At 38.8% G+C, this 144,179-nt stretch overlaps 5 protein-coding genes across 5 annotated transcripts in view; 4 read left to right on the top strand and 1 right to left on the bottom strand.

Moving 5' to 3' along the window:
• Nucleotides 1–3,733, top strand: part of LOC148849254 (inositol-tetrakisphosphate 1-kinase 4-like) — a 13,870-nt gene extending 10,137 nt beyond the window's left edge. The window contains exons 7-10 of the mRNA XM_088952542.1: nucleotides 1–112; nucleotides 1,805–1,860; nucleotides 1,954–2,038; nucleotides 3,342–3,733. The exon at nucleotides 1–112 is cut by the window's left edge and continues 65 nt beyond it. Coding sequence (XP_088808668.1) covers nucleotides 1–112; nucleotides 1,805–1,860; nucleotides 1,954–2,038; nucleotides 3,342–3,475 — 387 coding nt within the window. The 3' untranslated portion in view covers nucleotides 3,476–3,733. The remainder of the gene's footprint in view (nucleotides 113–1,804; nucleotides 1,861–1,953; nucleotides 2,039–3,341) is intronic.
• A 2,910-nt stretch (nucleotides 3,734–6,643) lies between these two features.
• LOC148849253 (uncharacterized) lies at nucleotides 6,644–9,919 on the bottom strand. The gene is made up of 3 exons (XM_088948222.1): nucleotides 9,385–9,919; nucleotides 7,092–9,289; nucleotides 6,644–6,987 (listed from the first exon to the last, which is right to left on the bottom strand). The coding sequence occupies exons 1-3, from the start codon at nucleotides 9,569–9,571 to the stop codon at nucleotides 6,913–6,915; spliced, it is 2,460 nt and encodes an 819-aa protein (XP_088804348.1). The 5' UTR covers nucleotides 9,572–9,919; the 3' UTR covers nucleotides 6,644–6,912.
• A 19,183-nt stretch (nucleotides 9,920–29,102) lies between these two features.
• LOC148849252 (uncharacterized) lies at nucleotides 29,103–30,641 on the top strand. The gene has a single exon (XM_088948912.1). It carries the CDS (start codon nucleotides 29,388–29,390, stop codon nucleotides 30,324–30,326), a length of 939 nt encoding a protein of 312 aa, XP_088805038.1. The 5' UTR covers nucleotides 29,103–29,387; the 3' UTR covers nucleotides 30,327–30,641.
• A 39,990-nt stretch (nucleotides 30,642–70,631) lies between these two features.
• Nucleotides 70,632–99,713, top strand: LOC148849251 (tRNA synthetase class II (D, K and N) family protein). Its single transcript, XM_088951084.1, has 15 exons — nucleotides 70,632–71,161; nucleotides 71,315–71,458; nucleotides 72,479–72,588; nucleotides 74,728–74,839; nucleotides 75,007–75,078; nucleotides 86,001–86,092; nucleotides 86,392–86,512; nucleotides 86,637–86,759; nucleotides 90,593–90,788; nucleotides 90,865–91,052; nucleotides 91,151–91,222; nucleotides 91,850–91,948; nucleotides 92,078–92,158; nucleotides 98,510–98,567; nucleotides 99,273–99,713. The coding sequence occupies exons 1-15, from the start codon at nucleotides 70,808–70,810 to the stop codon at nucleotides 99,434–99,436; spliced, it is 1,986 nt and encodes a 661-aa protein (XP_088807210.1). The 5' UTR covers nucleotides 70,632–70,807; the 3' UTR covers nucleotides 99,437–99,713.
• Nucleotides 99,714–129,092: 29,379 nt separating this feature from the next.
• LOC148849250 (small ribosomal subunit protein uS17) lies at nucleotides 129,093–133,281 on the top strand. Its single transcript, XM_088951140.1, has 6 exons — nucleotides 129,093–129,606; nucleotides 129,757–129,797; nucleotides 129,911–130,011; nucleotides 132,582–132,726; nucleotides 132,830–132,919; nucleotides 133,017–133,281. The coding sequence occupies exons 1-6, from the start codon at nucleotides 129,595–129,597 to the stop codon at nucleotides 133,108–133,110; spliced, it is 483 nt and encodes a 160-aa protein (XP_088807266.1). The 5' UTR covers nucleotides 129,093–129,594; the 3' UTR covers nucleotides 133,111–133,281.
• Nucleotides 133,282–144,179: the final 10,898 nt, after the last annotated feature.

The raw sequence follows: 144,179 nt of genomic DNA, 5'->3' as shown, positions 1-144,179 counted from the left end.
CCTGATGTCAATAAATGTGAACTTCTGCATAATGCTGGCGTGTTCCAATTCCCAAGGGTTTCTTGTGCTGCAGCTTCTGCAGACAATGCCAATCTCGACCCAGATGTTGCTGGTGAGATTATTTATTCCTTTTGATCTATTCATGTGTTACTGTTTGCTTGATGGTGTTGTGTTTCTATTTTCTGGTTGTTGGATGGTGTTGCGTTTCTGTTTTCTGGATAGCATTGTGCCTAGGGTGTATTTGATTAGGTTCAGGATTTTTAGGTCAGGCTCCTAGAATTGTTGTTTGAAGCAGTGTTTTCAACCTGCTGTTGACCCAGCTGGTTGAACCGTCCGAACCGTCACCTGGCCTTGATTCCAGGTCCAGTTCTGTTGAAATCCACCATTCTGTCAAAAACGTTGACTTGATCAAAAACTGTCTGACCCGGGTGGTTCAACTGTTGACCCATTTGACCCAGTCACTGGATCGTGGGTGCACACTCAATGTATGTGCAGACTTTCAGGGGCCATAACTTTGCACTCTGATGTCCAATTGAGGTGATCTTTATTTTTTATTTTGGGTAACTTCTTGCAGTGTTTTAAAAGCACAAGGTGCAAAAAGAAAAGTGCAAGGGGCAATTTGTGCCCAAGGTGCAAGGTGAGATGTGCACCTTCTAGAATCAAGGTGCAAAAATGCAAAAAATGGATAAATTTTTCAAAAAATCAAAAAATGCCAAAAAATTCAAAAAAAATGCAAAAAAATTGAAAAATACTAATCTTAATATAAATAAAAATATGAACTTTAATTTCAAAATAAATATTTTAAAAACCTATTATCTAAAATTAAAATACATAAACATAACATGTAAAACGTATTCAAATGAAAATTTAAAAATAAAATCAAACATATAAAACATTTTCAGGCATGTAAAACCCATAATTTCTTTTTTTTTTCTCATCAATTGCATTACTTAAAATAGCTATGTAAAACATCTTGCATTAATGCATTTTTTTATTCTACGAGCCTTCTTTGTACCAAGCCCCTTTAGGCAAGCCCAAACAAATCCATGTTAGGGCTTGGGACACATACCTCAAAATGTGCCTTTCCTAAGTGAGGCATGCCTTTTAAATCACTGACATTTTGAGATCTATGCCTCCCAAGCCCCGCTATTTTTCACAAAAAAAAACTTTTTTGGCCTCAAAATGCAAATTTTAATATTTTTTATAAATAAAAAAATTAAAAACTGAATTAAAAAACATAAATTAAATATAAAATAATATATATTATATGTAAAACATAATTTTACACTGTTTATTAATAAAATATAGTGCTGATGTGGAATGGTCTGACCCTTTCGACCTGGATGGTCAAAAGCAGATCAGCCTCTGGGTCAGTTTTTAAAACATCGGTTTGAAGCTCATGATGCTAGGGCTTTGATTCACAACTACAGTGGAATGGGAAAGCAGGATTTGTATTAATTGTGTGGTGACCCAAATCATTGGAATAAGGCTCTTGATGAGTTAGGATTGTGTTTGATCAGACAGAATAATAGAATATTTCCAAGTTTCTACTTTTTAAGTTGGGGTTGTAATATTGGGTCCTGTTTGGCGACTTTCCAGCTTCTTTATGATACATCATTTATTCAGGATTGCTTCAGATAAGGGTCAATTAAACCCTTGAGACTTTTAACCGAATCAAACATCAATATGAAATTGGCTTGAGATGACAAAAGCTGCTTCTGAACAAACCTTTAATATTCAAGAAGTATTCTTGACATTTCATCTACCTACCATGGAAAAGTTGTTAACTCTATTCTTCTAACAGAACTTCCACCACAACCTTTACTTGAGAGGCTAGCAAGGGAGCTCCGTCACCGCCTGGTAGCTTCTATTATTCTCTTTTTATTAGCTTCACAGTACTCTTCTTGTTCTGGCTTACATTATGTTCATGCCTGGATTTGGTTTAATGTGTAGGGCCTCCATTTATTCAACATAGATATAATCCGGGAGCATGGTACTAGAGACTCCTTTTATGTCATTGATATCAACTATTTCCCTGGTACGTGGAAGTTGCAAAACCTTTCTTGTCTACTATCAATATATTGTTGGAGACATAGAATTGGTGCTTGTGTTTTTTTTTTTTTTTGTGTTTTAATTTTTATATGAAAATAAACCTCCTTTGGAGAAATGCTAAAAAACAGTTTATCTAGGGCCTGTTTGGTGTGTCTTTTTGGGAAGATCTTCTGGTATCTCTGACATGCAAAATACGCATTAAACTTTTGCATGAAGATATGAGCAGCCTGAAGCACGTTTGGCAGACGCATGTCTTTCCGTGCGGCTTTTTGTGTCTTCCTATGCGAGAATAAAACTCGAAAGATGCAGCCCAAAATGGGCTTCTCACGTCTTTTTGGCGCTCCGTCTTTTGGCAGCTAGGTCTTCCGCGAGCCAAACAGGAATAGACCGAAAATTGGTCTTCCCGGCTTGTAAACAGCCGAAAGACCACTCAGAAAGACACGCCAAACGGGCCCCTAGTTGTCAAGAATATTTGCTTGCCTTTCATAACTTTCAGCATACCCTTTATTGTTATGTGACCCTTAGCATGTTGAGCATGCACATTTTGTATAAATGAACCTTCCTGGGGTTCCTTGCTGCCTGGGTTTTTATTTTCTGATCTTAGATATAGGATTTGTACTTGCTCTTTCATAACTTTCAGCATACCCTTTATTGTTATGTGACCCTTAGCATGTTGAGCATGCACATTTTGTATAAATGAACCTTCCTGGGGTGCCTTGCTGCCTGGGTTTTTATTTTCTGATCTTAGATATAGGATTTGTACTTGCTCTTTCTCTCTTTCATCCTCCCATACAGCACATTGTTTCCTTGATTACCAATAAAAGAAAATGAAAAAGGAGTTTCAGATCACGTGAAAGTGTCTCATCTTTCTTTCCTGTTAACAATGCATGGTCTGTGGAAACAGTTGCTGGTGTCAACCTTTGAGTTTGATGAAGCTACTGGCATAACGCCATAACATGAGAAGCTTTTCCTTGTTTTTCCCAAAAATAACATGTCTGGAGATATTTCTAATCTGTAACAGCTGTTTTTGAAGATGTTACAGATCAGAAATAGCTCCAGACATGGAGAACATCTCTCACTAGTAAAGACCAATCAATGATATAATACACAACCCATTATTAATCTTTGGTAAGCCGTAATTTTTAACAAATAGTTAGGAATGGTACCCATTATATCAGTTTCATATACGTGAAATTTTCCAGATATTTGTCTTTTTGTGCATTATTTAATTCTGTCATGGTTTGAAAGTGAGTTTTGAAGCTTACACTGGTATTCCGAAACCATCTCAGGGTATGGAAAAATGCCAGAATACGAGCACATATTTACGGATTTCCTCCTGAGCTTGTGCAGGGCAAGTACTAAAAGTAGAAGCTTACTGCCAGTAAATGTTGAGGGGTCCTTAACAGAACAATGGCGTAGTTAATCGTGGTCAGAATTTAGATGTAAATTACACGAGGAAGGTTTCACATATCTGTGAATTAGTTGTACAGCATTTTGTATGATATGCGGTTGCAGCAGCTAGATGTTGACACAGAAGAGGCAGTGTAAAAAAAAAAAAAAAAACTCTTCGCATATTAACTTGAAATTATCATCCGGACTGTGATGGCATGCCCTCACTTGAAATTATCTATCATGTACACAGCCTTGTTGCGATTTAACATGGAATCTTCTCTTTGATCCATATCGGCATCATGGAAAACGGTTAGGTTTCTTTTCGAAAAGATAGGTCCTAAGACTCGGCTTGGAAGGAGTATAAATACAGATGTATAGTACAAATACATACATAATAATACAAAGTTTAAGGTTTTGCATTCTACATATTTGTATTTATACTCCTTCCAAATTGAGCCTAAGGACGGGCAGAAAGGATATTAACACAATATATGGAATTCCTCAATCTGCAGATTCTGCACTTCGGATCATTGGTTTATGTATCAGGGAAGGTAGCACGTGGTAAAAGAATTCTCATTTTATGCTATCTGCAATCCCATGTTAAATCCTTTCAATCTAGATGGTATTGTCTTTAACCCAAAGAATGTATGGATGCACCATAGAGGATAAGAGGGTATGCTATATGTAGATGTGTGATTTGGTACAGAGATTATTTTAGTTGTCCATCGGGGGCAAGAGAGGCAAAGAGTGTTGAAAATAATGAACTTATGTAAAATGTAAGACGGTATTTATATGACAAAAAGAACAAGGGATAAATAGGCTGCTTAGTAGCCCCCTTATAAATCACATTTTGCCCATGGATTTGGCATCAATCCATGGTCAGGATTCATCCTACTTGTATGGTGGAGTTAAGATATCTGGGGATGGACTAAACAGTAAAAACCCCAAATAACAATACTGGTGTAATTTCTGTTGGAAAATTGGTTCAGTTTGGTTGCAATGCAAATAAATTTGCACTGATGCAAAACTATGATAGTTCAAATGATTTGAATGTAAATTCAGACCTATTTTTGTTTCCAATTTCAACTTATTTTGTGTGATTGCAGTACAAATGAAGTAAATTAAGACATGAAGCAGAGTATAGTAAATCTCAAAATAAAATTAAACGATAATTTGCATTTTTTTTCTTTTGCACTCCCATACTTTTGTACTAGTGTAAATAAAATTGCACTGCAACCTAAAGGATTCTTTCCGAACATATTCCTCGCCTTGAAATCTTGCACATAGAGCATGGAAAGGCAGGGATTCACAATTATGAATTCCCTTTCCACCCATAGAGGAAGGAACGAAAGATAATTAAGGGTCCCTTTGGTTCGTGGACATGACCAGAATTGGAAATGAATTTACCTTACTATTTGGTTCATTGGGAGTTGAAATGGGAATCAATTAAAAAAATTCAATTTTTATATTAGTTTATTTATTATTTTATTATTATTTTATTAATATTTTATGAATATTTCTCGCAGCCAAGGACGAAGAAAGCAAAATGTTTGTAACGCTCTTCCCACCATGTTCAAGAGAGAAAAAAGGAAGAGCTATCGAACATAAATAAAAAAGTGTTTCTATTCCAGTCTCTCTCTCATGCATGAAGTGATGTTAATGAATAAGGTCGCTGTAGTGGGAGAACTTGAGGGCAGACGGAAGACGGGAGATGTTCCCGTGACAAGCACGGGAGATGTGTTGAGGGGGGATGGCCTGTGGGACGCGCTCTGTGGGGAGCCTATCTGAATTTAATGTTCGATTTTTGGAAGGAGTACAAATAAAATAAAATTATGTAGAGAGCAAAACTTTGTATTTTGTATGCATTTGTACTGTATATATTTGTATTTATATTCCTTCCAAACTGAGCCTAAGAGTATATGGGAGATGGGATGAGCTTCCCCACAGTCAGCCTATCCCTCTCTCTGTGAATTGTGAACATCTCCCACGACAAGTATGACAATTCACGAGAGTTGCACTACAATCTACAAGTCATTAAAATCAGACTTGATCCTCAAAGGATTCTGTCCTCACAATCCGTTCCAGCTGTGCATTGGGAATATATGGCTATGGAAAGTTACAGTGTGAGGACTGCTCTGTGAGGACCAAATCTGATCTCAGATCTCCCATCGAATTCAGATTTGGTTCTCACAAAATTCTCCTCACAGCCTTTTCCAGCCATGTATTGGGAATATCATTCCAGTGCACAATTGCAAGGAACTGTGAGGATGGTCTCGTGAATCCCAAACCTACCACTACCACCACCCCAAAACCAAAACCTTTCTCTCCCAAAATACGTGGTAGGGGTGTCAATTGGACAAATCCAGTTCACTGTGAGTCCATCATAAATGGACCAGGTCCAATCCAATCCAATGAATGCTCCAGACCAATTTGGACCAGTCCAATTCAATGTCTGGACCGTCCAATCTGTTCAAATTCATTTTGATTTAGATTGGTTTCAACTCAAACCCGGTCCATTGACACATATATTCTTATCTTATATATCAATGGACCAGATATTGGCTTAATCCAACCCAATCCATATAAATTTATACCAGGTCCAATCCAACCTAATAAATATTTTGGACTATCCATCCAATCCGTCCAAATTTCTTTTGGACTGAACAGGGTCCAATCCAAAGCGGGTCCATTGACACCCTTATAATGCGGAGACCAACATAATTAAGTCATATCCCAAATGTGTTGAACTTCTATTCTTATTGAAAGATCATCCAAATGTGTTGAACTAGAGATCTCATGATGTTACCAAGTCCGGATCTGCTCCTCACAGAACACTCCTCACAGCGTGCTCCAATTATACACATCAGGAACATCTCCTGTACTTACATTATTATTCATAAAAGATGTTCCCAATACCCGGTGGGATGTGACTGTAAGGTCTGTGTGAGGAGCAGATCACAATTCCCTGTTACATCATGATCGTAGGATATTCATGACTGGAAATCGGATTTGATGCTCACCACACCATTCGCACAATCCCTTGCAGCTTTTGCATTAGTAATATTCTTAATGCACGGCTGTGAGAACGTCCCCTTCCAGACAAACATTGTTTGGTGTTTGAGCATTATTTCTTTTGCCTCTACTAATTTTCCTTAGATACTACTAATAACATAGTCTCACTATAAAGATAGTGAAGAAATAGCCGAAATAATTAGAAGTCATTTCATTTAAGGATTCAAATTACAATCAATCGGTTGTTAAGACATAGAGTCATACATCATAAAAGATGTGTTCAACCTACAACCAATTGAAGAAACCAAACCACCCCACGACAACACGTTGTGGTGTTTAGTAAGCATCCACGTTCCAAACATATCTTGGCACGAGGAGAGACAGGCAGAAGAAAGAGCAATGAAACGAATCAAATAAGAACGTTAAAAAAAAATCCTGCTTCCCTAATTCTGCTTTTCATGGAGAAGTGATCTGCTTCCTAATTCTGCTTGAACGCCTCACCGGAGTCACTATTTCTTCATCTCCATGACCCTTCACACATAGACATCTCTCAAGTAAGTAAAACAATGGAAGTTTAAAAAGAAAATTCATCAGTGCCCCAAATAATAGATGGAAGAGCAGCAACACACACTTACATGTTTGTTGGTGATTTTCTCATACGTTGTGAAGCTTCCATAAGAAAGGGATCCGGCAGAGTAATCCGATGAAGACGCCAAAGATTCTCTGTTGGGGTTCCTCCTTAGTCTTCTTTCTTGGCTTTGGGCTTCATTAGCTTTCTCCAACTGCTTCCTGCTGCTGCTGCTGCATGATGAACTCTTTTGAAAACTGCTACTCATCTCTGATGGGCCAGACTCCCCAACCATCTCAACTTCTGTTGGCCGATTCCGAGAATATGATCTCCCATGGTGAGGATGGTCGCTACTAGCTGATACTGAGCTGGAGATGAACTTCTTCATCGGCAACTGTTTAGCTGGAACAACCTCTGGGGTGGATGCCTTTCTTCGATTGAGGAAGAGAAAAGTTGTAGCTGCAGCCAGAGTGAGAACAACTGAAGAGATTCCCAATACATTTCCTACTGGGAACTTGTATTCAGATCGAGGAAATGTAGAATCTCCTGTTTCCAAGCCCATAGAGCTTTCATCCAGTTCCAAACTGTTGATCATGGGTTCGATGTTGGTGGGGAGGATATCAATGTTGTTCTGGCTCTGGAATTCCTCCTGTTTAGGAGTTTCAGGTTTAAACTCTGGAGCTTGTGGAAGCACAGACGAGTTTTCCTCAATCCCCATGTTAACTTCTACATCGTTTTGGCATTCCATTTCCCCTTTCTCTGTATTTTCTGGTGTATCTTCTGGAGCATGCGGTATCAGTTGAGATTGTTCTTCGGATACTACCTGACCGTCTTCTGCAATATTTTCCTCTGTTTCAAATTCCACACGACTTTGTTCCTCCTCGACTTCTCCCTCCATTACAGACTCTGCCCCAGTATGATCTTGCTGTTTGTCTACTCCCTTGTAACTAAATTCTGCCTCTTGGTACCCATCAATAAAGAGTTCCTCGTCTGAAGATGTTAAGTTAATGAAATGGATTGAGCCTATTTCTTCCTCTATTGGAATGGAAATCAGATTGGACAAATAAGATATGGATCTTACTGACCAGAGCCTGAAATCATGAGTCATCTCAACAAACTTTGCTCTTGCAAATTCAGATACCGTAACCGGGACATCAAGCTTAGAGAAGGTTTGGCCTTTAAAGATTGAAGGAGAAAGGACGGGAGAATCAGTAACAGAGAAGGTCAAACAAGCAATTACAAGAACCAAAAGAAGAGGAGCAGCTTTGGATCTCGCTGAGGAACGATTCTTAGATATTTTGTTAGTTGTGATGGTCTTTTCATTGTGGGTGCTCTCGGTTTCAGGTTCACAAGACTGGAATTCATTCTCTTCTTCGGGTACCATCTGTGAAGAAGAATCATCAGATTCCTTTTGCGATTCTATGGATTGGGATTCTTCAGCATTTTCAGTATCTGAGCAGCTTTCAGAGGTGAACTCGTCTTCGAGTCGCTTACCTTCACTCTGTTCCATCTCTCTTTCTTTTTTCAGGTAAACCTCAATCCGAGGATTAGGTCTATAATGAAGAAATTGAGGTCTTGGGGAAAGATAGTTGGTTTTGGGATCGTAAGGAGGAAGAGACGGATCAACATCAAGAGGAGCTAAATCAGGGGAGGACAAACAAGGCTTTGCAGCAAATTTCTGGGTTTCCAAGGGTTCCTGGAAATCGAGAAGGTCATTTGGTTCTACACCGATCTCTTCCCCTGCCGCAAAGTCTAGAGACCTAATTGTTGAGGTAGGAGGTGGATTTCCTGGAATCGATGAACTATTGGCTGTTGGTTTAGCAGTGCTTTTGAGAGGTTCAGAAACCAAAGGAGTTAGGATGAGGTTGCAATCAGAATCTGCAATGACTGGTTCACATAACTTCTCTGATTTGCTTTTGCTTTCTAAACGTACCTGAGAATGAAAAATTGCTTCCGACTTCGTACCAGTCTCTTCCGTAGATTCCGATAGATCCATGCAAGTAAGAGGGGATTTTCCATCAGAGAACAAGGTGGAAGTTCTAACAGCTTCGTTTCTCTCAGTCAACACTTTCTTTCTCGGCGATGGGTTCACCTTAAAAGATGCAGAAATGGTCGGAGCCATGAAATTCTTTGATCCCTTTGAAACCGATGGCGACCTTGCCTTCACCAGCTTAAAGTTATGATCTTCTTCATTCTCTTTTTGCTCGTAGGAAACTCGGGGAGACGTTAGTCCTTCCCTGCAACCCGAATTCCTTCTCGTGAAATCTGAGTTACATTTATCAAAGATGAATTAGTAAAAAATATCAATATCCATGATTCAAGACAAGATTATGATCCTGGGTGGGGGGCTGCGGAGAAACCTGTAGCTGCAGGGCTGTTAGCCGGAGTGGCCGGATTGAAGCTTCTCTGATGAGGAACGATTGAGGGTCTTGCGAAAGAATTTCCACCGAAACTCCTCCTGACTCCACAACTGCTTTCCTGGGTCCTTGAGTTAGTATTAGTTCTATTTGAAATGGGAGAAGGAGACCTGTTTGAAAATATCACCATGGTTTCACGACCTGTAACGCTGGAGATGGAAAGAGAGAGAAAGATGGCGGAGTCGAAGTGAGAGAAAGTAAGGGAGAAATAATGCTGGCGTTAAACTACGAAGATGGAAAAGAAAGATTTCTGCGGCGGAAGAAGTAAAGAAGGATTGAGGATATCTCGGGATGACGATGTAAAAACGGGGATGGAGAACGGCTAGTTTTTTCAAATAATATGACCGTTAGTTGGCCGACATTTAAAAATTTTAACGGATTGTTTTGACCGTTAGAACTTGGAAGTTACCCCTTTTTTTCTCAACGAAAGAGATGAGCATGGCTGGTCATTGGTAGTAGTAGTAAACAACCTTCATACGACTCCAGTGTTGTTCTTGTTCTCTATATTGATATGGTGGGTGGGTCCCATATATCATATGACCGTTTAAGTTGACCTGCGATGGGAGCATAGAAAAAGAAAATGACAACGAGACGTTGCATTGCAATATCGGAGTTGCTGCTCTGTGGTACCAAAATCCTAGCGCTTGTCAGCCAGTGGAGCATAAAGCATTTAAACTATATGTTTTTAAGGTTTTGTTTCTTGTAATCTTTCTTGGCACTTAGCTTTCTATCTTTTATCTGTTATAGTGATTTGTGGGGAATGCTCCTCATAAACAAATATTTTTAGTTTTACACGTGGGAAGTCTAACTGACTTGGATTCAGTATCTTTCTGACGAATAGTATTAGATGTCTAACGGCAAACTGATGAAAATAAGAAAGGAATAGAGCACACAAAAGTAGGGCTGCAAGTAGGGCCAGGTTGAGGCCTAACCCTAAATTTTAAACCCCCAACCCTAATCCTAATCCAATCCAACTCATGGGTTGGGCTCGGGTTCAACCCAAACTTCTTTCCATCCCTTAAAATTTCATACAACTTCTTAAAATCAGATTTTAACTCAACTTACATTATATATATTAACCTTATATTTTATTAGTATTTGTTTGTTAATGTTTTTATTGGTTCTTTAAGTACAAAATCCAACAAAAAAAAAGTATTTGAAATGACTATTTTTTATTATGACTTATAACTTATAATAGATCTTTTATGGGCAATAAGCTATGGGTGGCAAACAACAAAGAGGAGATAAAAAATAAAATATTCAAAAAACATAAAATATGTTATTAAGGTTTTAGTATGTGGTGGGGGCTATACAACTATCATGCATCTAAATAAATCAATTTATGATATATCATATATAAATAACATATATTTATACATGATATGTACCATAAAGTAGGGTTCAGGTTGGGTCGGGTTGCCCGAGGGGTTAATCCTAACCCAACCCGAAGTAAAGTCAGCTTCATTAATTTCAACCCTAACCCTAACCTGAGCATCAACCCGACCTAACCCAACCCAACTCGACCCAAGTTGCAGCCTTAGCACAAAGACTGAAAGCAAGTTATAGGTGAAATGGATGAGATCGGCTTCAGTCAGTGCAAGACCGGTTCAAACACCTTCAAATAACCCATACATCCTTGCATTGAGAACATCTCCATACTTCTGTACTTTATTTCATGGGGAGATATTCTCAATGCAAGGCTATAAAGGTTGTTTGAATGGGCCTTGCACTGATTGAATCCGATTTCAAAATAGACCCCATGTCAAAGGGAAATCAAAATCAATTTTGATGCCTCTAGAAAAGTTGGGGTGTGGATGTATTGCAAGAATTTTGAAAGAGAAAGGATCAAATGGGTGGCAAGTCCAATAGGTAAAAAACTCGATATTAATATTAGTAGCGGTAATGAATAATGAGAGCCTGATTAGAAGCTAGATCTAGGTGCTTCAAACATCATAGTTGAATGAGACTCCAAGATAAAGATAGAGATATATGCTGAATGAAACCTGTAAGGATGTATGGAAATGCCAAATCATTAAGGGCGATTGCATGAAGATCAAGGAAGAAATGAGTGCTACAATCATATATCAAAACACTCACTAGAAAGGTAATCAAGCGGCAGGATACCAAGGCGAAATCAATTCTATCAATGTTTTCGAACCGTCATTGACCCAGATGATTGGATCATTCATATTGGAAACCATTCAGGCGATTGGTTCCATTTTATCCTAAACCCAGTCTTTGGTCAAAATTGTTGAATTAGTCAACAAACCATTGACCTGGATGGTTTGACCGTTGAACTGTTCGACTCGGAGAGCAGTTTGCAATTTATTAAGTTAGAGCAAGAATGAAAAGAAAAGAAGATCTCTTAGATTTGAGATATACTGGGGAGAGAGAGAGAGAGAGATCAATTGAGGGATGTGTGAGACAGTGAGAGAGATCTGAGAGAGTAGGGAGAGTAGGATAGAGTCTTTATATCATATCTAAGAGAGAGAGAGATTTGAGACTGAGAGAAATCTCAGATCTACTTTCATTGTCGTCGCCGTCACTATTGCCGCTGTAAGTCATCGTTGTTGTCGTCGTTGCAGCCTGCAAGTGACCTTCTCTTCCTTCTTCTTCTTTTTCTTGTTCTTCTTCTTCTTCTTCTTCTTCTTCTTCTTCTTTTTCTTCTTCTCTCTCTCTCTCTCTCTCTCTCTCTCTCTCTCTTTTCTCTCTCTTCTAAACTCTCTCAGCCATCAACACCTTCTCACATCTCTCTCATTTTCATATAGTCAAACCTTTTTTTCTCTTGTATTTATATGCATCTTACCCAAATATTCCAATCTAATGGGTAAGATGACATATCACCAATTACAATATTTAAACCGTTTGACCCAAACGGTTGAACCACTGACTAGAAATTGGTGGCCAAAACGGTTCCGTTTCTAGGTCAGTTTTTAAAACTTGAATTCTATCACCATTCGATTGAAGGTGTTGGACTACATCACACTCACAGATTCTATAGGAGTGCCTTTTTTGCATTCCCTTTAATTTTCTAATGTATAGCCCAGATTTCCTACTTTCTTTTCCTACCCACTCTCTACCCGTCGTGAATTGCAGCCACACATCCCTCAATTCATAATAGAGATGTGTGGCTCCAATTCACAGCAGGTAGATAGTGGGTAGAAGAAGTGAGTAGGAAATCCCGAGTGCTGTAGGGCATGAAAAAAAGGGAAAAAATCTGTACTAAATTTTTGGTGTTTTTTGGATAGGATGGGAGAGTACAACTAATGGAGAAAGCTGATTTCCATATAGACACATTAAAAGCTAATATTTTTATTAATTTCACTAATAATTAACAATTATATAGGAATGGAAATGGGGCGGGGCACCCCCTCCCTATCCACACCCTATAGTAAAGAAACTCTATCGCACCATGTCTTAAGTGTTAGGCAGGTTCAAGGCCAAGGCACCCACTCCCTGTAAGGGATGGGGAATCCTTGAATTCTCCCAGCCTCTTCCCGGTGTTGGGCAAGGCACCCACTCCACATAAAGGATGGGGAATCCTCGAATTTTCCCCGCCCTATCCCCACTATTTGGCCGGTTCAAGGCAAGACACCCACTCCCCATCAGGGATGGGGAATCCTTGAATTTTCCCTGCCTCGTCCCCGATGTCAGGTGGGTTCAGGGCAAGGCACCCAATCCCCATCAGGGATAGGGAATCCTCGAATTTTCCCCACCCCATCCCTGGTGTCGGGTGAGTTCAAGTTAAGGCACCCACTCCCCTTCAGAGATAGGAATCCTCGAATTTTTCCCACCTTGTCCCAGGTGTTGGGCATGTTCAGGGCAAGGCACCCACTCCCTATTAAGGACGGGGAATACTCGAATTTTTCTTGCCCTGAGGCAACCACCTAAAAATAATCTAATTTGTGGTTATTTTACAAATGGGATTATTAGAATTTGGGGGTATTTTAGGATTGGATTATGACAATTTGGAGTATTTTGTAAATGGAATTATGTTATCCAAGGATTATAAGAATTTGAGAACTTAGAGATCTTTTAAAAATTGATACTAAATCTAGGGAAATCTTACTAATTTACCATCGGGTTCAGGGAATTATATGCAAACTCTATCCCCACTCCTAGGGGTGATCATGTGCTAGGTCGTGCCTAATTTTGGGCCAACGTCACTCATATATAAAACACTATATATCTATAATATTTTATATTAAATGGCATAACATGCATATAAACTTATTTTATACATTATATAATATAAAATATTACATATAATATAAACTATACATGTCATGTCATAATATTTATATATAAAATATGTAATATAATGTAAAATAACATGTATACATATGTAAACATTATACACAAAATGTGTAAGTTTAAATATATGTGGGCCAGGCCGGACTTGAAGTATTTAACCCAAGCCTGGCCCAAAAATTTGCGGGCCTGATGTGGGCCCAGGCTCGGGTCGGGCATGAACACAAAACCAAGGGCCAAGCCAAGAATATCTAAATTGGGCTTATGCGGGCCCAGCCGGGCTGAAATGATCACCCCTACCCACCCCCATCCCACAATTGGGGCAAACAAATTTTTCCCGTCCTTGCCCCATCCCCGTTTAAGATCAGGGAAAACTTACCCCGCTTAGGGTAGAGCGGGGCAGAGCCCCAATTTTGTAGTAAAAATTGTTATCCCTACTATTATAATTAATAAAAATATAAAGCTAACAGACTAATGACTAAGATACTTAATCACTTAATAACTGGGTAGAGATTAATATATTATACACTAAATTAATATAGAAATTTAATTAACCAGGTCTAATCACTTTTCTAGTGGGACCCCATGCGATGCAGGGACTTTGTTAATCAAAATTGAATCATAATCAGTTCAAATCAATTCAAAACCTATGAAAAGATTTGGAAATTATAATTACTACAAAATCATTGCTAAATATGGAAACTTTTGGTATATTTGATTATTTACTAATACTTACTTACTTATAATTGTAGATAGTTCCAGGTAAATTTTGGCAATTCATGGTTAATTATGGTGAAGTCTGGTTAATTTTGGTATTTTTAATTTCTAGTAGCTTTTGATAATTTACAATTAACTTCTGGTAATTAAAGATAATTTCTAGTAATTTTTTATAATTTTTTAATTTTTTGATATCTTATGGTAATTTACATAGAATTTCTATTAGTGACAACTAGTTTCTACTAATTTCTAATACAATTTGGTCAATTCTTGTAATTTTTAGTAATTTTTGTTTATTACAACTAAGTTCTACTAATTTTATCTAAGTTTTGGAAATGTCTAGTAAATTTTGATAATTTTAGTAAACTCTAATAAATTTAGGGAATTACTGATAATTTGTGATAATAATTTACACATAAATAATTAAAGGAAAATAACATTTAAATTATTAATAGTTTCTAGTCATCAACAATAATCTATTATTATATATTAAAACAAAATTGGCCATGTTAAATCAGTGTTTTCAACTTGTCGTTGACCCAACCAGTTGAACCACTCGAGCCGTCACCAATCAAGATTCTAGGTCTGATTTTAGTAAAACTAGGTGGATGGTTAAAAACCACTGACTTGGTCAAAAACCATCTGACATGGTCAATGGTTGAACCATTGCCCGTTTAACCTAGTGACTAGGTCACTGGTTGCACACTAACTGTTTATACAAACTTTGAGAGACCATAACTTTGCACTCTGATGTTCGATTAAGGTGGTTTTTTTTTTTTATTTTGGGTAACTTTTCGAGATCTATGCGTCAAGTTCCTTGCTTCTCTATTTTTTCCATAAAAAAACTATTTTTTTGGCTTCAAATTATAATTTCTAATATTTTTTTACAAATAAAAAATTTAAAAGAAAATTAAAAACATAAATTGAATATATTACATGTAGAACATAATTATGCATTATTTATTGATGAAATACATGTTTATACACACACACACACACATATATATTAATATACTACTTATAAAAGTGTGAATGAGGAGGTATTGGCTTCTGTAATTTTTCTTTACTGAAATACCCCTCCTCTTGAATTTAGTTCATCTCCATTGATAGGACAAAAGATGTAATTAAAAGAATACCACTAAATATATTCAATTACCTCTCATGAAGTCTCACATTTAAGTTATTAGATAAATCACATTCACTCTCATTGAGTCCTACATTTATACTTTTTTATCATCATTAAATTCAACTAATAAATCAATACACAATAATTATTAATAGAATGAAATTTTATATTTTTAAAATAAACATAGAAATGAAATCATATTTTTCATCTAGGTGGTGGGCAAGTACTTCAACCATTTAGATCAAACGGACAATTGCATGATGTCATAAATAAATAATACAAATTTAGAAATATAAAAAATACTTTTGTTTATTATCATTAAATTCCACTAATAAATCCATACACAATAATTATTAATAAAATAAAATTTTAGATTTTTAAAATAAACCTAGAAATGAAATCATACTTTTCATCTAAGTCGTGTGTAAGTACTTCAACCATTTGGGTCAAATGGATAATTTCATGATGCCATAAATAAATAATACAAATTTATAAATATAAAAAAATATAGAAAAAATGAAATTTTGAAAAAACAAAATTGGACACATTTTTATTATTATATATTTGTCATATTAAAAAATAATTATGATAGAATAGGCATAATTTTATTAATGATGGACATCAAATGTACAACTTAAAATCGATGGGAAATTAAACCATCTTCTTATCTAGGGGGTGGGTTAATGGTTCAACCTTACAGGTCAAATAGGTTAATTCATTATGTATAATTAAAAATAATTTTTTTAAAATAGAATAGTACTAAAAATATGAAACAATTTTGGGCACATCTATAATATTATATACTAATAATATAAACAAAAATAAGTATGATAAATAATAGTTATTTTATCAATGATATAAATGAAATGAAATTTTTAAAACCAGTTTGAAAATGAAACCATTTCCTTGACTAGATGGTAGGTAGGTCAATGATTTAACATTCCAAGTCAAATGGATCAATCTATGATGTCATAACTAAGTAACGAATATTAAATACACACACACACACACACACACACACACACACACACACACACACACATATATATATATATATAAACTCAAAGAAAAATATAAGCTTTGTATAAAGCATTTTGATACAATTCTATTGTTATATATTAACCATATTAAATAAATATAAATCTGAAAATAAGAATTGCTATTATCGATGATGAAAATGGAATACATGATTTTCCATCCAAGTGGTGGGTTAGTGGTTAAATTATCCATGTGAAATGGATGTTATTATTAAATAATAAAATAATTAAAATTCTAGAAAATCTAGAAATTTGTCGATAATTTTGGGTACATTCTATAATATTATATATTCATCATATAAAAGGTGTGATTAATGAGAATTATTTTCATTAATGATAGAAATGGGATAAAAATTAGGATAAAAAATAAAGAGCATTAATGTCTAACACATGACCTGACTAACTATGTCAAATGGTTCAATAGTTTAATTAGCTAGGTCATCATAGGCAAGTGGTTTGGTAGGGATGCAAATAGATCATATCAGATTTGCATTAGGGTATATTCAAATTTGATCTAATCCAAAGATTCGATCGGATCTCATAAATATTGGTTCAAATCCGAATCTGATCAAGATGTCAGGTATTCGAATTTGATAGGGTCCAATTTAATTTTTTTAAAAAAGTAATAAATTATTAAAAGAAAAAGAAAAATATAACAGTTCAAATAAAAAACACAAAATATAAGTATTTTTTTCAACTATTTCCATCGTATAAAAGTTTACAAAAAGGCAATGTAAATAATATATTTATAAATAAATAATAAATATCATATATATTATATATAAATAATATATATACTATATATATAAATAATTGATTTGACCATAATATTAAAAACTAATATTCAAACAATATATTGGAATTGCATTTCCTCTTGGTAAAAAAGTAATTTTTATTATCTCATAAATTAAATAATAAAAATAAAAATATATAATTTTTTATAAATTTTATAGAAAAATTTAAACATGCATTAATATTATATATTCTTCATATTAAACAAAAATATGTTTGAAAAATAAGAAATATTGTTAGTAAATAGAAATGGATAAAATATAAAGAAAAAATTAATTAATGTCTTAATCATAGTCTATTTTCCTAATTAAATAGGTTTATGGTTCAACCAGTAAGATCATATGGTTGCTGACTAGCTATTATCATTATCATCATTTGATATTGCCACGTGCAACGCGCATACACTTTTACTGGTATATATATACATGTACACATGCTCACTCCCTTTTATTAGGAAACTCACTTTCCCATCCACTAATTTAGGAAATTTCACCAATAATTGATGTTTATTTTATTGTTACTTATTTAATTATGAGAAATAATTAAATAAATTCTACTAAACACAATAATTATTGATATTGAAGAATATTTTGAATAACTAAATGATAATTTTCTTTTAAAACTCAATTAATTTGTGAATTCTTTAATTTATTGAAATTAAATTTATTTTCAGATTAACTAATTAATGGGAGTTATTGTTGAATAATTTAATATTAATTAATAATTTTTAATAATTACTGATAAATGAAAATGATTACAATAATTTGTATTATTTTCATTTTTCAATAAATACTTAGTATTAATAATTGAACAATATTTTTGAATAATTACATGAGAAAGAAATTAGTTAATTATTGCAATTATTCAGAATTGTCATAATATAAGTAATTTTGTGAAAACATGTTAATTATAGTTAATAATATAATTACTATTAATTTTAATATAATTATAGTTTAAATACAATAAGTGTTATATTTTAATATAATTATGGTTTAAATATATCTACTATTAATTTAAATATAATTTATTTTAAATTTTAAGTATAAATTATTAGTCATTCAAAATAACAGTTACTTTGTCATTTTATAGTTTGTTTTTAAATTGCAATTCATTGATAATTAAACCTTATAGTTGAAGCATTACTGTTAATTATTGTTTAAAATGAAATTAATGTTAATTTAAATATTATTATAGTTTAAGTAGAATTTATTTTAAATAATATAGTTTTCAATAGGAAAATATAATTTATTCAGAATAATAATTATTTTTGCTATTTTATAATTATTTTTTAAATTATAATCCATTGATAATTAAAACCTTATAGTTGGATTGTTGATAACATTTGAATTTAAAATATAATTGAAGATAATTAACATTTATTATAGGCCCCGTTTGTTTACCGCTAAGTTGAGGTGGGAAAGTTGGTCAACTTCCCCATTGACCAACTTTCGCATGTTCTTTTGCGAAAACGTGTGGGGCCCATGGAAAATAAGGTTTCCCTCGGGTAAATTTAAAGGCCACTTACCTGGGAAAAACTTACCCACCTCAGAGGTGGTTAAGTTTACTTTCTCATCGTGGGGTGTTTTAGTCAGTTGAAAAATACCCCTGTGTTGTCAGCAAACTTAGGGCATTTGCATTGCTAGCAATCTATAGTTTCATTCATTTGCTTGCAAAGGTTGGCATCCCCTCCACCTCCAGGCCTCCACTCTCTCTTTGTTTCAGTAAAGACGCAAGGCGAAGAAAGGAATTGGAAAGAAAAAAAAAAAAAAGTGATCTGCCAAAAATTTGCTTTAATTGCTGGAATTTTCAAGCTCGATCAAGTAGCTTTTGGTAAGTTGCAAATCTCATAGCTTTTGTAAGAGCTACTAGATTGTTCTTGTATTTGATGTTTAATTTATCGGGTTTCCATCCGATTAATGGCTGAATGTTGTTTTTTATTAAACTTTGTTAGATCAGTTAGGTTTTCGAGTTGTTTGGTTTGGCTTGGGAGTTTATGTGGATTTTAAGGAGCTGGCTTCTCCATAATGGTTTCTTTTCTTTCATTTTTTCGTATATGTATTGTGTTAACTCAGTTTCAGGTATTAAGAAAACCTCCAAAAAGGGTAATGTTGGCAATAGTGATTGGTTTATGATTGATTGGGTTCCTTTTGACAATAGTGCAACATATTGGCCTCTTACCCAAGAAAGTTGGTGAGACAAAAGAACATGGGTAAGTTGGAGTGCAAAATTTACATGAATAAGTTTCAACTAAAAGAATATGGGTAAATAAACTTTCTTGGGTAAATTTTACCTAGGAAACACTTACCTGGGTAAGTGAATTTACTTAGGTAAGTGTGATAGCGCTAAACAAACGAGGCTATAATTTAAAACAATTTTGCAACATATTGGCCTCTTACCCAAGAAAGTTGGTGAGACAAAATAACATGGGTAAGTTGGAGTGTAAAATTTACATAAATAAGTTTCAACTAAAAGAATATTGATAAATAAACTTTCTTGGGTAAATTTTACCTAGGAAACACTTACCTGGGTAAGTGAATTTACTTAGGTAAGTGTGGTAGCGCTAAACGAACGAGGCTATAATTTAAAACAATTTAAATATAGTTTAACAGATGTGGTCAATTGGGAGAGGGAAAACGTGAATGAAGTGGCAAGCTGATGGCATTTTGAGGAAAGAGAGTGAATGAATGAGAAGCTAGGATTAGGATAACGTCCTTGTTTAGTGGGAGAGATAGAGATGCCTATAATCAAGGAGATAAATCTGCATTAAAAGAGGAAATTGGTATCCCATGAGTCTTTATTGGATGAGAGAAATAAGGAATGGTTTTGGGAGTGATAATTTTTGGGCAAAAAAAGGGGAGATAGCCATGCTAGGTGGTAACTCCATGGGCTTCAAGGCTTCTAGAGGGAATCTTGCACTCCCTCTAGAATTGCTTGGTAGTGGGGCAAAGAGAAGCCATATGAGGTGTCAAGCTCAACTTTAGTATATACTAGCGGGGACCTGTGCAATGCACGGGTTTTAGTATATAATTGTTTTATATTTTAACTTTTTAATAACCAATCTGGTTGAACTCAACCCAAGTTGGTTTATTTTCTAGTATTTTCAATCGGCTTTGGTTTTGTAATTTTCCAACTCGACCAAGTTAGGTTAGTTTCGAATTGACCATTTGTAAATTGACCAAAACTGAACCAACCCAACCATAGATATATATTAATATTTTATATTTTAAATATAATTTTTAATACAAGTAAGTGGGAAAATTCTCATATTTCTTACTCTAAAATATTTTATATGATAAATTTATTTTTTAATTTATTTTAATAATACCATTGTAATTTATTAAATTTAAATTTAATTTCTAAGTTTAAATCTTTTTGAACAAACAAACCAAACCGAAATTAGACCCAAACTGATACAACTCGAGTTGATGGGTTTTCACTAATGGTCAATCGATTTCGGGTGACAAACTCCCAACCTAAACAGGTCGATTTGGTTGGCAAAGCAGCCTACAACCGAATTGAACCAATCCTTGAAGACTCCTAATTCCAACTAAATGAATAGTCTAATCTCTAATAAAGAACAATAGTTTAATCTCCAATAATTATTAAAAATTTATAGCAAAAATACACAATTATTGAAAATAAATTTAGGATGAAAATACAATAGATATCTAATAAAAATATAGTAATTACAAAATGCAATAAATACTGAAAATATATTAAATTAATCATTAATTAATGTAATCTCAAATAATAGTTTAATCTCAAATAAATATCAATCAATAAATTACAAAAAAATACATAATTACTAAAAGTAAATTTATAACCAAAATACAATAAATTAAATTTCAAAAGTTAAATAATAGTTGTTTAATCTCTAATAATTATTGACAATTTACTGTTAAATAACAAAGCAAAAATAGATTTATAAATAATTATTGAAAACATATTTATCAAAAATACAATAAATAATTACCGAAAATAAATAAATATAATTTTAGTATATATATAAATATATAATGAGTATACGCTATTATTTTAAAATTATTACTAATATATTATTACATAATTTGTCATTAATTTTGTAAAATATTAAATTATTAATAATATGAATATTATGAAATCTATTATAATTATTTTTCTACTTTTAAGAATTTTTTTAACTTTATTATGTAATTTTGTTATTTTAACTATTTAAAATTCAGTTATGTTAAATGTTCTGTTATTTAAATATTTAAATAATATGTAAATATTTAAAATGATTCATTATTTGAATTTTATTTATTTTAATGTTTTTATGTAGTATTAAATATTTTGTTACATAATTATTTATCTATTTTTAGTGTTTCGTTATTTAAGATATTTAGTTATTGAAATATTTAAATAATATTTTGTTTTTTAATATTTAATTTTTGCTATTTGAATAATATTAAATTGAATAATTCGTAAAATTATAATTCATATTGTTACTACATAATTTCATGATAAATTTTGTCAAAATAAAGAATTATTAATAATATGGATATTGTTAAATGTATTATAATTAATTTTTGTGTTTTGAATAAATATTTTAAAGTTAGTATATAATTTCATTATAATATTTAAATAATTCTGAATTTTTTTAATTGGCAATTTCTTTATATAGGAATTAGACATAGTTTAGGAGGGAATCTCTATACTAAATTAGAGATAATTTTAGAGATAAATAGGAATTAGAGATAATTTAGGAGATAAATAGGAATTGAGACAATTTAGGAGAAAGTGGGGGAAGGTGGTGCCACTGCTAAACATTAGAAAAGCAAATCTCTCTTTCTTTATGGTTGTTAGAAATAGTTAAGCCTATGCTATTTCCTTATTAATTTAATGACGGATAATTATGTGAAATAAAAAAAATAAAAGATTTAAAAAAACAAAAAATTAGAAAGAGGGGTTTGGAGCAAGGAGAGGCATGGTGGTGTGGACTGTCTTGATATATATATATATATATATATATATATATATATATATATATATATATATATATATATATATATATATATATATATATATATTTTTTTTTTTTTTTCTTTTTTTTTTTTTGAGGGTTACTAGTGGCAAAAATCTTCTGGCTTCAGGTATTTGTTTTTGATGTCTTGGACCCATATGTTGTTTGGCTGGCTTCAGGTATTCGAAAATAAATTTATTTCTCCAAGTATATTTATTTCCCCTTGTTTCCAAATCCATCAAATTACAGTCTTCAATTACATTTACTTTCCCTTGTTTCCAAACCCATCAAATTACAGTCCTCATCAATTACATTCATTTCCCCTTGTTTCCAAACCCATCAAATTGCTGTCCTCAATTACATTATTGAAGCCTCTCAACTGGCTAGGAGTTACCATTCTTCCCCCAACTTTATCATCACTGGGAGATCGGGTGGCATTAAAATCTTGAATAACCATCCAAGGGAGGGAATTCGAATAGGCTATTCTCCTCAAACATTGCCAAATTGGTCCTTGTTCGCCCCTACTTAGGGAGCAAGATAAAGGTACAGCTCCAGTTTGGATTAGGTTCATGACCTGATCTGTAATTAAGTAGTACATAAGTCTTTCATCTGAAGTTATAAGTTTTTAGTCGATTGTATTTTGGTCGAAATTATTATCGCCATTGATTTGAAATTTGAATTTCTAAAATTAAACACATAATTCCAGTGTTTTTGAGGAAAACATACAACACCTATAATTCCAGTGTTTTTGAGGAAAACATACAACACCTTATGTTTATAAATACAAATATGTAGAATGCAAAACCTTATATTTTGTATTATTTCATATACATTTGTACTATATATAATCAAGGGAATTGGGCGGTTTGGGTTGAATTTCAACCCAACCTATTTAACTCTCCAACCCGTTAATGACCCAGTTATATAAAATTAAATGGGTTGGGTTCAACCCAAACCTGCTTTAGTCCAATTCAACCCGCCCAAATCCATTAATCTTATATTTATGTATTTAAAACAAAAAACTAACTCTTTGTTAATAAATAAGTTAATCATAGCTTAGTGGTAATTGTAATTACTATTTATACAAGTGGTGAAGGTTCAAATCACATTACATCCATGTTATTTTTATACAAGCATCAAAGCCAATTAATTATATTCGGGTTTCGGATTTGACAAACCACATAGGTTCAAACCGGTCAGACCAACTTGAACTATCTAATTAGATTGTCTTCGAGGTAATCACATCAAGTTCAAGAGTGGTTGAACCGTTTAGATCTGAGTCAGTCCGGTCGGACAAAATCTGATCGGGCCAGTTCATCCAGATGGTGGATTGCCTTGGGTCGGCTCATATCAGGTTTGTGCACGAGTTTGGGGCCGAAGCGGGTCAAAACAAGTAAATCGGTCCGGGCCGGATTCGGATAAGGTTGTATAGATATGAATCAAATTGGACGGTCCAAACCAGGCAAAGCAAGCGGGGCTGTTTAGGGTTCGGACCCCACCCAGTCCGACCCGTTTCGGATTTAGGTCGAGCCGAACTGTGTGAATAGCGGTTGGACCGGACGACCCAAACCGGGCAAAGCAAGAGGTGTCGAGCCATCCCATTCAATGTCTATTTGAATTCGGGTCGACCCGGATCGGTATATGTTGGGTCGGGTCATACCACATTGAACTGGTCCGGACTTGGGTCAAATTGATTTGGATTTATGTTGGGTGAAGTGTATTGATTCAAGACAAAGCTAAATTTAGTCAATAATTAATAGAAAATTAATACATTAATTATAAATTATTTAATTCAAATGAAAAAAAAAAAACTAAGGAATTAATACTAATGTTTGTAATGATTAACCTAATGGTTATCCACAACCCAACCCAACCCAACCCATTTAAATGGACGGGTTAGGTGATGGGTTGATCACACAACCCGCCAACACCATTTAAGCGTGTCATAATTTCTTCCCACAAACAAGAATGGCTGAACACAATGACTGTTTAACGGGCTGTAAAACTAATGATAAGGTTGGGGCCATGAATTTATTATTGACATAGAACCTTATGATTGGTTCCACGGCCAACTGCAGCTAATCCGAATTGATTCCCACATGGGCTATTTGAAGAATTAAACTACATTTAGCTTGTGCTTGGTTTCAGGCCTTAGAAATTTTACACATTCTTGACAGTCCAATCCAAGTTGCACCCCTACTTCCACCCCTACCCCAACCACCCCCACCTCTATTCTTAGAGGTGTGGGAATCAAGGCATTAGATAGATATTTTATCAAAATACCTTTATTAATAAAACATTAATGATTAGTTTTACTTGCAAATGTGCATTTTGAAATTGATAAATTATGCACGTTTTTATTGTAAACATTATATTAATTAAATACAATCTTATCATCTCAATTTTTTTTTTCACTTTAGGCCATGTTTGATTTGAAGGAAAAGGTAGAGAAAGACAGGAAAACCAATACAAGGTTTGTATAGATTTTTTAACTTTCCTTATATTTTCCTTCAAACGAAACACAACCTTAGGCTATGTTTTGTTTAAAGGAAAAAGTAGGGAAATGAAAGTGATGAGGGGTGATTTTGCCCGACCTAGTAGATGGAGGACACATGGATGTGACCTGCCAGGTAGATTATGACCCATCATGTATTGCCATCTCAGCGCCACTTGCCACCTCGGGTGTCTCGAGCACCTCAGCAATGACCGAGGTCCAAGTAGCTTGAGATTGCCTAACTTACTGAGGTGACATGTATCAAACTTCTAGAAGCTTGCCAGTTGTCTCCGAGCTCTTCAGGATCATGCCACATGCCCGAAGGACTAATCCTCATCCCTCTCGGATCAGACAGACATGATCGGCCTTATCGGTTAACACGTTATCCACTTCCTGGGTGGAACAGACTCCTAATGGCTCAGGCTGAGGATCTCAGAGGTGATTTGTGGGACCCAAGTATGCGCGATTTGTGCTTACTAGCTCTCCTGCATTCAAGTATTACCTCACTTACAAACTAGCCACTGACTTAAGCATCGGAGTGACCATGTCGGATTAACCACCCGAGTTCTCTATGCTTTCTCTTCTTGCATATCAACTCGCCAGCCAAGCAACTGACGCTCGAGATACCATCCAGCTAGGAGTTCCAAATCGTGCACCATCAATTAGCAATGCTTGTGGGAATGACAAGAAAGTCGAATTCTCTACCTTAATCACACCTTTCAGCATCCCATCAATGGCATCAACTAAAAATACCAGAAAGAACGTCGAAATGACCATCACTAGGGGACAGGAACAGACCTCCACCCATCCAGAGTTCCCCATAGTCAGTATCGATCAGTTCAAACATAAGGCAAATACATAAAATATAGGGTGTGTCAAGTGTCAACGCAAGCATATAGAAACTAAGACCCCTTATTGAAGTTATTCCTATGTTCCTTCGAATGAATTGATTTCTAATATGATATTTTCTAGTTTTCTATTTACATCTCAGCATACGTATTTTGGTCATACTCATTTTCTAGGCATGCTATTTCTTGATTGCCTAATACTCTATTCTATATAGCATAACTGGCCTTACAACCGTTTTATAAAAATTTCCTTTTAAAATACATTCTATTATTGAGGTATTGGGTACATTATAATTATTAAAATATTCGGAGAAGTACGAACAGGCCTATTGCAGAATTCTGATTTCCACTGCAGATCTACAATATTTCAAATGGTCAATTACCCCCACCCTATGCACCAATGTCACCCGTGAATTGGCATCAATTCCGAGCTGGCACCTACCCCAACTGTACTTTGTGCCTATGAATTCTGACCCTGGGCTGAACCGTCATTCTCCCTAAAATATTTTGAGTATTGGAATTATGGTAAATATAGTATGGCATTTATATTTCTGAGATAAAATATATTTTTAAAAGGTTTCAAATGAGATATGAACACTTATCACTAAAACTGATGACGATGCATGCCTTTTTACAAAAAAAAAAAAAAGGAAAAATTACGAAAACCTCTTTTGGGATTTTTGACAATATTATAAATCCCCTTTGTGTTTTAACCCTAATAAAAGCCTTCCTTAAAATACTGAGTTTATTATAAGTATTAAAATATTTTGACTATTGAAATTATGGTAAAGATAGTAGGGCATTTATAATTCTTAAAGCATGTTTGGGAGTGCTTAAAAATAAGTGCTAATTCAAAATAAGTGTTTATTTGGGCCATTAAGCACTTATCAGTATTTGAGAAATAAGCATAAAATAAGTGCTTATTTAAAAAATAAGGGCTTATTTTTTAAGCCCAAATTCCAGCTTTTTTTAAGTGATTATTGTATAATCACATGAATTTTTTCTTTCAAAACTATCCATAGTTGAATTTTTAAATACCACTTATAAAATTATCCCTAGTTGAACTTTATAAAAGTACTTTTTTGAAATCATTTTTGCGAAAGCACTTTTATAAAAGTAATTTTATGAAAGCACTTTTATAAAAATAATTTTATGAAATCACTTTTAAGAAAGTAATTTTATGAAAGCATTTTTATAAAAACACTTTTATGAAAGCACTTTTTTGAAAGTACTTTTATGAAAGAATTTTTATGAAAGCACTTTATAAATAAGGGTACTTCTTAAAAGTACTTTTACAATTTGAAAGCACTTTATGAAAGCACTTTATAAATAAGGGTACTTCTTAAAAGTACTTTTACAAAAGTGCTTTTATAAAAGTATTTTTATAAAAGTACTTTCATAAAGTGCTTTCAAAGGGTATATTTTAAAATTTTGAAAGAAAATGAAGGACAAAGTAGTCACAAATGCTTATTTAAGTGTTTATTAGAGAAAAAGACTACCAAACACTCAATATAAAACAAGTGCTTATTAAAACAAAAAACACTTGAAAAAAAGTTGGGTGCCAGATGCAAATAAGTGCTTATTCGAATAAGCACTAATTTTTAACTTAAGCACTCCCAAACATGGCCTAAGGTAAAATAATTTTTAAAAAGTTTCAAATGTGATATGAACACTTATCACTAAAACTGATGAAGATGCATTGTTTAAAAAAAAACAAAAAATTACGAAAACCTCTTTTGGGATGTTTGACAATATTATAAACCTCCCTTTTGTTTTCTTTCTAAACGGAAAGCGTTAGATGTAATGCATTAAATTTTTTAAAATATCAAATTTATCATTGACCAACTTCATTCACATGCATATTTACTAAAATACTTTTAAAAGAATAACTTTACTTTTCTCTATGTTACCTGGCTTTTTTTTTTTTTTTTATAATTTCTATTGAAGGGCTACACAATGGGGGTAGCCCATCCTCAAACCCAGATACAGGCAAGATTTAATCCCAAGAGACCTTACCAACCAGCTGATTGGCACCTTATAGCTTTTTTTTTTTTTTTTTTTTTTTTTTTTACTTTACTCCATCTAAGGAGAATGTCTTTTGAAAGCTGTTAGATAAAGCAGTGAAGGGTAAAGATGAAGTTTTAAATTGTGTATCATAATGCTTTTAAGGGTAATAAGATGATTTTGGTCTATATGACTAAAAAGCCAATAGATGGAGGTCTTTGCACCCTTTTTCTCAAAGTTACAAGGGAGGTTTTTGTTAGAATCAAAATACATAGTAGGTTTTTAGGATTGTGAGAAAACACAAGAGAGGTTCTTATAATTTTCAAAAAAAAAGTGATGAAACAACTTAATATCCGATTATTTATTATTTATTTTTGCTTCATGGGCTACATGCCTACATCCCTTCAGTAGTTTAGCCCCCAACCCCGGAGGCAGCAAGATTTGATCCTAGGTCACTGCCACGAGTCAGAGATCTGATCCTATCAACTTTTTTTTTTTTTATTTTGGGACTTTTCCAGATTATAATATCTAGGGTAAAATATAAAAAACTCCCCTAAGGTTTCTAATAGTCATAAAAACTTCTGATGAAGTTTTATTTTAACAAAAACCTCTCCTGTAGTTTTGTAGTTACATTCCTTCCATCATTCTCTCAACTAAAAAACGTTGACAAAAATGGTGTAGTTACATCCCTTCCATCAAAACGTTGACTTAATAAATTATTTTCTTTTTGAAAATACCCATTTTAGCTTTATGTCTATTAATTCCCATGAAGATTTACTAAAATACTCTCAAAAAAAACTTTTGATTTTTAACTAAAAAATTCCTTATGCCAAATAAAAAGTGAAGTAATTTTATTTTGTAAATTTATTATGATTGAGTGAAGTCTAAAAGGGAAAATCTAACTTTTAAAAGATTTCCTAGTAAATAGTAAGGACAATTTTATAACTTCAAAGTCTCTGAGGACAACAATACTTTTTTTTCTTGATAATGAACTAAAACAATGATGAAAGGGGGGCAATTGTAGTATTTTTCAAAACTATATAGGAGAGGTTTTTGTTAATATAACCTTAGGGGGGGTTTTATATCTTACCCTAATATTTATCTATCAAAAACAAGATTATAATATTTGACCCAACCCCATGTGGACATAAAAGTAATTTTCCTTTTTTTAATTTTTTGAGGCCGGATCTGCTAACATGATCTGTGTCCGCACATCGCAAACATGATCAATCCCAGTCCAACGGTGCGATATGTGGATACAGATTATGTTGTACTATGCTGAAACACAGAAGCAGTTTTTTGTTGTAAGCAAATCCCGCTACTTTTCGAAAACGAATCCTTTTCAAGTGCCAACGCAATCATGGAGACAGGAAGACTCGTATTTTTTTATTATACGTGTCGTTATCTCGGAAGTCGGAATTAGTATAAGCATTCAATAGTTAAAACTCGGTCAAAAAACTCGATTAAACTCAGAGTCTAAATTTGCCATGAACCTGGGCTGTAAATTATACGACGCGGAATTGAAATGGTGAAGTCCAACTAAACGAAACGAAACGATTTCATCGGAGACGGGACTCCTTTCCTTCAAGCTTCAACCGCACCGAGCGCGCATGGGTCTTTCTTCAAGCTTTTATACTTTTAATTCATTCTCGTGATCACGCCGTAGTATATATTAATTAGCTCAGATTCTTCTCCGATGGCATCGACAACGTTAACTCCCGTCAATCCAAAACCGAGACGAGTTTGTTTCTCCTTCTCTGCTTACGCCAAGAACGTAATCGATCATCTAAAAGCATGCAGGATTCCTGTAAGCGATGGCCTCACGGACGAAGAATTCTCCTCTGTCGAGGCGTCCTTCGGCTTCACCTTCCCTCCCGATCTCCGTTCCATTATTCGTGAAGGACTACCGGTAGGTCCCGGGTTCCCCAATTGGCGATCGTCGTCGTTTCAGCAGCTCCAGATTCTCATCAATCTTCCCAACTTAGGAATTTGCAAAGAGATCTCCAAAGGGACGTTCTGGTGCCGATCTTGGGGTGACGAGCCCGATAACCCCGACGAAGCCTTGGCCCTGGCCAAGCAGTTAATGGAAAAGGCTCCCGTACTTGTTCCCATTTACAGAAACTATTACATTCCCTCCACGCCCAGTCTCGCCGGAAATCCGGTCTTCTTCATCCAAGGTGGACATTTCCGGTACTCTGGCTTCGACGTCGCAGGATTCTTTCAGCAAGTTGAATTCCGGCCGCTGAATTCATCTAAGGTGGAGGCCCCGGCTTGGGCAGCCGAGGCCGCGAGGAGGATTGCGTTCTGGTCGGATTTGGTGGAGAACTGCACGTGTAGTAAGAGAGATTACACGTGCGAGTTGGGGAACGGCAACGGCGTGCTGTACAATTGCTTCAAGGAGGTGAGTTCGAGACTGAGGGAGGGTGGGTGGACTGAAGAAGAAGTGAGAGACATGATGATGATGATGATGGACGGAGAGGATGATCGGGAGCAGCGACGTGTGGTGGTTCTGGAAGACAGAGAGAGCGTGGAGTTGCACGTGCGGTTTCTGTCCCTTACGTTACTTCGAGCCGGGTGGAGCAGCGACGACGTGGTCTACTCGTTTGGGTTTCATGACGGTGGCTGCATCCCATGATCCCAAAACTACGACATTGCTCTTTGCTCCATCGTAACGGTTCAGCCGCACCTGGCCGGCCGGTTTAAAACGGTTCTAGCTGTTCTAAATGGGTGGATTCTCAGTTCTCACAATCTCTCACCGGTCAATGCCAAGTTGCCAACTACCGAGTACCCACCACGGATGGATTCACGGGTCTCCAGTTTCCAAACAGTCCAACTCATTCATCCAAACTTGTCAATCATGGGCCCATCACTCTAATTCTGTGGGACCTCCTTACTTGTCCCCCATTTGATTATGATCAAGACATTATTGCTCTTTGGTTATTTTTGTTCATATCATAATTCGTGTTATTTTTAAAAACCGAACCGGAATCGTTTTGGTCACTGATTTTTGGGTAAATGGTTCAACCATCCAGTATGAATGGTTGGTGATGGAGCGCGATCTGGCTGGTCTTAGCTGTCCGCTACCTTGCTTTCGAACGGGGTAGCAGGGATCCTGAAACGGGAGAGATGGGAAAGCTCCGGGGGGAACCCGGTGTAGAGGCTCCGAAGCTCAAGTTAGAATCTTTCAAAAGCAAGGTAATACCAGATAGCGCAAAGTTTGCATACCTCCGTTGTCGGGGGGCAGGGGGCTCTTATAGTCGCTTCGCGTACTCGTCCCGAGGCCCTTATCAGATCGGGTATGATTACCCTTGCGCTTGTCAACTCGGCCGTCGTCCCTTCTGTTGAGACAGAACCGTCACTGCCTAACCGTCACTGCCTAACCGTCTAACTGGAGATGGCGGCATCAGTGGCGGTGGCAGGTGGCCGTTTAGAGTGCTGCTACCAAAACGTCAGATCCCAAGTCAGTCAGGCGTGGCACCCTCGGGCACGGACTTCCCTGGTGCCAGGCATGGTACGACTTGTTTGGCTTTGGTGCCTAGAAGATGATGCGAAGTGCTGAGCGAGGCGGTCTTGAGCTCGGAGGTATCCCGAGCTGTTACAAGGTGGGTCAGTTTTGTGAAATCTACCCCGAGCTGTTACAAGGTCAGTTCGGCGAAGTCTATCCCGAGCTGTTACAAGGCGGCAATTCGGCGAAGTCTACCCCGAGTTGTTACAAGGTGGTCAGTTCGGCGAAGTCCATCCCGAGCTATTACAAGGAAGGTTAGTTCGACGAAGTGTGCCCTTGTTCCCGCCTACGCTTGACCCCTTTTGCCGAGCTGTCGTTTCTGCCACGTGTCTCATAATAAAGAGGTCGGGCCAAATCTTCCTTCATCAATTGCCCCCCACTCCTTGCGCCGAGGGCCTTGCCATGGTGCGGGGAGTTTTCACGAGGTGGTTGTAGATTTGTCCCGTCCTTCAAACCTTCACTGTACGAGACGCTTTTGCTAGGGTTTTTTCGGTTTTCGAGAAGGCTGGACACGTGCCTTACTCAAGAACGCTGGTGGTTGTGACAGTGCGTTTTAAATTTCAAACCAACTCGCGCCGTTGGGACGTGACAGCGGGTCATTTCAAAAAGGCACGCCACTACTGTACGTACGCCGTCGACTGTCAGGGAGACGTGCGGCGCGTCAGATTCGAAAAGACGCGTGTCGAAGCGACGTCGGTTTCAAAAAGACGTGCTGACGTTTCACTTTTTTCGGAAAGACGTGCGCCAATCACGTCTCGACTTTAAGGGTTGCGCGGTTGGTAAGAACGTGGGCCGTCGGATCGTCTTCAGCCTGCACGGTCGATTCTTGGTTACTGTAGCTATAAATAGCGGGGGACCCCGGTTGGTTTGTCACTTCTGCGGTTGTCTATCGAGTTCGCGTCCAACCTTCCAACTCGCGTCTGAGTCTCTTCCAGCTCGCGTCAAGGCTGGTTATACAGTCTTCACGGTTCTTTAGCTTGTTCTTCAAACTTTCCGGTGAGTACTTTCTTGAATCTATCTTTTCCCCAATGTCTAGCTTTGATAGCTCAAACGATTCTTCGAGTAGGGCCGACGTAGGTTCCACCAACCGAGTCGTGTCCCCAGACTGCCTCAGTGATCCCGAGGTGGAGCTTGAAGACTATGAACTAGTGGGCCGAGTTGCTTCGGGTAGTTTGGCGTCTACCTCCCGCCGAGGTCGGATGCTAGACAGGTTTGGTCCTTCGACCATGACGCCTGAGGGGCTTCAATCCATACTTCTGTCCTACAATCTTCCTGGGGGGTACACATATTTCATTCCTTCGGGTATCTTTCCTTGGGAACACGGTCCCGACGAGATCGTGATTTTTTTAGAGCAGCTCGCCGCAGGGTTGCGACTTCCTTTCCATCCCCTCCTCGTCGAAGTCATAAACCACTTCGATGTCACCATTGGCCAGCTTCATCCGAACTCTATTTGGAACCTGGTGGGGACGATATCCCTTTTTTGCGAGCAGAACTTTCCCTTGGACTTAGAGATATTCTCCTCTATCTTGATGCTCAAGAGACAGGTCGGTCCTCTTCCTGGGGGGAGACGGGCGTATTACCTTACTCCTCGCCAAGGCTTTAAGCTTCTACACAATCTCCCTAACAAGGTCCCGGTGTGGAAGCGGGACTACTTCGGCGTGCGAAGTGCACAAGGATGGCCCTTTCAGACCGGGTGGGGTGAGGCCGCTCCCGACTAGGGCGTAACTCTTGATAAAGAGACGGTGAAGGGTCTTCGGCAGTGGGCACAGCAAGGCTTAAAGTGCCACCACTACTTAACGGAGGCTAAGCTTTTTGCAGCCGGCCTGAGTTCGGGTAGGTTTCTGGCCATGCGGTTTCTTGTTTGCTCTGTTCCTTCATTTTTTCTGATGTCGATTTCATTCTGCAGGTGTGATGGATGCGGAGAGAACTCGCGGCGGGCGTTTGTTCCAAGGTATGAAGAGGAGGAAGCGGGTCGCCAAGCGAACTCGTAACGAGCTGCCCCTGGATGAGGAGCCCCAAGCCCCAGACCATACGATAGAGGATCTGCCCAGGGAGCCCGAAGTGACTCCACCGGTTCACGAGACTGCCGGGGCGCCTTTCGCTGAAACCACTCATATGGGCGCTCCTGCGTACTCAAGTGCTCCTCACTCCGGGTCTGCTCATACGCGGGCTGGGCCCTCCGGCTCGGGAGCTCAAAGGGAGTTTAGGAGCATGTTGATGCCGAACTACGCTCTTCAAAAGAGTAGGGATGCTACTTTCCCCGAGGAGGTCGCGGCGTGGACCGATCTTCCACTGAATCAGGTCGCTTGCCGTGCCGTAACACATGCCATGGTGGTGAGATTCTTTTTTTTTTTTTTTTCGTTGCTTCTGTTGTCTTTTTGCTCACTTGTTTCTTTCGGTAGGTGAATTCTTCGATTCATGTCTTGGCGGCCCAAGTGGAGAGGAGCTCGCGATAGGCGCGAGCTGCTGAGGCTGCTGCTCATGCTACTGAAGAAGCCTTCCGTGCTGCTGAGGCAAATACCCGGGCTGCTGAGGCGGCTGCTTACGCTGCTGAAAAGGCTGCTCGCGTTGCAATGGCCAAACAGGCGAGGTCTCAGCGTGACGCCGAGGCCATGGGGTAGTTGTCAAGCACATGGTGGACTTGAAGTTGGATTTGCAGCATCAAGTCGAGTATCTTCAGGAGGACATTAGGGAGAGAACACAGATTTTCTCCCAAGGCATTGAAGACGCCAAAAAGAAGGTAGTTGAAGACTACATTGCCTCCCCACGTTTTGACGATCTGATGGTGGACTCTTACAGGAGGGGGTTCAAGTTGAGCCGGTGGATGATCCAGAATACATACCCCGACCTCGACGTAAGTGCGTGCCATAACCACTTCGCACATAACTCAAGAGATGGCCAATGCTGCCGATGGCGAGCCGGACTCTGAAGGAGAGGCAGGGCCTTCGGGTGTTGTTGAAGTGCCTTCCGATGGCGAAGAAGTGGCTCCGGGCATGTAATTTTTTTTTTTTGCCAGTGTACTTTTTCTTGCAATGGAGTGTCTTTTTTCCCCTTGCTCATCTTCCCCGAGCTGTTTCTTTGCCGGTTTTTTAGATTTCCGTGGTCTTTTATGCCGCGATCTGATTTTTTGCTGAGCTGATAATGTGTTGAAGTTCCTCGGCTTGCCTTGTGGCACATGGCCTGATTTCGTCCACTTCGCTAGGTGGTTTATAGGTAGTATCGCCTGAAGTTCACGATGTTCCACATTCGGGGTACTCGTTTGCCTTCCAATGTTTCAAGTTCATATGCGCTCCCGAGCGCTGTTCTTACTTTATAGGGCCCTTCCCAATTAGGTCCAAGCTTGCCGACGCCGGGTTCGGGCACCATAATTTTCCGAAGGACCAGGTCGCCGACTCGGAAGCTTCGTTGCTTTACTCTGCTATTGTAGTAGCGAGCTACCTGCTGCTGGTATGCCGCTGTTCGGATGTGCGCGAGGTCCCTTACCTCGTCTAATAGGTCGAGGTTGGTCCGTAACTCGTCTCCGTTCGTCCGATCGTCGTATGTTTCTAATCGCAACGTTGGTATTTCGATTTCCGCCGGGATCACCGCTTCAGTGCCGTAGGTGAGGTTGAAGGGGGTTTCTCCCGTGGCTGCTTTTTCGGTCGTTCGGTGAGCCCATAAGACACTTGGTAGCTCTTCGGCCCACAATCCCTTAGCTCGATCCAAACGTGCTTTTAGTCCGCGCAGGATGGCTCTGTTCATTACTTCCGTCTGACCATTTGCCTGTGGGTGCGCGATTGACGTGAAATTTTGCCGGATCCCCATGTCCTCGCACCACTCTTGGAACTTGATATCCTCGAACTGTTTGCCGTTGTCGGAAATTAGAACCCGAGGTAATCCGAACCGACATACTATGTTCTTCCAAAAGAAGTTCTGTATGTTTTGGGCCGTAACAGTTGCCAGAGGTTCGGCTTCTATCCACTTCGTAAAATAATCTACCGCAACAACTAAGAATTTTCTCCCGCCTGTTGCTGGTGGGAATGGCCCAAGGAGGTCGATGCCCCATTGTGCAAAGGGCCACGGGCTGGCGAGGTATTTGAGGTCGGAGGTAGGTTGATGGTGGATGTTAGCGTGCTTCTGACACTTGTCGCATTTTTTGATGAGCTCGACAGCTTCTGCCTTCATCGTTGGCCAGTAGTATCCTTGTCGAAGTGCCTTTTGGGCGAGTGCTCTGCCCCCCAAGTGTCCGCCGCACAGGCCTTCATGAGTGTCGCGGAGTACAAACTCGGCTTCGGTAGGTCGTAGGCACCGCAAATAGGGGAGCGTGTACGACCGTCGGTATAACCGTTCGTCTATTATGACATATTTGGCCGCCTGGCGCTGCACCCTTTTGGCGGCATTGCATTCTACAGGGAGGGTTCCGTCGATCAGGAAGCTCGCGAGTGGATCGATCCAACTCGGCTCTGCTTCTAAGATGGGAGCGACCTCCTCTATCCCCCTGAGAATACTAGGCCGAGGTAAGTCCTCTATGTACACAGTTCCCATATTGTTGTGACTCGTGCTGGCTAACCGGGACAGGGCGTCGGCCTCAGTGTTTTCGGACCTCGGGATTTGCCTGATGATGTGTGACCGAAAGTTGAGCAGGGCTTCTTTTACTTTGGCCAAATATGCGATCATGGAGAGATCGCGTGCTTCGTACTCGCCGGTAACTTGGTTTACCACGAGCTGAGAATCGCTGCAGATGACCAAGTGTTTTGCCTTAAACTTTCGCGCTAGGTCCAGCCCGGCGATTAGCGCTTCGTACTCTGCCTCGTTGTTGGATGCCGCGAACTCAAAGCGTAGCGCGTACTCTACTTTTGTGCCGCTCGGGCCGCACAAGACTATTCCAGCTCTGCTGCCCTGCCGGTTCGAGGAACCATCCACGTGAAGGATCCAGGGCTCCTCATCCCAATTCGCTCTTCGCCTGATCAGGAGAGATGCCACACTGGATGCTACTTCACGGGGTTCAAACTCTATGGGCTCAGGAGCTCCGGGTACGCCGTAAATGGGGACCTCGGGCTCGACCTGTGGGGCTTCGTGGCTGAAAATGCACTCGGCGATAAAATCTGCCAAAGCTTGGGCCTTGATAGCGGTTCTCGGTTTGTACTGGAGATCGTACTCGCTGAGTTCGATGGCCCATTTCGTCAGTCGACCGAAGACTTCGGGTTTGAGTAAAACTTGTCTAAGAGGTTTGTCAGTTAGGATGATGACTGTATGAGCCTGGAAGTATGGGCAGAGTTTCCGAGCTGCTATTACTAGGGCGTATGCTAGTTTTTCTATCTCCGGGTACCTTGCCTCTGCTCCCTGCAAAATTTTACTAACATAATATATGGGTCGTTGGACCCGGTCTGTTTCCTTTATTAATACCGAACTGACCGCCTCGTCGCTCGCCGAGAGGTACAGTTGTAAGACCTCGCCCACCTCAGGCCAGGCTAAGGTTGGTATACTAGCGAGGTAACCTTTTAGTTCGTCGAACGCGAACTGGCAGTCCTGGGTCCATTCGAACCCTTTGCCTTTGACTGCCTTGAAGAAGGGTAGGCAGCGGTCTGCTGACTTAGATAAGAAGCGGCTTAGAGCGGCTATGCGGCCGTTTAGCCTCTGGACCTCTTTTACTTTCCAAGGTGGTTTCATATCTAAATGGCTTTTATTTTGTCCGGGTTGGCCTCAATACCGCGCCGATTGACAATGTAGCCTAGGAACTTGCCCGAGGTGACGCCGAAGACACACTTGTTGGGATTCAACTTCATGCTAAAGTGTCGCAGGATTTGGAAAACAGAATCTAAGTCTTGTATTAACTCTTGTGAAAACTGAGTTTTGACAACCATGTCGTCTACACAACACTCTATCTTCGTACCAATCAGGGGCCTAAATAGCTTATTTACAAGTCTTTGGAAAGTTGCCCCGTCATTTTTTAGTCCGAAGGGCATGACTTTGTAGCAATACAGGCCGAACTCGGTAATGAAGCTGGTTTTTTCCTCATCGGATAGGTCCATCCTAACTTGGTTGTAGCCCGAGTAGGCGTCCAGGAAGCTTAGCAACTCGTTTCCCGAGGTCGCGTCCACTAGGCGGTCAATTCTGGGGAGGGGGAAGCAATCTTTCGGACAAGCTCGGTTCAGGTCGGTGTAGTCGACGCACATGCGCCACTTGCCGCTTGCCTTTTTTACCAACACCGGGTTGGCCACCCAGCTCGGGTAGTGGACTTCCCTTATGAAGTTTGCTGCGAGGAGCTTCTCAACCTCCTCGTTGACCGCTCTCCAGCGTTCTGGGGCTAAGTTGTGTTTCTTCTGTCTAACGGGTCTGACTACAGGGTCAGTATTAAGTTTGTGAGTTATCAGTCTGGGGCTAATGCCGGGCATGTCGGCCGCGGACCAGGCAAAAATATCTAAATTTTGGAGTAAAAAACTTACCAGTTCGACTCGTAGGGGATCTTCGATGGAAGCTCCGATGCTTAGTGTGCGAGCTGGGTCCGTAGCTGAAGCCGGGATTGCGACTGTTTCCTCCCTAGGCGAAGCTCGCTCCTCACCTTGCTCCGCCGGCCGCTCCAGCTCGAGGTCGTCCGCCGCCCGTAGGACATGCGTGATCGGCCGCCCTATTATGGCATTGTATGGGGAGGGGGTCGCGACTACCAGGAAATCATGGTTGAGTCTGACCGCACAAGGCCATGTGCCGATTTCAACAGGGACAGTTATTTTCCCGAGGGGCCTAACTTCCTCTCCGCTGAAACCTACCAGGGGAGTGTTCGCGGGCTTCAGCTCGCTCCTCTTTAACTGTAGCTGGTCAAATGCCGATTTGAAGAGGATGTCCGCTGAGCTGCCCGAATCTACGAATACGCGTCTGACCTCGAAATCGCTGATCCTTAGCTTAATGACAAGCGCGTCATCATGGGGGTAGTGGACTCCTCGCGCGTCGTCCTCCGTGAAAAAGATTGGCTCTTTGGTCTTTGGCCTCTTTGGGGGGTTCCTTTCTTCGAGGGCCACTTCACGAACTGAACTCCGGGCTGCTGCCGAGGTACACCCCGCTACTACGGATCCTCCCACTATTACATGGATGGTTCCCCGAACTGGCCTCTCTTCCGGAGGCTGCTTCTGCAACGGTTCGGTAGGTCTGTTGCTAGACTCGGGTGCATCCTTTTCTTGCTCCCCTTGCCGACCTGCTTTATTGTTATTGTTGTGCTGTACAAAATTTCTCAAGTATCCGCGACGGATGAGTCCCTCTATCTCGTCCCGGAGGTTATTACACTGTTCGATGCTATGACCATGGTCTCTATGGAAACTACAATACAAATTCTGGTTTCTATCGTTCGGATTTCCCTTCAGGCGAGGTGGCCACTTAACGTACGGAGCGTCTTTGATCGTCATTAAGATCTCTGTCTGCCTCGTGTTCAACGGCGTGTAGTCCGTCCGAACTGCTAAGGGGGCCCGGAAGGACTGGTTTGGCTTCGGCTCCCGGGTCAGGTTTTTTCTACTCACCGGGTTGGAGAGCTCGCCTTCTCTCTTTCTTTTCTCGTTCCCGCCTTCGGTTCGTTGGTTGATTTCTTCCTCAGTCCTCATGAACTTATCCGCGAGTTTGAGGAATTCGGCCACGGTTGCGGGCTGGTTGGCCACCATGTGCCATTTGAACTCTTTGTGCGTCACCCCTCTTTTGGCCGCCGCGAGCTGCACTGTGGGGTCCAACCGTGGTATTTGCAAGCACGCCTCGTTGAACCGCTTGATGTAGCCCCGAATAGACTCTCCTTCTCTTTGGACCACTCCGAAGATGCTTTCCTCTGTTCTGGGGCACCGTCGGCTGGTGACGAAGTGTGTGGTGAAGACTTGCACGAACTGGGCCCAACACTTTATCGACCCGGGAGCCAGGTTCCTGTACCAAGTGCGGGCTACCCCCCTGAGGGTGGTGGTAAAGGCCACGCACATGCACGATTTGCTAGCCCTGGCGAGGTGCATTTGCGACTGAAAGGCGTCAACGTGGTCGTTGGGGTCGAAGGACCCGTCGTACTTGTCCAGAGGTGGGAGTTTGAAGTCTCTGGGTAAGGGGACCGCCAGGAGCTCCGATGCGAGGGGGGAAGGAACGGAGAGAGCCGGGGTAGCCCCTACCTCGTCCGAGCTCGTGGCTTTGCCTCTGACTTCCGACAAGGCGCGGGTGGCGGTCTGGCGACTTCGCCGGCGCCTTCGCCGTTGAGCGGGCCTTGTGTTGGCACTGCTGACCTCCGTGTTACTGAGCTCGATGGGCCCGGAGTGCTGGTAGTCCGCCGCCAGGGCGCTGAAACGATTTTCGGTGAGCGGGAGCTCGGGCTTGGAGCGCCGGGGTGCCGACCTCGCGGGCGAGGTTCCCGACCCACCCGCGGGTTGCGAGGCGGGGATGACATTTCTCTCTCTTCGGCCTGGGGACGAGGCCTGGCTGTTGGGGTGGTTTTGGGGCCGAGAGGCCTTCGCCTGGCGGGGGCGCCCATCCTGCGGGGAGGCCTTGATCAGCCTCGGAGCGGGGTGGCGAGGTGGAAGTAGTGGTTGGTTCAGTGGCAGTTGGGGGAACTGCTGTTGGTAGTGATACTGGGAGATGTTGTGCAGCACTTGGTGCTGGTGAAGCTGGTGTTGCTGGAACTGTTGCATTTGGGCTTGCATTGCCCGCATGCACTGCACCAGGTCCTCCAACCGGTCTTGGCAAGCTGCCAGGGGGACGGCAGTTGGTTCAGTGAAAGTTGTCTCAACGGGGAGAGGAAAGGGGACGTTTGTGGTAGGAGGGTTTACGGGTGCCACTGCTTGTGGCGTGTTCAGGATGGAGATCCCATCCGCCGAAAGGGGGATGGTGAACTGTCCAACGCACACTACGGGGACCTGAAGTTGCTCCCCGGTGGCGTTTGTCTCCGTGCCGCGTCCGGTGTTGCTGGAGGAGGCCATGAGTGTTGGGATTTTTGAAGAAGAAAGGGGGTATAGAAGTTTGGAGGGAGGCTTTTTGAAGCGTTTTCCCACAGACGGCGCCAAATGATGAAGCGCGATCCAGCTGGTCTTAGCTGTCCGCTACCTTGCTTTCGAACTGGGTAGCAGGGATCCTGAAACGGGAGAGATGGGAAAGCTCCGGGGGGAACCCGGTGTAGAGGCTCCGAAGCTCAAGTTAGAATCTTTCAAAAGCAAGGTAATACCAGATAGCGCAAAGTTTGCATACCTCCGTTGTCGGGGGGCAAGGGGCTCTTATAGTCGCTTTGCGTACTCGTCCCGAGGCCCTTGTCAGATCGGGTATGATTACCCTTGCGCTTGTCAACTCGGCCGTCGTCCCTTCTGCTGAGACTGAACCGTCACTGCCTAACCGTCTAACTGGAGATGGCGGCGTCAGTGGCGGTGGTAGGTGGCCGTTTAGAGTGCTGCTGCCAAAACGTTAGATCCCAAGTCAGTCAGGCGTGGCGCCCTCGGGCACGGACTTCCCTGGTGCTAGGCATGGTACGACTTGTTTGGCTTTGGTGCCTAGAAGATGATGCGAAGTGCTGAGCGAGGCGGTCTTGAGCTCGGAGGTATCCCGAGCTGTTACAAGGTGGGTCAGTTCGGCGAAATCTACCCCGAGCTGTTACAAGGTCAGTTCGGCGAAGTCTATCCCGAGCTGTTACAAGGCGGCAATTCGGCGAAGTCTACCCCGAGCTGTTACAAGGTGGTCAGTTCGGCGAAGTCCATCCCGAGCTGTTACAAGGTAGGTTAGTTCGACGAAGTGTGCCCTTGTTCCCGCCTAGGCTTGACCCCTTTTGCCGAGCTGTCGTTTCTGCCACGTGTCTCATAATAAAGAGGTCGGGTCAAATCTTCCTTCATCAGTTGGTTTGTTACAATTTGAAAACAAAAATATGGCGAAAAACCAAAACCGTTATTTGGTAGAATGGATCAATTATTCATTCGCCTGGGTTAGTGGGTGAGTGATTAAGTCAACAATTTTTTGCAAAAAAAAATAGAAAAATAGTTCAGGGGTAAAATGTAAAATGGAACCCGGTGTCTGACTGGTTTTTGGGTCAAACTATTCGACCATCCAATGATGGTCAGTTCCATTCGCAGTTCTCCAGCGAATGCCATTTTGAAAAGTAGTTACAATATCTAGTATCGGTTGTAAGTTTGAGGCTCTATCATCTTCTGTAAATCTACCCCAACCGTGCTATTATCGGCTCTTTGCAATATGTTTTGAGAACCTTTATTTTTTCACCTTTGTTAGATTGTAGAAGTTCATTTTTTCTCCTATATCCATTTATATATTGTGTGAATTATAAAAGAGAAGACCAAGATGATGTTAGTGGGTGGGAACAAATCTCAACTGATTCCATTCATCGTGTGTTGTGTGATAACGAGGCAAATCTCCACTGATTCCATTTGTCTCTTCAACTTACTAGTGGGGTGGGAACAAATAACAAATTATTGAGAGGAGAGTAAATAAGACCAGAAGCATTGAGATGGGTGGGTAATTTGACGAGTTGCGACCCATAATTGCCGCCCGCTTCTCCTCTTCTCCCCGAGTTGTTAACGTCAGATGAAGTCACCCCAGTTCTTGTTTCTTTCTATGCCTTGCTTGGGGTGCTTGTCTTGAAAGTGTCGTCCCATAAAAACTATTTGGTTTTTTGTGTCGACCATTTGAATCATCTACCGAGGACACCTTCTCCTCCTTTTTCTCAGGGGAGCTTTTACGTCAATCTCTCTCTGAACCACTTTTGTACTGTCAATTAAGAATAATCATCAAAACCTGAAAAATCGACCCAAACGAATAAAAAATTTCAGTTAATCGAAATCGAACCTTTCTAATGAAGTCTAATTAGAAATTTCAGTTAATCGAACTGATATACCTGGTATTTAAAAAAAATGAAAGATATATAAATACATTTATTTATATATTTTTTTTATTATTGATATATTATAAAGATATATATATATATATTATAAATATATTTATATTTATATTTATAATATACTAGTAAATATGTATATGCATTTACATGTGACAATTTTTGAATAGTTATAAGTGGATAGTTTTTAAAGTGAGAGTAAAGGAGTTTTGTTTTCCCCAAAACCGTTGATTTTGGTCAGCAAATCGTTGAACCGGGCGGTTAACCGTTTGAATCATTTGAACCGTTCAAACGGTTTTGACCATTTTTATTATTTTTTTTTTTGTCAGAACAGGCCGAGCATTCGGTTTGAACAATTGGATAGTTTGACTCGATAACCGGACCCCTAACCAATTCAATCACTTATTCGGTTTTAAAAAATATGCCCCAATTTATTGTCCGCGGTATTTTTTCGTGGATGGGCCACACTATGGTGTGGACAGTTTGTGGGAAAGATTCGGTGTAATGCACCTTATTACATTGGTCCAGCTACTCTTATTTTATTTAATCTTTTAATATATTATAGTTTATATAGAAATTATATTTTAAATTATTTATTGCTGAATATAATATTATAATGACAAATATATTTATTTTATATTTATTGATAATTACATATTGGTGTTTTATTTTATATTATTATTTCAAATTATTGTTTACTTAAATTATGATTCTTTTTCATTCATAATCGTATGTGTGCAAATAGATCAGATCCAAAATTTGATCCTATTTTTGTCATATTTGAATAATCATCCATCGTATTTTTGAATTGGATAGATTAGATTTAGACCACTCGTATTCAATCCAACATGATCAATTGTATAAAATTATCTCAGAAGTTGTACATGAAATATATAGAATCAATAGGTGTAATGCAGACCAAGCCACATTATACTTGCAAAACGTCCTTATGAGTGTAGACAATTTATGTTTATATAATTTGACTTATAGTTCAGAATACCTGTAAACATTTTAATGTGGTATGAATTGATCCTTGCTACATAGTGTAGTATGCACCATTTTACAACCATCGATTTTTCATCGACCTTACAAAACAACCTCTAATATTTGGAACTCGGACAAAAATGGAAAAATAGTAAAAAACAATTAACTCTTGGATTGTGGTCCTCTTTCTTTAATGTTGTCGGAGAACTTTAATTTCTTTAACCGACCAGATTTATTTTCTTTATTAACTAGCTTGTCTTGGAAAGAGCGATCAAGCATGGGAATCATAAATTGGTTTTGCTTTGGCCAATAAAGGGCGTAACACCATTATGACTACGGTCCAACTGTCTGGATCAACGACTATTCAAAAGCCTTGCATCTTTGTCCGGGTCAGTGAAGTTTTAGCCAAGTAGCTTAAGAAAAAAAAGATTGTTTTGGCCAATCCCATAATAATATTTAAATGTTTAACTAATGCTTCTATAATAAAACTGGCTTAAATGCTGTATGGTTACTAGAGTCATAGCTCTAATTCCCATGTTATTTTATTTATTTTTATTTTTATTCATGATAATACTTTATCAAATCATTGTTAGCGTATTTTATTAAAATATATTATATTTTGCTCAAACGCAAATATCGGGCTTGAGCCTAAATTCAACTCAAGTCAGGCTCGTGTTGATTCAAAAGAACTGACCAAATTAACCTAAAACTTCAGCTTAAAACCAATGTTTTAAAAACCAATTCAGAGGCTGAGTCTTTTCTGCATATATATATATATATTAAAAATTATAATTTGAGGTCATAAAAGGGCTTTTTCGTAAAAATAGCGGAGTAAGGCATCCATATCACCTTGGGAGATATAGATCTCAAAAAGTTACCCAAAATAAAAAATCACTCCAATCGATATCAAAGTGCAAAGTTATAAAGTTATAGCCTCCAAAATTTTGTTTGCATTGAATATGCAACCTGCGACCTGATCATCGAGTCAAAAGGGTCAATGGTCAAATTGGCCGGATCGGACGGTTGTTGGTTGTTGACTAAGTCAACAATTTTTACCATCTAACAGGTCTTGACTGAACCGGACCCAAAATTTTAACCGGGTGACAGTTCAAATGGTTCAACCAGCCAGATTGAAAACATTGTTTAAAAGTCAAATTAATGATTATAAGCCACAAACTTGCAATACATGATTGGAATGTCCACAATAAAAGGCTGAGATTTATTGCTATGTATCGAAATAACATGTTTGTATATACATTTAAGCAATTTGTATGGTACTGGAAAGATATGATATCTTATAAACATGTTAGTTGAACGCTTTAACTTTAATTGTGTAGTAGGCTATGGGACCAATAATAATGCCTATTGCCAGCGATAAAACACATGGGGTTCACACTAATCCTATGTCACCATAGAGGGATTAATGGAACATATGATTGGTCCCACCAAATATTTAAATTCATGTATAACGACCTAGCCCCTAAGGCTATGTTTGGTTTGAAGGAAAAGGCAAGGAAAGAAAGGGAAAGACAGGAAAATTAATACAAGGTTTGTAAAGGTTTTTCTATCTTTCCCTTCATTTCCCTATATTTTCCTTCGAACCAAAAATAGCCTAAGAATTTTCTTGGATCCACCTTTGTCCATGGCTTTAAACGGTGACAAAAAAAAAAAAAAATTGGATTTCTGCTAAAATTTTGGAAAAGTAAAACAAAAAATTGATCTGACCACATTCAGCTTTCTTAAAAAAAAAGAAAAAAAAAAGAAAAGACAAGAAAAACTTAGCTAATTTGATTTATGTAGGAATCAGAATTGAAATTGACATAAACTGGAATGAAATCCCATTTCCAAGGGAAGTGGAGGGATGAGGGAATGGGAATGAAATTCTTATTCTGCCTAACCAAATGGTTGCCCATTCCAACTCGGACTCCAGACCCCTATTCCCTCAAACCAAACTCGCTGTAATTTATTTAATAGATACGTTTCTCATGGAATAAACGACCTGATATATTGGGCCCACTCAAAAGGCCCATACATAGGAATACAAATACTGTCAGTCCTACCCAACCAATTGCATCCATAGCCAATTAGGCCAAATTTAAAAATACCAATGGCATGATAACTGCCACGGCAAACCCAACATTTTAAAGAGCCGATAGGGCCACTAAGACCTAAGATCCACCAAAAACAAAGAGCCCCGTGATCTCTACCCAATCCAAAGGCCCAATGACAGTCAATCTTGCCCATCGACTTACAACGATAGTCAATCAAAAAATATGTTCCACCAAATACAAGTGTCCCTGTAAATAAGTAGGGATGACAATGAGGGGTTTAGGGAGGGTTTTGTAGATTTTGGGTTCTATTTGATTCCCTAAATCTCTCAACTCGTATTTGCCTCAAAACCCGTAGTGGGTTGGATTTTGAGAATCCAAACCCTCCCTACAAATGAAAGTGTAAAACCTTCCCCATATTCAAGAGTAGGGGCAGGTTAGGTTTAAAAGCCGCATCAAATTTCACCCATCTTAAAAAAGAAAAAAGAAACAAAAAATAAAAGTAAATCTCCCAAAAGCCACACTAACAATGAAACCACCGTGGCAAAGACATGCAAGGCACAACAACACATCAAATGAAAACCTCAAGCAACAAAAAGCCTAAGCGAAACTGAAATATCTTAGTCTAATGCTTGAACACCTAAGAAATACCCAAATCTGCAATGAACAGACAAAAAATTCTGTTAAACATGCAACGGTTTCGCTTTTATCCTCTTGGGTTAAGCAAGAGAGAGGGAAAGAGAGGTGGGTTTAAATAGGGCCAGCAATATTGACTTTAACCCATTTGACCCATTCAATCCACCCCCATTGTAACCCACCCATACCCACTCATCTCTTAGGAGGGTCAATAAGGGTCTAGTGACCCATTGGGGTCAGGGGAAAAGGGTGAGATTGGGTCAAGGGTATAAGGGTATCCATTGGGTTACAACATTATGATTAAATTAACTAGGCGGGGGGGAAGGGTTTAGGGTTTCAACTTTTAATAATCGAAGGATGGAAGATGGAAGGAGAGAAAGGAGATGCAGCAACGGCCAGCGACTGGAGAACTGAGGTTTGAATACTTCAATGGCGGTTGAGTTTTTCTTATCCACCACTGACAGGAGTGAGAATGGAGATGCAACTGTGATTAACAATCAATAAACTAATTATATGTTTGGCATCGATGCTGTATATGCAGTTGGAAGCGCCGGTTTTTCGAGAAAATTGTGCTTTTTTTTTTGTATAGAAACTTTGCTGCCAGGTAGGATGTTTCCTAGAGCAACAGCAATGTTCTCTGTTTGGTACCAATGCTCCAAAAAATGTTTTCAGTACTGGTACCCATTATCCAATGCCATGTCACTGCCACCTCACATCCATGTTGGTAGTAACGAGCTGCAACTTCATTCTCTGGAGCAACGACAACAAAACAAACGCTAACTCTGACAAAAAAATAAAAAAATAGAAAAACAAAAAAAGGCCAAAAATTGTTGCCTGGGTTGACGGTTCGACCGCCTAGATCAGCGGTTCGCTAACCAAATAAACAGTTTTTGGACAAAAAGAGGTTTTGAGGAAAAACAGTGTCTGGTTCCCAATTTTTCGATCTAACCATATGTTTTGATCCAGTTTTGAAAACACTGTCCCTGTCAACCCAATATTCAATTTGATGATAGAAATGATCAAAATGATATATTGAGTATCAACCACATGGTAAATTTCTAAAAGTATACTAAATTGTCTTTAATATTCAAAAATGTAATTTTATGAAAATTTTGGAAAATTTATTTTACTTGTGTAATTGTGAAAAATTATTCAATTTTATTTAAATTTTTATTAAATAATTTATTTTCTTTTTAAATGGTTTACTTACAGAATTATACTAATTTATCTTATAAATTCTAATATAAACTAACTAGTAATTTCCTTTTTCCAATATTATACTAATTTATCTTAATTATTTCCAAAATCTATCAAATGTAATAATTTTCCAAAATTTTCTAATAATTTTAAATAATTATTTAATGTATTTTAAATAAACTTTCATATACTTTATATCTTTTAATTTCAAAAATGTTATTTTATGAAAATGTAGTTTTATGAAAATTTTTGAGAATTTTATTACATTTGTGTAACTATGGGGACTTATTGAAATTTTTTTTTAAATTGTTATTAAATATATATTTTTATTTGGTAGTTTACTAACAAAATTGCACTAATTTATCTTTTATTTATTTTTTATATAAATTAGTTAATAGTTTCATTTTCTAACATTATAATATTTTGTTCCCCCATTTGTATTTGGTTATAATTTTTTATATTTGTTAAATATAATTCTCAATTTTATACAAATTAGTTAAATAGTTTTCAATTTCTATAAAATGTTGTTAATGAGTTAATTAATAACAATATTTATTAATTGTTGGTAATTTACTAACCGTATTTATTAACTTTTGCTAATAACACTATTTAATCCTCATTGAATATGGGTGGGATTAAATATTGACCATATTTAACTATTTATTAATTAATATGAATATTTTAAATGAGGGAGAGTGGATATAGATTGGGAGGATGCATTTTAGGGTTTCATTAGGGAGTGGGGCAACATGATACTTTCCTATTAGTTTAAATGAGATATCTTAGGAGAGAGATTATAGGAATATTTTCAGGTAGTTGGGTGGCATGGCTTAATGAGAGTGGTGGGAAGGGGAGAGGAGAGAAAGTCAAAGAGAATGCAGGGTGGGGATAATGGAGCAAGCAGAGGCATGGTGACGAGGACCCGCGCTTTGTTAAGAGAAAGTTAAACAATAGAAATACATAAGAGTATATAATTGTTTTATATTTGAGCTGTGGGTCGTGCCGAACCGTGGACTGTGGGCCAATTGAACCAACCCACCAAATTATCCTAGAGGAGGGAGGCACGGTCTAAGACGCCTCGTGGGCCAGCATGGCACGACTCGCACTTTGTGCGGGCCATATATGGCTCGTGTCATGCTGACCGAGCACAACCTAATTTACAACTCTACTTGAACCCGCCCAATACTGGGGACGGGCAGGGAAATTCAAGGATTCTACATCCTTGATGAGGAGTGTGGTGTCTTGCCCTTGAACTCACTCGACATTGAGGAGTGGTTACCTTGCCCTGAACCCGCGTGTCACTGGGAACGGGGCGAGGATAGGGTGCCTTGCCCTGAATCCACCCCGTTGTCATTCCTATATAATTGTTAATTATTAGTAGAATTAATAAAAATGTTATCTTTTATAATTATTTTTTTTATTTTAAAAGTAATCAAAATTTTATTTAAAAATAATAAAAGAATAAAAACTATTACAATTACTATAAATTATTAATAAAACTAAATTTATTAAAAAATATTCAATTAATAATTATTATTTTTTTATAAATCAACAATAAATGAAAAATAAAATCATTAAATCTTTTAGATTTTTCTCATGCATTGCATGGGTCCCTACTAGTAATTGTTTTATATTTGAACTTTTTAACAAACAATCCGATCAAATTCAACCCGAGTTAGTCAGTTTTCTAGTATTTCAGATCGGCTTTGGTTTAATAAATATATATTAATATTTTATATTTTTATATTTTATATTTAATTTTTTAATATGGGAAAGTAGGAAATTTCCCATATTTGTTAGTCTAAAATATTTTATATCATAGTTTTAATTTTTCTAATTTATTTTTTAATAATATCATTGTAATTTATGTAATTTAAAGTTAATTTCTTAAGTTTAAATGTTTTGAACAAACAAACTAAACTGAAAATAGACCCAAATAGATACAACCCGAGTTGTTGGGTTTTTGCTAATGGTCAATCGGTTTCGAGTGACAAACTACGAACATGACCTAATCGATTTGGTTGATGAAACAGCCTGCAACTGAATTGAACCAATCATTGAAAACTCCTAATTCCAACAAAATTTATAGTCTAATCTCTAATAAATAACAATAGTTTAATTTCCAATAATTATTGAAAATTTATAGCAAATGTACACAATCATTGAAAATAAGTTTATAATGAAAATATAATAGATATATAATAAAAATATAATAATTACAAAAATAGAATAAATATTGAAAATATACTGAATTAGTCAATAAATAGTGTAATCCTAAATAATAGTTTAATCTCTAATAATTATTAATCTATAAATTATAAAAAATATAATTACTAAAGATAAATTTATGACAAAAATACAATAAATACGATAAATTAAATTTCAAAAGTTAAATAATAGTTTTTTAATGTCCAATAATTATTGATAATTTTCTATTAAATAAAAAATAAAATACATTTAAAAATAACTAACGAAAGCATAATTAGTAAAAATAATAAATAATTACTGAAAATAAAATAAATATTAATTATATTAAATATAAATATATAATGAAAATACACTATTATTGTAAAATTATTACTAATAATATAATATTGTTGATAGTTATCTTCTATAATTATTTAAATAATATTTTTATTTAAGTTCTTAAAATATTAATTATTTATTGATTTTAATAATCCATAAAATTATAATTTTACTATTATTTCATAATTCGTTATTAATTTTGTAAAATATTAAATTATTATTAATATGAATATTATGAATTCTATTATAATTATTTTTCTACTTTTAAGATTTTTTTAAATGTATTACATAATTTCGTTATTTTAGCTATTTAAAATTTTGACATGTTAAATATTTAAATAAAATGTAAAATATTAAAAAATCATTATTTGAATTTTATTTGTTTTAATGTTATTACATAATATTAAATATTTTGTTATATCATTTATCTATTTTTAATGTTTTTTATTTAATATTTTTAGTTATCGAAATATTTAAATAATGTTTTATTTTTAATGTTAAATTCTTATTATTTGAATAAAATTTAAATTGAATAATTTTTAAAATTATAATTTTTATTGTTACTACATAATTTCATGATGAAATTTGTAAAAATATTGAATTATTAATAATATGAATATTATTAAATCTATTAATTTTTTGTGTTTTGAATAAATATTTTAAATTTAGTATATAATTTCGTTATAACATTTAAATAGTTTGAATTTTTTTAGGGTAAATTACAAAGACCTCCTCTGTACTATGGGGTCTATGACAAAGACCCCCTTACACTTTGTTTTGCGACAAAGACCCCCTTCTACTATGACTGTGAGACAAAGACCCCCTTCCATTACTATTCCATCCAAAATCCGCCGTTGCATTTTTGTTTAATCCTCATATTACTTTAATTAATAATTATGTAATAATTTATTACATATCAATTAATTAATAAATAATCAATTCTTTAAAGATATTTAATAATTAAATAATCCAATTTTATTAATTATTTTATATTCATTTAATTCATTGTAAATTAATTTGTTAAATAGTTAAACAAAATTTTTCATAACCATGGTTGAAATAGTCAATTATCATTTTTTAGAATTCATCATTCAAATTTCATAACAATATTCTTCACATTCAAACTTCAGAAGCAAGAAAACTTCACCAACTCCAATACACATTTAAAAGTAATTATACCCCCCCCCCCCCTCCTCTTGGATGGGATGAGTTAGGAAATTGCAGCATTCAAGGGTACCCTGTCAGCAACTTCTCAAAGGGGGGAGGTGTCACTTTAGTAAGGGCAATGAGGAGAGTGCAATTAGGGATGGTAATGATTAGAAGCACCTCATCACATTCTACTATGTACTTTCTATTGTATTTTGTATTCCAAATAGTCTTGATTTGGAGAAAGGGAGTGTTTATTGCCTATTGTGATTTTGGCAGTCATATGATATCCATTAGGGGTGAGCAAATGGGTAGGTTCTACCCATAACCAAATGGAATCGATCTTGAACCGGCCCTACCAAATCTATTACAGGGTAGGGTCTGGTTCCAAATTTTCGTAAAGCCTCTGCCTAGGCATGTTCCAAGGTCTAGGAGTTTATCCTAACCAAACGAACCCGACGAACCAACCTTGGTTGGCCTTGGTGGAACCTACCTTGGAACCAAACTCAATTGCCTTGAAATAAACCCCAAAATACTTTTGGGGATGTAAAAATTTGAACTCAAGCACTCATGGTTAGTTACTTAAGTTATTTGATCATTTGTTTTTATTTCAATATTTGAGGGTGTACAATAGATAATGTTTACAAAATTTAAATTTAAATTATAAGTTTTGAACCATATAATGATAATTTATATATCAAGTTAATCAATTTAATCAATAAAAATAATATAAATTATAACATATATATTATATTTAGGACAAATTTCTTAAACTACATTTATGGTTTAGTTAATTGACTAACTTTACCCATATTGTTTATATATTGTTTTAAAGTATCCCTACTATTTCTGACAATTGACATGTTGTTAAGTGGTAATGGAAAAAATGAAATATCGAATTTGCCCTTTATTGTTCCTCAAATTTTCAAAATAAAATCCAATTGATAAAAAAATTCAAAAAGATAAAAAATAGATAGCTGCTCCGTTTAGATAAACAAAGCTGTAAGCGTATACCAGAACCAGCACAATGAAGCAAAAGAAAGCTCATCATCTCTACCACCACCACAATGACCAGCCCCCATACCTATCTCCGAATGTCATCCAATGCTAATCGCACTTATGGTGACCCAACCACCTTTACACCACCACCCAAATGGTTCGACGTCTCTCCCCCTCCCAACTACCGCCCCATCCGCTCTCCCGCCATCAAATGGTCCGACATTTCTCCCCCTCCCAACTACTGCCCCAACCACCTTTACACCACCACCCAAATGGTCCAACATCTCTCCCTCCACCTTTACACAACCACCCTCAAAAGGTTGAACTAGTGACACGTTTACAAAATTTGCTACAAGACACTGTGATAATACTTACCAACTCAAATATTGATGCCTAACAGGGCATAAAAGTCTAAGTGGACCTGGACCGACATTTTTCTTGGTTAAGCATTCACTACAACACTACATATGGGCCCCAACATCCACGTGGGGCCTGGGCATTTCCAATTCTAATAAGAATTCAACCACCACTTACAAGTGAATCATATACCATCAATATAGAACATTACGCCTCTCAAGGTGGGTCCCTCAGATCCAGGGGTGCTGTATTATTCTCAAGTTTATAGGAACCATATGAATTTTGGCTATAAGTTGCCCATAAAACCGAAACCCCATGGCTTCCTTGGAGGTTCTGCAACAACGGAGTTGGAGAATTATCCAAACGTACCCGTTTGTCGCAGCTTTATATGTATGCTATGAATCATCAGAAAATCGTATCCCAAGCTGGAAAACGACATGGACTGGTTCTTTTCTAACTCTCTGTCCATTTCTTTCTAAGCCGGAGAAACAGGGGAATGAGATGTGACCACAATATGAGGGCCAAAAGACTGGGGGGTTGGCAAGCAAGGACCGGATAAGAAGAGTATTGCCGAGTTCATCAACCCATCAACCAGCTCGTTAGAGTTTGAATCTCGAACTTACTTTCTTCTTTGTCTTTCGATAGTCGTGTATTGAATGCCAACAATGAAACCACCGGAAATGTTCTGTCTTTTGTTGTTGGTGGGACATGAGAAGAGTGACTTAGCATCAGAGACGCATAGATGGAAAGGAGAGAGACGAGAGATAGAAGGAGATGTTGAGAATACAAGGGTATTATTGTCATTTTATTAAAATAGAACAGTCACGTGGTGTGACATGTGAGCAGATTATGATGGATTATGACAGAATCCTAATGGTAGGGGGGGTAATTAGTAGGAGTGATCATTTCAGCTCGGCCCGGGCCTATATTAGGCCCGCAAATTTTAGGGCCGGGCTTGAACAGTCATATTATTTTACATTATACTAACCAAGGGTTTTCTTGGTTAACAAAAGATAATTAAATCATTTTCTAGAAAAAGGGCAGTTATAATAAGTTGTTGTTTCTTCTATCACTATTAATCTTAGAAACCTAAAGTCAACGGAAGTTTAGTCAAAGAGTAGAGTAATAATATCCAAAAAGGAAAAAAATGCACCTTCGTATATAGAAATCAGAATTTAAGAACACATAATTTAAAAAGCATATTCATTTGTTTTCATTAAAAAAAAAAAGAAAAAAGAAAAGCTAGATTAATCTGTAGCTACAAGAAGATACCTTTAATCTTTTATCACAACCAGAAATGTGGTATATCGAAATCAAACATAAGCTAAAATGTAAATAAATGATTGTTATTGTGATATACGATAGTTACAATTTACCAGCTAAGCTATCAATCGTTTCACACCAGTTGACTGTCATCAATTGAGTGAATCCTGAACAGACGGGCTGTACAATGAATATAAGTAAGATAATATTCAGAACTTTACTTACTAGATGATGTCAAATATAGTGCAGAGAAACAAATCCCGATAGGATGAAATAAAAAAGATGGCCATTTGATAAGACCCATCATCCAATCACCCCTGCCGCCAAGTCAAATGAATAAATAGACCTACATTTAAAAATATATATAAAATAAGAAAAAAGGGAACAGAGAAAAGAATATAAACCTCCATTAGAGAATCAACTAAAACACACGATCCATTGATCTCTATTGACAAAAATAATATATTAATATGAACTAAAATTTTAAAAATAAAAGAAGCTCCCAAGAAGGAAAGAACCTCCATTAAAGATGCAAACAAAGTCTGTGTGAAAAGTCCTAATAATCCTTTTTCCTCGCCAAATAAAGAACCCAATCCATCATTACAAAAAGAACCTTGCATCTTAGAGACAACATACCTAAAAATGAAACACATGAGAAACGAAGAAAACAATTGCAAACCCATAATCCCACATTAATGATCAATGAAGAAGGTCATGCATGGAAATACTACAAAACATGGAAAAGAAAAATATTAAAAAAATACAACATTAAAAACATTACAAAAGAAGGGAAAAAAAGAAAAAAAAGAAAAAAAAGCCACTGTAGCAATAATATAGCACAAGCCCAAAATGGAGCAAGAGATAGAGACAATAGAGAAAAAGAGAAGAAAAAATCTCGAAGTAGAAGATAATAAAGAGAGAGAGAGAGAGGGAGAAAGATGAAAAGTAGAGAGATAGAAACAAAGAGAGAGAGAGATGGACGGTGGAGAAAGAGAGTGGAAAAAGATGGGGAGAGAAAAACTTGAGATATCATTCTGGGTTGGGTTGGGGTATCATGTGTGAAACATGAGTTTTTCATTGCCGTGCACGATACATTCTGTGGATGTCCAGGGAATCCATGAATGTATTTGAATACTTGAGGATTCAGGGGCCTTCTTCTTCTTTGAATGCTTGAGCGGCAGGGAATCCATGAATGTATTTAAATAGTTAAGCGGGATTGGAGGATTCAGGGGCCCTCTTTTCTCTGAATACTTGAGCGGGGCATACCATTGGCCCGAAATTAGACACGAGCCCATATAGACCCGGGCTAGGGCTTATGTTTTAGGCTAGGCCCAGGCCTAAGCTATAGCCCTTATCAGAAGTGCAAAACGGCCCAGCCCACCCCATGATCACCCCTAGTAATTAACCATTTGCCAAAAAACTTAAGGATACTTTAAGATAATATATAAGCAATAAGGGTGGAGTTAGTCAATTAACTAAACCATAAAGGTAGTTTAAGAAATTCGCCCTTATATTTATTGAAAATTAAGTTTCAAAGAATATACTTCTTTTTTTTTGAATGGAGAGGGGGGAGTAAAGAAAGAATAGGTTCCACGGGTAAGCCCTAGAACCGACCCCAAAACTACCAAGACCAGAACCGACCTTCATAGTATAGGTTCTGGTTCCAAAAACCTGGAACCGACCCCTATAGGTAGACCTGTTCATGGGTCGGGTGACCCGACGGGCCGGCCTGGCCCTCGGATGGGCTTGAACATGTTTATAGGCCCACCGGCTTAAACTCGGGCCACAAAGCCCGGCCCGCAATAAATTCAAGCCGGGCTCGGGTTTTGTCAAAATAGCCCGACCCGACCTAAAATTAGACTTAAAAAGGGTTATGTAATTATGTCCATTTGAATAAATTTTTTTATTTAAGAATGTAAAACTGTGTTTTAAAACGTAAAATAAAGGGAAAAAAACCATCTTGTAGGCCCATTGTTTATTTAAATAGGAAAAAAAGCATCTGAATTTTTAATTCTAATTTGAATAGGGAAAATTGTAATTTTTTTATTAGGTTGGGCTTCGGGCTTGGGCTCAGGCTTTGGGCTTTTTATCAGGGCCAGGCTCAAGCTCGGGCCTAGCATATTTCCATTAATGATGAGTAAAAGTCTGGCCCAAACCCGGCCCATGAACAAGTCTACGTACAAGGTAAGTTCCAAGTTCTACCATGGAACCAAACTGAACTAACCCATGTTCACCCTAGATCTGCATGTCGTTTTTGTTTATCTACAACAGGTTTAATGTGACAATCAACCCTCACAATTTAGAACCTTTCACCCTCACCATGATAAATTCAAATGAAGAGGAGAGAAGAAGGTAGATTCCTTGTCCAGTCACAAGAAACACCGGATGAGTTGCAATGTTACTTCAAAGTTCAATATGGCAGTTATAGAAAAATATATAAGTGGTATTGGGCTCTTCATTTATTGCCTTTACACCTACAATGTGGACAAGTATGTAATTATCACATAGAAAAATGTATAAATTTTTTATTAATTATGATGTTAAAGATGCGAGGAAGGCCGAATTTGCATGCTGGTCTAGGGTGTTGAATATTTTAAATAGTACCAGTTCACTGAAGTTGGTGGCTTACAGGCTTGACAGGCCGATTTCTCAAACAATTTTGCTATGATGTAATGGGCTCACAGTTTTTAACCATAAAGGGGGAAGATGCGTTTTTCCATTCTAACCAAAGATCCCCCTTTGTAGGGTATGAGAAAATCCCCATCATGGCATATGAATGAACATTGATCCTATGATCTAAATTGGTAGAACAAAAAGAATTTGTTGCAAAGAGTCTTAGGGCATGACATGTAATGCAGCAGGTCCACCAGTTTTAGCTGTACCAGTAAAAAATGCTCCACCACGTTTTATCAGCAGCAATTTCCACTGCTGCCTCAGCATCAACAGCAACTTCCACCTTGACACCCCGCTATGCAATAGGCTTAGCCCCGCCGTCGTAGCGAGCGTCTCCCCCGCCGAGGAGAGACCTCCCAAACTCAGAACCCTCTCGAAAGCCAGGTCTCGTCCCATGGCAGGAGGGAAAAACAAGTTACTCTCCCTACCTCACAGCCTGTAGTCAGGTCAGGGGCCTCTCAACCAGTCAGACCCGCATCGCCTCGGCCCTCGCAGTTCAAGATTCTGCTCACCGAAAATCAGTTCGAGGTCCTGGCAGCGGACTGTAGACAAGGCCCTTCAGTTCATAGCCATCAGCAACAATCCAAACCCCTTCCTGGGCCCATCGAGCTCGACAACATAGAAGCAAGCAATACTAATGTCGAGCCAACGAAGCAGTGAAGACGTCGTCGAGCTCGCCGAACTGCCACTCACAACCTGCTCGAGCTCAAGGGTAAGGAAGAGGTAAGCTCAAGCAAAGTGAAAGCCACTCCGCTCCTCTCAGTACTGTCCCCCCTGTCTCTAGAACTTCTAGTTGTCCCTATGTCGAAGGACTTCAAGCTTCCTCCCTTGGACAAGTACGATGGATCGTTCGATCCGAATGACCACGTCGACGCCTTCCAGTCGCAGATGCACTTAGCAAGGGCCAGTGAGTCCTGCATGTGCGTAGCTTTCTCCACCACTTTCAAAGGAGTAGCCTGCACAAGGTACCGAAACCTCGCACCCGGGTCAATAAGAAGCTGGGCGCAGTTCGTGCAAGTCTTCACCTCTCATTTTGTCACCAGCAAGCAGTCCCCGAGAACCCAAGAGAGTCTCCTCGACATAGTCCAGAGGGAAGGAGAGTCCATCCGGAGTTATGTCAAGCGATTCAATGATGCTTGTTTGCAGATACCCGACTTGGATCCCTCAATGCGGCTCACAATAGCCAAGAGAGGCATCTCACACAAAGAGTTCAAGTGGCACGTGGTGGTCAATCAGCCCAAGACTGTAACCGAGTTCCTCAAGCTCGCGGACCAGTTCATAGGGACAGAGGAGGAGATCAGCCAGAAAAATGAAAGTGTGCTCGAGAAAAGGAAAATGTAAGGTGAGCCCTCGATCCAAGGGGACAGTAAGAAGAAAAAAGACCCAGCTCGGGGGGCAAGGCCAGGACAGCCTTTCCGAGCTCCTCCAGTAGAAAGGACTGACTACACACCCCTGAACGTGAAGCGGGCCAAGATCCTTATGGCAATCAAAGACGCCTCGTATGTGAAGTGGCCACCCCGGATGAAAGGGGACCCCAATGTAAGAAATAAGAGCTTGTATTGCAGTTTTCATAAAGATCACGGTCATAGTACCGAGAATTGTAAGAACCTCCGTGATGAGGTAGAAGAACTCTTCCGTCACGGATACTTAAGAAATTTTGTACAAAATAGTAATAATAAAGCAGGTCGTCAGGGGGAGTAAGGTAGAGATGCTCCCGAGTTCTGTAGCAGGCAATTAGAGTAGCCGCAGAGGCAGCCCCTTGAAGAGAGACCAGTTCAGGGGACTATTCATGTGATCGTCGGAGGTTCGATCGTCACGAGTTGCACCTCAGCTGCAGCTCGGTCATCAGCTCGGGAGGTCGGAAGGGAGGAGCAGAACCCCCTGAAGCGGCCAAGGACAAAAGACCCGATTTTCTTCACCGAGGACGACGCACGCAGGGTCCACTACCCCCACGATGACGCGCTCGTCGTGAAGATAAGGATTAATGACTTCGAAGTCAAGCGTGTCCTCATCGACTCTGGTAGCTTGACAGACATTCTTTTCATGGCAGCATTCGACATGCTTCAACTCCAAGAGAGCGACCTCAAGCCCACAAGTACTCCCTTAGTAGGCTTCAAGGAGAGGAAGTCAGGCCCCTAGGGAAAATCACAGTACTTGTGGAAGCCGACACTTGGCCTAGCATAGTGAGACTCAACCACGACTTCTTGGTGGTTGAAACTCCCTCCCCATACAATGCTATAATAGGTTGGCCCATCACCCATGCTCTTCGTGCGGTGGTCTCCACCTATCACAGTACCTGTGGAAGCTGGCACCTGGCCTAGCATAGTGAGGCTAAACCATGATTTCTTGGTGGTCGCAACTCCCTCCCCATACAATGCCATAATAGGTCAGCCCATCACCTATGCTCTTCGTGCAGTGGTCTCCACCTATTATTTGGCGATGAAGTTCCCCACGGACTTCGGAGTTGGGGTAACGCGAGGCGGTTAGCTCGAGTCTCGCAAGTGCTACGTCACCGCCCTCAAAGGGAAAACCAAGGTGGCCAATGATCTCGAGATGGAGCGACCTACGGAGCAATGCGAAGAGCGAACTGCACCTACGAAAGAGACTGTTTCCGTGCCCACTTCGGCGGAGGACTCAGCTCGGACACTCCAGATCGGCGCTTCAGTCCAGGAGCCCCTACGATCTCAACTGGTAAGCTTTTTACTTCAAAATTTAGATGTTTTTGCATGGTCCGTGACAGAGATGCCCGGCATAGACTCTAGCATCATAACTCACAGACTAAATACTGATCCTATAGTTAGGCCCGTTAGGCAGAAGAAACGCAACTTATCCCTGGAGCACTGGAGAGGAGTTGATGATGAGGTCGGGAAGCTCCTTACAGCCGACTTCATCAGAGAAGTCCATTACCCGAGCTGGGTAGCCAACCTAGTCCTGGTAAAGAAGGCCAATGGTAAATGACGCATGTGTGTCGATTATACCGACCTGAACCGAGCTTGTCCGAAGGATTGCTTCCCACTCCCCAAGATTGACCGCCTGGTGGACACAACCTCAGGGCATGAGTTGCTGAGTTTTTTGGATGACTACTCAGGCTATAACCATATAAGAATGGACCTTGCCGACGAAGAAAAAACAGCCTTTATAACTGAGCTAGGCCTGTATTGTTACAAGGTCATGCCCTTCGAACTGAAAAATGCTGGGACTACCTTCCAATGACTTGTAAATAAATTGTTTGAGCCATTGATCAAAAAGAAAATAGAATGCTATGTAGACGACGTGGTTGTCAAAACTCAGTTTTCAAGTGATCTAATAAAAGATTTGCACTCTGTTTTCGAAATTTTGCGTAAGTTTAACATGAAACTAAACCCAAACAAGTGTGCCTTCGGTGTCACCTCGGGTAAATTCCTAGGGTGCATCGTTAACTGGCGTGGCATTGAGGCCAACCTAGAAAAAATTAAGGCAATCATAGATATGAGACGACCCCGGAAATTGAAGGAGGTTCAGAGGTTGAATGGTTGTATAGCCGCTCTGAGCCACTTCATGTCTAAATCGGCAGATCATTGCCTGCCTTTCTTTAAGGCAATTAAAAGCAAAGGCTTTGAATGGACCGAAGAATGTTAGCTCACGTTCGACGAGCTCAAAAGGTACCTCGCCAGCATCCCAGTCTTAACCCGACCCGAGGAGGGTGATGTTTTGGAGTTGTACCTCTCTGCAAGTGACGAGGTGGTCAGCTCGTTACTAATAAGAGAAGTAGATCGGGTCTAACGACCTTTCTACTATGTTAGCAAAGTGTTGCAGGGTGCAGAGACGAGGTATCCAGAGATCGAAAAGTCGGCGTTTGCGCTAGTCATTGCAACTCAGAAGCTCTGTCCGTACTTCCAAGCTCAAACTGTTGTCGTCCTCACCAACAAGCCTCTGAGGCAAGTCTTGCTCAAGCCCGAGGTCTTTGGTATACTAACAAAGTAGGCCATCGAGCTTAGCGAGTACGACCTCCAATACAAGTCGCGAACTGCTATCAAGGTCCAAGCCTTAGCTGACTTTGTCGCAGAATGCACTTTCAGCACCGAAGTCCCCAGGCCGGTCAAGTCCGAGGCCCCCCAGGTCAGATAAGCCCAAGGTTCCTAGGTCGTTTGGGCTCAAGCACCATGAGGTAGCAAACATTGCGGCTTCTCTCATAGTTAGACCGAACCTGAGCTGGGATGAGGAGCCCTGGATCCTTCACGTGGATGGCTCGTCCAACCAATAGGGTAGTGGAACTGGAATCGTTCTGTATGGGCCAAGCGAAGTGAAACTAGAGTATGGGTTAACGCTTTGAGTTCGCGGCATCCAACAATGAAGCGGAGTACGAGGTGCTAATAGTCGGGTTGGCCCTAACAAATGAAGTGAAAGCCAAGCACATTGTCATCTGTAGTGATTCTTAGCTCGTAGTCAACTAAGTTACAGGTGAAAATGAAGCTCGTGAACCAACCATGATTGCCTACCCAACCAAAGTAAGAGAGGCTCTGCTCAACTTCCAGTCACACTTTATTAAGCAAATCCCAAGATCGGAGAACGCTGAGGCTGACACCCAGTCTCGGTTAGCCAGCACCTGTGATAATACCATGAGAACCATGTATGTAGAGAACCTGCCTCGGCCTAGAATTCTCGGGGGGGGGGGGCAGAGGAGGCCGCTCCTGTCATTCAAATAGAGCCGAACTGGATCGATAAACTCGCAAGCTTCCTGTTGTGCAGGACCTTCCTGACAGATCGTAATGCTAATAGAAGGGTAGAGCGTCAGGCGGCCAAATACGTCATAATAGACGAGCGTCTGCGCTGCTTGTGACCTTCCGAGGCCGAGCTCATTCTCTGCGATACTCAAGAGGTCCTATGCGGTGGACACTTGGGGGGTAGGGCTCTCGCCCAGAAAGCACTACGACAAGGATACTACTGGCCAACGGTGAAGGCAGATGCGATCGAGCTCGTTAGAAGATGTGACAAGTGCCAGAAGCACGCCAACATCCACACCAGCCTGCCGCCGACCTGAAGTATCTCACCAGCCCGTGGCCTTTCACACAGTGGGGGATTGATATACTCAGACCATTTCCACCATCAACAGGGCAGAGGAGGTTCTTAGTGGTGGCAGTTGATTATTTCACTAAGTGGGTAGAAGTCGAACTTCTCACAACGATCACAGTGTGGAATGTGCAAAACTTCTTCTAGAAGAATATAGTGTGCCGTTTTGGCCTACCCTGGGTATTGATCTTTGACAATGGTAAGCAGTTCGAGGATATAAAATTCCAGAACTGGTGCAAAGATATGGGAATCCAACAAAACTTCACCTCGGTGGCGCACCCTCAAGCAAACGGCCATGCGGAGGTCACGAATAGAGACATTCTCCACGGATTGAAGGCACGCCTCGACTGAGCTAAGGGACTATGGGTAGATGAGCTACCCAGTGTACAATGGGCTTATCGGACCACGGCGAAGACCGCAACAGCCGAGACCCACTTCAACCTCACTTATGGCACGGAAGCAGTCATCCCTGCCGAGATCGAGGTTCCCACGCTACGTCTAGAAGTGTATGATGACAAAACAAACGAACGTGAGCTACGCACCAACCTCGACCTACTTGATGAGGTACGAGACCTCGCATACATTAGGACCGCAGCCTACTAGCAGAGAGTAGCTCGATGTTGGTAAGCTTGGGCCAAATTGGGAAGGACCCTATCGAGTAAAGCGGGTGCTCGAGGAAGGAATGTATGAGCTCGAAACCCTAAAAGGGAAACAAGTACCTCGGGCATGGAATATTGTCAACTTAAGGCAGTATTACCTATAATCACCAAGCTGAGTGGAATACAAGTCACTCCTGGAGCCTAAGAGCTAACACGTCGAGCTAACAAAAGACCTCGGCACTATAAGACCCAGTCGCCTCTTCGGTATGGGCAAACTCCAAAAAGGGGTGGACCGTAGTCGCTCCCCGAGCCTAAGGGCCAAAATGCCAAGCCAACGAAGACCTCGACACTATAAGACCCAGTCGCATCTATGGCATGGGCGAACTCTAGGAGAGTGGACCATAAGTCACTCCCCAGCCCAAGGGCTAAAACGTCGAGCTAACAAAGACCTCGGCATCGTATAAGACTTAATCGCTTCAACGGCATGGGCTAAGTATTAATACCAAAGGCGCAGGCAGCTCGGGTGTGAATCTTATGATGCATAGCCTGCCCTGGTATACAAGTTGGACCCGTTAGGGACAACCAACTTGAACTTAAGTAACCCAGGTGCATACAGGTCGGGCATATGCTCGCTATGTTGGTCACCTCGGTGTACGCTATAAAATCACCCCTACCTTACCAAGTACTGGGAGATAGCTCGGGGTAACAATAATCGAGAAACCCCACTTCGGACACTTAGCTCTAACAGTTCGAGTGAAATAGTCACTTCGGCAAAAGTGTAAAGTGCACGACACTTAGTAAAAAAGAGGGAAACATTTCATTACTACTCCTGATAAAAAAAATGGTTCTAACAGCCCGAGAGAGTACATCAAGGTAAAAGGAAAAGAAAGAGAATCGAGCTCAGCCACTCGGAAGCAACCACTCCAAAAGAATCATTTAGAAGAAGAAAAAGGCAACCAGCCTCAAGGTCCCACTGTCTCTGCATCCTCGTCGCTCTCCTCCAAGGAGTCGGGCTCCTCTTCCTCCGTAGTGTCCGCCATCTCTGGGGCCAGGTCCCTCATTATTACGCCTTCAAGGTTAGGGCTGGAGAACTTCTTCCGGACCAGCCATCGGCAAAGCTTGAACTTCGAGCAGTACTCAACCTGGAGGTCATGGAACTGTTGGGACTCTTTAAAGTCCTCCACCGCCTTAATCCGCTCTTCCTCGACCTCAGCGTTGAAGTTACGGGTCCTCTCATGGAGTGTGGACTCCAAGCTCTGGACCTGCTGGCGAAGAAGCTCCCTCTCTGCAAGGACCACAACCACCCTCGAAGACTCCTCCCTGTAACGGGTGCTCTCCTCAGATAGTCGGGAGATCCACGCTTCCTAGTCCCTAACGAGCAGCTCCTGGGCCTCGCTCCCCTTCTGAGCTTGGAGGACCTCATCTCGGGCCTGGTTGAGCTTGCGTTGGAGCCTCCACACTTCCGACCTCTGATTGATGGCATCCTGGGAGTGAATAGAAGTCTGACAGGCCATGGCATGGATGGCGGAGTTCAGCTGGCAATAGGAAGCCGAGGTAAGTAAGGGGAAGAGAGAAAAGAAAGGGGGGAGAAAAAGGGAAGAAGTAGGCACTTACCACCATGCAGTGAGCCGAGGCCAGCTTAGAGAGATGCCTAGGGTGCATCCCGGCCCAGTCCACGATCTCCTCGTGACCGACCACCTATCAGCTCCTCCGCGAGGCCACGAGGAAGTTGGTGACGCTTTCGTCCCTCTCCTCGGTAGGAAACCGCGGGAAGACGGTGGGGCTAGACCATGCGATCGGAGGGTATTGCTGTTGAGGTGGGACCTCTTCTTCTTTGCCACCTCCTATGGCTACTCCCTCAAATGGCACAGGTGGGACCTCCGGCGGCGGAACAAAGGTTGGGTCCGTAGCCTCGAACTCGGCAGCCCCAAAAGTGGATGCTTGGTCGAGGCGCGACCTCTTCGCCCTACGCTTCTGGTTGCTCGAAAAAAGGCGACATGCATCCACACCAGACATGTTGGCTGCAAGAATCATAAAGCATTAGTCCAACTCGCAAAAAAAGAGAGAGAGAGAGAGAAATAAGAAGGCGACCTAAAAGTGACCTACTGGGGCTCAGGTCGGCCTGCACGAGCTTGTCCTCAGCCAGGTAATCCAAACAGAGGAAGCCTACCCCCGCCCAAGACTGTAGCATTTTCCCGAACCTTCGGGTTCAACTCAACGTCCGGATCTTGAACGACAACCCTCCAGTGGAGGGCCACCCCTCGGGGTTGCGAACTACAAAATAACCATGCTTCTAGGCTGGGATCCTATTTGGCAACTTGTGGAGGAGCTTGAATCCAAGACGGGGGAAAAGTAATAAGAGCGCCTTTTGGGAGGAGCTCCAGGGAGGCATTCTTAATTGAAAAATAGTGGCAAAGGTATCAAGGGAAAGAGGAAGACAATACTCAAAAAGCTGAGAAATTATCCCGACCATATTCCGGATTGAGTTCGGGTGGAGTTGGTCTATGGTGACATTGAAGTGGGTAAGAACCTCCACTATCAAAGGGTGTAGAGGGAGTCAGAGACCAACCACGAGCTGCTCCTCAAAGATCACGATCTCGTCGTGGCCATGTTCCCAGGGATAGTAGCCGGATGGGAGGCTATAAATGAGATCCCTAGGGAGGTTATAGTAAGAGACTAGGGCCTGGAGTCTCTCCATAGACATGGAGGAAGGGCCGAAGCTATTCGGCTCCCGACCCCAGGAAGTGGAAGCCAAGTTATCGAAGGCCTCTCGGACCTCCGGAGCCTGCCCTTCAGGGAACCCCTGAGCTCCCCCCGAGCTCGAGGGGACCTCTCCCTGACTATCATCTCAGGAAAAGCCACCGTAGTACGGATACCCAGAAATTGTTTGGATAGAGTAGAGGACTCACCAAAAAAGTGAACTAAGAAAGCAACGAAAACGGGAAGAGCTCGAGCAAACAAGGCGAAGGCGCGACCTCAAAATTGAAAGCAAGGCAAGTTGGCGTAAAGAAAATGAGGCCTGGGGCCCCCTTATTTATAGCCATTGTGCCCAAAAAATCAACGTTCTCGATCAAAGCAAATCTGAGAACCTATAATAAAGCCGACTGCACGTCCTTTGAGACTGAAATAAAGATGGATGCACGTCTTCCGAAGCTGAAGGCAACTTGACGCATTCTTTGGCGCCCGAAAAATCTAGAAATCGCCTGACATCCATGTGTATACTTCATGCGATCAGTCAACCTAGTTTAAATTATGGGTCAAATCCACCCGTCACTTCATGAACTCCCCGCGCTAGAGTAAGACCCTTAACCCGAGGAGTGGGGGGCAATTGATGAAGGGTGATTTGACCCGACCTCCTAACTAAAGGACACATGGATATGACTCGACGTAAGTGACAATTCAGCATAACAGCTTGGCCACAACTCAGTGTAATGAGTTCGCTGAAACCCCAGCAGAACAGCTTGCCACAAAGACAGCTCACTGCAGCCCTCTACAGAATGGCTTGTTGCAAGGCAGCTCGCTATTGGAGCTTGCTATGAAGGAGCTCGCTATTGGGGAGCTCGCTACAAAGGAGCTCGCTATTGAGCAACCCGAAGTCTTCGGGAAACTTCTTATCCAACAAGACCGTGCTTGTCAGATTGCTCCCACGTCTCTTGTCCAGCGACACAACACCTGCCAGTCCAAAGGACTGCGCCCACGTCTCATGTTAAGCGGCGTCGTGCACGCCAGCTTTGCATAACGTCTCTCAAGTGACAGGACCGTACCCTGCGATGGATACCTACGCCAATTGAATCAGCCTAACGAATAACGGCTGTAGCAGAGAATCAGAGGCGGTTACACCCGATTTGACAGAGCATTAATATATAAGGGCTCCGACCCCCAAGGAAGAAGGTAATTTTGAAGTCGCACATCTTCACTCTTAGCATTAATTTCTTCATAACTCTCTAATCTCTCCACCGAGTTCTAACTTAAGCACCAGAGTGTTCCCGTCGGGTGAGCTCCTCGGGAATCCTTCATCTTCTTCTCCTTCTCAGGTGGTGTCCGCCGCGAGTTAGGAGCGAGGCCCTTGCCCGCTAGGAGTGACCGGATCGTGCTACATCAATTACAAATGGCTTCAACTTCAACTTTGGGAACAAAATTGATATAATGGATTTTGAAGAAGTAGTGCAAGAACATGAGTACATGGAGGTCTTTGTTAGAATGAAGAGTACAAAGACCACGAGATGATTTCTTTATCGGCAGATGTGGTTGATGAAAGTTGTGACACTGTCCAACAGTTGATCCTATTGAGATCCGAGGGCTATGTCACATAGAGAAATACAAAGTATGTTGATCACTTGTATAGTATGTTGTGAACATATTATAACATGATCATGTCCCATTAACTGAACTCTCAACTGGTATGATGGCTTCTATACTGAACACTTGTTGCACTAATGCAATTTATAGATGCAAAGCCAATTAAAGAATTAAGTTGGACTGAATGCACTAGATGGATGAATATGTGCAATGTAATCTATAATATGGGGTTCAAAGTCCAAATCATAAGGGAGAGGGTAGTCCAAACCGTACATTGTATGTGGAAGTTCTTGCTCTATGATTGATCTGATTTAGAAGATTTTGGCTGTATTGTTGTCCAACAATAAAGCACAGAGTATTATTTGAGCGTTTATGAATTAAACAATAACATTGCATTCTTGAAGTCATAACTTGTGAGCATGGAGGTGAAGGTCATCAAATATATCGAGAAGAGGGATGGGAGTTATTCTTGCTTCGGTAGTCTTCATCTTCCATGATGCCATCTCTGTGATTAGGAGTAAAACAGAGATTCTTAATGTGAGTCTAGGGTGGGAGTCACTGAAGTTGTTTACCCAAAAGATGGTAGTCGACGACGAAAAAAGGTCTCTAGGAAGCTGATAGTTAGAGGGAAGGCTAGGGTTTTAGTTTGGTAGACCTTACGCAAAGCATTAGACAAGAACACAGGGACGGATCATTGGAGATCCTCTATTTATAGGAATTTTTTGGGAAAAGAGGGAAACATTCCAATTTGGAAAAGTTTTTACAAACGGTGAATGGACATGTTAGGGTTTCATGAGGGATGTGGATCGAATGCGTAACCATAAGGTGAGATTGCGAGGCGAGGCTAAGGAATGAGGTGACAAGGCATTCTAGGGAAAAGTGTCGCAAGGTGCATCCACAGGGCAAAGGCCATTGTGTTAAGTTGCAAGGTGTATCCGCAGGGCGAGGTTGTGATGCTACAATGGGAAGGAACCAAGATCAAATATGGAATTGTAATGGTCTTGTGGTGTGGGATGTGTTAAGGGTATTAATGTACTATTTTGAAATCTTTCTGTCATGAGACTTGTGAGGATGGTGAGCATGCTTTGGGAAATAATTGTGCTGGGAACTTGATGTTGTTGTCTTAATGTCTTGTTGCACCATTGTTATTCATCCGTTGGCTACCTGTGCAGCTCCAAGGTGTGCCACACACTACAAGTAGTGAGGTATCTGATTCCATATACTTACAACTGGAAAAAAGTAGAGTGAAGTTGGGAGAAAGGGTGGGCCATAGTGTATAACATCATACATTCATCGCCATAGTTTATGAAGTGGCATCCTAAAAAGAACTCATAAGTCACAACTCATCCTTATTGTGGTTTATTCTTGCCTAGAATAAGCCTTGAAGGTTTGAGTGGAGGCCTAGACCACATAATATGCTAGATGGATGGATTGGGCCTTCTAGATGGTGTTAGGTAGGGGTGCAACTTGGGCGAGTCCAACCTGAGCTTAAATCCACCTAGCCCACAATTTTACATGGTCTTGGTTTAAACTTTCGGTCCTCAGGCTAGGCCTGGGCCTAAAAGTTCAGGTTTTAATTTTTTTAGACTAGGCTCGGGCTTAGCCCTTAGGAAATCCGAATCCGGCCTGACCTTATCCCATCCCAAGTCCGATTATATTTATGTATGTGTGCATATATATATATATATATATATATATATATATATACATTTGCATGTTATATACACATTTTTTTAATAAACTATACATATATGCATGTATGCATATATATGCACGGATAATTGACCAACCTGAACCCCAGTCCAAACTAAGTGCATCAAATTTTGGTATAGGCTGGACTTGGGCCAGGCTCGGGTTTTAGGGCCTAGGAGTTATCACTCCAATATTCGCAATTTTGCACTAAAATCACAATTCACAAACACATTGTGAGAGCATATTTGCTATCCACCAAATGTTGGTCAAGGCCACATGCACATAACACCATAGTTGCACTTTGGGAACATGTACCCCTCTAACAATTAAATAGTAAATGATGTTCCAAATGTGTGGTTGTAGATGAGTGTAAACAATGTTTTGGCATGGGTCTACAAATCTGGGATGGGCTCACACATTAATTGTGTCTTGACAATTGGCATCTCCTATCCAAACACTGATAAGGCCCAACATTAGGGGTGAGCAAATGGGTAGGTTCCACCCGGAACCGACCTTGAACCAACCTTACCCAATCTATTACAAGGTATGGTCTAGTTCTAAATTCTTGGAACCGCCTCTACCTAGGCCGATTCTAGGGTCTAGGGATTTACCCCACCCAAAATAACCGGATGAACTGGCTTTGGTGGAACTTGCCTTGGAACCAAACTTGCTTTGAAATAAACCCAGGAATACTTTTGGGATGTGAAGATTTGAACCCAAGCACTCATGGTTACAAAGGTCATGGTCTCACTTAACCATTGAGTTACTTTAAGTGATTTGATCATTTGTTTTCATGTTAATATTTGAATGTGTATAATAAATTATGTAAAAGGCAATATTTACAAAACTTAAATTTAAATTATAAGTTTTGAACTATAGAATGATAGTTTACGTTTTAACTTACTCAGTTTAATCAATAAAGATAATATGTAAGTTTTTAACTATATATATCATATTTATTGATTGGTAATATCTCTTGCTGGTCGTAGTGGAAACTTGGGATCAAATCGTGCCTGCACTTGGATTAGGGGGATTATGGGTTGGGGGATGGTCTAACCCCCATCATGTAACCCTTCAAAACAAATAAAAAATATCAAGTTTTTAAAGGACATGCTTTTTTTTTTTTTCCAAGGGGAAGAGTAAATAAAGAACAGATTCTATGAGTAGACCTTGGAACTGACTTTCATAGGATAAGTTCTGGTTCCAAAAACTAGAACTGACACCTATAGGGTAATCTAGGTTTTGCCATATAATTAAGGGTAAAATATAAAAACCTCCCCTGAAGTTTTTGACAATCATAAAAACCTCCCTTCTATTTTTGATAAAATTAACAAATACCTTCCTTCCGTCAATGACAAAGACAGAAAACATCAAAGAGATGATCATTTTTTTTTAAAATACCTATTTTACCCTATATAAACACTGTTCATCTTCTTCCCCATTCGAACCAGAAGCAGAGGCAGCAGTAGGTCAATGAGAACATTCAAACTGTAATACAGGGATTGAAACTGTGTATTTTATTATTAATTAAACAAAGGTTAAGAATATTTTATTTTACTATTTTTTATGAGAAATTGAGAACAGTTTTCTTGAAGTTGAAGGAAGAGCAACAACTGTCAATAACAGATTTTCTGAGTTTAATGAATGAATTCGTTTGGTACCCAAAAAAGAATTTTGAATCTCATGTAAATTTACAGAATGTACAGCATGACTGTTTATTTATTTATTGAATTTAAAATTCATAATATTCACGAATGGCCAGAACCCCTCGGCGACCTTTCGACCTTTCGAACGCCCAGAAGCACAGTTCAGGATCCCTTTCAGGAGATTGAGATCCAGGAAGCCCAAGTCTAAGCTTTGTGGCTTTCAGATTCAGGCTGCTTTTATTTTCTTCAGCTAAGCCAGAGATTGCAGAACTGTCCACCGAAGAACAGTTAGATAATCTCATGTAATTACGCTCTTTCAATCCTGAGCCATTCTGGTAGCTACCATCCACAGAGGGCGATGAAACAATTGAGACATTGCTCTGTCCCTCCCCAACACCGAGTAGTGGTGAAGACGTTAGGTTTCCAGAACTTAAAAGTTTTCCTCCCAACCTGTTGGCATTCAAACCATCCTCCTTTAGATAAAACTTAAAATTCTCATAAAAGTTTCATTCCTGCTACTCGAGAAAGCCAAAAATCTAGTCATTTCAAAACTGAAAATGAGACCTAACATCAAGTCTAATAATTAGATACTACGACTGAGGAGGACGATAAAAACCAATCATAGATGCTGAAATATCCCATTTCTTTATAGGGCTGTCGAAAGGTCGCCGAGGGGTTCTGGGCATTCGTGAATATTATGAATTTTAAATTTAATAAATAAATATACAGTCTTGCTGTACATTTCGTAAATTTACACAAGATTTGAAATTCTTTTTTGAGTACCAAACGAATTCATTCATTAAACTCAGAAAATCTGTTCTTGACAATTGTTGTTCTTCCTTCCAGAAACTGTTCTAAATTTCTTATAAAAAATAGTAAAATAAAATATTATTATCCTTTGTTTAATTAATAGTAAAATACACGGGTTTCAATCCCTGTATTACAGTTTGAATGTTCTCACTGACCCGCCGTTGCCTCTGCTTCTGGGTTCGAATGGGGAAGGAAATGAACAGTGTTTAAAAAGGGTAAAATAGGTATTTTAAAAAATATAATATCTTTAACGTTTTCCATCTTGATCATTGACGAAAATGAGGTATTTGTTAATTTTGTCAAAAATAAAAGAAAGGTTTTTGATAAAATAAAATTATAGGGGAGGTTTTTGCATTTTATCCTATAATTAATTCGAATCGACTCATGCTCACCCCTCCCCGTGATTCGGCGCACAACTTAAATAGGCCTAACAAGAACCAGGATTGATCTACCCTTCAATTTTATATGAATTGGGATTAGGTTTTAGATCCTCAAGCTAAGCCTTTGCCCAAAAGCGTGGACTTTTTAGATAGCCCGAACCGGGCCCTACCTTATTCTAACTCGAACTGGGCCCACCTAAGGCCCGGGCATTTTAGTATTGGCTGATTGAGTGATTGACCAACCCGAGCCCAATCCAAGGCCTTCGTCACTCGTCAGTTGGTTGAACTTAAATCCGGCCCAGCCCGCCCGACTTGCACCCGATGCTAGAATAGCTGGTGTAGACATGGATTACAATTACAAAATCAAACCCTTCAGTCCTCATTCACAAGCTCTTTCCCTCTGAGATAAAGTCCAACTCCGAAAGGGAGCTTCAGCTACGTGCTACTGAGCTTGAGCTCCCATAAAAAATACCGTTCGTAACAACATAATGTCTTTGATTCTGCGCGCCTTTCCCGTCGTTCTTCAACGCCCCAAGCCTTTCGCGTTCATATCATTTTCTTTTTACCGAAATCATCTGAGATTCAAGCTTATAAAACCGACCAAGAGAAGGATTTCCGTTATTTCTTCTGCTTCTCCTCCAGTCGAAACCCTTGTTTCTGATTCTAAACCAGTTTTACCCGTCAAGGATACTCTCGAATGGGTCAGCAGAACTGCATATTGTGGAGATTTATCTGTCGACGACGTGGGGAAACGCGTTCGGCTCTGTGGGTGGGTCGCGCTTCACAGAATTCATGGAGGCCTTACGTTTATAAATCTCAGAGACCATACCGGGATTATTCAGGTAGTTCTCTCATTCCTCCGGTTGCCTTTGGAGGCCTTATGTGCATCTCTCTTGTTTTTTTTTTCCCTCCCTTTTATGCATAATCTATTTTTTTTTTTGCATTTATTCTCCTATTATATATTTATTTGATAATCTGGCATTTGTGTTTTGCAGATTACGACACTTCCTAGTCAGTTCCCCGATGCTCATTCCATTATTAACAAGTTGGGTCTTGAGTATGTGATCGCTGTGGATGGTGTTGTTCGGTCTCGACCAAGCGAGTCTTTCAATAAGAAGATGAAAACTGGCATGATAGAGGTATTTGATCTTCATATTTGTTTCTGTTACTGCACCTTCCGGGCAAATAGTGCTTTTCTTTTTTTTTCAATTTTATACTTTAACAGTGAGCACACTAAGGAGAGGAGAATAGTGAAAAATGTGTTTTTTTTTTTAAGTTTTTTTTTTTCATTGACTCTTTTTATTTCCCCATAAAATGCGTGGAAAACTTTTCAATCTGTAAAATTTTAGTAACACTCCTGCCTTTTCTATGGGCAAAGCTCTATTTATCCATCATTTTATATGGAAAAAAATCAGCATAAGATGAAATTATTATTTCTGTAATTAATATGGGACTTACAATTTTCCCAGTTAAAAAAGACAGTTTTCCAGCAAAAGGAAAAAGGTTGTGTTTTTTATGTGAGTTTATGGATTGGACTCAAGTAGGACAGTTAAAATCTATATTAGTTGATACTTTTTAATTTGACATTTTTGCTTCTTCATTTGAATAATCGGTATTTAGACCATATTTCATTTTTAAAAACCAATTTAAATTGTAAAGAGTGGTCCTATATTTATAGATCACATATGGAATACCTTACCTCCAATAAAACAAAATTACAAACGTACTACAACTCTGACTCTCTCTCTCTCTCTCCCCTGACCGACTCTCTTATGATTCTTAAAACCTTGTTAAAACTTAATTTTTTGACCCATTACAAATTTAGCAAAAACAGAACAATTTCTAAAATCAATGCTTATCAAGGTAAATCCCAAAATAAAGAATGATCTTAGAGACAAAGTTTATGGATTCAAATGCACTGCAATAACTTAAATGGAATCTTTCATGATAAAGTTTTCTCTTTAATATCAACATTCAAAAATGATATTAGAGACAAAGAAATACAACAATAAACCCATTATAACGGTTTGGGTGAACTTAAACTCTGACAGTGTCACTTGTCAGCCGGTGTTCTAAAATTTGAAAACATTTTGTACTTTGATTACTTAACGTCATCTATTTAAGGTTTTCACCAACCATGTAGTTGAAAATCATGCCAGGTAGCAGCAGAGAATGTTCAAGTATTGAATTCTGTGAGATCTAAGCTGCCCTTTTTGGTTACTACTGTGGATGATGCAAAGGAATCTGTCAAAGAGGAGATTCGGTTGAGGTAACTCATTCAGATACACTTCTCAAAAGCATTTCTTCTATGTGTAGACTGTAGTTAATGTCTAATTAAACATGAAACCTAGGAAAGAAACCACAGAAAAGGAAATAAAAAATTCTCATATTCTTGAACGAGTGGCATTTTTATAATATTTGGATGATTTAGACCTTAGTATTTTTGAGTTTTTAAATTTATTTTCTAGTTTGTTTGTGTCTTAGGAACAGTGTTAGGTAGCAATTTTCTATAAATTTACTTAGTAAAAACAAAATTGCTATATATAGTATTTTTTGGACTTTATATTTGCAGTATTCTCTGTACAATTATAGTAGATTTTGACTTATATTTTTAGTAATTTTTCTTCATATTGAGCTAGTTTTAGTAGAATTAGTAGTGTTGTCAGAGTTATTTTAGGAGCCTAAGTCTTATTTGTGTGCCTTTATGGGTTTGCCCCTTTTTTTTTTTTCTTTTTTGTGGATAACTTTTAAGAAATTCTATCAAGTTGTGGAGAAAGAATCATTATATACAAGGAGAGATTGGTGACTTGCACCTCCCATGCTATGCAAGTAGCAGACCCTACTATTCTTTTCCTTGGTTTACATTTCTTACCATGAATCCAATTAGATGGTTCCCCAGTACATTTGAACCCTGTTTACCCCTTATCTTTATAGGGTACCAGCCAAGCCATTTGCTGATCCCTGGGTCCATGTAAATCTGGTTCTTATCTCTCTTGCTAAACATCTTATTTCCCTTATATTGTGTCTATAGTACTATTATCCAGGCTATGCTTTAGCCATCTAGTAATAGTTTTTGTATGATTTGATGAATAGTGGTTTTTTGTTTTTGGGATGTACAAAGTTTATACTTGCCTTCTCCAGTGCCTTATTGGGCAAGGTCTGTCTATTTGTTTTGATTTTTAATGAAATGCTTTACCATTCTCTCTCTCAAAAAAAAGTTTAGTTAAGAGGTTTCCCTAGCCTCAGTCCATGTAACAATGCCAGTAATTCTGATTTTACTGAGTTACCTTGGCCTATAGGATTGGAGTAGATGGCTAAAATTGCTCCTTCATGATTTCTGAAGACTCTCCCCGCATATGATGGTCCTAGGTTGCCCAAGCCATAGCCATCAAAGTCAACTTTTATTCAAAGTGGTGGAAACCAACAGCATAACAATGCATTGTTTGAGAGTCTGGAATCCGTTTTCATCCTCCAATTATGTCCTCCACAGGAAAATGCTTGAAAAGTGGAGTTACTTTGACCCAGTTGGCAACTGAGTATTATATTTTGACCAATGCTTCTTTTGAGTGCTTCTCATCCCTAAATGGTCAAGAAATTCTTTCTTCACAAATGGACCATAAAAGGGCAGCCATAGTGCACTTCTACAATGCTTTGCCACTCCTTTTCCTAGGGTTGAAGAAGCTACTTATGGGTTTGTCTTAGTTTTAGATATAGAATTTGTTTTGGATCAGTTTTTGAATCTAAATTGTAGTTTGTGAATTTGTTTTGGATCATTATAATTGAAAGTTTAGAGTACTCTTATCGTACAGTTACATTTCTATTTTTCTTAAATAAGTTTTCTCTACTTTCTACCATTGCCTACTGCCTACAGCTATAGTAGAAAATTAGAAATTATTTTTGCTTCCTCTTCTAAGGGCAGCCCAGTGCATGAGGGCCCCGCCAATGTGGGGTATGGGGAGGGACAGATATACACAGCCTTACCCCTGCAGACACTGAGAGGCTATTTTCAAGTTTTGAACCCTGGTCACTCAGGTCACAATGAAGCAACCCAACTGTTGTACCAAGCCCACCCTCTCTTGCTTTCTCTTCTATTTTCTCTTATTTACTTGCTTGTTAATACTTGTGGTTGAAGCGTACTGCTGCTTGGAGTGACTTTCTGCTTCAATGTCTGACTTTGCCAATCAAATTTTGTACCAGCACTCTTGAAGTCTGTCTTTTGCTCTTGTTTTTAGTATTGCATTTTGAAAAGTAAAGCTTCTGTAATTATCAAAAAAAAAAAGTAAATCTTCTGTAAAAGCTTCATTTCCAAAAAAAAGTAATGTTTAAACGTTTTTTCTCTTTCTTTCCAGTTTGTGTCTATAGTCTGCAAACTTCTATTCATTGAACACATTTTGGCATCTGATCCTAGATATCGATACCTTGATTTACGCCGGCAGCAGATGTATTCCAATCTGATGTTGCGACATAAGGTGGTCAAACTCATCAGGCGATACCTAGAGGATGTATGTTGTTTTACAGAGGTATTATACATGCTTGACTTTAAGTAGTATATAGTATGGAAATGGAGACTGTATTATTGCATCTTCTAATGCAATATGCTTGCTGTCTTCTTCCTGTGGCTTGTGACTGACTCCCTACTTCTTGTATACTTAGTTTTCATACTGACTCTTTCGTTGTTGTAAGGTAGATTGACACTCCACTACTCTCTAGATCTACTCCTGAAGGTGCTCGGGATTATCTTGTTCCTGCACGAGTTCAGGTATTTGAGTTATATACGCTTGTCATTTACTCTAGAATTTTGCCTCAATTTGTTTCTAGTATTTGGTGTAGCAGCAGCATCAACAAGCTTCCTAATCCTAGTTAAACTGTTTTTCTATACACATGGAAACTGGAGATTAGGGGCCATTGCTTGGTGCAATGGTAAAATTTCAAGTTGACAATCATGAGAACATGGTTTTGAATCTTAGAGTGGCCACTTTGTGGTAAAATACTGGAGGTTAGGTCCCAATCCAAATATATACATTTTCTTTTGCTTGCTGATACATTCTGTAAAATTTTTGCGTCAATGAAATTTTTATCACTTATAAATAAATATAAAGAGTACCAAATATGTAAATGGACCTAATACAGGACATGTATAATGGTGCAATGAATAGTGTTTGAATACTTGGGGTTGAGATGTTGGAGATTTCAGGTACAATGGTACTTCATTGAATAACCTTATTCAAGAGGAGGTTACATGGTGTGTATTGTATGCTAATGACATAGCATTAAGTGATGAAACTAGAGTGGGATTAAGTACAAAATCAGATTTGTTGAATGTGGAGAAATGCTTCATAGTCAAGAGGTTTTAAGATAATTGGTACTAAAACAGAATATATGCAATGTAAACTTGATAGTAATAGAAGCGGAAACCACTGTATGACTAGAATTAGAGACAAGGTTTTAAAAGGCTGAAGGCGGAGGCAAGACATAGGCCTCAAGGCGTTTTGAGGCATAAGCCTCAAAGTAAATAAAAAGTATTGCTAATTTGCTATATAAATTAAGCAATTAAAATGATCTTATATATAATATACTTGAGGGAAGCATATACAATTTTCTCATAAAAAATATGTTATTACATGTATTCTCCAAGAAAATGTCTCTACGATGGAATTGAATGAATCATCCAATTTTTGTTCAAATAATTTTTTATACATTTTTAGATATCAATTTGTTTAGCTTGCCTCCATAACCTGTATTGTTTTAGGAACAATAGACCATTGTTTCAATCATAACAAGCTCAAATGCCTCATTAAATTATATAAATCCATGTTTGAGCCCCTGTTTTGTCTTATAGACAAAAATGGCGAAGCCAATGAATATCCAGTTAAAACAGGTAACCCAACTAAAGCCTACCTACCAAATTTCCTTACACAAATTCTATCACAGTACTGGAACACATCACTTGACAGAGTAACCTTCAACATCATTAAGGGGGTGAAGCCCCTGTTCTATTTTCCAAGCTAAAATGATCGAAAGAAGATGATTGGAACTTAATCTATTTTGGAATCTGCAGAGAAGGGGGTGAAGCTCCCTGTTCTGTTTTCTAGTCTACAGAGATTCAGAGAAGTGGGATGGAAGCTCCTTATTCTATTTTGCATGCTCCCTATCAATTGCTTGCTATTGTCAAATGAAGACCAAGCTCTCTCTCTCTCTCTCTCTCTCTCTCTCTCGTTTCATGCCTCCTATTGAGCGAGGCTTAAGGCTTAAAGGTGTACACCATGTCAGAGTTGAGGCTAGAGAGGCAGGACGATATTGGTGCCACCTTGCCTTGAGGTGTACACCTCTTCGCCTTTTAAAATGTTGATTAGAGATCACAAGATAACTCAAGATGGCCTCTTTCCTTACTTATTTTGATAATTACTAACAAGGGAGAGATTGAGAAAGATGTCTTTTCATAGAATTAGAGTGTGATGGGTGGATGGGAATATGTATCTTGACTTCTGTGTAATCAGAAAATACCAATTGGGCGAAAAGGAAAAAATTTATAATGGATACAAAACTAGCAATGTTGTATGGAATAGAGTTTGGGGTAGTCAAGAAGCAATATGTCCAAAAAATGGGTATGGTAGGGATGCAATGCAAATATTTAGATGGATTAGTGGAAAACCTAGAAAATATATGATATTAGGTTAGAAATGAATTAAAGTAGTAAGCAATAATTTGAGGTCCCATAGAAATTGAAATGGCACTGATAGAGTGGAATGGTGGAACAGGATTAATGTAGTCCACCCCATATAGACACCCCAAATAGACAATGTTTTCCTGGATAGAACCATTCATAACATTTCTGTTCCACTTACCATCCAGACCAACCAACCCAAATTATTTATTGATTTTTCTTGGGTTCTCCACCGTCAATAAGCCAAAGACCAATAAACCAATTCTCATACCAGGAGCTGTTGTTGCAAACCTCACAATTCATTTGGTTTTGTTCAGCAGATATTCTTCAAATCAGTAATGTGTTTTCACATAGTTGAGTCTATAGCTTTTCCCGTGCAAGGTAAAGATGTATCTTTCTTGTTTGCAAGGTTAAAAGATTGAGAAATTGATGAGGGACTTTTTATGGGAGCCGGGAGAAGGGAAAAAACATTTAGTTAAATGGGAGGTTGCGTGTAAAAATTTAGAAGGAGGCCAGGGTGTTGGAAACGTGGATAAAAAGAACTTGGCCTTGCTAGGAAAATGGTTGTGGAGATGGCCATGGGACTGGGATAGGCTATGGCATGAAGTAATAGCTGCTATACATGGTAGGTTGGGGAATGACTGGGATCCAGGTGTTTCTAACCAGGCTACCTTAGGCTCTGTTTGGTTTGTGGGATGATTTTGGTGGGATGGGAAAGGATGGGATGGGATGGGATGAGAAAGTGTGAAGTTTTCATTTTCCATCATTTGGTTTATGAGAAAATTATTGAGAGAAAACATGACATAAATCAGAATTGAAAACAAAACTATTTAGCTCCAAAGATCAATTGCCCCTCTAAAAAGTTTCAAACTCTCATTGAATCCATAATTTTTCACATAACAACGGACCATTGCTATCCATGAAATAGCATTTGTGAGAAGGCTCTTTAACCCACTTTGTCCTACAGTATCATGATTCATAAATTCTTTTTCTTCCTGTAGTGATTTCAAGTGCCCATAGGCTCCAAATTAGATGATAGGGATCATGACTGGTGACATGGGCTTGGATGAGACTGTTCCAAGCGAGGGTGTTTGACAGGGAGTTTGGTCGAACATATGGTGGGTGATTGCAATTTTTCAAGTTTAGAGGAGATTTAAAGCTGGGCTTCAACACTAATGGCTTGCCAAAGTTGGGATTCGTTTATTGGTTTCTGGGCTTTGAACATTGTATCTGTTACAATTGAAGGGCATCTATTTGTTCTATAGTTTGATAAATTCTGAAAATAATTAATTATCAGAATGAGTTGAGTGCATTTGGAAATAATTTATGAAAATCACAATTTTAATCGAAGGAACGATAATGGTGTTTGGAAACATTTGGTGGAAATCATTGTATTAGGATAACAGTAATATCCATGTAGTAGATAGGGGAGATAATATAGAATAAGAGATGGAGAGTTGAAGAGAAGAAAAGAGCTATGTTTTTTCAAGAAAAAATAGGTTATATCTCAATCGAAGTAAAATGGTAGAAGGAAATCAAACGCTGAAGAGAGAGAGAGAGAGAGAGAGAGAGAGAGAGAGCATTGGCATTGGTTGTCAGAAACCATGGCAGCTAGGCCCATTGTGATCGCAGCATAGGAAGTGGAGAAGACAGACAACAAACTCTTTTAACAAGCAAGCCCGATACTCTTTCCCTTTATTTTCTCACCGGGGTTGCACTGTTTTGTGCGACCCCAAATCCTAATTTTTGAGAAAGTGCATCCCACTATTTACCCATCCCATTTTCGTGTGTCTCACAAAAAAACGTGGGAAAGTGGAATATTTTAGGAATACTCCATCTTTCCCACCTCTTTCTAGCAAATCAAACAGAGCCTTAGCGTCTTTGTAGAAAGCTATTCATGGTATTCTGCCTCTTCTCCTCTGGTTTGTTAGGTATGATGCTTGTTCAGGGGAGTAGAAATCACTATTTGTAAATCAGGATCATTTCCTTGTGAAGAGACAGAAAAAGAAGATGAAGAATTTCAACAGTAGAGAAGAAAAGAGAGGAAAGGAAGAGTGGGATGTTAACCAAAATTAAACTAGTTCTGGCCGCCAACCCCTCATTATATTTTATACTTAAAAGAATGAAAGATTACAAGAATGCCCTTAATAGGGCATTCTACCCGGGTGTATAAGCCTCTAGTTTCAACTGTCCACGATCAGCAAACAATATGCCTCTACCCGGGTGTCCCTTCAGATAAGCAAGAATTCTGTCAACAGCCTCCAATGCTGGACTCATGGAGCAGGCATGTATTGACTTACCACACTTACTACATAGGAAATGTCTGGTCTTGTCATACACAAATATAGCAGCTGCCCCACAAGTCTCTGATATCTCCCAATGTCCTTTACTGGCTCACCTTCTGATGCATTAATTCAATGATTCTGATCAATAGGAGTACTGATTGCCTTTGTTCCAAGCTTCCCTGTTTCTTGAAGAAGATCCAAGACATACTTCCTCTAAGAGATAAAAATTCAATGTTTTGATCTTGCAACTTCAATGCCTAAGAAGTATCTAAGTTTTCCAAGATCCTTAATTTCAAATTCTTTGTGTAGATTCTTTTTCAAACAATCAATCTCACTTAGGTCATTCCCTGTGACAACAATATCATCCACATAAACAATTAGGACTGACACCAAGGATCCCCTTTGTTTCACAAACAAGGTATGATCGAATTGAGTATGAGTGTAGCCAAAAGCAACAAAGGCCTTCTTGAACCTATCAAACCATGCTCTAGGAGATTGTTTCAAGCCATAAAGTGACTTCTTAAGCCTGCATACCTTTCCCTTTTCAGCATCATTGTAGAAGCCAGTAGGAAGATCCATATACACTTCCTCTTGCAGATCCCCATTTAGGAAAGCATTCTTCACATCAAGCTGAAACAGGGGCCAAGAGTATGTGGTAGCAAGAGAAAGAAGTATCCGAACATAGTTCATCTTTGCAACAGGTGCAAAGGTCTCTAAGTAATCAATGCCATAGGTCTGTGTGTACCCTTTTGCAACAAGTTTGGCCTTGTACCTTTCTACACTTCCATCTGCCTTATATTTTACTGTGTAAACCCATCTGCATGCAACGGTCTCCTTGCCCTCTGGTAGGTCCACAATCTCCCATTTCTGATTCTTAATTAAAGCTTCCATCTCTTCCTGCATAGTTGTCTTCCACTCAGGTTTGGAGAGAGCCTCACTGAAACCCTTGGGTATAGACACAAAGTCAAGAGAGGAAAGAAAAGCACGATAGGAAGGAGAAAATCCACTGTAGGACAAGTACTGTGAAATATAATGAGTAGTACACTTTCTCTTCCCTTTTCTGAGGGCAATAAGAAGGTTCGGGTTATCTGTAACGGGATTAGTAGAATCAATGGGAAGTGAAACAATAGAGGGATCAAGAGGAATACTTGAATCTGTGTCAGTTGAATCTGAAGTCTCCAGGGAACCGACAGGAAGTGGTGTGAGTTCTACTGTAGTGGAATGAACCTCCATGTGAAGTCTCTGTCATGAGTAACGCTGAGAAGCAGGACGCAAGGGAGGTGGTAAGGTAGGTGACACAGGAGGATCAGGCATAGGAGTGGACACAGGGACTGGAACTGTGAGAGGAATAGACTGCTCACTCACTTCCCCAAAACACTCCCCCTGAGAAGGATTCTTCGAGAAGAAGTATGTGGACTCAAAAAAACGTGACATCCATAGTAACATACCGACTCCTAGGGACTGGATCATAGCAACAATACCCTTTCTGATTTTCTGCATATCCAAGGAAGACACACTTCTTTGCCTTTGGGTCAAGCTTCGAGTGGTGAGGACCAAGGGTATGTGCAAAGCAAACACACCCAAACACTCTGAGAGGAATATGAAACATCTCCCCCTTAGGAAAAAGGAGACTGAATGGGGTGCTGAATCCAAGTATACGAGAAGGCACCCTGTTAATCAAATATACCACTGTAAGATCTGCATCACCCCAAAATCGAATTGGAACTGTAGATGTGATCATCATGCTTCTTGTAATCTCAGCAATGTGTCTGTTCTTCCTTTTTGCAACACCATTTTGCTGTGGATTGTAGGAACAACCGCTCTGATGGACAACACCATATTCTGACAGATATGAAGCAAGGTGTTTTTCAAAATTTTCCCTGGCATTGTCGGATCCGAACACCTTTATTCGTGTTCCAAACTGTGTTAGCACCATCTGATGAAATTGCCTTACCAAGGATGGTACCTCATCTCGGGATCTCATCAAGTAAACCCAAGAATATCAAGAGAAATCATCCACAAATAAGAGAAAATATCGGTAACTACCCATAGAAGGAACATGATAAGGTTCCCACACATCAGAATGAATAACATCAAAAGAAGAAGAAAACCTTTTATTACTGGCTTTAAAGGAATGTCTACAATGCTTTCCAAGTTGACAACCCTTACACTCCAGACTTGACAAACTAATAGACTTAAATATCTTTGGAAACAAAAGACTCAAAGAAGAAAAAGGCAAATGACCCAAACGATTATGCCAAAGCATAATATGACCCACAGACCCTGACTCACTATCCTTGCTGACATGATGACTCTGATGAGGAGGAAGCACATCTAAGAGGTAGATCCATTCACTTCACGAACAATCTCGATCGTCCTCTTTGAATCCAGATCCTGCAAGATACAATGACCAGGAGAAAAAATTACTGAATAGTTCAGGTTCTTAATCAAACTACTAACATATAACAAATTAGTGCTCAATCTGGGAACATGAAGGACCGAGGGAAGGGAAATGGAATCACTAAGCTTGATAGACCCCTTCCCAGCAATGGGAACATGAGATCCATCATCTGTGGAGACCCTGTCTTTGCCAGAACATAGCTGGTAAAAGGAAAAAATAGTGGAGCTACGTGTCATGTGTTATGAGGCTCCAGAATCTATAATCCAAGGGGGTCCCTCCTTACCTGAAGTAGAAACATAATTTGCAGCGGCATGTGAACTACTTATGTGAGCAAAGGAAGTAGAATGAACTCCACCAGAACCACCTATACCTTGCTGTCCGCCTATTGCTGAACTAGAATTGGCTGTATCCCGCTGGTTTAGAAACTGCCCATACCTCTCAGGTTTGGCCCTTACTGCAGTAGCTGCAACAAACTCTAGAGCAGCTATAGTAGGAGGGGCTGGAATGTCACCAGTGACTGCCATGTGAGCATTTCCCTTCGTATTTTTGAGTCTATTCGACACAAGATGTGGATGAAGCTTCCAGCAAGTATCTCGTGTGCTTAGGCTTCTTACAATAGTCACAGATCAAATCCTTTTTGTCTTCCTTCTTTATTTCACTGCCACCCTGGTCTCCACCTTGTTTAGGTCTCACAACGCTAACCATGGCTGACTGATCAAAACCATAATTTTTCATCATCACATTTATCCTGCTCTCCTCTCTTGACACAAAGGCATATGCTTGGGAAAGGGTAACATTGTCCCAGGAAAGAATGTGTTGTCTTGCAATATCATACTCGGGATTAAGGTCATGCAAGAAATTCAAACACCCTATACTTCTCTTGGTGTTTCTGGTAGGCAGCTGCATCCTTAGTGGTTTCCCAAGCAAATGTCTCTAAATGGTCAATCTCTTGCCACAAGGTTTTAAGGATTGAAAAGTAAACTGCAATAGGTCTATCTCCTTGCCTTGTAGCAATAATCTGATTTCTCAATTGATAAGTCCTAGCAATATTCTCCCTCTATGAATAGGTTTCTGCAACCCCATCCCATATTTCCTTAGTTGTATTTGCCCATAAAAGGTTTTTACTTACATGGAGCAGCATGAAATTACACAGCCAATTCATCACCATATAGTTCTCCCGTACCCACCGGGAGCTGTTAGTTTCGGGTTACACTTCTTCACCAGCGATATACCCTAACTTCCCACGAGCACCAATGGCCATCTTTGCAGATTGTGACCATTCTAAGTAATTCGAACCATCCAACTTAACTGTAGTAATGGTCCCGGCCTCGAAAAGGTCTCTAACACCTCCCACTGGTCCTATTTCATTCCTGGGCTTGTTTTCAACTCCGTGACCATCCATACTTCTCAAAAGGTGCAAAGAAAATTACTATAATATGCAAGAAGATCAGATGAAACACATTTGGAACCAACGACACCTTTCTAGTGCCCTAGATGGTCCTCCCACAAAAGATTCCTTTTCTGCGGGACAGGATAGGAGAGAGAAGAGGCAACCGCTCTCTCTAGAAACCTCCAAATCAGGCAGGATTTGTACCACCCTCTACAGAAAACTCAAAGGAACCCTAAAAAATTAGGGCGCCACTTCCTAGGTCAAAATTGAAGAGTCCAACAGAAATAGGACTCTCCCCCTTTCTCCAGTTTTTCCTGATTTTGATGAGAAACCCTAGACCAGCTACAGGGCAAAACAGATTCACCAAAAAATCCAAAAACTGGGCTTACCTGAGATCTTTGATCAGCCTCTTAAATCACCATGCAATCAGCTGATCTAGGGCTGCATGAGTAAACAGCTTAAGGAACCTTCGGCCTTGCTCTAATACCAAGTAGAAATCACTGTTTGTAAATCAGGATGATTTCCTTGTGAAGAGAAAAAAAAAGAAGATGAAGAGTTTCAGCAGTAGAGAAGAAAAGAGAGGAAAGGAAGAGTGGGATGTTAACCAGAATTGAATTAGTTCTGGCCGCCAACCCCTCATTATATTTTATACTTAACTTAAAAGAATGAAAGATTACAAGAATGCCCTTAGTAGGGTGGCTACTAAAGTAGCTGAACAGTCACAACTTAAAAACATAAGCTAATGGGCCTAAGGCCCAACAACTTCCTAACTTAACAACTTAAAATAAGAACGAAACAACTGGGCCCAATAACTAGAAATCAGCCCAACCCAACAAGGGGATTTATTAAAATTTGGGAGGATGTTTGGGTTGGTTCTTACCCTCTAAAGGATCTCTTCCCACACACATACTCAGTTTCTTTTTGCAAAAATGAATGTATTTCAAATTTCATTGTTCCTCCTTTCCTCCCAGTGGATTATAATCGAGACTTTGGCTTTTGTAGAGGGTTAAGGGATGATGAATTGAGTTGTCTAGATTTGCTTCAATTACTTCAAAATGCATCTTGCTAATCCAGATAAGCATATTGGGACCCTCACCCTAAGGGTTTGTTTTCATGTGCTTCTTTTTTCAAGTCTCTGTGTAATTCTTTGCCTTCTCCTTTGTTTCCCTTGAAAGAGTTTAGGTGCAAACCCATTCCACTAAAATAAGAGCTTTCTGTTGGGAAGTAGTTCATGGAAAGATCAATACTTTGGAAATGCTACAGAAGAGGAGACCCAATTTATGTCTCTCTCCAAACTGGTGTGTTTCGTACATATTTGATAATGGGAGTTGCTTTCATTTACTAATATCCCGTTCCTTTATTGCAGATATTTGGAATTGGTTTGTTTCCTTTTTGGGTGCAGGTGGTCCTTACCAATGAAGGCTAACGTGCTGTTTGATCCTTCTATGTGTACATGGCCAAAAAAGAAGGGAGAACAATGTGGAGGTGTGTTAGAGCAGCCTTGGTTTGGACAATCTGGAAGAGGAGAAATGTGAGAATATTCTTTGAGAAGGAAAGAAGCAAGAGATAAGGGATTGTGTGTTGATTAGGGTGATCCACTGGTTCAAATCTTTGGACCTGTTTTCTCAGTTTTCCCCTGATGATATTTGGAGGAACTGGGAAGTAGTTGCAAGAAGTTCTTCAAGAAAGGAAAGAGCAAGTGTTGTATGGTAACTTCCGCTCCATCTGAAGGCTATGTGAAGTTGAATTTTGATGGGAGTAGCGGGGGTAATCCAGGACCTGCTGGTATAGGAGGGGTTTTGTGAGATATGGAAGGTAAATTGATAGCCTTGTTTTCTGGCCCGGTGGGGTTTGGGGATTCTCTCAAGGCAGAACTGCTTGTGGCTTTACAGGGAGTACAGATTGCTAATGAATTGAATATAGCCAATGTGGTGATTGAAGGGGACCTAAAATTGGTGGTGGGTTGGCTAAAGGATCCAGAGTCTGTAATATGATGATATTAGGGGTGAGATAAAAAAATTCAAATGGATCACCAAGAATATGAACTTGAGGATACAATGGCTGAGGAGATTGGTAAATAGGCTAGCGGATACTCTAACCAAGCAAGGGGTGAATAGGCTGTCTTTGTTTTGGGCTCACTTGTAATGTTTTTTGTTTTGTTTATAGAGAGGTAGCATCTCGTGCCTCTCTAAGGGATGCTTGTAATGGTTATACTTTCAGCCTTAATAAAATTTAAAATCATTTATCAATAATAAAATTTAAAATAATTTATCAATAAAAAAGGGAAAACATGATTACATTTCATATATTTTCATCTCATGTATTCTTTGTGATCAAAATCCTTGCTTTTATGCTCAATGCATATGTCAACTGCAATTCTTCACTGCCTCCTCATCCTTGACACTTGAATAAACAGTCTACTTTATTGGATTAGAACCCCAAATTTTCATTTCAGCATCAGCATCCCAAGCACAGGAAGATCCCATCTTCCTCTGTGGAAGGGTTGCTATAATATTGATTCATAGATGTATGCTTGATCGAAGGGCCATTACTTGGTGCAATGGTGAAGTCATAGGCTGATAAGTGTGGGAATATGGGCTTTGAGTCTGAAAATGGCCACTTCTTGCTATAAAATTCTGAAGGTTAAGTCTTTATCCAGTCAACTCCTTCCAAGACTCTGGATAGCTGGGACAAGCATTAGGGGATGGTTCCTTTATGTATGCTTAATCCACATGAAACTGTATGCAATTGAATTATTGAAATTTCAACTGAGATCTTTTATTAAGGGATATTTTTTGATGACCAAATTAACAAAATAACTATTTATTAACCAAAGAAGGGTTTACATTTGAATGATGTAAACTCTTCCTCTTTGGTTTTGTCAATTTAGTCATAAAAATATGTATCTTGCTGGTCTGATATACTTTTATGTCTTTTGAAGCCAGGAATGTTCTATGCTCTACCCCAAAGTCCACAGTTGTATAAACAAATGTTGATGGTCTCTGGGTTTGACAAGTATTATCAGATAGCAAGGTAATCTTTTGTTATGGGAGGCTTCTCTTTAGCTCTCCAGTACATGTTTTAGATTCTGGCTATATCACTGCATGTAGCAGAATGATTTTCTGTGTGGGATGACCATGAAGGAATGAACCAGTAAAAATATTCTCTGGTTTCCTTCAACCATAGTTTGGGAAATGCTCTAACTTCAAATTGAATAAAGAGAACACATGTTTTCAGAAGGAATGACATTATCATTTCTTTTGAGCTGTGATCACATAATCCCTATTAAGTATGTGCTAAAGTTCATTATTTTTTGCTTTGTCTTTCTGCAGATGTTTCCGAGATGAAGATCTAAGAGCAGATAGACAGCCTGAATTCACACAGCTAGATATGGAATTGGCTTTTACTCCTATAGAAGACATGCTAAGGCTTAATGAAGATTTGATAAGACATGTAATTTACCTTTCATTTACTTTTTACCTCTGAAATTTGAATCAGTCTAATGTTTGCCAGATCCTTGCAGATCCCTTGGTTTTTCTACTTAATGAGGCCTAATTTGAAAATTTATATATTTCAGATATTTCAAGAGATTAAAGGTATCCAGCTTCCAATCCCTTTTCCTAGGCTTACTTATGCTGAAGCAATGAGTCGATATGGATCAGACAAGCCAGATCTTCGTTTTGCTCTTGAATTGAAAGATGTAAAGCCTCTTCCTCAATGCATCTAATATATTTCCTGTTAAGATTCTAATGGATTTTCTACTTGTGCAAAACATGCTTATTATATGATCTATTTGCAAAATATATGCACAAGATCCTTCTACTCAAGCCAATTTACATGGTCCCTTTTTCATTTGTTGGTCAATCTGGAATGAAGGAAACTACAGAACACTGGGTGTATAGCGGGATATAATACAAGGATCTTGTGTTAACCTCTGGTCTTTTTCCCTCCCTACATATATATATATATATCTATATATATATGAAATGCTTTTGATTGCTTATCAAAAATGTCATCCTTCGACAAATAAGGTGGATTTAGAATTTATTATATTTACTGTAGAACACAACCCTAATTTCTTCAGAGTTCCACACTCATTTTCTGACCTTGTATGCTTTTGGGGTAATGTCAAACTTGTTATGCTTCATTCATAATATCAGTTGCAAGTTTTCTATGGTAGGCTAGTTCGTTGCTGTTTCTTGTATTTGGTATGCTGGGATCTCTCTTTCTGATTGATTCTAAATAATGCAAGAGATTCTATGGCATAGTATATACGGATGTCCCCAAAGAGTAAATCCAATAAAAAAACCTCAAAGCATTTTCCATGCCTAAGATTTTTTTTGCTTTATATTTAATTCTAATACTCGGAATGGGCAAATATATTATGTGCAGTATTATTTTCAATGATACAACTTTTTTTTATAACACTGACTAGGCATGCTTCTTTTTTACTTATAGTTAACTACATAGATGAACTGATTAACTTTTATTTTATTATAAAAGATATGATGCATATGAAAAGTTTTTTTTTTGTTAAAAATATAGAAAGTTACTATTCCAAAAAATTGCAGATTGACGTCAAAAGTTATATTTGAGTTAAAAGAAAATGTAGTCTATAATGGCCAAAGTTCAGAATTTTGTTCATGTGGATAGATTTTACCTAGGGGAAGAAAATATCCTTGGGATATATATGTACATGTAATTTAAAAGAGTAGAAGATTTGGCGCATCGGAGAAGGATCAAGAAAATTTTGAATTAAATGGGTAGAGCCCAATTTGGGCTACTATGGACTTACATGTATAGCAGCAAATATTGTAGTGGTCTCACTTGCTAGGAAAGGGGTTAACAGGAAAAATTGTACTGGGAGTCACCATGTAGTCAAATTTCCTTACAAAAACAGAGGGTGTTAGGTAGCAAGTTTTGTACATAATGTTCTTTTATCTCAATGAATAAAATTTCCAGCTGAGCCCAGAACAGATGTATTCTTTGTTCCCCTTTCTTAGCATCTATCCGCCAAGCTGTTGGAAATTCTCCTCACCCATCTCACACGAATTGACATGTCCTTTGAGAACCATTTAAATCTTCTGAGTTCATTTCTCAACTGTCATGTCACCCCCTCCCTTCTGCAGCCATTTTATCACAGTTTTCGAGTCTCCCTCGATGATCAGTCTGCTAATACCTAGCTCTTTTGCCTTTTCAACCCCATATACTGCAGCCAGAAACTCTGATCTTGCCACATCACCCTGTCCCACAGGACCGGAGAATAGAGCAATGATGTTTCCATCAACATCTCTAATGGCCCCCCATGCCTGAGGGACCCGGATTACCCACACAACTCCCATCCAAGTTCAGCTTCGTCCAGCCATCTAATGGGGGAGACCATGTCTCAACAGATTTCTGTCTTGTAGATGAAGAGGCAGCAATAACTCCATGTTTTTTGCTGAGTATGCCACTTTCAATATTATTGTTTCAATCAAGGCTTCCTTGCTTTTTCTCTTTCAAATATTCTTGCATTTCTCTCCTCCCAAGCAGTCCACAATGGTGCTGCTCTAGTACACCTCCACAGGATCCTACCTTTCCTTTTAGTGCAACTAATGCTAGTAGGGCTAAACAAGCTATCCAGCCTGTCAGGAGAAGACCACCTGCAACCAAAGAGGGTAACAAACCAATTCCAAATAAAGCTAACAAAAGGGCAAAATATTAGAAGATGAAGTGCAGTCTCACCATTCAACTTACACAGGACACACCAGTTAGGGGACAAACACCAATTTGGTCTTCTTCTTTGAAATCGATCATAGGTATTAATGCAACTACGAAACACTTCCCAACAGAAAATACTGACTTTAGGGGGAATGGGAGAGTACCAAATTTCCTTGACTGGGAAAGGAGAAGAGGTGGCTACCAAAGAATGTAACAAGGATCTTCCCCATCTATTTTCATTTAGTTGAATGAGTAACACCTTCCCTCTGCGAGTGTGCTTATGTTCCTTTACGATCCCTTTTTGATCTTTTATCGCCTCTCAAAGAAAGTCTCCCATCCATGTTGTCTCCTCTACAGTCAGCGAGATTCTCAACCAAGCACCTATTCCTCTCTCAGTCACCACTAGTATGCCATCTTGGTTAAACAAAGTTGAATCAAACTTGAAGGTTTTTTATCTGATTGCTACTAATTGTCACATCATCTTTTCCTTATCAGAAAACTGCCGGTTGTTGTTCAGTTGCAGTAGAATTCCGCCAGTGGTTGGCACATCTCCTCGTTAATCAAGATTTTTGAAAATCATTCCCTAAGGAACTTGCCAACATGCTCAGGTCTGTTGTATGTAAGTTTGGTGGCTTCTATAGATCTAAATGTGACATGCCGCATGCCACATTATAATCTAGTCATAAACAACATCATCATAGATCCTTATCCAAAGTCAGATTAAATTGATACTATAATCGTGGCCATCCATTCCATAGACCTCTTTCTACAGTAAAAAGTAATGCTTATACATTCAATTTCGTTTATTTTGATTGGGACATCTGTACAAGGAATAATTCTTTTATTATTGGCAACAAAAAACAGGTTAAATAAGAAAAGTCAAGTACAACATGAGGTTGTGAGATTACAAATTCATATAGAAATGTTGAGCATAGCCCCTGCCATCTCTCCCAAAATGAACTTGTTAAAATTGAGCCCGAAAGGCCAAAACAGCTGCTGACCAGTCATCCTTTGTTTTGCTAACCCATCAGCGAAACTGTTGGCTGATCTTTGAACCCACAGTATTTATAGTTTCTTATTTCTGAAACCAAATAAATCTTCTGATTTAATTTCTTGTTTATTGTAATAATTCCATCAGTCAAGCTCATTAACCACTATCCAGTAGAAAAAAATGTCTATAAACTGAGCTAGTGTGATTGACATTACCTAGTCCAATCCATTTAAATCTTCCCAATGGATGATTCAATCCATTTCCAACCTGCAAAGTAAACTGGTGGGTTTGGGTGAGGTGCAACTGGATGGGTTGGGTTAGAAGTTGCCACCTTTAAAGAATACTAGGAAACTCGCAATGGAACTCCAGAAATTCTTAAGTATTATTAAACACTTGGGTGACAACAAACTATAGACAAACCAAACTATGAATAGCAAGTAAAAAGATTGGGGGATTAGCATAGGTATTGTCATGATGGCTAAAAGATATGTTATACCACGCTGATGGAGGTCTGGCATCTAAGGAAAAAGATATTTCTGCCATGGGTGAAAGAGGGAGGCTAACTATGGGGTGTGGCTGGATTGCATCTACCTCGATCATCCATGAAGAGGGAGAAATTAAAGAGGATGTTAACCATAGAATACTAGCAGGGTGGTTGAACTGGAGCACGATGTGCAAAAGGAGGTTTACCATGTGGTGTGTCTGTATAGTGTTGCCACCTCTAGGACCTTGCCACTGCTTTATGGCTAAACAAGAACTAGGAAATAATCAATTTAGTGTTCTTAAGTACATTCCTTTTGGATACATGTTCCTCAAAATTTTTTGTTAATACGAAAATGCAGGTCTCTGTTATTTTCTCAGATTCCACCTTCAAGGTTTTTGCTGATAGCTTAGCAAGTGGTGGTATTATCAAGGCACTGTGTGTTCCTTCGGGTGCAAAAAGATTTTCAAACACTGCTCTCAAGAAAGGTGAAATCTACAATGAAGCAATCAAATCAGGAGCAAAGGGTTTGCCCTTCCTTAGGGTCTTGGATGATGGTAAAAGAGATATCCTCTTCTTTTTCTCTTTTTATGAATGTGACTTCCACACTTAACATGTTCAAATCTCATTTAGGAGAGATTGAGGGGATTCCTGCTTTGGCATCGAGTTTAGATTTCAAAAATAGAGAGGAACTGCTGAGGCAATGCTCTGCGAGATCAGGTGATCTTATCTTGTTTGCTGTTGGTCATCACACATCAGTTAATAAGACCCTTGACCGGCTTAGAACTTTCTTGGGCCATGAGCTGGGGTTGATTGACCATGTAAGTTGCTAGATGACCTTTGCAATTGAGATTCATTTGATTCACATTCTCTCTCTCTCTCTCAAATATGAGTTGGTTGTTTGATATGTGATGTCTAGTCAGCACATTCAATTCTGTGGGTAACCGATTTTCCAATGTTTGAGTGGAACAGCACTGAGCAGAGGCTTGAGGTGCGTTTTTCAGTTCCCTTTTCTGGAAGTTTAGCCAAATTCATTTTAAATCTCACCTTTTATGGACAAATGTAGTCCCTAATTCAGAAATTTTCACAATGCCTGGTTGATGAATTTGGTTCTTACTATTTTAGGCATTCAATATGGACCATGCCACAGATTGTCTTGCTAATTATTTCCTCATGAAGTATTTATTTTGATCAATTTATTTCCTCATGAAGTTAAAATAATCTATTTGATGTGCAATACCATTGACTTCCACCATTGCAGGGCTTCTGGAAAATGAGTCATACTAATACCACTGAACAAAATGATGCTATCCTTTTTCTTTCTTTTTTTATCTTTCTTCATCATCAGAATTCAGAAATACTGTGTTAAAATGACTGGATTCCTCATTGGTTTATGGAAAAAGAACTACTTAGCTTTTCTTAGGATGGTTATCTTCAGCTGGTGTCTCGCCAAAAACAAGAATGGGAAGTAGCTCCAAATCAAGCAATTTTATTACTTTTTTGGAATGATGACTGCTGCCATGAATTTTCACATTTATGTGTTTACATGGATTCTTGGGATGAAAGACGTAATTGATGCTCCTGGTTCGGCTCATGATATGATCTGTAATTGATGCAGGCCTTGCACCATCCTTTCACTGCACCAAACCCTGATGACCTGCAAGACCTTTCTACTGCCCGTGCTTTGGCTTATGACATGGTCTATAATGGAGTAGAGGTATTTATCTGTATCTCTGTCAATGTTTTGCTCAAAACCTGATACCCAAGCTGCTCTTAAAAGCTCATCTTGAAAATAGAAAATTTTTTAAGTTGTATGTGCTTTGTCATGTTCCTGTGACATTATCAGATTGGTGGAGGGAGTCTTAGAATACATAAGCGTGAGCTCCAAGAAAAGGTCTTCGAAATGGTTGGTATCACCCCTAAACAGGTGAGGCCTTTCAGCTCTTTGTACTCTGTTTAAGTACTTCTTTAATGATTGCAACAGATTTGTCATTTTCCATCACATTAAATATATACTAACATGTTTTTTACTTGTTCGATGCGATATATGGATACTGAAGCTTTATTCCCTACAATACACGTTTTCCTCACAAACTAAAAGTTTAATTTGAACTCACTAACTACTAAACTAAAATAAATAAAACTTTAACAGAAGTTACTAGATTCATGGATAACTCAGCAGGTAAGGTTATGTGGTCAAACTTCGACTTTGACTACTGACCATTGTTGACAATTCTCAATGTCCAGAAATTGAAAGGCAGTTTGATGAAGACCATCCATTTGTCTGATCAGCCTGATATTTAATGCTCTCTTTTGCATTCCTTGAACTTCAATATCCAAAATTCAGTTCAATCCAATGGTTGGATTGAGAAAAATTGAATCTGCAGCTACTACTGGAAAGTTGGACTGTTAACTTTGATAGTCCCCTCTTACAACCTTCTCCTAAGTTTTCTACTTTTGATTGAATTCTTGATGTTCTAATTCTATGGGCAACAACCGCTTTAATTTTTCTTGTTATGGATTATTGATCCAAGGTATCAATTGTGGCTACTTTGGGTTATCTCTTGATCGTGTTTCTTTTTTTTCTGATAAATAACTTTAAAATTTTATTAGAAAGATATCAATATATAGATGCAGTACAAGCATCCCAAGGAGAGGAGTGGGATGCAACCTGTCACATATTTAAAGCATTTAGACAACAGATCAAATTACAAATAGCCCAGTACAGATAATTCATATTTATCCCTTGCTTGGCTAGAGTACCTGCAATAATATTAGCCAATCTTCTAACCCATTGAATCCTCGAGGTCATTCTGTTAGTTAGCCATTTAAGTTTCTTTATAGTAGAAAGTGCAGAACTCCAATCTGATTTGAAACCTGTGATAGAAAATAGAGAGAGAAGAAGATTCTGCAGAGAAAAGAAGAGAGAATTTGAAAAGAATGGGAGAAAGCCAAAATCAGATCTGGCTGCCCCTTTCATTATCTTATATACTCATAAAAAAATCTGAATACAATAACAAGTATACCCTTAGTAAGTTGGCTACTACTAAAAAACATAAGAAAGCACTCTTAACAAAACATAAACTAATGGGCCTTGGGCCCAATAACTCTAAACTAAACTCTATAAACAAAAAGCAAGTGTTATCAGCCCAATCTCAACATTTATCTCATCGCTGTTCCAATTTACAGAATCCGACTTCTTTACAGAATCTGACTTCTTTACCCCTAAACTAAACTCCCACTACTAGTTTGGAGTCGCCTTCAATAACTGACTTGTCCAAGTTGCACTCTTTAACTCTTGTACCCCTTGAATTGCTGCAAGAATTTCAGCCCTGATCAATGCAACAACATGACTGTCCTTATTTCTAAGAGCACTCCCACTCCAGAAGTGCCTGTGTTGCATTGGCTGCACCATCAAAATTTAATTTAATATATTCTTGGGGAGGTGCCGAAACAGAACTGCCCTTCAAAGCGATCTGATTTCTTTCCTAATCCAAAAAAAAAAAAAAAATCTAGCATTCTTCTCTTCCCAGATAGACCAGATCAAAGCTGCCATTGTACACCTCCACATGATTCTGCCCCTTCTTCTAGGCTACAGAAAGGTAGCTGGATCAAAAAGCCTGTTTACCTCCGTCGGCAAGTTCTATTTGCATCCAAACAAAGAAAAAAGCCAATCCTAAATACCTGCAACAAAAGGACAAGAGATTGGTAGGTGATAATAACTCTCCCTATTGGCTTTACAGAGTATACGTCAATTTGGGGACAAAGGGTTTTGTACCCTGATCATCTTTTTTTTTTTTTTTTCTCGATTGGAAACAGTAACTTTTAATAAAACAATATATAAAAGCATACAATGTCAACCACTCACAGCATGAGTGTTGACCACATATTGTATCTCAAGGTTTACAACACAGCCCAAAGAAAAGGTTCCCCCTAAGGGTCCTGCTTTGCCAAAGTATCACCGAAACCATTGGCTGACTTCTTTGTCCAATTGAAAAGTACTGTGACTACCCTTGCTAAGCAAAAAATATCTCTTATTGCAGCCATCCTTTTAACAGTTTGGAGTCTCCCTACACCTCAAAATTTTGAATTCCCCATTGCTTGGCCAGCCTCAAACCTTGAAGAAAGGCCATAATCTCAGCTCTTAATGAATCTCCCACTCCTATTGGGCCAGAGTATAGTGCTATTAGCCTGCCCCCCCATCTCTGAATGCTCCCCCAACTCCAGAGGGCCTTGGGTTGCCCAAAGAGCTTCCATCAAAGTTCAATTCTATCCTTTGTAGTGCTGTGGATGACCATTGAGCCTGAACCACGTTCCTTGTACTTAAGAACTTGAACTACCAACCATCCTCAACTGAATAATCTTTGAATGATTCAGTTGATTTCAGCCAATGTATGACCCTAATAAGTATGCAGTCAATGAATTTCTCCTTAGATCTCTCTAACCCTTGGAAGATTCTATTATTCCTCTTGTGGCTCTCCACATCCCCTGCCCCTTCTCTTTGGTAGTCTGAAAAAACTTGGTTCAAAAAGGCTTGCCACATCCAAAGGAGGGGTCCACCTGCAACCAAAGAGAGGAAAACAAATTCCAAACAAAAGAAGCAAAAGGACAAGATAATAATAGGTGTGTAATTGTCTCAACACAGCGCAAGCAAAGACAACAAACATCTCCTGATCATCTTTCTTAATTGTACCTTCATTGTTACTACTATTTTTAAAAAATTGCATTACATATATTTGTATTAGTCCAACTTAATCTTAAAACTTTTTAATTTTAAAGCATCTTTCCATCATTTTAACTTTGCATTCAACCTATTTTTAGTTTCATTAATCCATACTACATTAGCATAAAACAACATACACCATTGTATCTCCTCTTATAAATGTCTAGTTTGTTCATTTATAACAAATGCAAAAAAGAAAAAGAAAGAGTGAGTGCTAACCCTCGGTAAGAACTCATTGTGATTAACTCTCTTATCACACCAATGGGAGTTCTCACACTTATTACTGTCCCCCATACATATCTTAATGAAATCAATATGCTTGAAGTCCTTTTCTTTCACAAAACTCCCTAGTCCCCACATGACGTTTCTAGAGACCTTGCCATGTATTTTCGTTTTTTAATTAATTAGTTAATACTAACTAGGGATCATCTCTCTGTTCCCTAAAATTTCTCCATTAATCTATCAATCATCAAAGCCTTATCTTGTTTCACCAATCCATTCTGTTTAATGTCATATCCATTGTTAAATGATTGTCTGCTTAAATTTCTTACTACTTTTACACATGTACTTTTTGGTTTACCCCTTGCCCTTCTAGCCCCTTCAACTTGTAGCAAATCACTCCTATGGTCAATTTCCATAGCATGAACTCAAATAGGTTATAGGAATATACAAAAACTAGTTGTTGAAGGGGATTCAAAGCTGGTTACAGAAGGATAGTGGACTTTGGAAATTTGCTAATGAGAGAAGGGAGATTAAATGGCTAACTAGGGGGCTGGAAATCCAGTTTCAGTGGGTGAAGAGAATAGAAAATGCATTTGCAGATACTTTGGCAAAGCCGGGGGTGGGAAGGGATCAAATATTTTGGGCTGTATTGTAAGTCTTTTTATTGTTCTCTTGGGGAGAGTTAAGTCATTTTATCTCTCTCCGGAGTGCTGTAATTATATTCTCCATTAATATAATGAGAATTTGTTATTGATAAAAATAAAAACTCAAATAGGTTATAGGCTTTCTAGTACATCAGTTTCATATCTTAATCACCCTCTCCCAAGGTCTCATGGATAGAATAGTTGTTTGATGGTATCTCTCTTGTTTTTACATTCAACCTACCGTTGAAAGCAAATAATAATATCTAGAGGTTACTCTTTTTTCAGTATAAAGGATTATACTGTCTTGCAAGATGTGAAATCGTTTGAAGATCCTACTGGGATCCATGATATTAAACATTACATTGTATGGGTAGCTGGATATAGACTTTACTAGAGCCCAACTATTAACCAACCTTGAGGTCCTACTGCAGGCCCAAACTGGGATCCTGTGATGGTAATCTGGAGTTTAGTGGCAGCAATCTTCATTGATCGACCTGGCCATGAGCCCTAGATTCATTCTATTAGGGCACTTATCTGTTTCTTTAAGTTACATTTGCTAGTGGTTGTGTTATTAACATTTATTATCTGCCTTATTCCACCTTAGGACCAGTGGCAGCAGTCATATTCCCTCATTCTGTCCTGTATAAGACTGTTTTATAGGCAAGAAACTCAACTTAAGGACAATGGGTTCTAGAACCTGAGGTGCATGGTGCAAGGCAAGGTACATGCCTGAATGAATGAAGTTCCGCTTTTGAAGAAGGGGGAGGTCAAAATAAATAGTTAAAAAAACCAATTAGCTTAACTTGTTAGAAGCATCGTGTTTATTCCCATGTCTTTAAGCTGGGACTTTGGATTTCGTAGGAGATTAAGGGATGGTGAGCTGATTTGTCACTGAGCTACTTCATTTACTTGAGTCAGTTTGTTTGGACCCCACATCTTCTGATCAAAGAGTTTGGACTCCTCTTCCAAAAGGTACATTTACTTGTGCTTCTTTTCTAAAATCCCTCAGTTCCAACCCCAATTCTCGAGTGTTCCCCTTTAAAGAAGTTTGGGTGCGACCTATTCCTCTAAAAATTGTTGTTTTCTGTTGGGAAGTCTACTACGGGAAGATCAATACTTTGGAAAATTTGCAGAAAAAGAGACCCTTTCTTTTTCTTTCCCCGAACTGGTGTTCCTTGTGTAAGGCCCAGAATGAAGACTGTTTCCATTTGCTGATCTCCTGCTCCTTTGCTACAGCCTTATGGATTTGGAGCTTTAGTTTATTTGGAGGTAGGTGGTCTCTGCCATCTGTGTGAGTTTGTTATTTAACCCATCTATTTTTGCATGGCACACTAGAAGAGGCAAGTTCATGTGGAAATGTATCAGAGTAGCCACCTTATGGACTCTCTGGGAGGAAAGGAATGCAAGAGTCTTCTTAGAGAAGGAAAGAAGCTTGGATGAAGTGAAGGACTGTATTCTAACAAGAGCATTACATTGGCTGAAAACCTTGGATATATTTGCTGATTTCTCTTTTGATGACTTGTGGAGGATTTGGTTAGTAATAGCTAATACTTATACAAAGAAGAATAGAAGTTTGTTAGAATGGGATCCACCTTTAGAAGGTGTCATCAAGTTAAATTTCGATGGGAACAACCAAGGTAACCCTGGGCCTTCAGGTATAGGGGGTGTCCTGAGGAATAAGGATAGCAACATCATCTCCTTATTCTCAGGACTGGTGGGAGTGGGGGACTCTACAAGGGCAGAAATACTAGCTGCTGTACAAGGAATTCAAATCGCTGATTAGCTTGGGGTGGAACATCTCCTAGTTGAAGGGGACTCTCAGGTGGTAACAAGGTGGCTTCTAAACCCAGATGCTACCATTTGGGGCTACAAAGACCTCATCAAAAAAGTAAAGTGGTTAACCAGTAATATGAGAGTTGAGGTAAAATGGGTAAGCAGGTCAGCTAAACTGTGGATGATTCTTTGGCCAAACAGGGGGTTTCCAGGGAGGATCTTTTTTGTGCTACATTATAACTTGTTCTAGTATATTGGAAAGTTGTACTTAACTAGCTTGGAGAGGTTGCATCTTGTGCTCTCCTTGGGGACATTGTACTATTTATCATTGCTGATTAATAAATTTCTTTCAATTATCAAAAAAATTCCTACATAGGCTAAACGACTAAACTGTTTAAACTCTAAAGCTTCATAGATACAATACCATATAATAAATTACCCATTCAGCATCAAATTCAAGGTTAGTTCATCAAAACATGACAACAACCAGGTGAGGCATTGCTAGGTTCAAGTGAGGTCCACGTTCACCTAAGAAAATGGGCCTAGGCTGCCTACTCTGTGATCCTAGGTGGTACACCTTTTAAAGTGCTGGGTATTAATGACTAACATCTTTTCTCACTATGTGAAAACAAGTGGTTTGTTTATTTCCACATTATTTAAATATAATTGGATGTGTTTTATGGTTAAAACTTTAATACCAATTGTTCAGGGCTGTGTTTTTTGAAATTGTGTTGTTTTTTGTGAATCCCTATTTATTTATTATTTATTGATAATTTCCCTATTTATTTGATAATGTTTCAGTCGAGTTGTTTTTTACTTTGTTGAGACTTATGATCATGGGATTGAAGATGCTATCTTTTAAGAAGACAGTTTTTAGAGATTTTAACAAATAAGGTAGATGGTGTTTTCTGTGCAGGCTGAAGAAAAATTTGGGTATCTTCTTGAGGCTTTGGACATGGGAGCTCCTCCTCATGGTATGGAGTATATTAATCCTGTCTTAAATTTATTGTACTAATGTTTAAGAGTTCAAACATGATAGCAAGGGTCGAGACCAATGTTTGTGATCCCTTATTGACCTGGCTGGTTGAACCATTTGACTTATCACCCAGAGTAGAAGATAGGTCCATACTCCAAACCTGGAAATATGCAAATAACTATCGACTTTGGTAGAAAAGCCATCAACCCAAATGGTTAAACCGGTAAACTATTCATTTCAAAATAATAAAATAATATCATTAGTTTATAATGTATGTTAGCATATATAAGTTCAAAAGCAAAAATAAGAAATAAACAGAATAGAACTGAGAAGACCAAGATTTGATAGAGACAGAAATGGGAGTTTTGGGTTTAGCCAGACAAGGAGTAAACAAATTCAGTTGATCAGTTGTACTGAGGACTGACTGCCCAAAGTGGGATTTAAAAGGAAATTAGGAGAGGAGGGGTGCTAGCAGGGGCTAGGCCAAAATTGGGTGTGTTACATTACCTCTTGTACTTCATTCTTTTATGCATGCCCAATAAAATCTTAACCGTTGCAGATCAAAAAATATGGACGGACCACAACGTCCCTTACAAAATTTACTTTCTTTATAGGTCCACAGGTTATCTGTCTTTTTATTACACCTCTTGTTTTTCTAACTGGCAAAACTAAAAGATGCATTTTTTTTTTTCCTTTTTTGCAGGGGGAATTGCTTATGGGTTGGACCGTTTAGTGATGCTGTTGGCAGGAGCCAATTCTATACGAGATGTTATAGCTTTCCCAAAGACTACAACTGCCCAGTGCGCCTTAACTCGGGCCCCCTCAGAGGTTGATCCCCAGCAGCTGAAAGACCTCTCGCTTTCCTAGCCAATGACATCTTCGCTGTTTTTATTTTTCCTCATTTTGTGTATTTATTTATGTACTTGATTAATGTTAGTCTCTTCTATAAAAATAGGTTGAAATCTTCACTGTTAACAATCTCCCAAGTCCTGCCTACTTGTGATGTTTATTTATTATTTTTTTGGTAGATCCTGTAATGTTTTTTTAGAGCTTGGCATATTTGCGGGAGGATGAGTTGATGTAATAATTTCTATATTTGATCAACGAATTTTGATGAAAGATAAGTTAATGTTTTCATGCTGAAGATGATGATTCTATCCCAAATCGTTGTATTGCAAATTCACGCGTCACGCCTTCACCAGAGTCCAGGGATTTAACTGTATATGAAGATTGTTATGTTATTGCTATTGGAAGTATTTTCCCAGTCGTAAGCTTTTTTTTGCTGTAATTTCCCCAGTCGTAAGTTGATGATAACGTTTTTAATCTGGATTGCCGCGGTGACGCCTTGACGGGACCTGCCCAAAATAGATAAAAAAAACAAAAACAAAGCAAAGCATATGTTATATCAAATGGATCCGCTCCAATGAACACTCACCAGGCAAATACATACTCTGGCTATCGGCCTGCTGTTGCTTTTCTTTTGACGAGCAACTATGAATGGCTAACGGGCGGGGCTGGGTTGTGCATACCCCATCCCCGACCATGAGCTTAATATGGGACTGTTTATGATGCGAGAAAAATTTACAATAGGAAACGTGGTTTAAGATAGGGGATCTGAAGGATATCAGGCTCAAAAAACTGATTTATAATAGAAAATTTAATGCTTGACCTTTAGGCTGCCATTTGTTCTTAATCATTTTATCTTTTTTTTTTTCCCTTTCATCTCTCTCTCTCCCTCTCTCCTCTTTTTCATACTCTTTACATCTATCAATCAATGTGAATTATGTTTCTTCACTGATTATGAAGGATTTTACACTACATGTTAGAGAATCAACAAATAAATACTCAACCCAACTGATTCTAAATATCGATACGCCTGATACGCCAGTAGGGGTATATCAATACTTTTTTTTATTTTTTCAAAACCGGTTTAGGGGGAGGTTTAAGGCTCCTCCACCCCCTGAACCAGTCAGAACCCTGATACAATATCAGGGTGCTGCTGAAACAATATGTATCGGACAATACGTGCCGATACGTGTCGATACTTTGAACAGTGGATTGGAGCATATAATCTGTCTTAGTGTTTTTCACTTCTTTCTTTTTCAACATTCTGCAAATATTTTTCTATTATTTCCTCTCACTCTTAACTGCCCAAGCTTCTTCATTGCTCTCATTCCTTTCTTTCCTTTTTCTTTTTTTTTTCTCACTTTTCTTTATCTATCTTTCTATTCTCTTTTCCTCCTTTTCCTTTTCTATTTTTTTTTGCCCTACAAAATGCACCCCATGAATTTGACTAGTTTGTCAAAGAAAAGGTATCTATGCCTCAGCTCAACTGAGCTAATTAATGGATTTTAAGCCTCATACCACATCCCCAATCATGAGCTTAATATTGTAAAATAAAGCTACCAATCAAGTGGTATTCATCAAAATTTACAAGGTGCTTTGATTGGTTAGAACTCAAAATTAGGGAATATTTAAACCTAAACTGAGCTCGAGCATTGAAGTTATCAATTGACCAACTCTAAAAAATGTGGCCAAGCAAGTTGACGAGTTTGGAATTACCAATTGAAGTTTCTCCTCCATCTTTAGTTAAGAGAGGTGGATCTAGACTTTGTTCACTTATAATATTGATACTAGCAGGGACCCATGTGATGCATGTGATTTATCAAGGGAAAGTGAAAAAATTGAAACTTATAACTAAGGAAAGAATGCATGTTGTTTAAAACAATTAATCTTTATTTCAATAATTCATTACAAAAATGATTTACTAATTTGGATTAATTATATTAATAATTTAAAAAAAATAATAAAGCATTTTAAATTACTAAATAAAATAATTATTTTTTCATATTATTTGTTAGTGTTCTATTTTATTTCTTTTGCTTTATCAATAGTTAAATGTTACAATATTTTGTGAACAGTTATGGGGGATCAATGGGTTACCCCCATTGTGTAGCCAATGAACCAAAAATATAAAATATCTCGAGCCAGGTTTTGATAGTGTATTAACAGTTTTTAAGCTTGGTCGGCCTAGCCTGGCTCACACCATGGGCGTAATAATATTTTTCTGGGCTTAGGACATGGACATGCTTACTTGTGTTAGTTATAAAACTATGATTTTTTACAAATTAAATTTTTTACTTAATTTTAGTCTATTATAAAATTATATAGCATTTCTATCTATATATTAATATAAAGTTTGTTATCTAAATATTATATAATAATATTTACCATTCATGCATATAAGCTCCAAGGTTGAGTTTAGGGGTTGCTTATATTTGGCCCTATCCAACTTGATACACAATTTGAACCCAATAATCTTAGATTTGGATGTTAGAACTTATATCTTATTAATAATCGGATTGGATAAGGATTTAAGCCTATCTAATCTGATTAAAATTTGCATCGAATAAGGAATTATTATTTTATATATGTAGTATAACTATGTATAAATTTCAAATGTAGATGTGGATCTAGAGATTAAATAGTTAGATGTTGATGCAAATGTGGATGGATCTTATCTAACTCTGATATGTTTACAGCCATATTGCCTACTTTATGTGTGGGCTTGGTGCAGATTCGAGCTAGACCTAGCTCAGAAGAAAATAGTTGCATGAGTCTAAAAGTTTATAGGTTTAGTCGGGTTGGGATAAGTTATCAATGACTTATTTCTTTTTATTATCTATTTTAATTATCTTATCAATACAAACTCTTTTTAATTTCTTAACTTTTAATATTTGCTAGATAAAAACCTGCTAAAATTTAATATTTTTTAGGGATAACTCCCTATTAGTACCCTATACTTTGGGCCTAATGCCACTTTGGTCCTCAAACTTTAAAATGCAACAATTCAGTACTCGAACTTTCAAATCGTGTCAATTCAGTACCTATCATTAGCTAGCTGTTAATTATCCGTTAAGTGGCATTTGAAAAAGACACAAATGCCTTTAGAGTGCCATCTAATTTTCTTTATCAACCATCCAAACATTGACAAAAAATTAACAATCCCAAATCCTTGCTTCTTCTATTCAAGAAAGTTGGGGGGCACATCTCAGTGGGCATTTTGGGCCCCAACTTTCTTGAATAAAAGAGGCAATGGTTTAGGATTGTTAATTTTTTAATTGGGAATTTCCCTATTTTTTATTAACTTTAGTAACCTCTTAATTTTTAATACTTTTATTATCTTTAGATTTCAAATTATAATTTTCTAACAATTAACCAATTAAATAAAATTTGAATATCAAAATAAAAATTTGGATGAGTAAAATTCTCTTTCTTTGGAATACAATAGACTAATCATGGAAGATACATATAGAAATATGCTAAAATAGGTTAATGATGGAAATTGTGGGAACTATGCCTTATAATTCTCTCTTTTTTGTTATTTTTAGGTGATTTAACTATTTTTGATATATTATTAACTAACATTTAAGCTATATTAGGCTTGCCTTAAAGTATTAGGCTTAAATTGGCCCTAAAATTCGTGGGCCTGATGTGGGCCAAGTTAATGATAGTGAGAAAGGATAGCCATGCTACACAACATGTCTTATTTAATTGACTGGATTCAAATCGAGGTATATCCGAATCTGATCCAATAACACATATGATAGATCCAATTCGACCAAAACTCACATATGGTGATTCGAATATGAATCCATTAAGGAAAGTCAGATATCCAAAATTGATCAAATCTAAATAGGTTGAGATTAAACAATAAAACATAAAACAACAAATTTTTATTAATGCTTATTAAGTTTGATTTTTAAGTGAAATTGAAACGTTTTGTTCTTAATTAACATTTTAAGGAAACCAAATTTCTTAAGGCTATGTTTGGTTTGAAGGAAAAAAGTAGGAAAAGGAAGGGAAATGTAGGGTAACCTTTACAAACCTTGTATAGGTTTCCCTATGCTTCCCTTCCTTTCCCTATCTTTTCCTTCAAACCAAACATAGCCTAAGTGGAAGCTTAGTAGATTTTAAATTAATGGTTTTTAGAATAATGTTCTTTTTTTTTGTTGTTTTATGGTTTATTGTTTAACTTCAACCTATTTTTATTATTTGATTTATTAAATTTTAAGGTTTGCTTGGTTTATAGATATGATTGGAATTATAATTGGAATTGAAATCAAAATTGGAATTCTTGAGAATCGAAATCAGAATCACCTATTCTTGATTCTTGTTTGGTTCAGTCGAGAATTGCACTTGGAATTTGATTGTTGTTATTTTTTTTTCATTTGGAGTTGGAACTAGAACTAGAATCAACTAAAAATGTTTAATTTTATTACATTTTATTTTCTTATTAGTTTATTAATATTATATTGTTTTTGTTTATTATTTTAAAATAAATTTATAATTATTTAATAATTAATATGTTAGTATTTTATTATTACTTTAATTATATGAATATTAATATTAAAATTTTACTAATAATAGTATTATTGCTTTAATATTATATAATATTATTTGTATATTCAATATTAATATTTTTGTTTGTTATTATTAATTTATTAACGTTTTATTATTTTTATTAATATTAGGTTTTTTGGGGTTTTTTGTCATGAGTTATTTACTCCTTAAGACTCTAGAATGGAAATCCCATTCCCTAGGGGGGGCTAAAATACCCAAACTCCCTCTCTATCTCTACTAATACAATTGCTATCTCTCATTAATACTCTCTCTTAATTGTCTCTCTTTAATAATATAATATTTCTCTCCCATACACACACACACACACGCACTCTCTCTCTCTCTCTCTCTCTCACTATTTCTTTAATAATATAATATCTTGATAATGATGTAAAGCATTATTGATGATATAATAATAGTGTATAATTTTATTGGGCCTAAGATACCCAAATGTCCCTTTCTCTCTCTAATAATAAAATTGCTCAATTTCTAGTTAACGTTCTCTCTTAATTGTATCTTTTTAATAATATAATATTTCTCTCTCATTATCTCCCTCTCTCTCTCTCTCTTTAATAATATAATATCTTAATAACAGTGTAAAGCAAGGTTTTCGAACCGTCGTTGACTCAGACAGTCGAACCGTTCGGCCCGGGAACTGTCCATGCAACCAGTTCCATTTTACCCCAAACCCAGTTTTTGGCCAAAAACCATTGAAAAGTCAACAACTCATTGACCTGGGCGGTCGACCCATTCAATGGTTTTTTACCATTTTTATTTTTTTATTTTATTTTTTTATTTTTTTAAATTTTGTTTGTCATAATGGGCTGTTCATTCGAACCAAATGGTCGAATTGTCAACCCGGAAACTGGTGGCTAGAATGGTTCCATTTTCAGGTCATTTTTTAAAATGTTGGTGTAAAGCTTTCTTGATGGTATGATAGGGGTGCAAATGGATTGGATCATGATCCAATTCAATCCTATTTCGTTGAATTCGGACCACCCCTGTTTGGATCCTCCGATCAAATTGGATAATAGGATCTGATTAGAAATTGGATTGGATTCGAATCACCACTATCCGATCTAAAAAGATTTGATCCGATTATATTATATATTTATAAATATAAATATATATGATACATATATATGTTATTTATTTATAAATATATTTTTATAAATTTATTATGTTATTTATTTTTTATAAAAAACATGTATATATATGATGAAAATAATTAAAAAATACTTGTCTTTTTTCTTTTTACTTTATTTAAATTAGTATATTTTATTTTTATTTTAATAGTTTATTAATTTTTAAAGAAAACAAACCGAATTGGATCTGGCCCAAATATCCGACTTACCGATAGGATTCGAATTCAAATCGAGTCCTATTAGATCCGATCAGATCGGATTCGAATATACCCTCATTCAAATCCAATCCAATCCGTTTGCATCCCTATGGTATGATAATAGTGTATTGATTTTTTTATACCCTGATTCGAATCCAATCTTTATGAGGAAGTGTGGACCTCTTTTGGGGCTCTCGATAGTACCCTCTTATCTAACTCCAATTTCCAAGGGCTTGAGTTCACTCCTCCCATGTCCAAATCCTAATTTGAAACCTTAAATCTTCAAACTTAAAATCCTAATCCTAACCTTATACCCTAAAATCTAAACTTTAAACCCTCAATGAGTAACCTTAAACCATAAAATCTCTCTCTTTATATATATATAGTAAAGGGATAGGGGCAGCCTCCCCTTTCGCCAAATGGAAGCCCTTTACTATATATATATATATATCTGCCACCGGTTTTGGGTCGATGGTTCGACCATCCGGTTCAAATGAATAGTCGGTTCTGACAACAAAAATTACAAGCAAAAATTATGAAACCGTTCTGGACACTAGTTTACAGGTCGACGGTTCGACCATTAGGTTCGAACGGATGACCCATTCTGATAACAGAAATTACAGTGAAAAAATTGTGTGATGTACATTAAGAAGTATCATACGTGTTATGTCATTCGAGTGCTTGACTCATACGACCTGAAAATGGAATTGTTCTAGCCACTGGTTTTGGGTCGATAATTCGACTATCCAGTTCAAATGGATGAACGACCCGTTCTGACAACAAAAATAAAAAAAGGCCAAAAACCATTAAATGGATGGACGGTTCGACCACTTGGGTCAATGGGTCATTGACTGATTCAACGGTTTTTGGCCAAGGACTGGGATTAGGGTAAAACGAAACCGGTTGCCTGGATGATTCCCAATTAAAAAAATAAAAAATGGTGGTATGATCGTCCAGTTCGACGGATAGCCTGCTCTGACAACAAAAATTAAAAAAATAAAAAATGGCAAAAAATATTGAACGGGTGGACGGTTTGACCACTCGGGTTAATGGGTTGTTGATCGATTCAACGGTTTTTTGCCAGGGACCGGGATTAGGGTAAAATGGAACCGGTTTCTTGGACGGTTCCAATTAAAAAAATAAAAAATGGCGGTTCGATCGTCTGGTTCGACGGACGACCCGTTTTGACAACAAAAATTAGAAAAAATAAAAAATGACCAAAAACCATTGAATGGATCAACAGGTCGACAGTTCGATTGCTCAGATCAATGGGTCGTTGATCGATTCAACGGTTTTTGGCCAGGGATCGAGATTGGGGTAAACAGAATCGGTTGCCTGGATGGTTCTCGGGCTGAAATGTCCGTCCGTCCGGGTCAACGGAGGTTCGAAAACCATGGTTTTTTGTGCTTTTAAATTTTCACTATTCAAAGGTTTCTTCTATTGTTGGCTTTATTCGAGTGTGTGTGGTATGCTCCTTTTTTTTCATTTTTTGCTTTTGTTTGTTTTTTTTTTTTTTTTTGTGTGTGTGTGTGTGTGTGTGTGTGTGTGTGTGTGTTTGGTCTTCTTCTTCAAGATCCTCCAAAACAACCTAGGGTTTACCACCATTTTATTTCTTCCCTTTTGTTTTTTCTTTGGGTTTTCTTGTGCAATATTTTTTTTTATTTTTTCACAAGATGATCTGCTTTGTCTCTTTCTTTGATTGCATGTATGTTTAGCTTCGTTTCAAAGTGGAACTTTGAACTCAATTTTCTGATTTTTTTTTCTTTGGGTTTTCTAGTTTGGTGGATTTACTACTAATTTTTTTATGTGTTTAAGGTCACTTTGGATTTATCATTCAAGGTTTTGGAATCCCTTGCAATGCCCACCCTTTCCCATGATTATGACTACAAAGTTATTTTGTCTAATTATTGACATCTAGAAAAAACAACCAAAAAACGGAATCATTCTGGACACTGGCTTCCAGATCGACAGTTCGATCGTTAGATTCGAACGGATGGCCCGTTCTGACAACAAAAATTAAAAAATAAATAAATAAATAAAAATGGCCAAAACCATTGAACAGGGGATCGACCGCCCGAGTCAACGGGTCATTGACTAATTCAACAATTTTTGGCCAGGGACCGGGTTTGGGGTAAAAGTAAAATGGAACCGGTTGCTTGGACGGTTCACGGGCCGAAAGGTCCTACTATCTGGGTCAACTAGGAGTTCTCGATGTGAAACAAAGGACAACTATGAAGTAGAACTCAGAATCATCACTGTATGATCGTATTAATTCTTTTATATGATATGCTTTGCTGAAACAATATTTAAAAAGCGAACACATAATGATCTCTTTTAAGTCTTTATATGAGTTTCAATACTTGGGTACATATAATTGCAAGTTTCTTATTAAAAACCATTGTCTTTTTTAATGTAGCAAATAGCAATATTGCAATTCCAGCCCCTATGAAACAGGGGCCCCTCCGCTAGTATATAATAAAATTCGATGGTCCATGTCAGCATGCCTCTCCTTTGAGAGAAGCTATTTATCTATTTTCTCATTTTTTTTGCATTTTTCCTACTTTATTTTGTTTTAAAATATAATGAAGTAATCATTATCTATTTTGATTAGATCAATAAAGTTGTACAATATTATAATGAGAGAGAGAGTGTGTGTGTGTGTGTGTATGTGGGAATAGTAATATAATATAATAAAGTAAAATATTAACAAATAAAATAATATAAGTAGGTAGAAGTTAAACAATCAAACATAAAACGTTATTTTAAAAAATTATTAATTTAAAAATACACTAAACTTCCACTTAAAACTAAAAAATATTAAAAAAACTTAGTTTCAATTCCACTTATAACTTAATAAACAGTAATAAAAATTATAAATTTAAATACAAAAAATATTAATTGATAGTTTTAATAATATTATGGTTTAAACATGGGTTTGATATATTGCAAATAGAACCCATGTTCTAATGTTGTATTTTGTTTTGTTTATTCTTTTTATTTTATTAGATAACTTTGTATTAATGCATTTAATTAATTAATTAATAATATTATTAAAATTAATAATTTTTATAAGTTGAGAGACCTTTACTATGCACAGTGCCTATACTACACAAGAGAATTATAAATTTTAATGAAAATTTAAAATGTTGAACCCATTTATCACTCAGACAAAGAAGACAAGTTAAACGGGTCTATATTGACTCATTTTCGAAAACGGTTTCGATTTATAATAATAATAATAATAATAATAATAATAATAATAATAATAATAATAATTGAAACTTAATAACTATAATTAATAAAAATTGCTAAAGCTAATAAAAATATTAAAAGTTAAGAAATTAATAAAGATTAGTAGTTTATAAATTAAAAAAACTAAAATACAATTTAATTCTATTTGAATATAATTAAAAATTAATAATAATTAATTATGTCATAAGATTCCTACTTAGTGATGATCATTTATAACTTGGCCAAACCTTGCGCTCAAGCAAATAATGCGGGTAGTAGGATGGTAAAATTAATAAAATTAAGAAATTAATAAAAATTGGTATTGATAGGATAACTAAAATTAATAATAAAAAGTACCAAATCATTTATAACTTAGTGCAACTTTTTTTGAGTTAGGTCTAGCTCAAAGATGCACCAAGTCCACACATAATGTGGGAAGTAGGGTTGTAAACAAATCAGATTCAAATCAAATCTAGCTACATCTAATTAACATCCAATTATGAAATTTTTAGATTTGCATCTACATTTGATTATTATTATTATTATTATTATTATTATTATTATTATTATTATTATTATTATTATTATTATTTTGGAAATATTATATCTATGTGTATACGATAATTATACTACATATACAAAATAATAATTTTTTATTAGACATTGATTTTAGTCAAATTGGATTGGGTATAATCCACATCCAATCGAATTATTAACCAGATGCAAGTTCTAACATCCAAATATAGGATAATTGGATTCGAAGTCTAATTGAGTATCGAACTTTCAAAGTTCAATGATGTCCCTAGCGGATAAGGCCTAATCTAAACAACCTGTAATAAGCTCAATGTGGAAGTCATATGCGCATATGGTAAATATTATTATATAATATTTAAATATAACATATTTTATATTAATATATAGAAATATAAAAAATATTTTTTTAATTTATAAAAAAATCATAGTTTTATAATTAACACGAGCAAGCCTGTAGGCCTAGACAAATATTACACTTAATGCGTGGGTTGGGCTAGGTCAAGCAACGTTAAAAAGTACTAATTCACTATCTAAAAATTATTACAGATTTTTAATTTTTTTAGTTCATTATGCTATACAGTAGGGGTATCCCATCCTTCATAGCTACTTTAGCTTCAATAATATCTAAAAATAGTTAAAAAAAAAAAACAAAAAATAATGCATGCATGGGTTGCACTTGGTTTGGTTCAGTCCAATTACGAATGTTATAATGCATGTAACTTGGGTGTGTTGGGTCAAGATGAGGATCAATCTAAGTCTAATCCAAAGTCTTAAACCTTAAGTTTGGGCTTAGATTAATTTAACTATGACTAAAAAATAATCTATAGATTAAATTAATCATGGCTATAACTTAATTTTATATATTTACTGATATTTAGGTATTTTAAATATTTAAGTGATATTTGCAAACAATTGAAACATTTAATCATTAATAAAGTATAATAAATAAATAGAACACTAACAAATAATATGGAAAAATAATTATTTTATTAAGTAATTAGCAATAAATTTTTTTGTTAAAATATATTAATATAATTAATTCAAATTACTAAATTAGTAAAACATTCTGTAACAAATTATTAAAATAAAGATTTAATTATTTTAAACAACATTGCATTCTTTCATTAGTTATAAGTTTTGGTTATTTCACTTTCCTTGATAAAACTTGTGCATCGCACGGTTCCCCACTAGTGTAAGTATAAAACACATTTGATTGGACGCATGTCCTCAAACTGATTAGGAGCCAATATTTTCTCAATTTCCAAGTCCAATTAAACTTGGATCTTGGAGTTTTTGCTTTCAAGAGTTCTGAGTAGCGGTGCAAGTCTGGTTTCTTTTTAATTTTTTACTTGCAAATATGATTGGGTCATACTAGGCTGAAATCAATTCTTGATTAGCCCAATTTCTTGGCTTCTATTTATTTATGAGAAAAAAACTTTAATAATGGAATTTGGATTTCCTCCTTACAACCACCTCACAACACTTGCAATGGTGCATTTAGAACATCTCCCATGAATGAAAACATACAAATATAGGAGATGTTCTTAATGTATTGCTGCAATTTGTTGTGAGGATTTGGTTCTTTAGGAGTATTATGCTAATGTTACACCAAGAAATTTGTCTTTAATTTTAAAATTATTGATACTTAAATGCGTAGCCATTCATGAACGCATTTCTAGATGAATTTGTGCATGCATATATACATATTAGGGCAAATTTCTTAAAGTACCCCTATGGTTTAGAAAATAGACTAACTCTACCATTACTGTTTACATATTGTTTTAAAATATCTTTAAGTTTTTTGACAATTGTTTAAAATCTCTCTTGCCCTTAACCTTCCGTCACACTCTATTCACATGTGGCATCATGTGACTGATAAATTTTTTTAAAAATTCTAAAATACCCTTTCATGGGAATAACATAACAACATCAAGTCTCTGCAAATTCCGGTGGGAGAAAGTTGGTTGGTTCCCAATGGGGGAGTATGAATGAAGACATTGACATCATTTTTGCCAAAACCCATTACATTGTTGAAGGGGATTCACACTTCACCCTTCACCATCATTGCCTTTCATTTACCATTTAAAAGCACATACTCTTTTTGTTCCTCTCTAGAGACCTAATCCAAGGAGAGAAACTCTTCAAGAACTGTTTTTTGGATTAGCAAAGGGAAATCAAATTCATTAAGAAACTCTTTGAGTAGTCTAATGAACGAAGGGTAGGAAGAAGTATGAAAATAGTAAGAACTATTGCAGCCTAACAGACAGACTAACAAAGAATAAAGCACTATAATTACTCAACGATCCCTTCATAAACCATTCCCGAAGACCCAAAAACGAGAAGTTCGCCTCATTGCCCTGGTGTAATAATGGTTGATACCCAGTCTTATACAGAATTGGAAAAACCTTACATGACTGTAAGAGATTTTTCTTTCAAAATTATAGGTGCCTTCAAAGAATTAATAGAAATTAGAGGATCTTTGGCTCATTTGTTCCACTTTAATGGCATAAATATGAAAATGATCTTTTGTTCTTTGGTGGGACAGAACTATAATTCAAACCTCCACCATTGCCAATAGGGTTTGAATTAAAACTTGACGGATGGTTCACAATGGTAATAGTAGATGCCCTCACAATGGTAGTATCGGAAATGCTATGTGTATCAGAAAGGCAAATTTAAGAGACATATCGGGATACGCCTTGGATACCCATGGGTATGGATGAAAAATTAAGAAACATATGGATATGCTATAAATACTCCAATAAATCATAAATAAACATCAATATCACTAAATATAAGACATAAATGGGCTATTTATGCATAAAAATAACACGTTTTAGTGGATTTTATGGAAAAATATATTATAATCAATATATAGGAACTAAAACATACTATTTAATAAAGTACTTAATTCAATTCAAATTTTCCAAGTACCAACTTCAAATTTTCAATTTATTATAATTTACAAATTGGACATGTGAATCCCAATATGATGAAGTTAGAAGTTAAAGCATACATTGATCACTTTCATTATCTTCATGGTTTCATTAAACTGGTGAATGGTAACAAAGTGATGGAGTTTATTCTCAACCTAAATAAAATATTATTAAAATTAGATAATTAATAAATAAACAAAAATCATAAAAATGTATAAAAATTGTCATAACTTGGCAATTTATTAATGTACCTAGAATCAGAAGTGATGACCATCAGTACCATAGGGAGTTACATGTAGGTTGAAAGTTACTTATATCAACATTAAACTGATATCGACGTAACAACAATATTCATTCCAAGTCATCCTGGTGGAGTAAGAATTCACATATGTTTGTCTAAAATATTCATATTGCTCCCAAGCAAGGTTCAAAGTATCAATACGTATTGGTTCGTATCAACCGATATGTATCGTGTCGATGGTTTCCCGATACACCCCTCCAGGGATTGTATTGGGTCAGACATTGGTTCATAGGATAGTTGGGCCTTAAACAGACCCCTCTGAGCCGGTTTTGAAAAAAAATAAATAAAACAAAAAAAATACTGATACAGGCCAACGTATCGGCTTGTCAATACTTTGAACCTTGCTCCCAAGTGCATTGTTGATAATGAGTTTGAGACTGATAACTTGATCCATAGTCATGCGAATGATATTGTTGTGTACTCTGTGTGTTGTATGAAGATGAATCATTAGTTTGCCTATTATCATATGCTTCACAAAAAAGCCAATAATCCATAGCAGATAAATTAGACTTAGGAGTAGATTGAGTAGTAGCCATGTGGACCATGCCATACCCATAATCTAGAGATGATCTCAAATTCATGCTACCCATGCCTTGCATCAATTCATTCCTAGGGCTACCATAGGCTTGGCTCGACTTATTTTGTCTTTCATAACCATAATTGCCCAATAACTATGAATCCCTATGCCTAGGATAGATTTGTTCTTCACTAAAAGGCATTGAATCATATATTTGTGGTATATATTTAAAATATTCATTGGTCAACTTGATTTTGACCACCTCTAGAATCAACACCTTAATTATTTCCAACGTTACCATCTCCATTACCAGCACCACCATCACCACCAACACCAGCACTACCACATCATCATAATCGTTACTATTAGTAGTTGTATTTTTTCTCTATTTCTCTTATTGTCTGACCTATTGATCAACATTTACCCCCATTTGACTAGCAATAAAGGCATCAGGTTTTAGTGGATCACCTGACTCATCTAAAATCTTTGATGTATTTTCCTTCTCTACCAACCATGACAATACTGGATCATCTTCGTCATATATGTCATCAAGATTAATTGGGTCAATATAACCTTTTATATGTCTCTTATCTATAGTAAGACGCCTAACTCTTAGTCTCATATTGTAATGCACATATACCAACTTCTCGAGAGTCACATAGGATAGACGATTCCTCTGTTTCATATGAATGAGACCGAAGGTATTCTATTTGTGTTTGCAATCACTAGATGAAACAGTTTGTGATAATACCTTTATTGCAATATTTCGAAGATGTAGGCATCTTGACCATACATCAACCACCATTCAACTGAAAAAATATAAAAAAAAAGCTTTCGATATCATATATCATTAAAATAAAAAATTACTTAATAAAAGACTAATAATTTTAAAATATATTAGAAGTTTAGAACTCCATTATACTTGGGTCAATTTTGTCTCTTGCTCTCTGTGCTAAACTATCTCCAAATCCTCCCAATGCTTCACAGAATAATTTGACCTTATTGTCATTTGAAATAACAAGTATTAATATTATATGATTAAATCATCAAAACATATTATATAATTTATAGATTTGTAAAAACTAATGAAAAATAAATGAACAAGTAATAACTAATAATTATATAAAAATTTACACTTACCTCTTATATTGCAATGGCAACATTATCTTCACCAGGCTCCAGCTTTGCAACCACATTTTTTAAAGAACTTAACAAATCTTCATTAACACTTAGATTCATAAAATATTGAAACGTAGGATTCAAATAATATGATGAAATTTAAAAAATATAATAATATTATTGATGTAGCACAATTTGCCAAATCACCCTCCATCAATTGCCCCCCATTCCCTGCGCTGGCGGTGGTGACCCAACCTGGGGAGGTCATGACGCACCGGGTGGATTTGGCTTCGGTGTTTGTGTTGCGTCGCCGCGCATTCCGTCCAGCTGTACCGGTCTAGCACCTGGCTCGATCGAAAAGAGATTCGAGTCGCGTCCGAGTTACGCGCGGACTTCACGCGACTTGGACTTCGCGGACGTAAAAAATGCGTTAAATCATTTTCGCCTCGAAGAACCCGCAGTTGCGGCTATAAATAGGGAGTCCCTTGGCCATTTTCTTCACCTCAAAGCTTTCATCGTTAGTGTTTGACCTCGTGCTAGGGGTTTCTTAGCTCGAGTCCACTAGTTCATTCTGTTCTTCCAGTTCGGTTGCATTTCTTTGGTGAGTCCTCCAGAGCTTCCTTTTACCTTCTAGTTCGCTTCTTTCTGTTAGTCCGGTATGTCGTCTAGTGTAGACGATCTCATCGACGAGCCCAAGGTAGGTACCTCAGCTCGGGATGTTCCCTCTACTACCCAGCCATCCAAAGTATGGGTGGCTTCGGGTCATCTAGCGTCTACCTCCCATTGAGGTCAGGAACCAAATCAGTTCGATCCTTCCATAATGACCTCGGAGAGGCTTCAGGACCTCATACAGAGGTTCCGCCTCCCTAGCAAGCACTCATATAGTCTTCCCACCGGCAACTTCCCACGGGAGCACGGTCCCAATGAGATCGTGATCTTTAGGGAGCAACTGATGGCCGGGCTCAGACTTCCACTTCACCCTTTAATCGTTGAGGTGTTGGTACACTTTAACATTACCCTGTACCAACTCCACCCGAACTCCATACGGAATGTGGTGGGGTCCATTTCTCTTTGTTTTGACCCTTCCCTTTCCATAGATTTAGATGCTCTTAGTACGATCTTGGCTATGAAGAAGAGCGCTTCGGGTGCTCTCCCCGGGCATAGGCAATCTTACTACCTGTCCCCCTGCCTGGGTTTTAAACTCATGCACAAGCTCCCGAGCAAAGTCCCAGCTTGGAAGCGGGACTACTTCGTAGTCTGGAGCAGCACGGAGTGACCCTTCCCCACTGATTGGAGGATAGCTGTTCAAGACCCTGGTGTCGTCTTGGACGGGAAGACCAAGAAGGAGCTCCAGTCACTGGCTAAGCTCGGGTTGCATTATAAAGACTTCACTTCTGAGGAGAAGCTCGTCCGAAAGGGCTTGAGTCCGGGTAGGTTTTTCCCACTTCGGCTTTTCCGCTCATATATTTGCTCCGGGTTACTGATGTCGTATTTCACCGTAGGTTCCATGGAGGCGGGAAAGATAGACAACCAGAAACTCTTCCACCAGATGAAGAGGAAGAAAAGTGTGGCAAAGAAGGCGCGCGTTGGGTCCCCGCCAGCTCCAGCCGAGCCTCGACTTCCACAAACCTCTGCCTCGGGGCCCGAGGTGGTAGTTGTGCCCATCGTAGAATTGGAAGAGGAGGTTGTGCCCAAGGGGCTCAAGGTGACGGCGGAACCTGCCGTTAAGCCCGCCGAGCCTGTTGCTCATCCTATTGAAGTTGCCGCTGAGACCTCCGAGAGCTCCACCCACGATGTGGAGATGATGGCTTCCAGCTCGGAGGGTTAGGGGAGCCAATCTGTCCTGAACCCCAAGTGCAGCCTGAAGAAGAGTACGCTTGCTGCATACCCGAGGGAGGTCAGCGAGTGGGCCAAACTCGCTCCTGGTCAGCTCAACGCCCGAGCTGCCACACATACTATGGTGGTGAGTTTGTCTTCTTTTTCTCTTTTTCCTTTTTTTTTTGACTGGTTTCCCATTCGCAGGTGAACACCGGCATTCGCGCCTTGACCCTCCAATTAGATCGGCACCTGAGGCGGGCTCTAGAGGATGAGAAGTCATTTCGCGTTGCCCATACTGAGTTAATGGAAGAGAAGGGGGAGCTAGCCCGAGACAATGACAAGTTGAAGGCCGAGGTGAACGGCCTTAAGGTCGGTCAGGAGGCCTTAGGGCTTGAGGTGAGCAGCCTCAAGGCTGAGCGGGAAGCCTTGAAGCTCGAGGTGCAAGGCCTCAAGGAGGCGAAGGGGAAGCTGGAGCATGAAGTGGGGTACCTCCACGAGGACATAAAGGAGAAGACTGCAATCTTCGAAGGTGCTCTTCAGGAGGCCAAGACCCAAGCCATCATTGACTACGTCAACTCTTTGAGATTTGACGATGTGATGACAGAGGCCTACCGTAAGGGCTTCAAGCTCAGTCGGTGGATGATTAGGCATCTCTACCCCAAGCTAGACACAAGTGCCATCACTACTTCGCGGATTACTGACGACATCGTGCGTCAGTCAAAAGACGACCTCGATTTTGAGGATGAAGGTCCCGAAGATGGAGCAGAGGACGCCGGTCTAGACAGTGTCCCCGAGGGGGTCCCTGATAGAGGGGGCGAGTCCTCGAAGTAGTTTGCTCTTTATATTTGTAACTTAATCTTTTCCCTTTCTGAACTATGAATGTACCATCCTGAGCCTTCGAGCTTGAGTAAAAACTCTTGTACCTGAACTCTCTTTTTAATGAAATATAGTTTCTTTCGAGTATCTTTGAGTGTAAAAATACTTCTATGTGTGAGCGGACTCCAAGCTGGTCAATTTAATGTATAGGTTACCCGAGCTGTCAAGCCACCGAGTTGGCGGTAAGGGTGACTGAGTGAAGTTGTGTTACTTCGGGTTGCGCGGGTTACTCCGGACTATCAAGTTACCGAGTTGAGTAAGAGCACATACCCAAGTTGTCTTTCCCTTAAGGGTTAGAGATAACCAGGTTTTTGTCAAATTGCTATGCCAAAGTGGCAGCTGGGGTTTTCTTGTGGCCCTTAGGCTTAAGAAGGGATCCATAGACTGTTCTTAGGTTTCACTAAGGCCAAAGTGGCGACTGAGGTCTACTTGTGCCGAGGTCATGTTAGCTCGGTATTCTGGCCCTTAGGCTTAGGGAGGGACCCGTAGTCCGCTCCTGGATTTCACCCAGGCTGAAGTGGCAGCTGGGTCTTATGTGTCGAGGTCATGTTAGCTCGATATTCTGGCCCTTAGGCTTAGAGAGGGACCAGTAATCCACTCCTGGATTTCACCCAGGCCGAAGTGGCGGGTGGGTCTTATGTGTCGAGGTCATGTTAGCTCGGTATTCAGGCCCTTGGGCTTGGGGAGTGGCTCGTGGCCTACTCAATTATTACAAATAATATTGTCTTAGGTTGACAATATTCCATGCTCGAGGTATTTGTTTCCCTTCGAGGGTCTCAAGCTCGTATGTTCCTTCCCCAAGCACTCGTTTCACTCGATAAAGACCTTCCCAGTTGGACCCAAGCTTGCCAGCGCCGGTCTCAGGTACCATAACTTTACGAAGGACCAGGTCGCCAACGCGGAGGTTTCGCTTCTTGACCCTGGCATTATAGTATCGAGCTACTCTCTACTGGTAGGCTGCGGTCCTAATGTACGCGAGGTCCCTTACTTCGTCGAGTAGATCGAGGTTGGTATGTAGCTCATCTTCATTTGTCTAATCACTGTATCCTTCTAGTCATAGCATAGGTACTTCGATCTTTGCGAGGATCACTGCTTTGGTGTCGTAGGTGAGATTGAAGGGTGTTTCTCCCGTGGCGGTCTTCTCCGTGGTCCGGTAGGCTCACAGGACATTGGGTAGTTCATCTGCCCACAATCCTTTAGCTCGATCCAGTCGTGCCTTTAGTCCGCGGAGGATGGCTTTGTTCATGACTTCTGCCTAACTGTTTGCTTGAGGGTGCACGACTGAAGTAAAATTCTGTTGGATCCCCATGTCTCGGCACCAATCTTGAAATTTGATGTACTCGAACTGTTTGCCATTGTCGAAAATCAATACCGTGGTAGTCCGAAGCGGTATACAATGCTCTTCCAAAAGAACTTTTGGATGTTTTGGGTTGTGATCGTCACGAGGCGCTCAACTTCTACCCACTTGGTAAAATAGTCCACCGCCACTACTAAGAACTTTCTTCCACCCGTTGCTGGCGGGAATGGCCCAAGTAGATCGATGCCCCACTGCGCAAAGGGCCATGGGCTGGTGAGATACTTGAGGTCGGCAGCAGGTTGGTGGTGAATATTGGCATGTCTCTCGCATTTGTCACATTTTCTGACGAGCTCAATAGCGTCTGCCTTCATTGTTGGCCAATAGTACCCTTGTCGAAGCGCCTTTTGGGTGAGGGCCTTGCCCCCAAGTGCCCGCCGCACAATCCCTCATGGGTGTCATGGAGTACGAGTTCGGCTTCGGTAGGTCGCAAGCAATGCAGGTAGGGGAGCGTGTAGGATCACCGGTATAACCGTTCGTCTATCATGATGTATTTGGCTGCATGGCGCTACGATTTGCAGGGAGGGTCCCGTGTAGCAAGAAGCTCGCGAGTGGGTCAATCCAGCTCGGCTCTGCTTGAATGATGGGAGCGACCTCCTCTGCCCCCCCCCCCCCCCCCCGAGAATGCTAGGCCGAGGCAGGTCCTCTATGTACACAATTCTCATGGTGACGTCGCTGGTGCTGGCTAACCTGGACAGGGCATCGGCCTCAGTGTTCTCCGACCTAGGGATTTGCCTGATAAAGTGTGACTGGAAGTTGAGCAGGGCCTCTCTGGCTTTGGCTAAGTAGGCAATCATGGTTGGCTCGCGAGCTTCGTACTCGCTAGTGGTTGACCACGAGCTAGGAGTCGTTGTAGATAATGATGTGCTTGGCTTTTACTTCTCTGGCTAGAGCTAGTCCAGCTATCAATGCCTCGTACTCCGCTTCATTGTTAGATGTCGCGAACTCGAAGCGTAGCGTGTTCTCCAGTTTTGTGCCACTTGGGCCGTGACTATTCCGGCTTTGTTGCCCTGTTGGTTCGAGGAGCCATCTACGTGAAGGATCCAGGGCTCCTCATCCCAGCTCGTGCTTGGCCGAACTAGGAGAGATGCCACACTAGCTACTACCTCACGGGGCTCGGACTCAACCGGCCTGGGAGCTTCGGGCTCACCCGAGCTGGGAGCCTCGTTATCGACCGGCCTAGGGACATCGGAGTTGAATGTTTACTCAACGATGAAATCTGCTAAGGCTTGGGCCTTAATGGTAGTTCACGGCTTGTATTGGAGATCGTACTCACTGAGCTCAACGGCCCACTTCGTCAACCGACTAGAGACCTCGGGCTTGAGTAAGACTTGCCTCAGAGGTTTGTCAGTGAGAATGATAATAGTGTGAGCCTGGAAATACGGGCGGAGCTTCCGAGCTGCAATTACCAACGCGTACGCTAGCTTTCTATCTCCGGGTATCTCATCTCTGCTCCCTACAATACTATACTAACATAATAGATGGGTCGTTGGACCCGATCTACTTTCTTTATTAGTACCGAACAGACCACTTCGTCGCTCGCCGAGAGGTACTGTTCTAAAACGTCGCCCTCCTCGGGTCGGATTAAGATTGGCACACTAGGGAGGTAATTCTTGAGCTCGTCAAACGTGAGCTGACAGTCTCGGGTCTACTCGAACCCTTTGTACATGAAGCGACTTAGGGCGGCTATGTGGCCATTCAACCTCTGAACCTCCTTCAACTTACGGGGTGATCTCATATCTAAGATGGCCTAAACCTTATCCAGATTGGCTTCAATGCCGCTCCGGTTAACAATGCATCCCAGGAATTTACTTGAGGTCACACCGAACACACACTTGTTCGGGTTCAATCTCATGTTAAACTTACGCAAAATTTCAAAAATAGAATGCAAGCCTTATATTAATTCATGTGAGAATTGAGTTTTGACGACCATGTCGTCTACATAGCATTCTACTTTTCTGCCGAGTAATGGTTCAAACAATTTATTTACAAGCCTTTGAAAGGTTGCCCCTGCGTTTTTCAACCCGAAGGGCATAACCTTGTAACAGTACAGGCCGAACTCCATGATGAAGGCAGTCTTTTCTTCATCCGTCGAGTCCATCTTGATCTGGTTATAGCCCGAATAGGCGTCCAAGAAACTTAACAACTCATGCCCTGAGGTCACGTCCACCAAATGGTCGATTCTGGGGAGCGGGAAGCAGTCTTTCGGGCAAGCCTGGTTCAGGTCGGTGTAGTCGATGCACATGCGCCACTTGCCGTTGGCCTTCTTTACCAGGATGGGGTTGGCTTCCCAGCTCGGGTAGTGGACTTCTCTTATGAAGTCTGCTACGAGGAGCTTCTCGACTTCCTCGTTGATCATTTTCCACCATTCCCGGGCTAGGTTTCGTTTCTTCTGTCTAACGAGCCTAACTACAGGATCAATGTTCAGCCTGTGAGTTATGAGTTCGGGGTCTATATCGGGCATTTCTGCCACAAACCATGCAAAAATATCTAAATTTTGAAGTAAAAAACTTACCAGTTCGGATCGTAAGGGCTTCTGGATGGAAGTGCCGATCTGAAGCGTCCGAGCTGGATCTGGTGTTGAGGTCAGGATCGCAACTGTTTCTTCCGTGGGCGTGGCTCGCTCTTTGCCTTGCTCCGTGGGTCATTCCAGTTCGAGGTCGTCGGCCACCCTGGTTTTCCCCTTTAGGGCGGCAACGTAGCACTTGCGGGACTCAAGCTGGTTGCCCCCCTTTACTCCCACACCGAAATCTATCGGGAACTTCATAGCCATGTGGTAAGTGGAGACCACCGCCCGTAGGACATGGGTGATCGGTCAACCTATTATGGCATTGTAGGGAGAGGGGGTCGCTACCACTAGGAAGTTGTGCTCGAATATGACCACACAATGCCATGTGCCGATCTCTATAGGTACTGTTATTTTCCCAAGGGGGCGGACTTATACTCCGCTGAAGCCCACTAAAGGGGTGTCCGTAGGTCTCAATTCGATTCTCTGCAACTGATGCTGGTCAAACGCAGCTTTGAAGAGGATGTCGGCTGAGCTGCCTGAGTCCACGAGTACGTGCTTGACCTCGAAGTCATTGATTCTTAGCTTTATTACGTGCATCATCATGGGGGTAGTGGACCCCTCGTGCATCGTCTTCTGTGAAGAAAATTGGATCTCCTGTCTTCGGCCGCTTTGGGGGGTTCTGCTCTTCCCGGGTGGCCTCACGAACTGACATCCGAGCTACTGCTGAGGTGCAGCCCGCAACGATCGAACCTCCCACTATCATGTGGATGGTCCCCTGAACTGGCCTCTCCTCCAGAGGCTGCCTCTGCGGTTGTTCGGCCGGTCTGCTACTGGACTCAGGAGCATCCTTACTATGCTCCCCTTGCCGACCTATTCTATTGCTATTGTTATTATTATTATTTTGTACAAAGTTTCTTAAATATCCACGACGAATTAGCTCCTCTATCTCGTCGTGGAGGTTTTTACAAGGTACTGTGACCGTGGTCTTTGTGAAAACTACAATACAAACTCTTATTTCTTTCAGTGGAATTCCCCCTCAGATAGGGTGGCCACTTCACGTATGGGGCGTCCTTGATCGCCATCAGGATTTCGGCCCACTTCGCATTTAGTGGGGTGTAATCAGCTCGGTCTGGTGTAGGAGCTCAGAACAATTGACCCAGCTTTGCACCCCGAACTGTTTCCTTTTTTCTTCGGGTGTCCCCTTGATTGGAAGGCTCTCCTTCTCTCTTTCTTTTTTCGGGTGCGCCCTCGTCCTTCTGGTTGATCTCCTCTTCAGTGGCTATGAACTTATCTGCAAGCTTTAGAAACTCGGTTATGGCCGCAAGTTGGTTAACGACCATGTGCCACTTGAACTCTTTGTGCATCACGTCCTTCTTGGCAGCAACAAGGTGTACGACGGGGTCCAGGCGCGGTATCTACATACAAGCATCGTTGAACCGCTTGATATAGCTCTGGATGGACTCTCCCTCTCTTTGTGCTACATTGAAGATGCTTTCTTTAGTTCGCGGGCACAGTTTGCTGATGACGAAGTGGGACATGAAAGCTTGTGTGAATTGCACCCAACTTCTTATTGACCCGGGCGCCAAGTTTCGGTACCATGTGCAAGCTGCTCCCCTAAAAGTAGTGGAGAAAGCCACGCACATGCACGACCCGCTGGCTCGCGCCAAATGCATTTGTGACTGAAAGGCGTCTACATGATCATTCGGGTCACTCCTAGCTGGTGTTCGTGTGGCTCCTAAGATGTACCTGAAACGAGAGGAAGGAGGAAGAACTCCTGGGGGGTTTCTCGGCAGGAACGCTCTGATGCTTAAGTTAGTATTGCGTACAGGAAGTAAAGAGAGAACGAAGGCTCTGAGTGTAGGTTGCGCTAGTGATTTCAGATACCTTGTTCCTTGAGAATAAGCCCCTTATAACAAAATTTCGTTGCTTTAGGCCCTCTGACCTCTGACAGGGCAGGTATAACCGCCACTGTCAGTCTGCCACAACTGTTACAGGCAGGGTTGAGGTGGCATGTGCGGGGCCATCGTGCAGGGTACATGTCTGTCAGGTGTGGGACGCCTTCCTAAAGGCGGCAGGCGCGACGAGGGGACATGCCTGCAATTCGCAGGTTTGTCTAGTACGGCGGTCGGGCAAGAAGCCCTCCTATGGTATACCGAGCTGTTCTCCTGCGAATTGCCCTGAGCTGGGTCATCCCTTAAGTATCAGTGCGCTTTTGCTTGCTAGTGGCCCGAGGTCCATTGGGAGGAGCTCGGGCCTCAAAAGGGGTCAGGGTGCCCCGAACTCGGGACCCCCTGAAGTCCCTTGACCCCGGAGAAGAGGTGCGGGCGAGGTGGCTTTCGACGAGTAGTTTACCTGCCGAGTTATCATGTTGAACTCGGTGGGACTTCCCCACCGAGTTGTGCTCTTGTCCATTGTGTTGTCATGCTGAGTCACGACTTGAGCTAGGTCACGCCTACGTGTACCTGAGCTATGAGGATGGGCCAAATCACCCTCCATCAATTATTATTATTTTAAAGATTTAATCAACATAAAGGACTGAATATAAATAATATAAATGTAAGAAAGAACATACTTGCTTTGTGAATATTATGGACGAGCCGTGAATTCCATCTCTTCCCAATGATGTTTATGATTTTCTTATGGGAATTTGGGCCAGTTTCTTTGACTATTAAAACAACTCTTCGCATTGTTTCATATATAATTCTCATTGTTGCCCTTTTTTACTATCAACTATCCGAAGGATTTTAATGATGGATCAATTATATTATAATATAGAGAAGTTACTGTTTAAAAATTGATATTGTTGATTATTTTTTTAAATTCTTGCCCTAAACTGCCTCATCAAGTTGAGAAATATGGCATGATTTTAGATAAAAGTTGTACTTTTTCGCTCTTTTGCAATAAGACTGAACACTTTATGTAATTTTGAAATATCTTCTAACATCAAGTCAATACAATGGATTGCACATGGTGTTCAATATATGTGTTTTTTATTTCTTTTCAACATGTTTCCAACTGCTTTATAAGTACTTCCATTATTTGTTATGATTTAGACAACATTTTCAAGACCAATTTCATCAATCATCGAACTTATCAATTTTTACAAATATTGTGTATTATGTCGTTCATTTGATGCATTGATAAATTTGTGAAACACTGTTTGTTCATTGCAATACATCATAAAATTTATGATAGACAATCTAATTGGCCCTATCCAACTATCACACATAATGGTAAGCCCATAAATATTAGCCTTCTAATAAAATGTTTTGAACTAGTCTTTTAATTCAGCCACTTCATCTAAAAACTTTCCCATTACCTTATAAGTTGTAGGCCCCTTCAAACCATTCCCTACATTGGCTACTTCATCTATCATAATTTGATAATATAGGGAAGTTATTACATTTGTAGGAATGTAATTGTACAATAAAAACTTTGCAACTGGTCTTTTCATATTATGTCCAAAGCTTTTCTCATAACACTCTTTGTCTCTGTACAGATATTGATCTATCTCTTCAATATTAGGAGTACCTTTACTTGATGAAAAATTTTTAAAGGAATTTAGTTTTGAAAATGCTCCTTTTATACTTGGTGTACAGAATAATATGCTTTTACTCTTTGATGAGGATGATTATGATAAGCCACCACCACCTTGATACTCTGAATCTGCAAATACAAACTTATTTCTTTGAAATCGTTGTATTTGCTCACCTTTCAATTGTGTAGCCCGTGATACATGTCTTCCCATATTATATGTTATTTATTCTACATCATCATCATCTATGTTAAAATATTGAGGCATTGATTCTACATCCTCCTCCCCTTCATTATCATCATCATCATTTCTAGGCCCTAATGTTTCTTGTTGGTCTCTCAGCTTCTTTTGTTCTTTGAGATGTTTTTGTATCGCCCTAGAAATTTCTAGTGGGCGTTTAGGGCAATCAACAACATTGGGATATCCTCTTGCCAAATGCTATTTCAGGTGGGTCATACCACCACCTTTCATAATTTGTCCATACTAGTTGCATTTTGTATGGAATTAATTCCCATTGACTTTTGTATCATATTTCCAACCAACATCTTCTTCTTCAATTTTTTTGGGTGCCATGTTGAAAGGTTAAATGGTCAAATTTTAAATCTCAACTTCCAAGTATCAATGTGTCACTGCCTCATAGATTCACAGTGTTGCATTATCATAAAGCATATATGCAAAAATTAATTAGAACTTAGAAATTTAATGTTAGAAACTATAAGTAACAATTAATCATAAATCTAACGAGTAATTAAATAAATTATATAATTTAAGAAATAACAATCATTAATTACTCAAATAACTAATTATCCATCATATATACTTATTTAATCACAAATTTAAAATTATCTAATTCAACAAAGAAATTCACAAATTTACAAATAATTATCCAAAACTATGTCCACAATGAAATTATAGGTTATCATGTGAAATATATCAATGCCTTTTATTTTGTATTCTTTTAATATATTTAAATATTTCTAAAAATTATTTTTAATTGTTTTGAACACTTTGCCAGGTGTTATCCAATCCAAATAAATAATTAACAATTATTAAAACAAATAATTATGTAAATTTTGTATATTTAATCAAACACTTTTTCTATATTTATTAAATATTTATTTTTTTTTCAAATAATTATTTTGCATGTTTTATTCTAAAAATTAAAAAATATATTTTTTTTGAATGGCTTCATGGATATCTATTATTTTTATTCTAAAATTAATAATTATTTTGCATGTTTTAGTCTAAAAGTTAAGCTAAAATTAAAAAAGTAAATATGTAACAGAAAATTTGAATGGGTTTATTGAATATGGACATAATAGATCATCCATATATTTACTGTAAATATTTATTATTAGAATTTAGATCATAGCAAAAAATTAGAGAAATAAATAAATATTTATAATCTAAAAATAAAAAATAAACAAATTAAAATTTTCACATGATATTTGAATATATTGATCTATGGAATTATGGGCCATGTTAGATCTGCCTTAGCTTTACAACATACTCAGCTTATAGGGTTAAATCACATAAAATTAAAGAATATTATTCCGGAAATTTAAAAAGTCAATTATTTAGAAAAAATTCAATTGATCTATGGATATGGTAGATCATCCAGAGATCTACAACATAATCAATTTCCAGAGGTAGATCACAAGAAAAACCTAAAAAAATCATTTTTTTTGGATTTTTTACTATTATGCAATTTCTTCAAATATTCACAAAGATCTAGATATAGAATCAAAAAAAGTAGGGTTTTTTTTTTTTGCACAAGAATAGCAGATCAACATGCATAAAGATGTTTTTAAGCATCCAAACTGAAAAAATAAATAAAACCCAAAAACATTGACTGAAAATGTAAAAAATTTTGAAAAAAACATACATATTTTCGATCCTTTTTTCACAACCTTGAAAAACTTGTTGAATATTTCAATTTTGTAGATGTTTTGATGGATTTTTGCTAGATTTGAATCTCTTGGAAGGTTAAGAAGCTTTCTAGAGTGTTGGGGGAAGAAAGAGGGCCTTTGAAATGGGTTTAGAAGCCCTCTTTCCAAGTCATTTTTATTTGTGTTTCTGTAATAGTAAAATTGTCATGTATCGACCGAAACTCATGAAACATTCCAATACGTGGCCGATACGGTGTCAATACGCCTTTAGCACAATGAAAAGAAATGGTACCATTGATTTAGGATCGCTTCTCGTGCCGATAACCCAAAAAAATGATACGTATCAGCCAATACAAGCCAATACGTGACAGAATTTTGAACCTTGAGTAGTACGATCATGAATTCAGAAAAAATTACAAAATTGAAGAAACCCCATTATGGTTTCTTGTTATTCATGTTTTAAGAAATTACAAATTTGAAGAAACCCCATTACAAAATTTACAGATTTGAAGAAATTACAAAATTTATTAATAATACAAATAAGAATAACATTGTTCCTCTTCATCCTTCCAATGGACCCAGACTATCTGGCAGTTCCTAAAAATTTTCATCAATTGGGTTTTATTTTGAAAATTTGAGTAACAATAGAGGGAAAATTCGACCTTAATGACGAAAACTTTAGGGGTACTTTAAGACAATATCTAAACAATAAAGATAGAGTTAGTCAATTTCCTAAACCATAGGGGTACTTTAAGAAATTTGCCCTACATATTATTTGTATGACATTTACATGTGCATAGATGTTCACGGGCTAGGCTTCGGGCCTAACTTACAAAGTGTTAGGCTCGGGCTTCGGGCCAGGCCCCATTCAAAATTTGACAAAAGCCAAGCCTGACCCCGACCCATGAACAAGTCTACATGTGCAAATATGAAGGCACATTGGATTTAAATTTAGTCCAAATACATAGTCTTGACTAATGTCCTAACCAGCCATTGCAGCCATACATTGTGAATATCTCCTTTGTTCTTATGGAGAGCAATTTGAATCTACATCCCTACCCATAGAGCATCACCACTATGTGTTGGGAACATGAATGACGAGAAATATGAGTTCTCGTTTGTGCCCCACAAAGGGGCACCCCACAATGCCCCACAACACATCCCAACCTTGTATTGGGAACATCTCATGATGATAATACGAGAGATGATAAGACATGATCTAGAGGTGTTCCCAATACAAGGTTGGGATGTGCTGTGGGGCATTATGGGGCGCCCCCTTGTGGAGCGCAAATGTGAACTTGAGAAATATTCTTAATACACAGCTGTAACATCTGGTAGATAGAAGTGTGGAAACAACTCTTGAATACCATATCTGAACCCGTGGAGAGATGTCGATGCATCACTGCAATGATTGTTGGAAATTGTCAGGACTGTGTATTAATCATTCATAAGGTTTTTTTTTTTTTTTGTTTTGTAATCATTCATAAGTTGCACCTTACTTCCTTGATGACTTGATTATGGTTATTTGCTTATTTACGACCTACATAGTTGAGTTCGGATGGACACCCCACGTAGTGCGCCCCACAGACACCCCAAAGCCCATCCTCTGTGCATTGCAAATATCTCCCATTTAGTCATGTGTAGATGTTCCTAATTGACGGGAGGGATAGATTGTCGGATGGGCTCAGGGTTGACCAGTCGAATGCCCCTCTACCCTATCAAAACTGAATCGGGATCTTCTCCTCATAGAAAACACCTCACACAGACCTCACAACCCCATCCCATAGTGTAGTAGGAACATCACCCTACCTTGTGTTGTTATTTAGGCTGCATTTGGATGTGATGTAAATCAAGAGCCGATGTAAATTTTACATCGGTTCGGTTTTGTATGTGTTTGGAAAGAGGGTGTAATTATTATTGATGTAAAACTACACTCTGGTTCAGTTTTGCGTGTGTTTGGATGGATTGTAGTTTACGTCGATAATCGATGTAAAACCTCATCAACTCTAAAGTTTTACATCGATAATCGATGTAAAAACTACATCAATTGTATCAATGTAATACTTTACACTCTTCCACCTATCACTATTTTCAAAAAAAAAAAAAAACAATGGTCGCTTTTTGGATCAGTGTACACTGATTCCAAATGTAGCCTTATGGGGAGATGTTCCTGGTACATGATGGGATGGGGTTGTGAGTGAACTCTATGGGGAGAAATCCTGACTCACTCAAACAGTACTTACAACCTTGCATTAGGAATATCTTTATACTTATGCACTTTATTTCATTTCATAAGGAGATATTCGCAATGCAAAGTTGCAAGTAGACCTGTTCATGGGCCGGGTCGGGCTGGGCTTTTACTCTTCATAAATAGGATTTTGTTAGGCCCGAAACCAAGCCCGGTTCGACCAACGGGCCTACAACTTGGGCCCGAGCCAAGCCCTGATAAAAAGCCTGAAGCTCAACCTAACAGAAAGATGGCAGCGAATCCCTAATGCATTAGGTTGTTTTTATGATTCCCTAATAGCATTCGGACAAACAATAGCATTTGAATTTCAAACAAATAATAGCATTCGACTAATAGCATATATGTAAACACTAAACAATAATTTCGTAATACAACAAAATGGCAAAGAGGACTCACCGTCGGTGATTGTGTTCGCCGGTGCTGAGTTCGAGATGAACTGAGATTTTGATAGTGAAAAGTGAAGTTGGTTTGTGTTTGAGAGAGAGAGAGAGAGAGAGAGAGAGGGGGGGGGGACTCACTGCCGCCGTCGGTGCCTGTGTTCGCTGCCTCGCCGGTGCTTGAGTTCGTGTCTGAGATTTGAGAAAGAAGAAGCGAGAAGAGGAACGAGAGAGAGAGAGAGAGAGAGAGAGAGAGAGAGAGAGAGAGAGAGAGAGAGAGAGAGAGAGAGAGAGAGAGAGAGAGAGAGAGAGAGAGAGGACTCACCACTGGTCAACCGGAGTTTACTGGTTGCTCTGGTGAGTGTTCATCGGTTCAATATTTGCTTGAGAGTGTGAGGTTGTGAGTCACTGTGAAAACTAAGAAGAGAGGTTCAACTAACAGGCTAAGACAAGAAAGAGATGAATAAGAAGAGGGGTTAGGATATTAGGGTCTTTTGGTTTAACTTATAGGTCGAGCTGCGATAGGCTCGGGCCGAATTATTTTGGCAAATTCCAAGCCCAGCTCGAAATAAATTCAAACTAGACTTTTTGGCCTGAGGTCAAACCTACGGGCTCAAATGTGTGTTCAAACCCATCCAGGAGTCGGGCCGGCCGTCCGGCTACCGGCGGCATGAACAGGTCTAGTTGCAAGAGGGTCTCGGAATGGTGTTAGCACGGGTTTGCACCGACCGAAGCCAAACTCCAAACTATTCTCCCGGGCATATAGTCCAATTTCGTATCTTTGCCTCACATTCCACCGCACTATTCATTCGGTATCTCCCCACATCAACGGTCACCATTGCACTTTCTTGGAGGATCGGGCTCATAAGAGCTCATAAGATTCCACCGCAACTTCCTACATTGAGTTGTATTCTAACATTTACCCTAATTCCCACTGTCCAATAAAAAGGGAGGTTAGGGTTTTTCCTTCTCTAGTCGACTGCAGAGTGCCTAGTTCTCCTCCTTTCGGTCGACCTTCTCTTACCATCTCTCGATCATGGCGGAACAGGTTTGATTCGATTTTCGATGGTTTTCTCTTTGTTTTCCACTATATTTACAGTTGAAGCGTTTCTGAAAGCACTGTTTTCGCCATTGTCTATTGTTATGGGCTCTGTGGTTCATTATTTCCGGTTGATCTTTGACGCCTCTGTTAATGCAGACGGAGAAGGCATTCCTGAAGCAGCCGAAGGTGTTCCTATGGTGAGACATATCACTTGAAACATTTTTTTTTGTAAATATTTAAATTTGTGTATATTTGTTCTAATTCCATAAGGAATTGATTCTCATTGTTTCGCCGTAACAAATCGCTGTAGTTCGAAGAAAAGCGGAAAGGGCAAAAGGCCCGGGAAGGGTGGAAACCGTTTCTGGAAAAGCATTGGTCTGGGGTTCAAGACGCCGAGAGAAGCTATTGAAGGTTCGGTTTATTGTTCTTTATGTTTTATTGCTCCTTTATTCACAATACGAAAATGAGCAACAACCTTTATTGCATTTTAATACACAGATAAAAAATGTTGATTACCGATATCTTAAATTTCCCTTACTCGTGAAACAAGTAATATATTTCATGAACAGTCAATAATCCAGCAGAACGAACTTTTAGTGGGATCCCAGGGCACGCTGCATTTCATATCTATTCTCAATGGTTCTTAAATGCTGTATAGCGCCCAGTAGGCGAGGATTAATTTAGGCCATAATCAGGTTTCACTATTTTTTTTTTAGTTCCAAAGAGGAGTAAACATTTTTCCATATTTTCTTCTGAAAAATATATATTAAATTTAAGATCTAACTTTGAGTTGATTTGTTTGTTTTCCTTGAAGTGAATAAGGGTTCAAGTGTAGTCTTGCTGACTTGTTCAATAGTCTATTATTATCTTCAATGTAGAAGCTGGCAAGCGGTGCTACTTAGTCACCTATATGTAGTTGCCCCAACCACAAAATATGGAAACGTGCTTCTGAATTATTTTCATTAGTTACTTCAACTGTTTCTCCATGCTCAATTTTAAATTTGTAGAGATCAAAAAGTTCTCAGTTGTGGTTGCTCCTAGGAGTGAAAAAATGAAGGATGGTTTTCCATAAATATTACCTTCACAGTGATGTTTATAAATTAGGTTTCCAACTAAGCTATACTTTGTTCTTCATTGAGTTTTGTCCTTAAATGTTCCTTTAAGTGTTTGTTTTCTGATGCTGTTATAAGCATGTCAGTTGTCTTTGACCTTTGAGTTGCTCCAACTACTTAAATGTTCCTTTAAGTGAAAAAATGAACTATTTTCATTAGTTACTTCAACTGTTCCTTGATGTTCAATTTTAAATTTGTAGAGATCAAAAAGTCAGTTGTGGTTGCTCCTTGGAGGGAAAAATGAAGGATGGTTTTCCATAAATATTACCTTCACAGTGATGGTTATAAATTAGGTTTCCATCTAAGCTATACTTAGTTCTTCATTGTTTTCTGTTGTTCTTTTAAGCATGTCAGTTTGTCTATTATTTGTATGCTTGCTTTACATTTCAAGAGGGATGTTTATAGAACTCTCTCTCTCTCTCATTGGGGTCATATCACTGTTGTCATCTCTCAACTGTTTTGGGTTGGCAATACAAATCCTGTGCAATATCATTCCATGAATTCTTATCCTAACTCTATTATTTTGCAATCGACATTCATACTTTTTTGGTTTTCTTAGTCCTGAACATGTAACTTGTTAATTCACCTCTTATGTGCTGACATTTGTGATTATTTATATAAGAAACCTCTACAAGTATTCTGGTGATATTGTTTTTGAGAAAAGGTATTGTATTGTATTAAAGATAAAAACACCCCCACACTACACAGCAAGGAGCCACAAATACACTATCTCCACCTGTACAAAAGTATTGCTCAAACATTACAAAAAATAAGAAAATAGAATTTAAAAAAGAGCTGTATGGTATATCTGTAAAATTTTTGTTCACTGCAATCCAAGAGTGAATTCTCCCCCATGGTTCCTTTACAATTATATCTTCTGATTTCTCCAGAGCTTCAGAAATCCTTCTGTTTCTTTCCATCCACACAGTCCAAAAAACTGCTGGAGGAATCACTTTCCAAACTATTTTTTCTTTTTTACATGATCAAATTACTTTCACCCTGTATCTTTGATACTTTCTTTTAATTGAATTGGTCTCATAATGTTGGATTTGGTCATTTATCTTCCCCTGGTCTGATCTTCATGCAACCCATGTGGTGGATAAAAAACAATGTGATTTTCATACAACACTCTAATGGATATGACATTTCTCTTAGTCCTCCCCCCAAATATACGTGAAAAAAAATGAAAAAAAAATGATTGCACGTGGGAAAAAGGATATGTTCCATGTGTTAACACTGTATTTTGTTGTCTTACAGTATGATTTGCTTGTTACTGGAAAGAGCTTATATCTTCTGATTTCTCCAGAGCTTCAGAAATCCTTCTGTTTCTTTCCATCCACACAGTCCAAAAAACTGCCGGAGGAATCACTTTCCAAACTATTTTTTCTTTTTTACATGATCAAATTACTTTCACCCTGTATCTTTGATACTTTCTTTTAATTGAATTGGTCTCATAATGTTGGATTTGGTCATTTATCTTCCCCTGGTCTGATCTTCATGCAACCCATGTGGTGGATAAAAAACAATGTGATTTTCATACAACACTCTAATGGATATGACATTTCTCTTAGTCCTCCCCCCAAATATACGTGAAAAAAAATGAAAAAAAAATGATTGCACGTGGGAAAAAGGATATGTTCCATGTGTTAACACTGTATTTTGTTGTCTTACAGTATGATTTGCTTGTTACTGGAAAGAGCTTATGTCATAAAATAATGAGCACAATTTAGTTTAGGTGTTATAAATAATCTATTTTACTGATTAGAATCTGTGTTCGTGGTTCATGCTCTTTGTGCATTTTATTTTTTTTACTTATGTGAAATTCAGATCCTTGCAAGAAACCGTGATAGTCAATTATTATCCATGCAGGAACTTATATCGATAAGAAATGCCCATTCACTGGGGATGTTTCCATCAGGGGTCGCATTCTTGCTGGCACCTGCCACAGTGCTAAGATGATTAGAACCATCATTGTTCGCCGCAACTACCTTCACTATGTGAAGAAATACCAGAGGTAAGTTATGCAAAAACAACAGTTTATACTTACGAATTGATTGTCTCTTATGAGTAGAGGGGCAAAGAATCTAATTGTATCCTTTGCTATCTGTACTTTTCAGATATGAGAAGAGGCATTCCAATATTCCTGCCCACATATCTCCATGTTTCCGTGTGAAGGAGGGTGACCATGTAATCGTTGGACAGTGCAGGTAAATGCCCAACTGACCGATAGAGAATATGCTGTTGGCTTGTTGCCAATCTTGTATCTGTACTTGGAATATTTACATACTAGTGCTTCATTTTCAGACCCTTGTCCAAGACTGTGAGGTTCAATGTGTTGAAGGTCATTCCAGCAGGATCTTCTGGTGGTGGTGGAAAGAAGGCTTTCACAGCCATCTAAGGCTAATCGAAGTTTTAGATAGCAAATAGCTTTAAGCCTCATGGACCCTACCTTGATTTCTTGATCTTCTAGTCTTGCTATTTTATATTTGGCGGATAGGATTTTAAGACGATCCATTCTTTTGGGTTGATTTTGAAATATAATTTCATTGTTTGAAGTTTAATTTTCGAAGCCATTGTTTCAATGTTTAATATGGTTTGCATGCTATTCCCCTATCTCATTATAGTCCAAATTTCTAATTTCCAAGAAGAGTTGGATGTATTTGCCTTGGCCCCGGGCATGAGGTGACCTAAGCTTGAGTTTTTGGTTGAATGCATTATTTATGTCACTCTTTTGAGGTCCTCCAAATGACTAAATAAGTAAAGCATAAAAGCTATCCGCGAACTACTAAGATGCACTTGTGAAGGGCAATTAGTAAGAGTAATTAGTAAACCAGCTAGAGTTTAGTTAGATATGCAACAATATGCCTGGTAAGCCAATCTTTTTCCTTGTTTTTATAATATTTTGGTTGGTGCTTGTATCGATACATTATAACGTTGACTTATTTTCATGCGGGGTTATCGCTTAAAAAATAAAATATAATTTCATTTGCTGCTATCGTTAATCTTTTTAAAGCAGTGTTTTAAATATCGATTTGCCTGGTCCCGTGGTCCGTCTTTCTCTCCCGTTGGTGTCAACTTTTTTGAGTTAAATGGTTTGGAACGGTTGATGCTTATTTGTACTTGATTTGTTCGGAAAATCCGAGAAAAGCAATGATGAACATGTTTATTGACATTTGGGCATGGTGAATAAATGCCATTGGAGGAAGCATTAAATTAAAGCTTGCCATCTAATTATTTCAGATTTCAGCCTGGGAGGACTACCAACAGAATATGATACCTTTGTCATTACAGTCAAGGTTCTAAATATCAATATGTCTGATATGCTGGTAGGGGTATATTGAGCAGTATCTGCTATTTTCGTTTTTTTTTTTTTGAAATCCGGTTCAGGATGGTCAGTTTAAGGTTTCTCCACCCCTTGAATCGGTCAAAACTCTGATACACCCTCTGTAAGTATTCTCAATATGATACGTATCAGCCGATATGGGTCGGTACAAAATGATTTTTTGAAACTTAATTAAAGTCACTACAAGGCTAGATGATCTTACCTTACCATACGTTCAGAGTAATTTTGACATTTGAAAAGAAACTTGAACGGCATGCCTCTCTTCCCTGCTAACCCGGTCAGAGCCAGCACTAGTTGAACTCTTACTCTGTCAATTTTAAGCCATAGCAACCCAATAATAACAAGTCATTCAACTATGCCCCCAATAATGGAAATCGTAAATCTAATGCCAGAAACTCAGTTGTGTGCCAATTGTGTGGACATAACGGGACATTCAACAACTATTTGCAGAAAGTACCTAAATCTTAAGGGAGTGAAACTCAACAAACAAGCTTGGGCTGCATCCACTTCTCGTAACCAAGTTGATTTAACATGGTATCCGGAGTTTTTGGAGCATTACATCATCTCAGTTATGATTAAGGGTGAGTATTTGGTTTATTCGGTTAAAATCTGAATCAAATAATTCGAATTAAAAAAAAAATTAAATCAAACCAGAACTGAATTATAAAAAAATCGAAATAACCAAAATTAAAATGTTCGATTCGGTTTTTGGTTAAAACTGAATTTTAATAATATATACTTTAATATATATATATATATATATTATATTACAAAATATATATTATGAAATCAAATTTTATTATATTATATATCAGTATATAAATATATAATACATCATGGTTTTTAAAACTGACCCGATGACCGAACTGGTCAGGGGGTCCGGTTACTAGGTCGAACAGTCGTTGGCCCGTTCTGACTAAAAAATAAAAAAAAAAATTAAAAATTAAATTGAAAATCATGTAATATATAATATATTATATGTTACATATTATAATATATATTACATATAATAAATTAATAATAGAATGTTTGGTTAATTTGATTAACCGGATTTGTAAATCTAAAAACAACCAAATTAATCAAAAACCGAAAAGACAACCAAAAAAGTCGAAACCAAAATTTTTTATTTTAACAGAATAATGCTTACTTCTACCTCTGAGAAACTGAGACCACATTACTGTTGGAAACGGTGAGAAACTGAGGATCTCTCTATCACTCTTATTGGGTCTTCTACTCTTCATACTTTCTCATGGTGATCTTCTCTTGCATAATATCCTATGTGTTCCACACATTACTAAGAACTTATCATTCGTCAGCCAACTTTGTAAAGATTCCAATGCTACTTTGATCTTTAATTCACTTGGATATATCATGTTAAGGACCATGTGATGGGGAATGTGCTTTCACAAGGTCCGATTAAGGGAAGCTTGTACCAAACTACCGACATCTTCCTGCTCTCAAAGAATTAATAAAGCTTCCAATTCCATCCAGTTTTACTAGTCTCTCATCCCTCACAGCTCGTATTCTCAGATGTTTGGGGACCAGTTGATCCATTGGATCCATCCCATGAAGAATAAATCGATGAGAGAGACTGATCCATCTTTATATCGGAGTGTGGTTGGTGCTTTGCAATATGCCACTCTCACACGTCCCGATATATCATTTGCAATCAACATAGTATGACAGTTTATGAAAGCTTCCACCATTATTCATTGGGCTGCTATAAAGAGGATATTGCGTAATTTGAAGGGTATGAGTACACATGGCATCACCTTCCATCCCTTATCGTCTCTTACCTTGACCACATAATCTGATGCTGATTGGGCAAGTTGCCCAGTTGATAAGCGTTCACAGCATGGGTATGACATCTTTTTGGGCCTTAACTTAATCTCATGGAATTCCTGTAAGCAAGCCACTATCTCTTTTATCTCTTGTTCTAGCACACAACCGGAATACCAGTGCCTTGCTTTCACTACCACCGAGATTCTTTGGATTTAGATGCTCTTATAGGAGCTCGGTTTCACTTCTTCCTCTCCACCCACTCTATGGTGTGACAATCTAAGTGCCACACTCCTTGTTGCTAATCCCGTTCAACACTATCGGGCGAAACATATTGAATTTTTATATTAGAGGTGTAAATCAGGCAGCACTACCCATGGCTAATCATGATTATCAGCAGGCCCATCTCAATGGTTCATGGGCCATGCCATAGTTCGGCACGATTGTATGGGCCGTGCCAGGCTTGGGGTTTCAAGTCAGCTGTATAATATTATATAAATTATAATAATATATAATATATTAATAAAATAAATATTTTTTAATTTTATTATATTATTTTATTTAATTATTGTATATAAGCAATTATATACATCAAAATTTATATAATATTAAAATTTTAGTTTTTTTTAATAAATAACTTTGGCCCGGTCCATGGACCAGCCCAACCTGTCATGGGCCCACTCGGGCTTGGGCTTGGCCAACCCCCAAAATATCCCAAGGGAGGAAGGCATGACCTTGCTTGCACTTTGCACAGGCCACGTGCGGGTCATGCCATGCTGATCCAGCACGACCTGTTTTACACCTCTACTTGATAGTCACTTCGTACAAAAAAAAAATTTCTTCTAAATCCTCGGAATTATTCAATTCCTAGTCATGATCAGTTCACTAACATCTTCACGAAGCTGCTACCTTTAACCCGTTTTCATGACCTCCTTTACAAGCTCATCATGTCCCCGACCACATTGCGCTTGAGGGGGGATATTAGTGACTTATCTACTAACAAGATGTTGGTTATCTCTATTGACCTGCTTTGTTCAAACCACTTTTCAAACTTTCAAATTCTTTGTAAATATCATGTAATATTCAGTTGCTATAAATACACTAACAACCATTCGAATTGGTTAAGCTTTTCATCCCAATTTTGGAGATCTATTTCCTAGGAATATTTAAGGGATTTTGCAAACAATAGCAGAAGTTTTAGTCCATTCCCTACAATTTAGGGGTAGTTTAAGAGATTTTCCTAACATATAGATTTATTTATACATGCATGTAATAATATGCCACTGCAAGGAGATATGGACTCTACACCTATTGAAGGGTTGGACCAGGCTTTGTATATGTATTAACAGAATATATACAGGCCCGAGCCTGAGCATGGCCAAAAATTTGAAAATAGAATTTTTTTTCTTTTTTTATTCAATAAACAAGTGCTTTATTTATATTAAAACCCATCAAAACTAAAAAATAATAAATATCTCACTATTACTTAAAAAAAAAAGAGAAAAAGAACAAATAAAAATATTATATATATATATATATTTTATTAAATAAAATATGTTTTTATTATTTAATATATAATATCAAGTTGGGCTCGAGCTCGGGCCGAACTTTTTTGAGAAAGCCCGAGCTCGACTCGAAAAAAACTAGGCCCAGTGCTTTAGGCCCGAGCCCGACCCAAAAAATGTTAGGCTTGAGCCCAAGCCCATGGGCCTAAAATTATGACTAAGCTTATAATGGGTCGGACCGGGTCAGCCCATCGATCTACCCGACCCATGAACAGGTCCAATGGACTCCATCCCTCTAATGATTATATGATGAGAAAAGTAAAAAGACAAAGAAAAAGGAATTAAAACAAAAGGAGTACCCATGATATTTGATGAGGGGTAATTTGGCCCGACCTGCTAGCACGCAGACATGTGGAAGTGATCTGCTGACTGGATGACAATTCAGGATTCCCTACCACCTCAGCAAGTTAGGTCAGCTTGGGTACCTCGGCCAAGACTGAGGTCCGAGTAGTTAGGGGTGTAAACGGGTCGAATTCGAATCGGATCAAGCAATGTCTGAATTCGAATATGATTAGAAAATCTTATATCCAAATTCGATTCGATATCCGACGGATATTGAAAATTAATATCTAAATTCGAATCCGATTAAGTATTCGAATATATGATTTGATTCGAATTTGATTAATTAATTATTTTAGATAATTAATAAATATATACAATAACTATTTTATTTATATAACTTAATTATTATATATAAATTATAAAATATTTTATATATGAGAATTAAATAATTGATTGAATTCGGATATTTATTGAATCGAATCAAGTCATATCCGAATTCAAATCTGATTAACTATTCAGTAAAAATAGGATATCCAAATTTGTCTGGTTAGATGTTCGAATTATCTGAATTTGATTCGATTATGTCGAATATCGAATTCGAAATTGGATTTTCGAATACCGTTGGCACCCCTACGAGTAGCTTGTGGTGGCCCGGCCTACCGAGGTGAATGTAGCCAACTTCTAGAAGATAGCCACCTGTCTCCGACCTCTCCGGGATCATACTGCACATCCGATAGCCTTATCCTTATCCCGCTCGGATTAGATGGAGTTGATAAGCCTTATAAGCTAACACGAAGTCCACATTTGAGTGCAGAACGAATTCCTAGCAGCACGGACCGAGGATCTCAGAGGTGTTTCGTAAGACCTACGATAGTTCACCTATATAAGGGCATCAACCCCAACGTTACAAGGTACGCACTATTATTTACTCACTAGCCTTCTAGCCTACAAACTTTTAGCTCGCATACCAGGTTACTAATTTAAGCATCGGAGCACCCACACCTACTGTTTGTGATACAGTACCCCATTCACTAGTTGGAACTTTGCGATCAACTTGCTGTCTTATGTACCTATGGTTTGACTCTTCAGTTTCTAGATTATTTCATGCCTCCAATAATCCATTGTTGTTTCTTCCTCCTTTTCTACCCAATCCTTCAATGTGATGGTTGATTGCTTGTTGACCGACTGGATGGTGATCTCTATTGGCTTAGTGTTGGCTTGTATCTTGGACCCTAAGGTAGTCAGTGCGTCGGTGAACCTGTTTTTGGCTCTACTTTGGTGTTTGAAATCTACGTCTAGGCTATGGACTAGCCTCTAGATCAGGGTCCTATATGGCAGAGTGGTCACCTCTTTTAACTGTTGTGCTACCGTCCAGCTGGCCGATCACCAATTTAGCATCACCAATCATTTTTATCTTCTTTGCACCAACTTCTATCGCTTTGATCAGACCTAAGACAAGGGCTTTGTATTCAGCTATGTTGTGAGAATAAGGGAACTTGAGTTTGAAGGAATAGGCAGATGTGTGTCTGTTGGGTGAGGTTAGAGTAAACCCAGCGCCAACTAAGGTGTTAGTGCTACTCTCATCGAAGGTCAGGACCCACTCACTACTTTCGACCACGGTGATCATGGGTATTCTCTATGGTACTTCATTTGATATAGGAAATCACAACTTGAGGGGAAGGTCGCCAATAGATTTACTGCTGCTTAACACTTGATAGCCCTTGGCTAGGTGTATTCTATCGTATAATCATTGAGTTGCATCATCCACTTGACAAGTCTACCTAAGAGGGGAGGTCTGTCCATGAAGAACTTGATTGGGTCATTTCGTGCGACGATCCTGACTTTTTGGCCTAGGATGTAGTGCCTGAACTTTTATGTAGCGAAAACTAGCACTAGACATTGTTGTTCCATGTGGGAGTAATTTTTCTCGGATGATTTGAGAGTCCTATTGGAATAATATTTCGGGAGTTCCACTCTGTCATCGTCCTCTGTGCCAATAGGCATCCTATGGCCTTTGAGCCTGTTGCGATGTATATCCTGAATTCTCGCCTGTCCTTGGGTGGTGACATGGGTGGGGCCTTAGCAAGGGTTGCTTTTAATTGCTCAAAGGTCTGCTGGTGCTCTTGGGTCCACTTGAACTCGACAGACTTCTTGACTAGTTTCATTAGTGGCAGTGCTACATGCACGAGCCTAGGCATGAACCTCCTTAGGTATCAAACCTTCCCTAAGAAAGTTTTCAATTGAGATTCATTGGCTAGAGGTGAGAGATCTAAGATGGCTTTGCCCTTGCTCTCATCTGGGTGTATCACTGTTTGGTCGACTTTGTAACCTAAGAACTTGCCTGATTGCACTCCAAATGCACATTTTAGTGGGTTTAACCTTAGCTTGAAATCCTTGCATTGCTTGGAAGACCCTAGTCATCATGTCATGGAAGACCCTAGCCATCACTCTCTGGTATGTTGCCCCAACATTCTTCAGGCCGAAGGGCATCATCTTGTAATAAAAATTCCCTATCAGTTTCCTAAAGGTTGTGTGGGGTGTGTCGATAGGATCCATAAATATTTGGTTGTACCCACTATAGGCATATAGGAAGGAGAAGAGTTCATGTCCCACACTTGAATCTATCAACACCTCCATATTGGGTAGAGGGAACTCATCCTTTGGACAGGCCTTGTTTTAAGTCTCTAAATTCAATACAACACCTATGATATGGTGAGGTTAGTTTTCGGGTGGTGTACAATTACTAAATGACTAGGTGAGGAATGCTAACCCGAGTGTCCGTTCTTCATCTTTACAGGTACTATATTGGCTAGCCACTGGGGGTATGCTATAGGCTTGATGAAACTTATTTTCAGGAGCCGCTCAACTTCTTTAAAATTCAAGGTTATTTTTGGCTTAAAAATCCTATGTTGCTACTTTATTGGCTGGTACTTGGGATCTATGCACAGTGAATGTCTGACGAGATCTAGGTCTAGTCTCAATATTTGGTCGTATGACCAAGTGAACACATCCTGAAACTCTATGAAGGTACATAGATTAGACTAGTTTATAACGTTTAAAGCTTTGCGATAAGGAGGGATCCTCACCTCTCAATAGTGCGATAAGTTTTTCTTTGTCCTCAGCTACTAGTTTGGCCAATATGTATAACGGTCTTTTCTTTTTTCCCTCGGCCACTAGGTTGATTTCTTCTAATGGTTCTTCTACCGTGCCAACGAAATCCGTCATGCACTTGGGGGGTTCCCTGACTTCATTGCAATACTCTAAGGCATCTTCCTTCAATTCTTGTCATTGTTCGTATTATCTTTATATGCGTATGTTTGTTCGGTTTTTGTTTGGTATATTTGTGACTTAAATGGACATCATACCTTTGCATCATGATCAGAGATTAGTTCGTTGTCCATTGGCATTACTGCAGTGGCATCGGTTTGCGAGGATGGTTCGATGAAATAATGCTGGTTGAAACATTACCTAGAATTCTTTGTTAGATGATTATGATGACTTTTGGCAGAAAAGTGATAACATGTATGCGTATTAGCAAAGAATTGCACAAATATATTTGGAGGGGGAATTGCAGTTCATTATGTACTTTCTTGGGGGTTAATCTTGCAAGCAATCAGAAATCGAAGAGAAACTAAAGAGGATCATACATCGATAACATTACAAATTGTGATAAGGTCACCTTTTCATTCTTATCAGATTTGAATGTTACAAGATAAACCATAATTTATAAAGTCATACCTCAGGGATGGCCTTCTTGGCTATTGGTGGTTCGCCATCCTTGTAATCTGCAATGATGGTGTAGTAGTCCTCTCCATCGGTCCTCATCACCCGGATGCACCTGCTTCTTTTCTTTCACTCAGCAGTCTCTGCAGTCTTGTTCTCTGTGAGGTTAGGTAGCTTCGTCCCTTCGACAATGGCTATTTTTGTCTCCCCTTCGTCCTCCATCTCTGTGAAGTAGATAGTATCTTGTAGGTGCGTTTCTGACTTATCGAAGAGGGCCCTGGTGGTTAGGATTCTAATTGATCATCCCCGACATTTGGATTTGATGCTCTGGTGATATGTTGAAGGGACGAGGGCCAAGGCATGTATTAGCGGGCGCCCCAATTGAGCATGGTAAGACGTCCTCCCTGGGATCACCTGGAACTCCTGCGTGATGTTGAACGGGCCAATCGCTATTTGTAGTTCAATGGACCCCTCTGTGATGAACGCGTTCCCATTGAAGTCTACCACCTCTAACGGAAAACCTTTGATATCTTCTTTTCAGACATTCATCAATTCCAATGTGTGGATGCAGATGAGGTTGATGGAGCTTCCTGGGTCGACCATCGATCTTCTCATTTCAAAACCGCCTATATTCGCCAAGATGTACAGTGGTCTATTATGGTGGGGGTCAGCAGATAACATGTCATCCATTGTGAACTCTACGTTGTTGCGGTCGCGGCTATAGGGTTGTAGTGGATGCCTAAAGACTTCCGCCAATGCTCTGATGGCTAGTTTCTGTGTTGTCGTCTTTGCCCCCTGTTTGGTGAAGAATTGCTGTAGCTCTTGGCTCTGCTCCAACTTTTCAATTAGGGCGTCAGACTGGTACTGTCTGGCTTCTTCTACCACATTGATGCCACCTCCTTGGGTATGGGTTGGGAGGGGGTTAGTTTCTATGCATTCTGGGTCTCTTTTGACAAACTCATCGAGCTTAACTTTTTGTACAAACAATCTCCTCAAGGTGAAACAATCCATCAAGTCATGGTGCGGTGATTGGTGAAAATTGCACCAACTCCCATCGTGCTTGTCCTTCTCCGGGTCTACTCCTGCTGGTGGTGGCGGTAGGTTGATGGCTCTGTCCTTGACTAACTTATTCATTATCATAATCACCACCTCCCTTGTGCAGGGGAAGGGGGGAGGGACACTTCTTCTTCCTTGGGCGTTATCATGCTGGTACGGCCCCTGTCTGGCTCATCCATTGTTCCTAGGCTTCCAGTTGACTACATATGTCTCATTCCTGCTGTATGGGGAGGTGTCCTTGACAGTGTTTGTCATCCTCTCTGTGCATCTCCAAAGTTGGTTGAACGTCTTGACCTCAACGTTCTCGATGCCGATTCTGTAAGTGGGGCGCATACCCTATACACACTACTCAACGAAACTCTTGTCCGTAGCATGTTCGTCAAAGACGAAGTGCGTTAGGTTCTGGAACCTCATAATATAGGCCAAGAGGTCCTATCCTAGTCCTTGCCCACGTTCCTCAAATCGGCCATCGTTAGTTTTCTCTCCAGGGTGAACCATTTCGATAGAAACTTTTTGGCCAGTTCACCACATGAATCAATGCTTCCAGGGGTAAGACTTACGAACCATGTGTATGTTGGGCCAGTCAAAGACTTTGAGAACTCACGTACTTTGAGATCCTCATCAAGAGCGAAGGAACCAAGGGTGTCTTCAAACATGCTGATGTGCTTTTATGCTACCCCTTTGTCCATCGTACTGTGGCCACTACTGAGGAGGAGTATACCCAACAGGGTAGGGCTTTTATAGGATGTGATTAGAATTCGGCTTTTGTACGACAGCAGAATCCAGGGCTCGGTTGCAGTTTTTGAATGCTAGCCCCTGGACGTATTCCCTCAGCTTGTCTCGACTGAGGGGGGTCTCTACTATCGGATCAGTGTAGGGAAAGGCGTGAGTCTGGTGCATACGTTGGTGGCTTGTCTGGATTGGAGTTGGGTTGCCCCTATTGGGTTGATCTGGGATGATGGGAATTTGGTTGGAGGCATGGCGGATGGGGTTGGGGACATCGGTAAGAGTGGCGGCAGGGGTTTGTTCGGCTTTGGCTGAACGGTTGAGCAGGATCTAGAGGGCACTCATTGTTTCCTCCTAGCTCTGTTCCAGCTTTCTGAATCTGTTTTCAAAGAGCACCTTGAACTCGTATACATTATTTGAAAGTATTTTGATGTTAGCCTGGATAGGCGCTTCCATCTCAAGCTGGTTCTCCACCCCCAGGTTGGTGTTCTCCAGGATGTTGTTCTGCTCTTCGGGGATGGAGGTAAGGTTGATTCTTCATGAGGTCATTCTCTATGATAAAAGACGGAACCGAAGATTCTATTGTAGGTAGGGTAAGGCTTTTGTTGGGAGATGGTCTCTTTGAAAGACAAAGAAAGGCCAGGGGTTAGGGAGGTTGGCTTTTTGGGCTAGAGTGCTAGGGTAAGGAGTTCAAAAGCAAAGGGTGTTTGAGCGCTGGGTGCCGAATGAATTTCAATACAAGGAGGATCTCTATTTATGGAGGAGATCTTCAGATCCTAAATGGTAGGAGATAAAGGTACCTGTGACCTATCGGGAAAGGGAATATTAGATTTGTTGTCAATCATTAAGTGCACCACTAGGTTTTCGCTACATTTCTCGTGAGAATCTTCATGAGGATTGGCTTTCCTTCCACTCAGGATCCATCATTACTCACATGTGCTACTACCTCTCATGCGCTTTATTTAACTGACGTGGTGCTTAGTGACATCACTG

The sequence above is a fragment of the Nelumbo lutea genome, chromosome 6 (assembly GCF_056320005.1).
Source record: "Nelumbo lutea isolate HS-2025 chromosome 6, American lotus-T2T, whole genome shotgun sequence".
In the NCBI taxonomy this organism is placed as follows: domain Eukaryota; kingdom Viridiplantae; phylum Streptophyta; class Magnoliopsida; order Proteales; family Nelumbonaceae; genus Nelumbo; species Nelumbo lutea.
The sequence above is the reverse complement of the archived record's forward strand: the minus strand, read 5'-3'. Positions and strand labels throughout refer to the sequence as shown.

Coding starts and splice junctions, on each gene's coding strand:
- LOC148849250 (XM_088951140.1), top strand. Junction 129,798..129,910: donor CAGCCGAAGGTGTTCCTATG/GTGAGACATATC, acceptor AAATCGCTGTAG/TTCGAAGAAAAGCGGAAAGG. Junction 132,727..132,829: donor TATGTGAAGAAATACCAGAG/GTAAGTTATGCA, acceptor TGTACTTTTCAG/ATATGAGAAGAGGCATTCCA.
- LOC148849253 (XM_088948222.1), bottom strand. CDS start 9,571: ATGGTGATATTTTCAAACAGGTCTCCTTCTCCCATTTCAAATAGAACT. Junction 9,290..9,384: donor TAACAGCCCTGCAGCTACAG/GTTTCTCCGCAG, acceptor AATGTAACTCAG/ATTTCACGAGAAGGAATTCG. Junction 6,988..7,091: donor AGAAAATCACCAACAAACAT/GTAAGTGTGTGT, acceptor CTATGTGTGAAG/GGTCATGGAGATGAAGAAAT.
- LOC148849252 (XM_088948912.1), top strand. CDS start 29,388: ATGGCATCGACAACGTTAACTCCCGTCAATCCAAAACCGAGACGAGTT.
- LOC148849251 (XM_088951084.1), top strand. CDS start 70,808: ATGTCTTTGATTCTGCGCGCCTTTCCCGTCGTTCTTCAACGCCCCAAG. Junction 71,459..72,478: donor TGAAAACTGGCATGATAGAG/GTATTTGATCTT, acceptor AAATCATGCCAG/GTAGCAGCAGAGAATGTTCA. Junction 91,223..91,849: donor GCACTGAGCAGAGGCTTGAG/GTGCGTTTTTCA, acceptor TAATTGATGCAG/GCCTTGCACCATCCTTTCAC.